The sequence below is a fragment of the Anopheles bellator genome, chromosome 1 (assembly GCF_943735745.2).
Source record: "Anopheles bellator chromosome 1, idAnoBellAS_SP24_06.2, whole genome shotgun sequence".
Taxonomy (NCBI): Eukaryota; Metazoa; Arthropoda; class Insecta; order Diptera; family Culicidae; genus Anopheles; species Anopheles bellator.
Window position 1 is genome coordinate 55648528 of NC_071285.1, and position 136779 is coordinate 55785306.

At 51.0% G+C, this 136779-nt stretch overlaps 16 protein-coding genes across 25 annotated transcripts; 10 read left to right on the forward strand and 6 right to left on the reverse strand.

The window, feature by feature from the left end:
- The first annotated feature begins 20901 nt into the window (after positions 1-20901).
- LOC131205577 (molybdenum cofactor biosynthesis protein 1) lies at positions 20902-26925 on the forward strand. 2 transcript variants are annotated; one of them, XR_009156752.1, is made up of 6 exons: positions 20902-20958; positions 21064-21270; positions 22499-23060; positions 23867-24301; positions 24416-24523; positions 25141-25274. XR_009156752.1 is itself a non-coding variant. In XM_058197729.1 (5 exons), the coding sequence occupies exons 2-5, from the start codon at positions 21100-21102 to the stop codon at positions 25836-25838; spliced, it is 1866 nt and encodes a 621-aa protein (XP_058053712.1). In that variant the 5' UTR covers positions 20902-20958; positions 21064-21099; the 3' UTR covers positions 25839-26925. The 2 variants fall into 2 exon arrangements, 1 of the variants encoding a protein (XP_058053712.1); XM_058197729.1 differs by lacking the exon at positions 24416-24523 and having other exon boundaries at positions 25141-26925.
- Positions 25487-26608, reverse strand: LOC131205578 (B9 domain-containing protein 1). The gene has a single exon (XM_058197730.1). It carries the CDS (start codon positions 26574-26576, stop codon positions 25956-25958), a length of 621 nt encoding a protein of 206 aa, XP_058053713.1. The 5' UTR covers positions 26577-26608; the 3' UTR covers positions 25487-25955.
- On the reverse strand, positions 26822-27993 carry LOC131205579 (probable prefoldin subunit 2). The gene is made up of 2 exons (XM_058197732.1): positions 27679-27993; positions 26822-27590 (listed from the first exon to the last, which is right to left on the reverse strand). The coding sequence occupies exons 1-2, from the start codon at positions 27828-27830 to the stop codon at positions 27278-27280; spliced, it is 465 nt and encodes a 154-aa protein (XP_058053715.1). The 5' UTR covers positions 27831-27993; the 3' UTR covers positions 26822-27277.
- A 307-nt stretch (positions 27994-28300) lies between these two features.
- On the forward strand, positions 28301-29010 carry LOC131216465 (uncharacterized). Its single transcript, XM_058210962.1, has 2 exons — positions 28301-28488; positions 28572-29010. The coding sequence occupies exons 1-2, from the start codon at positions 28380-28382 to the stop codon at positions 28700-28702; spliced, it is 240 nt and encodes a 79-aa protein (XP_058066945.1). The 5' UTR covers positions 28301-28379; the 3' UTR covers positions 28703-29010.
- Positions 29011-29775: 765 nt separating this feature from the next.
- On the forward strand, positions 29776-31576 carry LOC131216155 (uncharacterized). Its single transcript, XM_058210570.1, has 2 exons — positions 29776-29941; positions 30016-31576. The coding sequence occupies exons 1-2, from the start codon at positions 29816-29818 to the stop codon at positions 31096-31098; spliced, it is 1209 nt and encodes a 402-aa protein (XP_058066553.1). The 5' UTR covers positions 29776-29815; the 3' UTR covers positions 31099-31576.
- A 664-nt stretch (positions 31577-32240) lies between these two features.
- Positions 32241-33073, forward strand: LOC131206235 (uncharacterized). Its single transcript, XM_058198704.1, has 3 exons — positions 32241-32362; positions 32426-32623; positions 32690-33073. Exons 1-3 carry the CDS (start codon positions 32272-32274, stop codon positions 32980-32982), a joined length of 582 nt encoding a protein of 193 aa, XP_058054687.1. The 5' UTR covers positions 32241-32271; the 3' UTR covers positions 32983-33073.
- Positions 33074-33544: 471 nt separating this feature from the next.
- LOC131206233 (uncharacterized) lies at positions 33545-34401 on the forward strand. The gene is made up of 2 exons (XM_058198703.1): positions 33545-33654; positions 33731-34401. Exons 1-2 carry the CDS (start codon positions 33567-33569, stop codon positions 34279-34281), a joined length of 639 nt encoding a protein of 212 aa, XP_058054686.1. The 5' UTR covers positions 33545-33566; the 3' UTR covers positions 34282-34401.
- A 26-nt stretch (positions 34402-34427) lies between these two features.
- On the forward strand, positions 34428-35897 carry LOC131206232 (CLIP domain-containing serine protease B15-like). 4 transcript variants are annotated; one of them, XM_058198702.1, is made up of 3 exons: positions 34428-34636; positions 34788-35028; positions 35085-35897. In XM_058198702.1, the coding sequence occupies exons 2-3, from the start codon at positions 34797-34799 to the stop codon at positions 35888-35890; spliced, it is 1038 nt and encodes a 345-aa protein (XP_058054685.1). In that variant the 5' UTR covers positions 34428-34636; positions 34788-34796; the 3' UTR covers positions 35891-35897. The 4 variants fall into 4 exon arrangements, with proteins under 4 accessions (XP_058054685.1, XP_058054684.1, XP_058054682.1 ...); XM_058198701.1 differs by having other exon boundaries at positions 34430-34636; positions 34717-35028; XM_058198699.1 differs by having other exon boundaries at positions 34431-34636; positions 34724-35028.
- A 1367-nt stretch (positions 35898-37264) lies between these two features.
- On the reverse strand, positions 37265-43544 carry LOC131212093 (DENN domain-containing protein Crag). Of its 2 annotated transcripts, XM_058205832.1 has the most exons (10): positions 42795-43544; positions 42623-42729; positions 42413-42563; positions 40141-42344; positions 39747-40070; positions 39494-39577; positions 38915-39332; positions 38400-38849; positions 38159-38334; positions 37265-38089 (listed from the first exon to the last, which is right to left on the reverse strand). In XM_058205832.1, exons 1-10 carry the CDS (start codon positions 43542-43544, stop codon positions 37771-37773), a joined length of 4983 nt encoding a protein of 1660 aa, XP_058061815.1. In that variant the 3' UTR covers positions 37265-37770. The 2 variants fall into 2 exon arrangements, with proteins under 2 accessions (XP_058061815.1, XP_058061823.1); XM_058205840.1 differs by lacking the exon at positions 39494-39577.
- Positions 43545-44584: 1040 nt separating this feature from the next.
- LOC131216092 (guanine nucleotide exchange factor DBS) lies at positions 44585-79660 on the reverse strand. 3 transcript variants are annotated; one of them, XM_058210510.1, is made up of 18 exons: positions 79589-79660; positions 78891-79110; positions 75834-76223; positions 75169-75755; positions 74986-75107; positions 73634-73754; positions 73238-73555; positions 72957-73166; positions 72591-72770; positions 55087-55206; positions 54899-54994; positions 47135-47320; positions 46861-47063; positions 46675-46789; positions 46410-46607; positions 46130-46335; positions 45639-46048; positions 44585-45568 (listed from the first exon to the last, which is right to left on the reverse strand). In XM_058210510.1, the coding sequence occupies exons 2-18, from the start codon at positions 79069-79071 to the stop codon at positions 45462-45464; spliced, it is 3750 nt and encodes a 1249-aa protein (XP_058066493.1). In that variant the 5' UTR covers positions 79072-79110; positions 79589-79660; the 3' UTR covers positions 44585-45461. The 3 variants fall into 3 exon arrangements, with proteins under 3 accessions (XP_058066493.1, XP_058066484.1, XP_058066501.1); XM_058210501.1 differs by lacking the exon at positions 79589-79660 and having other exon boundaries at positions 78891-79254; XM_058210518.1 differs by lacking the exon at positions 79589-79660 and having other exon boundaries at positions 73634-73769; positions 78876-79254.
- A 336-nt stretch (positions 79661-79996) lies between these two features.
- LOC131215904 (electron transfer flavoprotein beta subunit lysine methyltransferase-like) lies at positions 79997-82522 on the reverse strand. The gene is made up of 5 exons (XM_058210299.1): positions 82266-82522; positions 80723-80947; positions 80521-80651; positions 80245-80456; positions 79997-80158 (listed from the first exon to the last, which is right to left on the reverse strand). The coding sequence occupies exons 1-5, from the start codon at positions 82520-82522 to the stop codon at positions 79997-79999; spliced, it is 987 nt and encodes a 328-aa protein (XP_058066282.1).
- Positions 82523-83690: 1168 nt separating this feature from the next.
- Positions 83691-84797, forward strand: LOC131215905 (uncharacterized). Its single transcript, XM_058210300.1, has 2 exons — positions 83691-83966; positions 84119-84797. Exons 1-2 carry the CDS (start codon positions 83691-83693, stop codon positions 84293-84295), a joined length of 453 nt encoding a protein of 150 aa, XP_058066283.1. The 3' UTR covers positions 84296-84797.
- A 931-nt stretch (positions 84798-85728) lies between these two features.
- On the forward strand, positions 85729-86271 carry LOC131215906 (uncharacterized). Its single transcript, XM_058210301.1, has 2 exons — positions 85729-85998; positions 86074-86271. Exons 1-2 carry the CDS (start codon positions 85729-85731, stop codon positions 86269-86271), a joined length of 468 nt encoding a protein of 155 aa, XP_058066284.1.
- A 631-nt stretch (positions 86272-86902) lies between these two features.
- Positions 86903-93985, reverse strand: LOC131215907 (protein prickle-like). Its single transcript, XM_058210303.1, has 8 exons — positions 93054-93985; positions 91202-92042; positions 89405-89518; positions 89206-89334; positions 88918-89121; positions 88756-88853; positions 87576-88675; positions 86903-87513 (listed from the first exon to the last, which is right to left on the reverse strand). The coding sequence occupies exons 1-8, from the start codon at positions 93983-93985 to the stop codon at positions 86903-86905; spliced, it is 4029 nt and encodes a 1342-aa protein (XP_058066286.1).
- A 21621-nt stretch (positions 93986-115606) lies between these two features.
- Positions 115607-118896, forward strand: LOC131215918 (uncharacterized protein DDB_G0271670). 3 transcript variants are annotated; one of them, XM_058210497.1, is made up of 5 exons: positions 115607-116102; positions 116633-116860; positions 117071-117829; positions 117890-118139; positions 118214-118896. In XM_058210497.1, exons 2-5 carry the CDS (start codon positions 116825-116827, stop codon positions 118609-118611), a joined length of 1443 nt encoding a protein of 480 aa, XP_058066480.1. In that variant the 5' UTR covers positions 115607-116102; positions 116633-116824; the 3' UTR covers positions 118612-118896. The 3 variants fall into 3 exon arrangements, with proteins under 3 accessions (XP_058066480.1, XP_058066405.1, XP_058066331.1); XM_058210422.1 differs by having other exon boundaries at positions 115608-116102; positions 116620-116860; positions 117068-117829; XM_058210348.1 differs by having other exon boundaries at positions 115608-116102; positions 117068-117829.
- Positions 118897-123800: 4904 nt separating this feature from the next.
- LOC131206184 (multiple C2 and transmembrane domain-containing protein) lies at positions 123801-132815 on the forward strand (the record flags this gene model as incomplete). Its single annotated transcript, XM_058198625.1, has 14 exons — positions 123801-123831; positions 125833-126032; positions 126096-126758; positions 126833-127024; positions 127279-127427; positions 127501-127819; positions 127882-128078; positions 128151-128331; positions 128395-128573; positions 128874-128993; positions 129062-129161; positions 129230-129336; positions 129401-129608; positions 129687-132815. Coding segments are annotated over 14 exons (2727 nt in total), but the record flags the coding sequence as incomplete, so codon positions are not given.
- Positions 132816-136779: the final 3964 nt, after the last annotated feature.

Genomic DNA, 136779 nt, shown 5'->3' on the forward strand with positions numbered 1-136779 from the left:
TATCGCCACTCAGGCTAACAGGCAGACAGGTAATTAATAATACCAACAATGGGCCTGGGTGTGTGGGTGTGTTTGTGCGGACCGGTGACCGGCCGGCGCGCAATGAGATCGAGGCCGGATCAGCCCGCGTGACCGGCGGACCGGCGTAGACACAGCGGGAGCCAAAACAAACAACACGCCGAACGCCGCACGCAGTTCCTGTTTACGGAGCGTCTGGTAGCGTCCTGGGGAGGTTAGACCTTTGGCGGCATGTGACTACGCGGCCCCGGAATGCGGCCGTAAATTGTGGCGATGCGAAACAGAACGGTACGGCACGGAATTGCCACCCGTGCTTCGAATAGAATCAGACTTGGGAGCGATCCCGCGGACCCGAGAAGTGAACTTGACGCCTGACGAACGAAAAGAACACGAGGATCACGCTGCTCTCTCTCTCTCGCTCTCGCTCTCGCGCCAGTGGATCGCGGAAGCCCGACAGCCCCCGGGGGTTCTTCTGCACATCTCGAGACTCGGACTCTCGGGCAGGCAGGCAGGCAGCAGGAACTTGTGGACCGCGACCACGGTCTGCGAGCGCCGAAACCGAAACATAACAAACCGAAGATCAAAGGAAAAGTGCCGACAAAATAACACTCTCTCGCCACCGCCACCACCACCGACTTCCACCCTGGGGCGGCCCGCACCCGCAGCCCGCACTTAATCCTTCCCGCGTCTCGCGTGTGGAGACTCCGGGCGAGAAATGGAAATCGAAAAACGTTTTGTTGTGATCGCAGCGAGCGAAAGAGACGGCACCACACGTCACCTCTCTGTGTTGTGCAAAACACACGCGCAAAAAAAAAAAACAACAATAAGGAAACGGACCGAGAAGAGACCCGGTGCCGCTTGTTACTTGCCTTGCGGGTCCGCAACCAGCCTGGCTCTCTCTCTCTCTGTCTCTCTGCGCGGTGCATCGTCGCTACTTGTGTTTTGGACCGATGGCTACTGTTTTGGTCACAGCACAGACGAAACCAGAAGTTGGACCAGAAGTTTAATTTCACTGAAACTTGGGGTTGGTCCAAGACCTCCAAGAACCACATAAAGGGTACCCCGGAAGGGTGCAAGAACCCCGTCAGGCAGAGCCCGAGAAACGGTGGCCAATGCGAGAGGTTGCCCTTAGCAACCACTTAAAAGGACCAGAACAAAAGCCCTGACGGCTGAGGAATGACATTTGAACGAGATGGCTTAGCATCGAAGCAACCTTTGGCAACAACAACCACAGACACCGTTTGATATTTCGCATCGACCGACGTCGGGAGTTAATATTTCAATCTGTGCCTTGCTACCGGTGGCGTTAATGTAAAGTAAGGAAATAGTAAAGGACTCCGCTCCGATTGTCTTCCCTGAAACTCCATTCGCCAGCCAGCGAGTCAGCGACTCGGCCGGAGACCAAAAGGAGCCGCCACCACGGAAGCCCACATGTCCACTTCCCGTCTCTCTCTCTCTCTGTCTCTCTCTCTCTCTCTCTCTCTTTCTCTGTCTGCCCGTGGGCTGTTTTCGGGGAGACGGCGAACGATTAGCATCGCGCCCGGACTCGGCTCGGCTCGGCGGTGGCCGGGATACTCTGCCCGGAGAGGAGCTCGCAGGGCGCAAAATTGCACGTAAATTACATACATTTGTACATGGCGACCCTGACCGTATATTAGCGACGCCGCTGCTGCCCCCTGGCGAGTGCATTTTTGTGCATCGTCCGTCGTCCGGTAGCACGCTGCTGGCGGCTCAAAATTGCCATTTGCATTTCCGTGCGCCGCAGACCCGTGGCGCGGGGTCCTGCCATCCTGCCGGCGGCGGCGGCAAAGTTCACAGAAGCCGAACAGGTGCACCGAATCGGTCGGCTGGCGCGGCTCACTTTGATCCCGGCCCAGTCCGGGTCCGCTGCCGCCTCAATCTCCGCAGCCCGCAGGGAAGGATCTTCTGCTCGGTCGGGTGCCGCGTGCCTTCGTTCGTTCTGCTTCGTTCGGCACAGCTGGAGGCCCTCTCGAGTTCTTCTCGAGAGCTTCCCCGCGAAGGAAGTTCTCACAAGCTCGCGTTGCGGCACCGAATTATGTAACGGCCGGTCCGGTTCTAATCCCGGCTGAGGACAGAGAACGCGTGCGGGTCGTGCGATTAATCGTCTTATAATTGACCACCTGACGGAACAGGGCACGTCGGTTCGCCGCCATCCGCCGGTAATTATAATGTAATTTAAATAATTCCCCCCAGGCCGCCCGAGTTAATTAATAGCTCCCGGTCCGGTTCAGGTGCGGCGCCTCCAGATCGTCGTGTTTGCGTTCCCCGCCAGCAGCCGGGGACCGAAACCTGACAACAATTCAGAAGTGCGGAAGCCACCGGCAGATCACTCCGCTAAAGTCCACAATTACACGCGACCGGCAGATCCTCTTCTGGGCATGTTCAAACAGTGCAGCGCTCGTGAAGATCTGACGGCTCAAGGACTTACTTCTGAAGATCGCCTCTGTGGGACTCTATTGGACACTGGACGGGATCCAGAACTGGTCCGAGAAGCATCGCCGAGGCTCAAATCTTGCGTTCTTCGGACCCAGATCCCCGAGATCCTAGCCGGGCGAACCTGAACACGGGGCCACGATGGCGGGACAGAGGAACTACGCTCCTACATAAGTAGATATCGGTGTACAGGATGGCGGCGACCGATGGCCGGCGGTGGCGGCGAAGATATCTTGTAATCAAACGAACGGTGCCGACAAAAGAAAGCGGAACGCACCGCGTGCCGTCGTCACGCACGCACCGCCACGACCGGTCCGGTCCCCACCGGTTTCCGGTTTCCATTCTCTCCCGCTCTCTCTCCCTCTCACAGACAGACCCGGCCGGCGGGTTGTGTGGCGTCTCGCCAGCCAGCCAGTCGATCGGTTGGTTCGATTAGCGAAACGGTTGTCAACTAGCGCTAATGATCACGCCGCCGCCATTTGTTGTCGGTCGGATCGGCCGCGAATTGCGCGATCTTTAATTGAAACATCCCTCCCCGCGGGGGGAAGGGCTGCACCACCCGGTCGGGACCGGTGGGTCGTTAATCATAATCTGTCTAGCCGCCCGTTCATCACGTCGCTCTCGGCCTCAGCCGCAGCCTCATCTGCTCGCGTTCGCTCTGGACGCCGTAGATTATCGACCGATCGCTCTCTCTCTCTCGCTCGGTCTCGTTCTCTCCCGTTCGGTGCCCTCGATGACGGCGGTCCCTTTTTGATGTCTCGGGCCTCGGACCGTCCCGTCCACCTTCGCATGGCTCCGGCTCTCGGCGGTTCTCGGCGGCGGCCAAAGATCAAAGGGTTTTTCGCACGCCGGCAGCAGCAGCTCGTTGGTCTGCGCGCACGTGCCCTCGCGGCCCTTTCATCCCATCTCGCGCTCTCTCTCGCTCTCTCGCTCTCTCGCTCTCTCTCTCTCTGGCACTCCCAATCGATCAATTTCATCGAGCGGCGGCGACGGCGGCTCTTTCGGGGATCCTCCCGGGGCGCACCGGAATCGATCGAGAAATGAAAGAAAAGCGCGGAAAAAGCGGACGGGGAAAAGTGGCCCCGGACACCAATCGGTGGTAATTATTTCGTGGAGCGGAACATTCGGATCGCCCGTGCGCCGCCACGGATTTCTCTCCGGGGCTTCGGGCCTCATGGGGTAATGATATAATAATGATAGTAAACTGTGTAGCCGCCCTGTGTCCCCGACCCCGGCCCGTTGGTCGGTCGGAAATTATAGATAATTTAGTAACGAGTGAGAGGCGCACGGCGGCGTCTTCACTTTTCACTTCGCCCAGTGAGCGGCCTTGCGGCCTGGCTTTGTTGGCGGGGCGAGGTCACCCTGTTCCGATCAGACTTTCCGACCGCGCAATTTCGTTGTGGGGTTGTGGAAAAAAAAATGTAAACAAAGGCCACCCAACCGCCCCCAGAACATAACGGGGAAACACACATTACGCCGCCGCCGCCACGATTACGATCGCGGCTCGTAGTGATGGCGGTGGCTGGGTGGTGGTGGCGGCGGTAGAAGCGACGGCGTCGGCGGAAGCACAACAAACATGTTCGCAGCCGACAACAAAAGGCCGCGCCACCGGCACTGATAGCATCATCTCCGGCTCGGTGGCCAGGTGGCGGTTGAAATTTGAATCTCTGATAAGGCGTCGGCTCGGGTCGGTTTGTTTGATGTGGACCACCAACACCCACTCTCCACTCTCTCGATCTCCCCCCCCCCCCCTCCCCCTCGGCGGGAAATCCCCCGACACGGCACTTACCACTAGCACCGTCGTCCAGCTCCGTCTTCTCCGCCCGTCGGCCACCGGCTTTCGGCTACAGAACGTCATCTTCTTCTCGGGCCAGGTTATTTGTGTTTGAGTTTTCCGCGCCGTTGCGCACCTCTTTGATCCTCCAACAATAACAGATTTGGCGTTCCGGCAGCCTCCCCTGCCCCGACTGCCCTTTGAAGTTGACTTCAATTACAGACGCACTCGGACGCACCACACACCGCAGTTGCTAATATTTTCTCTTCTTCGCGCGGGATTTTCCTCCCAAAGACGCACCACCAACACCAACACACACACACACGGCCAGGGCTCAGGCACTGCGGCGTGGCCGGGCACTTTCATTTGGCGCCGTTTTCACCGACATTCCTGCGGCGGCATTCGCTTTCATCACCCCGGCGGCCAGCATAACGCGGGCACCGGCCAGCATAACACACGCAGCACACACTCTCGATCGATCGGTCACGCACGCGATCACGCGCGATTGATGTTGGGGGGGGCCACTCGAGATCGGGATCGTCGTCGTTTGATCGCAACACACGTCCACACGAAAACACCGGAGTGCGGAAATCGGAACCGCACCGCGAACGGACGAAACGATCGAGGAGAGGACTCGGCCAGAAAATGTTGGACGAATCCCGAAGGTGGTTGGCTGGAAAGTGTTGGCCGGAACGGTCCGGCCGCCCGGTTGTAGCCTCGGTCGCCCCGAAATGAGTGCCGGCACTCACGCATACGGGCGCTCATCTTTCTCGCTCTCTTTCACTCCGGTGAGTGGTCGCTCGGGTCGTGGAAAATCCGCAGCCGAGAAACGATCGCGAGGGAAAAGGCCGCCACAGACCGAGCTGGGAACGGAGTTTCCGAGTCAACTAGTTCAAACTCACTGTTCACCGACTCACATGATCACCGAGGTCCATTATTTAGTTGCTCCTGAAACTTCAACTTCTTCCTACCTATCGGACTCGGAAGTTGAGCCCTCTCAGTGGTCCGACGTCTTTCGAAATCGATGACTCACAGACGCAGGATACGCAGCGTAGATGACGGATGATCTACGGACGAGCCACATTTCGATCTCGATCTGATCGTCGATCAAATGTTTGGGATTGCATTAAAAAGTATCCAATAAAGGTCTTTTCTAAATTTTTGGTAATTTTCTTAATGAACCATGTGAAATGTAAGGCTGAGTAAAATATTATAAATTGTATGGCTCATGGCCCAAGATCATTGCCGAGATTCTCAATAATGTTTCCCCAGTTGCCTCTGTTGTCAAACGGATCCTTTTGTGAAATGCCTCAGTACGTGGCCTCACTCACTTTGACGAACTAGGCAATTCCCCCGCCGGCAACTTACTTGCACACCGACCCTAGTCGTAGCTCATTACCGAGCGGACTGTCAGCGAGACAGCGAGGATTTAGAACTTTTCGCTCACGTGCCCAATAAAACCCTCAACCGAACGGCCCGCGGGGCCATCGATCGAGGCAACTTTATCGGCGCCATTAGCGCTGAGGCTGTGAGAGAGATCGCTGCACTGCGAACATCGCCCGGCCCGGTCGGGCGGCCGATAAATCGAGGCCCTAAACTGCAGTCGCCGGAGAGAAATGCCATGTGTTGCCATGTGCCCCTCCTTCGCCCGCGACATACATCACGCCGCGCCCCGGTCCCATCCCGAGCCGGGCGCGGCATGATAAAACGGCCAACTTTATGTCTATTTTATATATATTAATTAATGGTGATGATCATCGTTAAGGAATCGGAAATCTCATCACCGCTTTGAGCCGTGCCGCAACCGCGGCCAACCAGCTGCTGCTGGTTGTCCATCCGCCAAACGGGTCGTGTGCCACCGGGAATGCTTCCCTGTCCGGTGCAAGAGAGAGAGAGAGCACGGTCCTGCTCCGGGCAGGGCGATGCATAATCTGCGGATGCACCCGCGAGGTCCCCAAGGTCCGGTTGTTATGATTTTCAATCCGCCACCCTCCGGGCGCTCAGGTGTAATGCGTTTTTAATGCGCCAATGCGCCGGCCACTCGCGGGCTCGTAAGGACACCTTGCGCGGACGGGCCCCAAAACGGACGCGCGGCCAGATCACTCCAGCTCCCTTTCATTTCTGGTCATTCCAGTGTCTTTTTCTTGCGACTTGTGCTCTCTCTCTCTCTCGCTATCGGCCAGCGGCGGCGCAGTCGCCGTCGCCGTGGCCACGCATTAAAGCGCTAATGACGCTAATAATCTTCGCCTGCCTGTCTTCAGAAGCGCCGCCGTCGCCGCCCGAGGTGGGGAGCCCCCGCGGGAGAGAGAGAGAGATTATGACTCCAGTTCCATGCTGCGGCGGCCAGCAAAAGGCGCACCTCCGGCGCGTCAGGTTTATCGGCGCGGCGCGCCGCACGCGCGGTATAAAGTAGCTTGATGAATATACAATCAACTACTAGTTTTACGATTTAATTTATGCTCCAGTCCGGGCCGGTCCGGTCCGTCCATCCACCCGTCGGGTCCGGCTCCTAACACGTGGTCGGCCGCGCCAGCAGACTGCGGTCACGATCCTCAGGATCGCGCCTTCGAAGCCGGCCAAGGTACGTGTTTTTCGGGTTTCTCGCCAACTCACCATCAAGTCTCTCTCTCTCTCTCTCTCTCTGTCTGTCTCGGAGGGTCTTACCCGGGGGGGTGGATTAGCATAATTTAGGGTGCGTTTAATTTAAAACACAATTTAATTTAATAAAACCATTCCGAACGCGGCGCGCACAGCGGTCATAAAAGTGGAGCCCTGGGCCACAGAAGCTGCTGCGCCGTTTAAACGGTTCCCGGGGCCAGGACCAGAACCGGAGCCCGGGAGGCAGTGTTTTGGGTCCATATTTTGCCGCATTTCTAACACTTCATCTTCGCGGCCGCGATTTGCGTTGATCTTTAGCCCCGCCGCGACGATCCACCGCACCCCGCCGGAGGAGGACCGGTTCCGTTTCCGAGCGGAGCACCCTAAAAAATAAGAAGGTCCCAGAAACCGACCCGGCGGGTTGAAAAGCAGGGAGGGGGGCTGGTGCCGGGTCGAGGTTGTTAAAATGAAATAGTAATATTGTATAAATGAGATGAAATAAATATGGAAAAAAGCGTCCGAAGTCGGCCGGTCCTTCCTTCGAGCAGTGCGCGCCTGTGTGTGGTTCTGTTGTTGTTGCGTGACTCTCTCTCTCTCTCTGTCTGCCTCTCATTCTCTCTCTCTCTATGCGGTGCGTGTTTTGGCCTCCTTTTTCCCTTTTCGTGTCCATCGCTCACATGGGCGTGTGTTAGTGTGCACGTATGTGTGTATAAATCGGCGGCAAAGTTCAAACGGTTTGCGCCGTTGTTTACATAATAGTGGTCTTTTGATACGGAAACAATAGGCTGACAGGATGAAAGGGACCGCCGGCCAGCAACAACAGCTGTACACTAAATCGCTCACCTCACCTTTTGGTCGGTTGCGCGTCGCTGCTGCGGTCGCCGTCGTCGCCGTTGTCGTCGTTGGTGTGGCAGGTTCCGTTTTCCCTCGGGCTTCATCGCATCGCCCCGGGATCACTTCACTTTCCTTCGGAGCCTCGGAATAACCGATTTTACGCTTTTTACACAGCTTCTCTGGCCTTCCCGTTCCCGGGATTCAAACTTTGCGTCAGGCTGTCCTTGGCGGAGTTTGAAAGGTTTAGGAAACGAATCTCCTGATCGATGATGTTAGATTCTAAGCATACATTTAAGGACCATTATGCGATAGTAGGCAGAGCACTTAGAGTGTAAAGGTTCATTATACGTACCATGCTGCTCAATAAGAAGTTCACAAACAAAATTCCTTTCACATCCCAAAAAACTGATGCTAACGCCTTCTTGACCGATTTAAGGACACGCATTCGCTTCGGCGAATTCGGCGAAGAACCAGACTCAGAACACTCTTTAGACTACTGTTTTGATTCATGATCATAGTGACCCAAGTCCGTTTGTCGCTAAATCCATTTCATCTTTTCGCTTTTACTGTTGCCGAGAAAGTTGCACTTAAATGTGTGTGTTTTTTTTTCATTGTTGTTTCATTGTTTCATTGTTTTCATTCTTTCCATCACTCGACGATTCACCAATACGATGTCCTGCATCTTTCCTACGATTTCAGGCGTTGCTACCGATTTCGGGCGTCCTTAACGTGGATGATCTCAAAGGCTTCTACGACCACGTAGACCCATTTTTCTACTGTTCCAATTGAAGTCGAAGAGTCCTTGTAAACTTACAACACTCGTTTATAAATTTTCTTTGTTTCGAAACCTTCAGAAAATCAAAACTCATTCACTGCATGATATTGATTTTTTCCGTTATAAAAAATAAAGTGACACGTCGATACGAAATGGCTTGTAAACAAAGAATGAATTAACAAATCGCAATGGAACTTCACATACATTCATATGAAGAGTGTACCAACATAACACAATAAATTTAGGCTAGTAGCAGTGCCCACTGTTAACGAACCGCAAAACTTATTAAACAACCCAGTATAATCACTAATTATTTCTAATTTCTGTTTCTTTTGACTTTTGTATTTTTGTTTCAATTAGTTACGATTATTACACTCGCTCGAGGCTGAGTGCTTAGTGTCAACTGCGCCTCATTTTCATTTGTGTCACGAATTGGACCCATTCGCGGGGCACTTGGATCAATTAAAAAGCCTGTCTGAATATGCAAAAGAACACATTGTCATCCTCGCAGCATCCAGCCGGTGTGTCAATGTTTAATGTTTAATAACAAGTTAATGCCCTTTAGAAGTTACCAGTGTCTAACAATGAGCTTAAAAATCGAAACGTTTTATCAAAAAGTCGAGCTGAATGTAAAACAATAAACCCTCCCACCGGGCGGCGAATTCCAATCCCGGCCGGTGGGTGCCCCGTCTCCCGGCTACCAACAACAGCCACCAGCAAACTAATAATCATTTCCCAATTTCCCGTGGCCGGTGGTTTACTGGCCGGCCGGTACCCCGCCCCGCATCGACTAAGCTGATCTCGTTAGCCCCGTGGCGGCGCGCACGGACGCACACTTCCAGCGCCTCCGCCCGAGCCGGAAATTGCGAATTATGCCGCCCATCAGCGGCCAGCATAATTGACCCCGGGCGGTGGCGGTGGGCCCTGTGTGGCATGTCGAGGAATTTCCTAACCATCGCACCAGCGGCCAGCCACCAGCCACCGGGCAGGTTCAGGTCTCGATTGATCAATCTCTTCGCCAACCACTTTGCCCACTGGCGCCCGGTGTCGGAAGCGCCGTTTAGCATTCCACGGATGCCGGACCGAATGGTTCGTGGCCGGAGGTTTTTTTTCGGGGCCCGGAATTCGGTTGGGTCGGGTTCCAGAGAAATTCGGTGCCGCCACCGCCGCCGCCGCAGTGGCCTCACGGTTTCCGGTGATAATTGAAGGCGTTCAGCCAGTGGCCAGGCCCGGCAATTACGCATTACCTTGCGGGGCCCAAAACGGGGCTGGCGGGGACGAGGACTGGCCAATTATCTGGCGGAGGTTTCGGACGCACGATCTGTTCGGCCTTCGGTCGAGAGCCTAGATTCGGGGCCGAACATTCTTGAGCCTGCGGGTGACGTCACTTGGCAGTCCGCGTGTGGGAAAGTGTTGTGGAAATACCCAGTTCGGGCCGCGGGGTTCCGGGTTCAATTTGGGGCTTCAATTCTTCGGGTACCTTGGATGTTGCTCCATTAATGGAATTATGACCCTAGACTGCTCCGTCAACTGTCCTCGGCGGACAACTTGGAAATAGCTCCAAAGTTCCAGGTTCGCTCCAGCGATCAACCCGGCAGCCATCCAGACTCCACAGTGCCACAGCTGCTCCCCGGACATCCCTTCACGCCACGGACATCATCACGGACGACTCGCGCGCCGAAAACACCACCAAAGTGTGTCCGTGGTGCCGCCGGAGCTGGCAGCAGTTCCGTTTTCGCTTCGCCTTTCGTTCCGTTCCACTTCCACGGTGGCGAAGCGTGGCGACGGGCACGCCGGCCACAGCGGGCTTCTGGTCGCCGGGGCGGAGTGAGAAGAGAACCCTTTGGCCGTCGCCGTCCCCTCGGGTGTCGGCTGGTTTTCCTTTGATCTTGAAAATGGCGTGTGCCCCGTTGAATTTATACCTTATTTATTCGTTCCGATATTACGCCGGTGCCGCGGGGCTCGCGGCCGCACGGTGCATTGATAAGTGTCTGGTACACGGCACCCCAAAACCGGTGGAGCCTAACCGCGGTGTCGGTAGACCGGTGATTCCGATGACTTTTCGGGTCGGTCTCAGTCAGCAGCTGATGATGATGGTAAGCGTCGGTGGCGCTGCCATTCGCGGCCACTGACACCACCCCAGTGGGGTGGACAAACCGGGGCGACCAGAAGAAGAAGAAGACGCGCGCGCGCGCGAGAGAGAGAGAGAGAAACCGAGGCGGCCATTGTCGCGCCGCGCGAAGCAATAGGGGTGCCGCGGTCTGACCGTGTTGTTGTTGTTGTTTGGGGGCCGGACCGACCCCTGATGCGGCGGCTGCTGATGCTGCTGGACGAAGTGACGATCGGTTGATGCGGTTTTAATGCCGCCCCGTCCGATCGTCGTCGTCGTCGTCGTCGCCGTCGGAGCTCGGGAAATGATTGTGCATAACTTTATCATTGTGGCGAGAGACCCCGTTCGGGCGGCCGGCCTTTGATGTTGGCCGGCGGTCACACAGCGACAGAAGGGCAGCGGGGTGGCGGCGGCGGCGGGGAGCGTTACGAGCATCGGAAGCATAATATTCGCCGCCGCCTTCGGACCCCCGGGTCCGGGGGCCCAGAAATTGACCGGTTTAATGTTGTCCGGTGTCTCGCTCTGGCTCTGGCGTTTTTTTTTTCTTTTCTCGTTTTGCTCCCTTTTTTCCTGTTTTGGATCCTCTCTCTCTCTCTCTCCCGTTCTGGTTTGTCGTGGACCCGATACGATGCTACTGACCAACAACCTGGGTCAATGAAGCTCCGAAGCCGAAGCTCCAAACGAGCCCCGAAACGTTGCTGCTGATCCTCAATCACTCTCCAATCCCGAAGCGGACCCTTCTTGTGGACTTACTGGGCCACGTGTTCGTGTCGGTGTTATTGATATTCCCGGGGTGTCCTTAAACAGTTTGCTTTATTAGCCACCCCGTTCCCGGGGCCCACTCTGCTAATCCCCTGGAAAGCTACTTAAGACCCGAAAGCCGCCCGAAAAGGTGACTTCCGACGCCTTAAAAGCAACAGATCCGACGATCGCACCCGCTCCAGCTTCTTGCTTCTTGGTTGCGCCTTTTTTTTTGCACGCCACACCGTGGACAGCACACCTCAAAGAGCAGAGCGACGGCTCCGAGGGGCTCCATCAAATCTCACTCGCTGATCCTCGTTCCATCTCGCTCGCTCGCTCGCTCGCTCGGCCGCCGTGTCCGAAGGTCCACCCTGGTGTCCCACATTAATGCTCGTGTCGTGTCCTGGTGCGGCTCGCCCTTTCCTTTCCTGCCATCTCCCGCCGCCGGTCGCTGGCGGCTTCCTTCATGTTGACCGCCCGCTGCAGCGCCGCCGGGCCTAATGCGCCGTGTCGGCTTCGGCGGCCGACCCGACTTCAACCTGTTGCCGGCCGGTCCCGTACGACGGACCCCGAGCGCGCGCGTAGTACGGTAGCCCGAGTGACTAAATTGCTTCTGACATTAAGATTATATGTGTATACATATTACCTCGTTTTCCTCGCCGGCCCGGCCCGACCCGTCCGACCGCCGCCGTCCCTACCGCAAGTGTAGAAAGTTTTTCCTTCCACCGACCGACGGTTGAGGATCGTTTCAGTTTTTTGCCGCCGCCGCCGCCGTCGGCCAGCCTGTAAAACCGGTGGCAAGGGCGATACCTCAGGGATTCCGATACCCACCGAAATAGGGAGCTGGTCAGGCGCTGGTCCGGCTTCAGGTCTCTCTCGCTCTTTCTTCCCCGTTCAACCCGCGCCCGTTGTTGACTGTGCGCTTCGATCGCTTCGTAAGCTGCGGGTCTTGCGGGAGCCGGAATGCCACGGTCCCTCTAGTACAGGGTGACTACAAAGCGGGCTTCGATTGGAGCAGCAAAGCATATTGTCGAAAGTCGATTCTTGTGATTCGATTCGAATCAATCTAGTGGCCTTGTGGAAGAAACAACTACTTCTGTCACCTTCTTTTCGAAAATTACATTTAAAAAAGGGACCACCCTGTGTGGGGCTCGTACAGAACAGAAGCCGAGAAGGCGTCCCGTGAACGCTGGAACGAATAGGAAAAGCAGCCGGAAAGAAGACCCCCGACCCGACTGACGACTCTTCAGTCGCAGGAAGAAGACGCAGAAAACAGGCGGCGTCCTCTATCACCGCCGCCGTCGTCGTCGTCGTCGTCGGCATCCGTCAAAAGGTTGATCGGATTTGCTACACTTCATTGATCGATCGGTCACCCCCGCGCAACGGGTGACGGTGATCAACGGTCGAGCCTCTGCGGGTCCCAGGGTCAGCCCGTCAGGGATTAAGAGGCCGAACCGGCCTCCCGACCTCGCTCGATTCAATTCCGGTGGCACCGACACCGGAGACCCAGACCGAAACTAATTATGTAACGCATGCTGGTGTTCTTTGTTTTTTTGTTTTTTGGTGATCGCCACCGGCAGGACCTGTTTCGTGGCCGTGGTCCTTCGGCACACTTGGAGGGATTCTACCGACGACGCACGGGCCACCGACCGGCTTCGTGGGAGGTACAGGCTCCACTCGGAGACATTTCTTTGATCATTTCACAGACCTCAACTGATTCGATACGGAACACGGGCCGGTCGGTCGGTCGGTGTCGGGACAGCAGAGCACTTTAGCCTGGCAGGTTGATGTGTCCGGTTGAACCGGCCAATACTCGGAAAGTGTTTGGAACGCCTGACCTCGATGGGTTTTAGTAATAAATTAATTTACAATGATAACGTTAATGTTAACGGAACGAGCGTTTGAAGTGGGCCGTCCCCGAAACCGTTGCCCCGTCGGGATACCCTGTGTAGGGACACAGAACCGCAGGACGACATAAAGTTTAATAAGAAAATTCCGAAACCTCCATCGCAAGGGGCAAGGACTCGCCCGACCCCCCCAGCGATCCTTGCCTCCCCAAAAGCAGCGCTCTTCGGAACCCGTTAATTACCGGGGTTTTTTTTGCTTTTCGTACAGTATTTACCGGGCGGGAACGGCCACTTGGTGTTTTGGGCCACTTTTCCAATAACATTCGACGGCAATTTCAGGATCGCGCTCCGCACGCAAAATAACAGACCAAAACTATCGGAGCTCGCCGTGGCCCGTCGAAACTACGGCCACAGTTAACGGTCGGTTGATGCCCAAGGCACACATACACACGCATTCGAACCTCCTCAGACACACATACACCGCTACACACGTGCGCGCTAAATAATAATGAATATACACACCGACAAAGTAATAAACCAATTACGAAAAGATCAAAGGAGGCCGCCGCCGCCGGTCGGAAAGGGAGCGAGAAAAGTTTCTACCTTTTCCTCTGCCTTTCTGTCCTTCCACCTCAACCGCACTCGGTTCCGCACGCTCTCTCTCCCTCACTCCCCTCTCTCCCTCTCTCTGTCTAGTTTTATGGTCCGCTTCTTCGGTTCGGGTCGCCGGTCCAGAGGTCTGACGCGCTTTTTCGGGGCTATTATTGTAGGGCCCTTTATTTAGGACAGATTCTGTTGGCGCGCGCGCCACGCCACGGATCGGTGTGTTTGTCTCTAAAGTTGGACACCAAAAACTGGCGGCCCCAAAAAGACGCACGAAGGCTACTAGATGTTGGGAAGCACACTAAAGGTGTCCATCTAAAGACTTACTTTTTTCACTCCTTCAGGATCAGATCCGTGGACACCGTCCTAGCAACCGTGCAGCGAAAACCATAAATCATCAGCCACCGGGTTTATGGTCCTGCTGCCAAACGGCTCCCGAACCCCGACCTACAGTCGCTGTGTTGGTGAACACCGCCACATCCCCGTGGATAAGCTCTCGGCCTGGGTTTATGACCCGCTAGCTGATCCTGATCCCCTTGGGAGCCGCCACAAATCCCTAGGACGATCACCGGGCCCTAGGCAACACCTTTGCCTTTGCTCTTTTGTCGGCCACCAGCGTCCTTTTTCCCTTCGCAACTTACATCGACACCGGCGGCGGTGGTGGCGGCGCACATCAAAGCCGAGCCCGGAGCCGGTGACGTCCTTCGATCCCGGTAAGTGGTGCCGGACACAAATAATTACCCCACTTCGGGGCACCGGAGACCACCCAGACACCGGAACCACTTGACCCGCCCGACCAACCAACCCGGTGTCGGCGGCGGAAGTAAAAACCGGAACCATCATTAAGGGCACCACCGCCACCAAAAATCGGGAAGACCGCTCGTCGGGAAGGGCTCGCGGAAGATCGCGCGATCAAGCGAGAGCGACTGAGAGCGGACCCAAATAACAACACTTCCCTCTCTCGCTCGCTCGTCCTCTCTCCCTGTGGCCGGCGAAGGTATTTATCTTCCTAACCACCGCAGGCGGGCGGCCGCAGCGGCGGCAGGCTTCCACCATTCGCCTGGGTCGCCGCCGGACCGGAACACAAAAGAACCGGACTGATCAAGGGAAAAGGCCGCTGAAGTGCGCCCGGATTTATTTACAATCCACAGATCAAAGAAGGCTGCCGACCAGCGGCAGCGTCGTTGGTTTGTTGCCCGCGACAACGACGACGACGACGGCGACGGCTTTTTCAATTTTACCGAATCAGCTAAATTAATCAAAACAATAGCGGTGGAGTGGTTAAGTTTTTTTTGCGATTGTAGTGATCATTGATCATTGATTTACACGTGGTTTTGAGTGAATTGTTCCTCGTATTAGATGATTGTTCGAAATCATTAAACTCACCCAAACTTGATACACACCCTGTAACTGAATTTTAAGCCACTCACCTCACCGAGGGAGCTCGCGCACGCACTCACCCATCTCCTTCTCTTTCTCGCCCGACTTCGGTGGCACTCACTGCGCTTCGGGTGGCTCACGCTGAGTGAGAATCGCTCGAGTGAGATGAGAATCGGTGCGCGCGTTGGGAATTTCCCGCTTTCCGCTAAATTGATAAATTTTCCCAAAACGCTGGTCGACTCTTCGGTTGACACTTTCCACGCCGGTTCTCCGGTACGGGTACACGGATGGCCCAAAACAAACGGTGGCGTGCCCGACCTATTAGTGGCCATCTGTTTTAATTGCGATCACCCTGCGCAGGGCGGGGATTTTCCCGGTCCCGCGTCGAAGGCCGGCCGGAAAACACGCGGCCAGTAATTAGGTTATTTGTCCACCGGTAACTGAAGCCGTCGAGGACGAACGGGGCGAACATAAATCGGGGCAAAGTCGAAGCAACGTTGGAATCGACCAAAAAAAAAAAACAATGTCCGCGGGAAGACCGGCCACCACATCACAGGCCAGATACCGACGGGACCGATTACTGGCCAAGCGCGAGAGAGAGCGCGAGAGAGAGAGAGAGGACAAAAAACGGGAGAAGATAACAAGCATAAATAGATTATGCTCTTCGGGAGTTGTTTTTCTCGTCCCTTCGCGCACGGGGCCCTTTCGCGTGCCCAGGTCCCCCGGGGTTGGGTCGGGGTGGTGGGGCGGTGCCCTTTGGCTTAGATGCTTGGGCGTTTAGAAGTGCGGCTAGAAGTGCCCAAGGCCCCCGAGACCGCCGAGGCCTCGTTCTGGCGTCGGCGGCGATGGCGGCAGCTGTGCCACGGGAATTGTGAAGGGGCCTTTCGGCCGGCCGCGGCGTGTGTCGGCAACGATCAAACGATTGACTCCTTTTTTTCTACCTCCGCACGGGCACAGGGGCGTGCGTGACGCCGGTGGGGGCGAGGAAGAGTTAGGGAGCGAGCGACTCCGAGTGGCCACTGGGGCGGCCGCTGCCGGGCAAAAAGGGAGCACTGTTCTTTCGTCGGCCAAAACTTGGAATCGCTATTTATTGGAAACGAATTGAGTACGAGCGAAGCTCGGCCAGGGGGCCCATCCTTCAAATCCGAAGCAATCCGATTAATCTTCAAGCGTGGTGCGCGCTCGTCCGCCGCTCGTCGCTTTATCGTTCATCGAAGTCTCCCTCGGCCGCTGATTCATGCGTGGTGATCGTGATCGTGTGAAGCTAAACAAACATTCCGAACCCCCGAACACATCCTTCGCCAGGCCAGGATCTCCGGGGTGTGGTTTCGCCGGAATGTCTCATTCTCGGGTTGGCCTCGGCATGGCGCATCGCCGGTGGCCATCCTTTCCACGAACTCGAGCCCGGCGGTGTACCGAGCCCACCGCGGGCTCGTTAGCAGCCGGGCACCGGGGACTCGTTAAAACTCGTTGGGCCATCCGCGCAGGATCGGCACAGACTCGGAGAAGGGCTTCTCGGCGCGCTGGTTAATATGTTTTGCGCTGCTCGGCGGGACGCCGTCGCCGTGTGGGATGAAATCGGTACGCTTGAAGTCACCGAAAACAAACATCGACCCGCCGGTCAATCGAGCAGCGTCGTCCATCGCATCCGTGTTCTAAGCCCCGTGTTGTGTCTAATGTTTTCAATTTTCGGCCGATATCTCGCCACGGGCATCTTTCGCCGTTTCCTGTGTCGGTGGCGGCGAACCGATATTGGCAGCCGGCCGGCTGCTGCCGGGTGTCCCGCTGCTTTTCCCGGGAAGAACACAAAACCGAGCGAAGCAAAAGAAAGATACATCAGCTCGACGGCACCAAGAAAGACATAACTTTGCTTCCGCCACCAGCGAGAGAGAGGGAGCGAGCGAGAGAGGGTGATTTATCTTGATGTCAAAATATTTAACGAACCATGTTCATTTGCTTCATAACAGCACCGGACACCTTCACCTTCCGCCTGCGCTCACGATCATCCTCCCAGCCGATTGTTTCGTGTGCGTGAGTGTGTGTGTGGGTCGGTGCGAGTTTATTTATTTCTCTCCCTCTCCCGGTCCGTGTCCCAAAAGGATACCGCCAATGTCCGATGTCTCACCGATGGATCATCAAAACATCGGAATGACGTGTCTATATGGACGTCTATATTTAATGGCCCAGCGGGAATATTTGTCGTTTGGTACGATCGCCCAACAAAAGACTTCACCCGGGCGTAGACGGCGAACCTTTGGATCAAAGAACCGAACCCAGCCAGAACCCCCTTTCAGGTGGCCGGTCTATTGTGAAATAACCACCCTGTTGGCAAAACTGGCAGATTAACTGGGTAAATAGCATTCAAAAGGTGATCCTGAATCGGACGATTGGATCGTTTGGAGCAAACGAAGAGCAACACACAGGCTGGCGAACAGGCACCAGGATCGATGCGTCATTAAATCAAGCATTTTAATTTGCCGCCGGCCGCATGCAAAGAAACGCACGCTTACGGTGTCGTGTTGCGCCCCGAACGATCCCCTTGCGATCGTTCCGTTCGGTGCTGCTTATTGCAAAATTTAAGACCGAAAACGAGCCAAAATCAAACGATCAACCGCACCTGGCGGTACTACAATGTTGTCGTAAATTCCGGCCCTTCTGTTAGGGTATGGAAATGTTTAAAGCCCATCATACCGGGGCCGGGGCTCAGAGTTTTAAAATAATAAATTGAGTACAGCGGAGGTTAGCATTTCGGTTGTTAATTTTCGGGCTCCCCGAACCCTATCAACTCTCGCGCTAGGGGCCGCCATCGGGCTTTAAGCTCCTGCGCGATCGCGATCAAACCCGAGCCGCACGGGGATCACGAAACGGAATGACACGGAACAAGGCGGTTTTTTACCTCGGCGATACAATGTTGCCCCGTGCCCAATATGGCGGCCTTATTAATACGACTCACGAGACAGGGATTGCGGGATTCGGTTGACCGAGAAAAAACACGAACCTCCGTTTGATGGTTCCGCTTGAAAGGGGCGCCGTAGGATCGGGAAAATCGACCTCAGCCTCACGATAGAGTCAAGATGGCGCAAGATGAGATGCGTGCTTACTACGCATTACGTAACATGTCGCCTACAACTCATGATCGGTCCCGAAACCGGGGCCTAGTTCCGTCGGCAACAAGAAACACATAAAAAGTTAGTTAAACCTTGTATGAAGGCACCAAAACTTAAACGCTTGAATGGTTGTTCTAGCCTTGCGCCGCGAAAAAAAGGGTCCACAAACCACGCGCGTGGTTTGCCTATTTGCCAAGGACCCCAGTGTTCTGGCCGGCGTTTCCTGCTGCTGCTGCTGCTGGGGCCATTTCATCTTGCCGCACGGCACGCTCGCCGGTGTTGAGTTTCAAATCGATGCTGCGCGTTATTTTTTGCCGCGCTTCGGGGACCGCTTTCTTTCGGTGCCAGAGAAAGAGCATCGTTCCCTGGGCACGGCGACGGCGGCGGAAGGACAGAAAGAAAGGAAGGACGGCAGAACGTAAAAAAAACAACAACGGAAACAACGGAACGACGACGCAGCGCAGCGAGTCATGAATCATATCATTGGCGGAGATGAGGCGTAGCGAAAGCAGGGTAAAATGTGTCCCTCTCTACGCAACAATTTTCCCTTCTTTGATCTCGCGCCGCCAGTGACAGATTGCGTATTTTAGATTTTCTTCGCCGGAACGAACGAAGCCCGGAGCCGAGCCGGAGGCGCAGGCGGGGACGTCCTTTACGTTTCACACGAAGAAGATGTTTCGGACAAAAGCGGGATCAGCGGCCGAGATCCCGGTGCGTGCGGTTACCGGTTACACTTGAGCCCTTTCAGAGAGGCAAACGTTTCGAGCCTCGGAGAAGGTCGTTTCGCTGATCCGAATGTGGTCCCTCGTATTATCATCTGGGGGTTCGTCACTTGAAGGGTTGTCAGGTCTCAAGCCTCAAATAGCTACACCCGAACACCAGGCAGACTGTAATAAAATGAAGCGAAGCCGATCGCAACCCATCCCGATCGTAACGATCCGTCCGTCGGTGCGAGCCAAAGTTACGGTTTCGATCGGTTTACCCCCAAAAACGGTCGGCGCGTCGGATCAAACGGAATCGGAATTTGCGTAGCATTTCGGCCGGCCGGCTATGGCGCGACGCAAAACTCGTACGCGCCATGTGCTGGTGGTCGATGGCAAATCGGCACGATCGGCCGGCCAACACCGCGGGCACAACTGTATCAAATTTCAATTGTTTTATTGCCAATAAGCCAAGAACGACTGCCGACAGTGGTAAGCCTTTGGACGAACACCGGGCAAAGGACCCGCCATGTTCCCGCCATCTCTAAGCTCGCGTTCCTGAATCGGGTGGCCAGCAGCAAATGAAGCAACATGTTTTCCCACCACACGGCTCGGGGAGATCGTTGGCGTTGGAGCCAGATTTATGGCCCTAATCAAGACACCTACCTACGGTGCGCGCGCGCGCTGTTTGATGAGGATCACATTTTTTCGACTCCCAAATGTTTCCATTTCGGTTTCAACCGGGGCGGCGGCAGAATTGGGTTTGATCGTTTGAAATTAATTTTTTTTGTTTCAAAAATCAAGATGCGAATACGAGATATGATGGATAGATATCATCCTCAAGCGTGCGTAAGGATCGGTCGGCGGCTGAGGCCGTTCTCACGGGTTCGAAGCTCATCGCGGCCGTTGGCGGCGAGCGAACCGTAATAAATTTTGCAGTTTTAATATCTGGTCCGGCCATTATCGGCGGTGCGTAATCTGTGCGACGATCGTAACTTTTGCTTCCTACGGAATGGAACTTTGCGGCGAGATGAGACGCGTCGGTACTAACAAGCCGCCCCGTGTTCTTAATCCCGGGGATATGTTGTGATATGTGATATGTACGGTTTGATCAAGCTGTTGATCTGTCCTCAGCCACACAGCGTCTCAGAGCGGGGGTTCTATCGGTGGATTCCACCAGATATTACCGGTTCTATGTCGGCTCTAGTAGAACTGGTCGAGATACCTAAAGTATTTTCACAGCAACACTTCTTACTGCGAAGGATTGTAAGCAACCAGTCATAAACCAAAGGATCTTAAATGAGGATCACTTCCTCGATGTTGATTAAATGATAAGCGTTTCAAGGCTATACTTATCAAAGGCCTCAAATGGGTGATGTTTGAAATTGTGATGCTGCAACGATCCAAAACAAAATCTGCTTCGCACAGAGAAAGGATTTTTGAATATCGTCGTCACGCGCTCAGCGTGTTGCATGCCTTTAGGCGTTTTCCACGTCTCCGTCGATGGCGCGGTGAACCGATGATCAAAAGTATTGGTGCAGTAAGAATTTCAAAATAAAATCAAATCTACGCATGCACAATAGAGGAAAATAAGGCCCCAACAATTAAACAATTACAGCGATAGGAAGTCTCAAACGATGTGCGTAGTCATACGTTTCTTAAAACTACAATTACATGATCAATCATAAAGTGAACGACTTCGCGAGGCCGTTTAGTGTACCAACACAGGCACAGAGCATAAGTTCATCGCCAGCATGATTCCGCAAAATCTTGTTGTTTCACCGCACTCGTCACCGCAGTCGGGTTGGGTAGGTCGTATTACTTGCGTTAGCAACAATAGAACGTTAGTGCACCTACTTGAAGTTAGAAACTAGGCTAGTGATGTGAATCTGTTGTGATAATTAACGTATCGGTTGCGTATCAACTCGGGGAAAGAGGAATCCAACCGCCGAGGAACAAGGAACAACGGCCCCAAATCAGCGGAAAACCTTGACATTTCGCGCACGCACGCAAACCGTGAGTTCCGTTGAGTGCTTTTTGACAACCGGACAACACACCTGTTGTCTGTTGTGCCGGACACGCAAAACCCGCCTATTTAGAAATAATAGTTATGCTTTGCAGATTTAACTAGCTTGCGGGTAACTTTCAGTGGAAGGAATGTATCGTTTTCGTCGAACAATATTTAGTGCAATAGCCGCACCGAACGGTGGCCTGCGGCGAAGCTCATTCCACACGGCGAAGACAGCGTTATCAGAAGCGGACAGCCATCAATCGGAGCAGGCGGCGACGTCATCAGGGCCAAGGGAATCGGGGTGGAAAAATGATAAGGTAGGCCTCTAATCAATCGCCGTCCCGAGGAAACACTGTTTCAGGTTTAAGTTGCAGTTCCCGCCAGTTCCTCCGGTGGCCCTTTTGTTGTTTGCACACGAACCCGCGTTGCTGAGTTACTCTGTTTACGTTTTGCTTTCAAAACCAAACGAAGCTGAATTTCGTGCCCCGAAGTTATTACGCGCACTATGGGCAGAACGTGCCATTGATATGCCCAAAATTAGGTCACTCCCCACTAAATCAAGATTAGTCATTTCGCGGCGTGAGAATTGATTTCATTGCAATACTGCACTTTGGCCTGTTTGCTGGACCTGTTGCTATCCGTTCGGCGAGGCACTGGACGATAATCGTTGTGGCAATATTGTTACTTTGCAAATTAGAACCGTCCGCCCGCTAATAAGTGGTGCTATTGGAAATTGCAAAATGTGTCAATATTTTCTTCGACCCGGGCGAATGGCGAATGGTTTGCTTCCGTTTTATTGGTCGGCAACCCTTCTTAAACTCTCCCGGAAGATTTGTTGCCTTCGACGGGCGGACTGTACAGCAATTGTTAGCGTGGACACGCTAAAGTGCAACCGATGAATTGATCTGACCAATTTATGCTGATGCCGTCAGCTAAAAACGGCCCATTTTGGGCGGACTTCGGACATAAATAGCTCCGGCGTTTAACCCCCCTCGGCGCGCGTATTGCGCATCGTCTTTAGGCAAGGACACTCGATATCTTGGCCGCTATTGTAATGAAATGCTTTCCAATTCTTCTTAACAACTTCACCTGAAAAACCACAACAATGGATCATCGTTTTCAAATTCCCCCATCGGCACGATGGCACCACCACAAGCGCAGGGCCACTATTACGCATGATAACGAAGGGAGAATGCGGGAACACGGCCTGGCCGGGTGTGTGATTCTGGTCACGTCTTCACTTTCTTCTCGCCACTTCCCGATTCTTCTCGGCCCCTCGGCGGGAAGTTATGCGTAAATGTTCTGGAAGCAGTGTTGTGCGTTACGTGCGGATACGCATTTACGCTTCACGCCGTCAGTAGTGTGCGTGTCGTTCGGGCGCCCATGCCTATGTGTGAGTGGCTGTAGCAACACGACCCGTGTGTGAACGTGTGGCGTTGTTTACAAATATTACGTAGACATCGACATCGCTGGGCGGTGGCGGCCGGAATGGCGCGGTGGGGAGGACCAACTGTATTTGCCAACACGGCTCGCCATTACTTTCAGAACACCACTTTAACCAGCGCAACCGATCGGAAGCAAGTGACCGGGACGATCGCTACGAGCAACGACGACGGAGCTACTCTCGCGGACACATTCGGCCGCTTTCACAGTTATCTGCGAATTTCGCTCACCGAGCGGTGCAACCTGCGGTGCAAGTATTGCATGCCCGAGGACGGAGTAAAGCTAACGGCCAAGGAACGCCTGCTAACCGGTTCGGAAGTGGTTCGATTGGCGCAACTCTTCGTCGCCGAAGGAGTGCGGAAGATACGGCTGACCGGCGGTGAACCGACGGTGCGCAAGGATCTTGCCGAGATCGTTGGCCAGCTGAAGGCCATCCAGGGCCTCGAGAGCGTGGGCATCACCACGAACGGAATCATGCTGACCCGCCAGCTCGTTGGTCTGCAGCGGGCAGGGCTCGATGCGCTCAACGTCAGCCTCGACACGCTAAGGGCGGCCCGCTACGAGCAGATCACCCGTCGGAAGGGTTGGGAGCGCGTGATCGCCGGCCTCGATCTGGCCAGCCAGCTCGGCTACCGTCCGAAGGTGAACTGTGTGCTGATGAAAGGTAAGTCACCGTCACCGTACCGTGCGTTGGTGGCCTTGCCGGGGCGAGGAGTGCGCTAGTGTAACGCACGCAAAATAGTGTTAATGCACGCAAAGCTAGAGACCGGAAACACTGAATCACGTTGCGAAACGAGGACTGGAATGCGGAGCCTGGTGTGATCGGGAGAGGGTGGCAATACCGGGATCCTGACCCCTTGAGATGCCCTTTGTGCCCTGGACTGTGGCTAAAACAATGAGCAGATGGTGCCCCGCAGGTGACGATGAGAGTGTTTTTCTGCCCGATGCATCAGTTTACAGTGCAGGAACTCGAAGGAGTTGACGCTCTAAGCAACAGTGTTGTTTACCGGACATAGATTCGTGATCGGAATCGGTTCGGATTGCGGAGATACGGATTGAGTTATTTGAACAGCTGTCGGTTGGGAGGCTTTGCCTTATCGTCTTTGTTCAATCAAACAAACCACACTTTGTGCGCTACGAGTCAGCGATCGTGTTTGCGGTGCAAGTGTCGTTCCGTTTCGTAATCGTGCTTAAGCTCCCTTGACCCACTGCGGGATAATCTCTGGCCAGACGAATGTACGATCCTTCCCTTCGATTAGTGTTCAGATCGTTGAACAACCTGTTGCAATACGCTTGTCACTTGAAAACACACTTTGAATTCCAGTCTTTGAACGAATACGTGAGGAAATTCGTGTCCTCTCTGTGTTTGCTGTTTGACACTATTTTCGGTCACAGCGCGATGCTCGACTCCTCCAACCGGCCATCCGGAACCGGACCCCCCCTTGCTACGGCTTTGGTTTCTCTTGGCAGGCTTCAATGACGACGAGATTTGCGACTTTGTCGAGCTGACGAAGGAGCGCAACGTTGACGTGCGCTTCATTGAGTACATGCCCTTCACCGGGAACCGGTGGGAAACGGAAAAGATGGTGTCGTTCCGGGCCACGCTCGACGCGATCCGGGCTCGGTATCCGACGTTCGAGCCACTGCCGAACGGGCCGAACGACACGTCGAAGGCGTACCGGGTGCCCGGCTATCGGGGTCAGCTCGGCTTTATCACGTCGATGACGGAACACTTCTGCGGAAGTTGCAATCGGCTGCGGATCACCGCCGACGGTAATCTGAAGGTGTGCCTTTTCGGCAACACCGAAATCTCGCTGCGCGATGCCCTGCGCAGCGGTTGTTCCGAGGACGATCTGCGGTGCCTCGTATCGGCCGCCGTCAAGCGGAAGAAGAAGCAACACGCAGGTTAGTGTGCGACCACGGGGGGAGCTCTCTCGGCTTGGAACGAATTGCCCTTATCCGGTCCCGCGGGCGGACTCGCGTTTCTTACATTCCTCCCTCCTTCCCCCTTTCTCGCAGGAATGCTCAATCTTTCCCAAATGAAGAACCGTCCCATGATACTGATCGGTGGGTAGGTCGCGGCGACCGCGGCTGCTGCAACTGGTTGCACCTTAGGTTTAATATCGGGTAAGCGATCGTGAGGTGCCTAGGCGGGGAGGTTGATTCGCGAGGGGTACTCCATCAACCGGTCGCGACACGCACGAGAGACACACACGGTTAGAAAGCAAGTTCTACGACCTTCCCGGGGGTCCAGTGTTGCTTTCGTATGCCCATTAATAATGAAATCACTCAACGCGGTGTGAGTGCGCGATCGCGATCGCGAACTGCCACGGTGTGCGTAGCCCGCGGGCGTGGATAAACAAACACGAAACGGATCGCGATCGACGGATCACTTGGTGGAGACCGCAAGGCAGAAGGTTACCCGGAACCAGCGATCTTTGCTTGATGTTGCAGGTGTTGGTTTTGTATTCATTTCACGCTCGTTTTCGCATCAGTGTATGTCCATGTTTGTCGTTCCTTCTGCATACAACACATCTTTCGCCAATAGAAACAAAGCAACGGTGAACGGGCTCGTCGCCTACTACATACCAAAAGGCTAACGTACTTTGGGCCTTGAAACGGAAACACAATGACTGCTAGATTTATTATGCATCGAAAAACCATTACTGATGATAGTTACACCATGACACTAACTCTCTCTGTCTCTCTATCTCACTCTATCTCGCCCATTCTTCTGGCAACAGCAACACTTCCAAGTTCATTCGTACAAACACGCCGTTCTGGCTCACTGGCGCCCGCTGGATCCGCCAGCAGCCCCTCCTCGGTGCGGTTCTACTCCTCGCTCAGTCACGTGGACGAACACACGGGCCGCGCGACAATGGTGGACGTGGACGAAAAGGTGTCGACGAAGCGGGTGGCCAAAGCGCAGGCCACCGTGTACGTCGGTCCTACGATTGCGGCCCTCATCGAGAACAACGAGCTGAAAAAGGGGGACGTCCTGTCCATCTCACAGATGGCCGCCATTGTGGCGGCCAAGAAAACGTCCGATCTGATCCCGCTGTGCCACAACATTCCGCTTTCGTCGATCAAGGTTGAAACGAGCCTGAACAGCTCCACGAACGAGGTCCACATTCTGGCCAAGGTAAAGTGCGACGGCAAGACGGGCGTAGAGATGGAAGCCCTGACGGCGGTTTCGGTCGCCGCCCTGACCGTGTACGACATGTGCAAGGCGGTTTCGCACGAGATACTCATCAAGAACATTATGCTGGTGGAGAAGACGGGCGGCAAGAGCGAGTTCTACAGAAAACAGTTCCACCACGAACCGACCCTCGAGTCGCGGGCGGCCGCTAGCCGCGAGCCGAAGGAAGTACCAATCATCACCCGGGCCTACCGCACGGATCCGATCGTCACGAAGGAACCGTTTGTGCCGATGTACATTTAGTCGGTCCCCGCCGCCGGACCGGGACCGTAGATCGTCAACAGAAGCATAGCATGTAGAGAGACACTTTATTCATTAGACCAGTCGTCCTCCAATCGGCGCGCGTTGGATAATTGCTCCTCAAAATTTGTCGTCCACTAGCGCCGCTTGGCCCCAATCGAGCGCCATCCGGGTACTGCCACGCGAAATGGCGCACAGCTTCACCACCAGCTCGCCGTACGTCTCCGACGACAGACCCTTGTGCTTTGACCCGTCAGCCAGAATCTTGGGGTCTCGCATCTCCGGATTGACGCCACTGATCCAGCTCATCACCGCCGAACAGGCGTTGGCGTACTTTGGGATGAAGAGAGGCGCACGCAGGGTGCGCTCCGCCGAGTGAGACCCGCTCAGTGGGCAGTGAACGCGCGCGTAACCCCGGTTAGTTTCCACGTTCCACACGTTCGCACCGTACAGACTGAAGATGATCTGTGGCCAACCGTACGGGTTGGTTGATTTCATCGTAAACTCGATCGGCATGTTGAACACGACCGTCCGGTAATCGGACTCAGTGCGGGCACTTTGCGTGACGGCCGACTGCAGACCGGACACCAACTCCCAGTCCGGGCCGGCCACGATGTCGTAGCGGCAGAAGAGCCCACTGCCATCCGGACCCATCGGGAAGTAAGCGGATTCCAGTTGACCGGTGACGGTCAGATGGAAGAAACTTTCACTTTCGCCCGATGTTAACTGCAGCTCGAGCATGGTTTGGCAGCACCCAGGAAGAATTGTCCCACAAGAATTGACCAGTGAACGCGCGAATTATGTTGTTAGCAGTTTTTGAGAAACGATTGCAGCACTGTTGTGTGGTGCAACACAGGTTTCCATGGTGACGGAGGAGTGCGATGTGTCACACGCCCTTTTTGACAACATGACTTATTTTGGAGCGGTTTAAAATAAGAAATGATTCTAGCGATTAGTGCGACCCAACTTGTTCTGTCTTAGATTTAGGTCGTTCTTATTATTGGAACTGGATAAATAAAAAGAGAAATGATTTTTCTTACGTTGCATTTTACCTCACACAAACGCTACACTGGTCGCTGGTGCTAGAAAATGCTGGGAAAAGAACGACACTCGTGTTTGCATTCAATCATTTGTTTCCATTTCAATGATTCTTATTCGTAAATCGGCTTTAAATTAACAGTGAAGAACAACGCCAAATATCAATCCATGACGTGTGAAGGCGTGCAACTAACAGGATGGGGTTCACGATGAATCTCAAACACGACTCAATGACCACGCGCCCGAAAGGATGATTGCAAACAAACGGTACGGTGTCCACTGAAGGTTTGCTCGGAAAAGCACTGACACTGTGAACGGACAAGGGTGGCAAACACCAGACCACATGCCACCACGCTGGTCGTCACAGGAAGCACGGGTTACGGGTTGCTTTTGGCCAGACCGGTCTATAGGTCGCCCACCAGCACGTTACGATTGGCGGACGCTTTCTCCTCGCCAGCGTCCTTCTCACTTGCCGCCGCGGGCGTCGCAGCCTCCTGGCCGCGCACGCTGATGTTGTACTCATCTTTGAACGAGTTGATTTCCATGCCTTTCTTCGTGATTTGCTCTTTGCCCTCCTCGATCAGCTTCTCCAGCTGGGTGCGGTTTTGTTCCAACTGTGGAAGAACGACCCCAACCGTTTGTTCCACCAGCACGCCGCCTATCAGCCGGAAACACTTCCGGCTGGCGTCCACTGTTTTCAGTGTATCGATGACCGTTCTGAAAGCGGAACAGGTAGTAAATCCGGTACCAACAGGTTGCCACCGCATAAACTCGTTACCGGTGCATCATTCACTTCGCCACCTACTTGTGCTCTTTGAGGTCCATGTCGATCGTGTTAAGATTATTCACCAGATTGCGCTGTTGATTTCGCAGCTGCTGGAACTCGGCGTAAATTTCTTCTTGACTTTTTTTCTCCTTCGCTTTGCCGGCCGCCGACGATTCCGTTTGCGTTGCCATTGTGCGTGCCGGGAGGGGTAACACAATCGGGACGAGGCTTGGGTAGTTCGATGTGCGGAATCGTCCGAGCTTTATTTAGGCGCACAACACAATCTCTTTATTTGGAACGATAAAGTTTACGCCGTTTAGGAGCCCTTTCTTCACTATGAAAGCATGATCCCGAACCAAAAAATGCTTTTTTGTCGTCTGCGGCTGTCAAAAGTGACAGCCAGCTTGCCGCCCAAGGTGGCGATAGTGAACCGATTGAAACAGTTCCGGTAACGACGAGTAGAATTCCAAGCGGTTTTGTTCTTTTTATACAGTTATGTGTGGCCAGACGTTGAAATTGGAATAAAAATAATTTAAATAATACAAAACAGTAATTAAATAGTAACCAAAGCCGTGATGCGATCGCATGTTGCGATTGTTTTGGAAGTTCGAACTGTCAATCGCTGATCGGCGCCGAGCTCTGCTTTTGGTTTGCATTTCGTTCGTCGGTCGGGAGTACCACTTGTAAAGTTGGTCAGGAACTGTCCACGATATCCGCCCCGATTGCCCGGCCCAACCAGCATGATGCAGCTACTGGACAAGGTTTTGAGTTTCTGGTCGTACTGGTGGTTCCGATACTTGATGATAACGGAGCTGTACATGGTGGAAAGTTGGGAGCGTGTCACAATCCGTGAGTAACTGTTTGTGTTCGCCGGCGCCGTGCCTAAGATCGGCTTCCCCGTTCTAACCCTTGCGCTGCCTCTTCTCCGGCAGATGTGTTCCTGTTTGTAATATTCTTGCTGCAGTGGTACTTCAACTGTTCCGTGCTCCTTCCGTTCACCGGCCGCTTGTTCGGCATACTATCCGTGGATCAGCAGCTACCATCGGTCCCCCGGTCCGGCTAGCCGAGGCGAATCGTACCGGCCCGTGGCGGACCCGTGGACATGCGACATCGACCGACTGCGTGTTACAACAGGCATAACCGCATTGAGAAGTATTTTGGCTTGCGCCGTAAGGCAGCGCTGCCGGGAACAAGGCTAATCTCATACACTTTATCCTTAGTCGACCCACAAACAACCAAGAATCTGACGTATTCTATTGACTTTGATTTGTTGTACGTGAAAATCTTATGCTCGTTTTTTGCTTATGTAGTGTTTTAAACGAAAGGATCTGTCCGGCAACTGACTGGAAATACAGAGGAATGTGAACCACACCGCGCGCTATTTCATTTCATGATCGATCCATCGGATAGAACATTCGTTTACGGCCGGCCAATGTTCTAAACATAAGCGAACTACCGGTATCCGATATGAGTCAGAGGAGTTGATAGCAAGATAACGTGACAATTATATCGCTCCGCAACGGAAAACACGTTCTCTTATCGCGCATACTTGATGGGGGGTTTTAAAGCACATCCCACCGATAAGGACACAAGCCATTAAGCTCGACGCATTAAGAGTATATATTGATTGATTTCACCGGTGCATCATCACCGGTTTCGATGGTAATCTTTCAGCATCGTTCCGTAAGGCGAATTATGCTCATCGGTGTTCAATTAAAGAACGGTCACGAACTAAAGAACTAAAAGCAATAAATCATGAGACATCATGGTAAAATGGAATAAATGTCCGAAACACTGTGCTCGTTTAACTGTATTTCGTTTTCTTTAACTTTATGCTAGAAAAGAATAAATGTCCGAAACCATCTGGGAAAAACGTTATTTATTATACTTGGACGCGTGTATTACACATAAGATGCTGAATTTAATCAAAACACATATGAAGAAATCAAAAATGTTGAAAAAGGTTCGCAGTCTTCCTAAACTCAAATATGTCCACCTATCGGATAGAAATTTCCCACTGTGCAACACACCCCTACACAGTCGCTACTCAAAGTGACAGCTGTCAAACGGTCGACGCTTGTTGTTTTTCGTCTCCCCTCCGTTGAAGTGCGCCGTGTTTGCATCCGTGGTGGAAAAGTTGAGCTCGGGATAGTAAAACAACCTTCGGCAGGGAACGATGGCCAGCGGTTCGGATGGTGGAACGCCGTACCGGTCGGAGATGAAGTTTCTCGACCTTCCCGACTGCATGATCGAACAAGTGCTGGAGTTTCTGCCGTACGACGAAATCGCCAAGAAGCGCAGCGTGAGTCAGAGCGCCCGAACGGGCCCCATCGTTTGCGTTTGCCGTGGCCATCACCTTTGATGCCGTTTTTTCAGGTTTGCCGTACGCTCGATCGTATCTGCCAGTCACTGTTGAATCGTGGCTTCAACAAGATGGTCCGCCGGCACAATATGCACCTGAAGACGATCAAATCGCAGCTTCCGAGGCGCGAATCGGAACGCCGGAACCATCCGCTGGCCAAACACTCGGATATACTCACCTGCATAGAGACGCGGATTTCCATGCTCTCAATGACGTATTCAAAGTACATTGATAAGGAGCTGTGCTGTTTCATCCCGGGCAAGGTGATTGACGAAGTTCTCACGATTTTGCGGCTGATCGAGAACACCACGCGCCCCTTGCGGGCCCACGAGATCCTGCAGGAACTGCGCGACATATCGTCGATGGCGATAGAACACTTCGATGAAAACATTGCGCATCGGTTGAAGAAGTACGTGGAGGTACCATTCCCGCACCATCACCAGGTGGCCACCATACAGGGCACGAACGCCCCGTTCCCTTCGGCCGTGTTGCTGCACAACGATGTTTTCATTCCGTGCGAAATCATACCGACGCTCGCGCAGAGCTCCACATCGACGGTCGCACGGTCTACGACTCCTTCGAGCGCCACGGTGGCTTCGGCCGCCACCTCCGGGTACTACCGGAGTGGGTGTGATGTTGGCAGCCTCAATCAGGCGGCGATGTCTATTGATAAGAAGGCTCGCAAAATGCGCAACGACATCACGCAGATGCAGCGCACGATGGGCAGCTACAAAGCGGAGGCACGCAGCATGCGCCACATGCTGAAGCGGCTGCACACGGAGATGAAGGAGTTGCGCCGGAGGTTGGAAGAGTCGGAGACGAAAAACCGCGAACTGTTGGCCAACATCAATCAGCTCAGCTTCGGCGCTCCGTCCGCTGCCAACGCGGCCACCGCTAGCACGACCGCCATTAAACAGTGCAACATAAAACCTCGCACGGCCATCCTGAAGCGCGGGCTACCGCTCACGGAAGGGGAACCGCTCGCAACGGTGGCGCCAAGTTCCGCTGTGCCATTGTCGCTCGGATCCGTTGAAGATTCGCCGCCAGCGGAGCCACCGGGCGGCAGCACGGCAAAAAAGTCCAAACTTAGCGATTAGAACCATGCCCGTCAGTCAGCTAGCGGGCTTAAGTGGGCTTCTGCTACAGCTCATCAATAATCTCTCTAGCAGTTCGCGTGATTCCACGACTCCGTGGCAGGCACTATACAAGTAGTGCACACGTGCAGTAGCTACGCGCGGCAAATGTATACTAACAGTAGTGTTTAGAGCAAAACGAATGGCAAGCGGCCGAAGCTGGTTCGCCGCGTGTAAATCGGTTCCCGGATTACGGTCTTCTAGGTGCCTGGTGCAGCGGAACCGCAAACAGACATACCTCGGGACGGGGCACCACCTAAGGTGCCCTTGCCGTTCAATACGTTACTTTGTAGAGCTAGTACCCCTTCATCGGTTGGATACGAACCTTTTCTTCGAGAAGTTATACGCACAAGTACACGAATCTGGAGCTGATTGACTGCTTACCGTGTCCGTGGTACCCCGTTCGATGTAAGTGATGCTTGCAAAATATTTTGTTTAGATGTAATTTTGAAACGATTCAAGGGAGAAGTAAACAAATTAAAAAAAATAAAATTGAATTTGCATATAAACGTACTAACGTACTAAAGTTGTATGCTGTGTTGTCTTGTTGTCCTTATCAATATTCATAACACAATGTACAAGATAAGTGTCTCGGGAATAACAGAACGGGGGTTTTCTTTTGGAGATAGTATACCCGTTATCAAGGCTCGATATCAATCACTGCAATTAGTAGAGTCCATGTGAAAAATGCAATAAGTTATTCTATTCTTAGCTACAATTCTTAGCTAGAGTACAAAAACTTCTCCCATTGATTGACTATTATTTAGGCGCACGCTACTCGAATACTACCTTCTAAGGCACGTGTTATTGGGGCATACAAGTGTTCTCCCTTTCCGATTCAAACAAACAGGCCATAGTATTTAAATTATTTCAATATTTACGATTACGTTACAGAGTGTGCCCCAGCGTAGCACGAGAGCACGATTTCCACGAAACCATATCCTTGCTTATCGTTTTACGACAAGAATACACATCGTACAAATCATCACTATCACTATTGTAATAAGCTATTAAAGCTATCTCGGGATAGTTGCACTTGTTATCATCGTGCAATTGAATTTGATATAAATATCACGCCGGGCAGCGTACAAAACCACAATCGTTCTCGGGACAGTCCAAAGTGTAGAAGCTATCGAAATGAAGTCTTACGTGGCCGTTTTGGTATCTATTTTGTTCAGCGTCTTCCACGTGGAAGCAACGGCTACACTCCATAATAACTCGTTTGATGGTGAGTACAATTGTCCTTTTGAGCCAGAGTGCCGTTGCTGAGTTTGAACCGGGTATTTTGCAGCTATCAGAGGCTGCCGGCAGTACGATAATGTACAGGATTACGATGGGCCTGTCCAATATTTGCCCGTTTCTAGCCTCCGTAACGTGGGCATCAAAAGTAACTCGATTTCCTTCAAAGTCGGTATCGTGGGACCCAACGATGGGATCATACGGTACGGTCCTTCGCAGTATCCATTCGAACGGGATGTTATTGAAATTGGTAAGCGACGGAAACTTATTAGGCACCTCCCAGCGGCCCGGTTCATTGCGTGTCAACCATTTTTAGTAATATCGGGATGGGCCAACACGAAAAGCGTTGGCAGACGGCAGCGCAGGAACACGGCAAACAAGGCAAATACGGTGCAGCTGGGTGAGGTACTTACTCGAGGACTTTTGTCCCAGTTCCGGCCCACCATGATCACAGTGGAGGTGTTTGCGAACGGGCTGGTGCGTGTCTCGAAGGACAACGAAAAGGAAGCATTCCTTCAGTTTGGAGATGATCACCATGTAGCACCCCTGTTCTTGGGATTCACCAGATGGGATCGCGATTTGATTGTCTTCTACGACTGCCCGCTGTAGAGACCGGTATCAGTTTATTCGGATTGTAGGCGATCCAATGCTTGTGAGTTTCCTGTAAAACTATCTTGGTGATTTAATAAAGTATTTTACTCAGCAGCTTCTCTGAGAAATGGGGAGTTCTGGGTAAATATTTGAGCAACAAACAACCAAATTACTTGTTTTATCACAGTCGCTCTCTGAAATGGGAGGTCTTAAGTATATCCAAACAGATCCTCAACACAGCCTCCTCCAACATCGTTATCGATGTGCAAGATAAGAGTCTCGTGCGTAAGAGTAAATCACAGAGTAAACTCAACTACCCGTTATCAAACTTTGCCCCTGTAAAGTAGTTTGTAAGTATAGTAAGATAGAGAAAACCTTTTCGTTATAATATTTTCACTTAACTGTTCGGTCAATACTTTCCACATCTCGGAAAGGTAACTTGCGTGCGCCCCGCCGCATTGTCACTGTATTGGTTCTACAATAAAATTGTGGTGGAGAGTAAACAAGAACAGGTTGTGTAGCAGGCGCGATCGACGGGATTCGCGAAAATCCAAACTGCGACCAGGCCGTTAGTCAACATGTCAATCACGCAGAAGGCAGACATGATCGCGGCTTCGGTGTGGATTGCAGTTATCAGTCTGTTGGTCGGGTCCGGTGATTCGGCCACTTCCTTCAACAATCCGTTTGATGGTAAGAAAAGCATAGCAGTGTTTGCAACAGAACGGTCAACTCCTTACTATCCCGCCCCTGGGTTCTGGGTTCGCAGCGATCAAGGGGTGTCTCCAGTTCGATCAAGTCCCCAGCTACAACGACACGCTGGAATACTTCGCCACCAACGGCTTCCGAAACGTGGGGCACACGCATAACTCTCGCTACTTCCGGCTCGGCATCCTCGGTAAGAACGATGGGCACATCCGCTTCGGGAGATCACTGTTCCCGTACGATGAAACCGTGATCGAGCTGGTGATCAGCGGGTGGGCCAACACGCAGACCGTGGCCCGCCGGCAGACACGTGCCCGGAATAAGCTGCTGGAAAATGTGCTGCTGAAGGAAACGCCAACACCGAAACTGCTGTCCCGGTCCCGGCCGTTGGTGTTCCGGATGGAGGTGTTCGACAGTGGGCGCGTCCAGCTCACGAAGGACGGCGAACGTCGGCCGTTTTTCGAGTACAGCGACAACCAGAACGCCATTCCGGCGGACTACATTGGGTTCAGCAAGTGGGATGCCGATTTGATCTACTTCTACGACTGTCCCCTGAAGGAGGACACTTCTGGTTCGATCGAGAACAGCGTGCTTTTGAGGTGCAGTTTGGCGTGAGCTTTGGAATATGTTTCTTACTGGTGGTGGTGCAGCAGCAATCCGTTTGAAAATAGAAATAAACAAACTCTGAGACGAATATGATAGCGATTCGTCCATTGCTCACGGTGGATTCGACCCGTGGGGGTATTTTTGAAATCCCAATTATTGCCCAGATAGGGGATGAGGGAATTCCCGTCGGCGTGCGTTTACATTAGGGCGGGAGTAATCGGTCCGCAAACCGGAATCCTGCAACGGTCTGTGTGCGTGTCGTCATCCGTCGTCAGCGATCGGCAAGCGTTCTCAAACAGCTGATAAGTAGCAGGACCGGATTCGTTAGAACGGTGAAGATGTTGGTGAACCTGCAAACTTATGTGTAAGTGTGTCCTAGGTTACGTATTACCGTTGATCGTTTCCACAACGCAGGTATTCCGCATTGAGCAAATGACATCACAGATCTCAGTCTTCAATTACTACTCAGCTTCCAGCTTGATGGTGATCGTCTCCTGTAAATCGCGCCCAAACAGTTCGCCGAGATGGGTGCCATTGTCCTGGGATCCGCCGTGTTACTTGCCTGTGCGATCAATTTCGGTACCGCCCAGAGCTGCGGGCAGATGCAAGTGCTAAAACAGGGGCTCATCTTTGGCGGCGAAGCATCTTCACCCGGCATCTGGCCGTGGCACGTGGCCATCTTTCACCGTGAATCACTTCGAAACACCGTGTACAAGTGTGGCGCTACGATCATCAACAAGGACACCGTATTGACCGGTGAGCGATCTAAGCCGTGATCGTGGTGTGTATTAATCCTTATCGTGCAATTACAGCTTACCACTGTGTGGTGGAGAATCAGCGACCGATTTCCGGCAATCGGTTGATCGTTCGGGCGGGTGTGTTTGACCTGGACGTTCGCAGCAGCACCGCCCAAGAGAACCGCGTGTTTGATATCGTGGCACCGGATGGCGCTAGTGCGCTCTACTTCACCGACGACATTGCTCTCCTGCGAATGCAGACCCAGTTCGTGTTCAACGATTACGTGCAACCCGCCTGTATCCGTTCGATCGATCAGGACATTGGGCAACTGGTAGGGTCCTACGGGTCGGTGGTCGGCTGGGGATGGACCGAAAAGGAGTCGACGTCGGCGGAACTGCGCGAAGCAAAGATTCCGGTCGTGAGTGCGGACGATTGCCTGCAGAGCAATCGGGAGCTGTTCAGCCAGGTGCTAACGACGAAGGTGTTCTGCGGCGGGAGCCGCAACGGAACCTCCAGCTGTAACGGTGATAGCGGTGGCGGAATGTTCTTCAAATCGGGCGGCTATTGGTTTCTGCGGGGACTCACTTCGTTCTCGGCGGTAGATGTCCAAAACTCCGGAATCTGTGACTCGCGAAGCTACGTGGGCTACACGGATGTGGCCAAGTATCTGGACTGGCTGCGGAGCAACGATGTGCGGTTTGAGGACCCGCTGCGGGATGTTCCGATGCCGGGGGTTAGCGGGCCCGTAAACACTGGCAACACTACGCTCATTCGCTTGGCCGTCGATCCGAAAATGAAGAGGTTCTTGGAGGGCTACAAGGGAAGCATTCTGCTACGGGTACAATTGAACGGCAAGCGTGTGAACAGTTTGTTTCAATAAAACCCGAAAGGAGCCCGAAAAGGAATTCCCCCCGCTGAAGAACGATCTTATTGAGAAAACCGGTTCCAAGGTGGGATTTATAAGACGTATAAAGCAGAGAAAACCTCGCAAAAAAGGTCCCGATGTGTTACTTCTGATCTGGCACGAGTTCCTGTGACAATCGTCGGCGCAAAACCGCTCAGAAAGAATAAAATTTTATTAATTTATTAATTATTAATTATTATTAATAGAAATTAACTTAACTCGGGAAACATAATGCGCATCTGTGGGTTAACTATTCCACTGGCTAGCAGAAACCGAAGCTAAGCACGGTGGATCGAGAGGGACGGATGATGTTTCGCGATAACCGCACGCTTTTCCCCCTAATCGATCCCGATCTGCTACCTCTGATTTCACATGAGCTCCTGGTACAATCACCGGTGCAGAACCGTCCGGCTCGTGCCGATTTCGCCGAAAATGAACGCATCTCGACCGGTCTCGGACCAAAAACAATCGAACCGATCGATATGAATTTTTTTTAAGGTTTTTTCGGATCTTTGCTGTACATAAATGCTTGGTTACATAAGAGTACACAGATATTCCACATTGGGATTGCAGCTATTTAATAATTCTAAGGTATCAAAATGATTGAAATGAAAATATTTCGATTAAAATCTATTTAAATTACATGTTATGCCATGTGGCATTGAGTCATTTTATCGTACTTCTAACTAATAACTAAAAACATCTTACAACTAGTTAACTTAAAAAAACTTCAGATAATTGATCGATATCAATTAATTAATCAATTATCGAAAAAAATTAGTCTAGCAAACTAATTGGCATCTGTGGGTTAACTACGCCACCGGCTGGCGGAAAAAGGAAGCCACTAATGGAGGATCGCCAATCGCTGTGGATCGAGAGAGATAGATAACTCACACTTCCCCTCTTTGAGACTCCGATCGGCTGCATCCTACGATGCGATATGGATTCTGTGAAACGAAAGAGACGGATGGTGTTCGGCGATAACGATCATTTCCCCTTCGATCAGGCTGATCCGCTACCTCTTTATCTGACATGAGTTCCTGTTACAATCGTGGTCGCAAAATCGTCCGGATTGGAACCGAAAGATTCTTTCGCGGACAGTGGGAGCATGCCGACACCGTGTGCGGCCAAAAATAATCAAACCGATCGAAAAAAAAAATTATCCAAGTTTCGCAAAAATAACAGTACGAGGTACGATTTGGCGTGCAATTCAAGCACCGATGGACGGACGGACGCCGATTCGTTTTTATTGTATAGAAGATTACATATTGAACCACATTACGGAAAACCCCGACAAGTGTGCCCAGAAATTGCTTCGAAACAAGAATCTCTTTATTGATCGCTTCGGTGCGGAAGTTTATAGTTAATTGTAATCAATTCCAACTCGCATCTCAAGCCGGATACTCAGCGTGCCGGATGAACAGTGGGTATTTTTCTAAAATATCCTAATAAATCTCTGATGATTTTGTAATGTAAATGAATGATATTTTGAAGGGAACTAACTGTTCCTCGTCGACAGGCATTAACACCACGTGCCGTAAGCAGTTTATTTCTAAATCAGTATGTAAAAGAAGGATGATTTGAAGAAAAACAAATGCAATAATAAAACGGATGGTGCAGAAATACATGACGGTCGACGATAGCCGCGTTTTTGCTTCGAGTCTGGCATCGAAATCGCCTCCCGCACTCCCGTGTCGCTCGGTAAGTAGTCTGGGCCCCGCCCGGTGTCCCTAGTCCGCGCAGCATTCGACCGTTTCTCTGTGTTCCGCCACGAATGAGACCGTCCGATCGCGGCACCGTTGTCTCACGGAACATCTGTGATACGCCGGGGGATTCTTAACTACCGGCAGCGGTCGTCAGGGTAGTACCAGCGGTTTAAAGTACGCCCGGCAGAAGATGGCCGTTGTCGATGGCGGCAGGTCTTGCGTTCGGTAGTACGTGTCGACCTTGTCGAGCTCGAGCTTATCGAAAACGGCCGCATACTCGCGGTGGAATGAAATCAGATCGACGTCGGCCCGACCGATCTCCACGATCGCCAGGAACAGCATGTCACGGTAGATCGAGTGTGTTCGATCGACGCCCCGATGTTTGAGCTTCTGCCTTTCGTTGGCCAGCCGTTTGACGGGAGTCAGCAAATCGTTACAACGTATCGACGCGATTACTTGTTGCATCACACTAAAAGGTAGATAAATGAAATCAGACCGGTGTCGGCAGGAACGGGAACGACGACATTGTGATACTAACGTTCGGTTGATGGACGTTTGATCGGTGAGTAACGCTTTCAGCAACGTACTGTCCGGTTGATTCTGTCGCCAGAGCATGTACATGGCCGGCCCGGCCTCAGAGTGCAGCCGTGGGTTGTCCCACAAACAGTAGACGACAACGGTTTTCAGCATACTTAGCGGATCGGCCTTCTCATCCTCCTGCCAAGGTAAAGGGAAAAAGAGTAAATGCCGATGGCCAAACTTATCGCATACAATTCCACGCTAACCTGTTTTGACTGCACAAGACTCGGCAAGTGGGTGGAGACGTCTATCCGCTCCATGAACCACACCAAGTTCCAGTAGATGATGGGATGCTCCTCGACGAAGGTTCCGTTCGTGAGCGCCATATCGCCCTCCTGACTGAGGACGTTTTCCAACTCTTTGCGCAGCACAAGCGGATTCAAGTATGGCACACTGATAACGTCCTGTGGTGCTGCGCCTGTGGTCGTAGGTTGCTGCGATTCCTCCGGCTGCTGGCTGTCGAGGATCACTTGCACGTTCAGGAATGGCACTGTCACTTTATTGCAAGCATGACAGGTGGTGTTGAGATTGGAATCTTCGGCCGACCAACCCGCCATCACGTCTTCATCGTACAGCAGTACCGAACAGTTGTGACACTGCGAACAGGACGTAATTTGAATCACGTAGTCTGCGCCATTGTTCTCCGAAATCTGCAAATATGGTAACAGAATGTATATTCGTCTCTCTCCCGGTGGAAAATGCGGTGTCCTCTTACATCGGTCACCGACGGGTACACGTTGTCCGGCAGCATCGGATACACGTTCAAGCTACCGGTAGAGGCAGTGTTTTCTCCCAACGGCACAAGATTGTTGTAGCTAGACTTGCGCGATTCACTGAAACGGCCCCACAGATCGAACTCACTGGACACACGCCGCGAACGGGAACCGTTCAGTGTGCCACCGCCGCTGCCCATCGAATCGTCGTGTTGCAGGAGGTCATTTTCCGACCCGTGCCCATCACGGTCCGGTTGCGTTCCGCTACTGTTGAAACCGGTTGACTTCACGGGCGTTGTGTTCGCCGATATGGCTTCTTTGATTTCGTCCAACTTCTTGGCCACCGAGGTGGCCGCATTTTTTATGCTGCTCAGCCCGCCCTGAAAAATCTCGTTCGATTTTTTGCCCGTGAAACTTGGGCTACGGAAAACAACGAAACGAAACAAAATTGAGTTGGTGTTTGCGACGTAGGGTTCCCAAAAAATGCAGACCCAGCGGTCCAGAGAGCTGACAGCGTGCGACAATGTATTTAGAAACGACACGAAACAAAACACAGCTTGCACAAAACACTGGACACTTACCTTATGTTGGAAATGTTCTCTATCATGTTGGACGACAACGACTTCAAGTCTTTTTTCATGGACATACGTGCAGGTGAGTAACGGCTAACCACAACATAACGTTCAATAACGGTTTAAGATGCAAGAACAAATGGGAACAAAATAAGTAAGGACATAAAATCATACGGCACAGCAAGGGACTAGCTTTTACGATGATGGAACGGAGCGAGTTAGAATCGGTACAGCATGCAATGAACAAAAGGGCCACACTCACCCAAAGTTGAACTTTAGCGTCGACCCAAGGGAGGCAAAGCCGGACGAAGCCGGCGATGCGTTCGCCGCCGTCGTTGAGGGCATCGTTTCCGAGCGCTGCATGCTTTTGTTGAGTTGCAGCGAATCGTCGAACGTTGCCGATCGTTGTCCTTTGAAAAGAATGGGTTGATCCGTGTAGATCGTGTCGTTGCTGTTCAGCTGACGAGAAAGGCATTCTGTATCGGTGGCCACCGCTGACGGTTGCGGTTGTCCAGCCTCGTTGATCACTTCATCATTCAGCGCTCCCAGCGGATCGTCTTGTGTAACCACTGTCCTAGGAGATATCCTGTACAAACATTCAATACCCATTAAACATCAACCGAGCCGCGGGGTGATCACTCGCGTTCGATACTCACTTGGTTGGGCTTGATTTCGTGTTTCCTTTCGTGTCATCCAGTTCCTCCTGGGAGCTGTTTTCAGTCTCGTGGAAATCGAGGGCACGCTTTGCTTTCATTCCATCGCCCCCGGCAGCGGCGACGGCGACAGAATTTTGTCTCTGCAGCTTATCGACAAATTTGGAGTCGCCCGCAAAACTGTCGGCCCTTGCCAGCATGCGCGGACTCAAGTCGCACGAGTTCTTTGGGGGCGGTGATTTGTAAGTAGACTTCGATGCCTTCGGATGGTGGTGATGATGCGGCCCATCGCCACTGATCAGCAGACCGGCACTGGACAGCACATCGGATGTGCGCTCTTGATGGGCACCCGACGTAGTGTGCCGCACGATGGCCCCCAACCGCCCACGAAGCTTGTCAAATGCAGTGAAATCCAGTCCGGGACTGGCGGTGGTAGCCTGGGCGGGCTCTGCCTGGGAGTAGCCCGAATCGAGACTGGTACGTGAGGTGCCGTTCACCGACTCCAGTGTGCTGCCCAAATTGTTTTCCTGCGATAACGAACGACGCCGTCGATCGGCGAATTTCATTCCGGCACGCTTGAACTGGGCCGCTCCCAGAATGATGTTGCGTAGACGGTTCCATCGGACCTGCGATGAAAGCATAGAGTTTGCCGGCCACTGCGCTTCCAGCACGCAGCGATTGTACACACCGTACGTGAGGGCGTTCGGTTGGATACCGGACCGTTTCATTAGGTAGTGCAACCGTACGGCCAGCACGGGCAGGTTGTGCATCCCGCAGAGCTGCATCATGATGCGGTAGCACACCTCATCGCACTGGACCTTCAGTTTCGAGGCTTTGCTGAGCAAATCGTAGGCCGCCTTCAGCACGTCGTGCTCGCGGCCACTACTCTCCGATATGAGGCTAGGAAGTGCAATAAAGTAGATGGAGTAGCATGTGGCGAGCAGGTGCTTGGCCCAAAGCTCCGGGTGCGCCTGCTGTTTGCGGGCCAGTTTTTGAGCGGTTTTAATTTCGTGCTTCGTTCTCCGTGCCATCGGTGAGCCCGGGGCCAGTGCGCCATGATGCTGCTGTTGATGCAGCACTTTAGACAGCATGCTGCGGCGCGACTGCTTGAGCAGCATGGAGTCCAGCACGAAGGAACTGTAGCGATAGCTTTGCTGCGACATCAGCTCCGGTTGACACTCGGGTGGCAAGACAAATTTTGTCGTCTCACTGCTCTGCCCGGCGTCCCACTCGATCAGTTTCACTTCCGCCGAAGTGTCCTCGTAGGCGCTTATTTTTTCGGTGCACTCGTCGAAAAAGGCCAAATTGTGGTCACCATCGGACACGAACGAGCGTTCCTCGATGAACCGAATGAACATTTGCGTTTTCATGAGCAGCTGGAAAAATTTGTGATGTGCTTTGTCGCGTGATCGTAGGAACGCTTCCATGCGAAACAGGGCGGTCGGATCGGTGGCCCCTACAGTGGGAGCTTTCGAGATCGGTACCAGATAGTCGCGGTAGCCTTTCAGGATGGACGCCATGAACTGCAGGAACGCTTCCTGGATGCGCTGTTCGAGGTTTTGCTCACGCTTTCTCTTCTTCAGATCCCGATCCAAGCTGTTGCTCGAATCGGACCCATTGCCCTGGCCCAACTCGTCCAGGTTACGCAAGGTTTGGCGCAAGGTGCGCGCTGCCCGCTTCGGAAGCAGCTTCGTCGTCAGATGCTTTTGCGAGTCACACAGGCTGATGTTGTTCGTATCGAGATCGACGCACGTCACGTCATTCGGGGGCTCGTAGAGTTCGAAGAATCGGGAATCTACACCAATCAGATACGGCAACGGTGCGTGTAGCACTTCGGCCAGACCCAGCGGACACAGCGGTATGTACGGGCATTGCCATCGGAAGGGAAACAAAAACGACGATACCGCTTCTGCGACGGCCGTCAGAATGGCCGGTCTCAGCGAGTGGATGAGCAGTTTCTGCTCCGTCAGGACCAACAGCAGTACGTGCAGACAGTTGTCGGGGCCCAAGTTGGAGAGCAGCTGACGAAATCCGGCCCCACTTCGCGGGAGTGGTGAATCTTCCGGAAGGGTGAGCAAAATGCGATTGTTACTCAACGTCGACAGCTGCAGTAGGATGCTCGGTGACGGGAAAGGCACCTCGTCGAGCAGGTGTGTGATGTACCGTTCGATGGGAACTGGCAAATTTTCGTCGCCGATGGAAAGTTGCTACAAGAGAAAGGAAAACGAAAGTTAACGCACTTTGTACAGCCCGCACGTGCGGAAACGGGGCTTACATGTAAAAACTGGAGCCATTTCTCAAATGTATCCCCGAATGGCCATCGCGACAGCAGGCAAATGGACTTATTGACGTGAAGCGAATGAGTTTTCGGCGACTCCGCAGTCCACTCAAGCAGTTCCTTTTGCTGAGTATTCAGGTTGTTTTCACTGTAACGAACGAGAGTTATGAAGTTTACAGCATTTTTGAGAAACTTTCCGCCACTCACTCGAAGTCCTCGTAGAACGTTAGGGCTGAACCGTAAACTTTGTACGTGCCATCGTTGACGGTGAGCACGAAAGTGCTAAAGATCGGCTGAATCGGTTTCCGTTTCATCTGCAATACCGAGTGCGTTCGATGCCTTAGTTAGTTAGATGGCGGCCTAACGACCGGTTGCTTACCTTGCCATCACCTCCCGGTACGTGTGGCCAAGTTTCCAGCGTCGTGCCCATCGGCAAGCAAAACAACGGTACACTGTGGCACAGGGTGAGCGGGAAATCCTTGTGATCGACGGTCGGGTAGCGGTGTAGAATTTCCGGCTCGTAACTGATCAGCTTGGGGCGGTTCACTGATTTTTTGTAGCACAGAAACACATCACTGCCCATCAGGCCCTTGTTGAGCGTTTTGTGGATCATGCAAAAGGCATGCGGTGGTTTCTCCCCTTTGGACGGCACTACGACGCACAGATCGGTGACGACGAGTTCGTTGCAAGGCATATTCGTAGGGGCGCGCCGAAATGTGAGAAATGTTTTGGCGGACGAATTGTTCACATTGGCCACCCGATCGCCGGGAGTGCTCAGAACCATACTTGCGTCCGCCATAATGCGTTCGGCTCCTTCGTACATAACACCGATATCAACCAGCGGCGGTTTATCCTTCCCCCGGCGGTAGTAGATAAAACAGGCCGTCGTACGGACGGAACCATAGTTCAGATCGGCCAGCAACCCGGTCGGTGTGTTCTCGAGCACTTCATAGTCGGCCGGGATTTGTTCACCCAGCGACGGAAAGTACACTCCGATGTCTGTTATGGGATCGATTGAGCTGGCCGATCGCAGGTGTGACGAGTCGTTAAATATGTTCTCCTTCAGCAGTTTGGGATTTTCCGACATTCCGGCCACTACAAAGTAATCCGCGACCCGTCTTTCCTCCATTTTGACGTGTACTCTACTGCTGAAAGTAATAGAACAAAAATTTGAAGCCCGGTCATAGAAGGCCATACACACATTCGCTCATAGCTGGCCTACTACGCTCACAACTAACTATTCGTTGACTTTATCGGTTTCTTCCAATTTTTATACTTTTCCCATGTATTCTTTCAATTGGAAAGCATTCTATTACCTGAACGCTTCGCAGTAGCCCTTTTCGATGCAGATCCGACGGATGACAGATCCAGCAAACCCCGCAAGAGCGCAAGATATCCAAACAAATCGAGTCGAATGCCCAGACGAAACAATGCAATGCCACGAACAGTGACGCTGTTCCGTTCAGGGCCGCCCGCAATTAACCGAACATCATACTGCACCGACGGAGGGATTCCTGGGTGGGGGGTAGAACGGATTGATCGTTTTCACACTGCGGCTCGTTCGGTGGATTGATCGTCGATGGTGGCACACCTTTTTGCAATCAATTTTCGGGTCCAATTAAAAACGATGCGAGGTTGCCCGCCTAGGGGAACTCTGTTCGGTGTCGTTCGAAATGGGTCAATAACACTGTGAATATGAACAGAGCTTTCAGAACGTTGATTAGAATAGCAGAAGGGCTACTTTTCCGTACGTGGTGACGATGAATAGCAAAACAAACTGAACCCGTTACGGCATGCAAAACACGTTTTGACAGCCAGCCAGGCACTCACCCGGGCACCCGCGCACCCAGGCACTCATTCGGCAAACGTCAACAATTTGAATGAAGATCCAAACAAAAACGGTTATTGACTCGTTATCAACGTTACTAAGTCCTTATCATTTGTCTGCTTTACTTACACGGTCTTACCGTACGTACCGTTTCTTTCAAAACTACAATGATTGACATGATTGAGCCTGACGCAGGGAATTAATGTAAGTTTTACGAAATTAATCGTACTGGTTGATTTATTTCATTAGTTCCAATGTTTCGGATGTTGTTTTTCGGTCCGAAGTTGTTTAAAAGATAACAAAATTGAGCAGTTTTATACACCAAAACAAAACAAGGGGATAATATTGCACGTAAACTATCGAAACAGTAGGAGAAACAATACCACGAAGAACGATATATCTGTGAATGTATTTGTGATATGATCAGTACTCCGAAGCAATTGATGGCCTCCTATTGTGAAGTATGTTTGATACCACTGTTACTGTGAAACAATCAGAAGCAAACTCCCGGTATTCTCGGTCCAACACGTTCTTCAACTTCTTAAGCGTTAAGCTACCAACGGCACCGAACAGGAAGCAGCGCACAAGCGTAGTAGAGGAAGCGGCGCAAAAGCGGTGTTTTTCAATGTATCTAACATGGATAACACAAGAATGTCTGTGACCGGCACAGTGATTCCGTGTCAAATCATAACCGGAACTATCGATAGCAAGTTCACCAAGCGTTACCCATGCAATCGGTGCTACTTTATTCGAAGAGTGATCCGAAAAAAGTTGTGGGTCGCAAGAAAACATTGCATTGAAAGAATGTTTTGAGAGGTCCCGGTGGAAACCGAGCGGCACTGCTAGATGCTTAATAAATAAAAAATAAATATCCAACAATATTTGCAGCATTATCCGAGTCCGAGTCTTACGGTAGTAGAAAGTGTCGTACAATAGGAGTCAAGCGAAACTACTCGAGTGAGAACGTGGTCAATCTCATTACGCTTACATATTCATTCGATCATATTATTCAGTTATACAGTACGCGGTACGGCTGAGATTTGCTACATAATCATGGAACTTTGCGAAGCACTTTCCGTAAGGGGACATATTGTCACTTATTTGATTATTTCTGATTCGAATATTATCACCTGCACGAAAGGTTAACACACATTTAATACAAACACTATACACTTTGGCCAGGGGGAGTGGTTACCGCCGACACGCTTGTCGCTATGTCTAGTGATCGTTCAGCTTGTCTTGGCTGCGGGCACTTCGTATGCGCGAGTTTTTACGGTTAGTTGGTTCGAGATAGGCTGCCGGTGCCCAGCCTTCAAGACCGGTTGCTGCAAAGATACCAACACGAGGCATTAACTTACTGGCGTAACTTGGAGCAGAGTGTAACGTCCGTCTTACCGATCACTTTAACAAACCACCAGCCAGCACATCCTACTTTCAGTAGCTCCACCAGATCGGATTCCTTCATGGACACTTCCGAGTTGCCCATGGCGCAGTAATCCGCTAGTGATACAAATTTGTGACCCGGCACCACACTATCCTCCACGGTGGTGAATTCGTCCTCGCTGTTGGAGTAGTCCGAGCTCCACGCATTTGCCTCCTGATTGTCGTGCTCCGAGGACGACGATGAGATGACGGTAGAATTCAGCAGGCCCTCGTCATTCATATGCCCTATCCGGGTGACGACATCTTGCGCAAGACCAAGTATTCCTCCACCGTTGGCTTGCTGCTGGTCACAGCTCAGTGCACGGTTCGGTGTACAGTGTAGCGCAGGTGGCGTGTCCCAGGAAGCAGTGTGTCGCAGGGTCCTTCAAAACAAAGAACAGGAATCGATCAATGGATGAGCTCTGCCCAGGGAATACACAAAGCTGGAAACACCAAACACTTACTTGTGATTCATGCTGTACTGCTTGATCTTTTCGCCCTTCAGTTCCTCCAGCTGGTTCAACAAGACTCGTTTGATTTCGGCAACCCATTTGTTTTTAATCTCAATCGTGGCCGCTTGTATTGTGTGCACCTCTTGTCGACCCTGTAGCCACACTTCGAATCGTCGCAAGTCTCCTCGCACTGACTCGGTCAGACCAATCTGCGACATCTGCGGAAAAGTCCGGGGCAAGTGAGTGGTCCGGACCGTCAATCAATCATCTACTCTTTATCCCTCTATCCTACCTGCAGCCAGTGTTTGAATTGGTAGGTACTTTTGTTGTGCCCCGTCTTGGAGCCTTGCTTGCAAAAGAGCATCGCCTTTTGGTAGAGGAAAATGTGCCGGTTTTGCGTTTTCAGCCGCAACCGAAGGTCTTTCTTGCTTTCCGTCCACACTTGGAACGAATCCTGGAGCAGCAGTTCGCCCTGTTGCGATAGATCGGCCTAAGCGGGGAACAAAGACAGCCATAAGTTGGACAGCCCCGACAACAGGTAGCTAACGGACACTTACGGGAAAGCCTGTAATAGCGATTTGGTGCATCGAATCGTTGACACACTTCAGTACAACCAGCATGCAGTCCAGTGCTTTCTGTAGCTCCCGCGAGCACGTGCCGGTGTCGCTGAATCTACAAATGGGACAGTGCGTACATTATTACCATGGCCCGTGGAGCAACGGACGGCTCCCGCACTCTCTTACTTGAGCAAATCTTTGAGAAGTAATTGGTATTTGGTGATCCTTTGCACAGGCTTTAGCAGGTAGGCAGCGAGCGGTAGCTTGTGGCCGAGCTTCTTTTGGCATTCCTGCAGGAACAGATGCGTATCGACGAGGGTCTCCCGAAGACGCTCGGAACGGGGTATGTTTTGACAGTAGTACGAGTACAGCCGGAAGAAGGTATCTCGCTGGAAGTAGGGCAAACCGAAAATGGTCAGCACCGTGTGGTGAAGGGCTGGACAGCCGCGAAGGCGCTTACCCGTTGAACAAAGCAGAGTGCGACTAGTTCGGTTGTGGAAATGCAGTTTTCCAGGTCCTTCAAGAAGATATCGTTGTGGAAGGTGTACAGCTCGTGCAGGTTACCGAAGAGTATGTCCGACTTCCCCTGGAGACCCGGTGGCACAAGAGAGCCCATCTCTTCCGATACCATCTCGTCTTTGTAACCCTGCGTTCGGTGTAAGAAATCGAGACAAAAAAATGATTAATAATTCCGAGTTATTACGAGTTTAATAAAGACGGAAAAAAGCGAAGACAAGAGATAGTAACAGAATAATCAACGACTTATGGGGAACTGCGGTACTGCTTTCGGGCACTTCCTCGAATATTGCCTTGACTATTTGCCCAACTTCACCCAAAAGCGACGGAACTATGTCAAACATGAGAGTTACACAACAAGCGACATTTCGTTTTCAACCCATCCTGCGGGCCAATCTTACTATGTGGGTTGTCCGAAAACAAAACGCCCATTACCTACTGCGGACCAGTGTGGACAAACTTTCCCAAAAACTGGCGCGCACACACGCAGGATTTATCGCGTAATTATGCCTGACACAGCTTGCCATCAAGCGGTGTCTTGAGCCGGGGGCACCTCGTTTCCAGGGCGTTGCTCCATTGCACCCGCCATCGTCGGCCGATTGAACGAAATGTGACATCAAAAATGGCTGCAGATGCGGTAACGCAAGCACATGTCGGCATGTGAGACAGAAGCAACCGGAGTTTGGGGCACGCACATGAAGAAAACGAACCAAACAAAGGAGGAGAAAACCGTCAAAGAAAAGGGCTCAAGCGAATGAGGCGGTTAATGGGATAGAGAGCGCGCGCGGTGACTTGAACCTCGACATCGGCGACGAACCTGTCAGGCGCCTGATGACGGTTGCCGCAAGACGATCACAATAACCACAACGCTTATCGGCCATCGGCGATCCCTTCACCTTCCTTTCGCGCGATCACTCAGTGTTTTATAGTTCGTAGGCCAGCCATTTCGTATCATGTGCATCGTGAGTTGCACAACCTCGTGCGACCCACACACGATCAACCGAATGCCTAAAAATAACGCAGCGATCGTGCGAAAATTTATAGTGCACTTTGGTCGCTTTACGATAACTCTCCGGAATTTTGAGTATTTCCAGGTAAAGCCGACAACATTGCCGGGAGAGTGTTCTTTCACTTTAATCGTCGCCCGATCGCGATGCACTACTGCGCGTCCGCATTCACCTGACCTCTCTTTAGGGGCACACATTAACCCAACTTACACTTTCCGGGAAAGATCGAAAGTTTAGTTTTGACTCCTCGATGATGCCGGCACCGAAAAACGGGCTGGCGGTCCTTTCGCCAATTTTTGAACGCTGCTCACCGTACCCTACACCGAACCCCGGTGGCATGGTCAGGCTGTTGACGAGCGTTTCCTTTCGCGATCGCACTTCCGCCCGGAACCGTTCCTTGGTGTTCGATGGAATCGTCTCGTAGACACCGACGTCGTCGAAAATGTACGGCCGGTGCGTTTGGTCGCTGGTCGCGATCACGCCACCGAGGGCCTCGGGAAAGAAGGGACTGCGGTCGCGGTGCGACAGTTCCTCTTCGCCGTCACTGTTGACGGGCAGAAAGATTTGTCGCCGTTCGTTCAGCCGACCGCCGGCCGACGAACCGGAGCCACCATCCCGCTGCTGACCACGGTGGTGCTGGCGACGACCGACCGTCATCGCTTGGTTGACGTAGTCAAAGTTTTTGAAACAATCACCACTGATCAGATTGTGGCTCACGTTGGGAAGCGACCCAGCCGCGACCAGCAGATTAGTCGGCAAATTCCGGGCCGCCGGTGGAGTCGCCTTCGTCTCGAAGGACGTCGGTGTCGGTGGCGCGTGATAGTCGCCACTCGAGTACGGTGGTGGTGGCAACGAGTTGTACTGGAGCGGATGATGATGGTGATGCTCGCTGGGCACGCATTTTTGCGATTGCCGCCTTCCCACCGGCTTACGCTGGCCCTCGTGGCCATGGCCCTTTTCTTTCGATCGCTTCTTCGAGGGCACCTTCTCGCGCAGAAAGTTTCCGTAGTGGAACCGTGTGTACTCCTCGGCGCTCGCGAACCCCCGTTTGCGGACAAAGTTCTCGATCACCCGTTTGTACTCCTTCTCCGAGTAGCCACCTCCGGTAGCCTTGTTGCGCGGGTTCCGCCGCAACTTCAGACTAGCCACCTTCGTCGCCGGCCGCTGCAGGGTGTACCTCATCAGTGATTTCTCACAAAAATCGCGCACCTGCTGGTAGGTCCGCTGGCAACGGGATTGCGGTTTCGCTTGCTTCGGTAGCGTCACGTACGGAGGCAGATCAGCGTGAGCGGACGGTGGCGCATCTTTCCCCGTACGGTTCCGTGGCGTTCCGGACCGGGTCTTCGGGAGTGAAAAGTATTCCGCAAACGAACCCGAGGACACTCCTTCCAGTGGTGGCGGTTTCTGCTGTTGATAGTACTCCTCGAACGATCGGTTCCTCCGGCAGAACACCGACGGGTTGCTGTGCGACGTATAGTACCCACGGAGCGGCGGCAACGGTGGCACCGGTGGGCAAGCCTCGGCCATCAGTTTCTCCTTCTTCACCGAGTCACAATCGTTGTTCGAAACGACCAGCGAAGAAGAATCGCCGCCACCAACGCCCGGTATTCCCGTCGAGTCCGCGCTCCACTCGCCCCCGGCCGAAAAGTGCCCATTCTCGGACCCACTGTAGATGTAGTCCATGATGTCCAGGTACCGCTTTTTGATCAGATAGTTCCGAAAGTCCTGATCCTTCACGATCTCCGTGTACGACATCGTGTCGAAGTACTCCTGCAGGATCTCCATTTCCGTTTTCTCATCGTTATCACTCTTCTCCAGCAGCTGCACGATCTGGCTCTTCCGGAACCGGCTGGCGGACCGTTGCGAAACGGAGCTCTTCTGGCTGCGCTGCGATCGCAGCGTAGCGGCCACCAGCGCGTCGGCCTCGTGCACGTTAATCTCCGGGCAGCTACCACCGAAGTGCCGGAGCGATCGCGTCAGCGTCTTGGGCCCGCCGTTTCGTTTCAGTGACTGAAAAGGATTGGCCGGAATCTGTGCCGCGTGCGACGGCGGTGGCAATGGTGCCAACGGTGGTGGTCCCTTGGAGAAAACGAGACCACCACCGCGCTGCTGCTTGCCCGAGATCGACTTGTTTTTGAGGAACAGGTGCGCCCGATTGCCGAATGCCTGAAACGCATCGGCCTCGTAGCGCGCGCTGCTGCCCCCGATAGTGCCGGTTGCCAGTTCCGGTGCAGCACCTCCTCCGCCAGCGGTTCGATGGAATCCAAGCGTACCACCGCCCATCCCACCGAACCAAGACGTTGGGAAGTCGCGCGGTGAAAAGCGTGGCATTATTCCCCCATCATCGGCGGCGCGGTGGTGTTCGGGGTCATCGGTGGTCTGCTGCTCCGATTGCTCTCCAAACAGGGACGCCCGGAACGACAATGGGGACGAGTCCGAGCAGCAACTGAGCGAAGAGCTCGCTGCTACGACTGCTGGCTGACGCCTGGTGCTGTGATCCTTCGTTCGGGATGCCTTCGATCTCCTGGAGGAGGCCTTACAGATTGCTGGGCTTCCCGGTGGCGGCTGCGCTGTGGTGGTTGATGGTACGTTCGGGATCTTAGTTGACACGGTGTCCCCAGCGCCGGAGGATCCACTACCACCACCGCCGCCCATATGTCGGTGCACCTTCCCGACGATGTAGCTGGCCGTGTTCCGGACCTTCTGGAAGCGGAACAGAAAACACTGACGCCGCCTGGCAGCACCGGATGATGATGAGTCGGCGATCGATGCGGTCAGATTGTAGTTGCCAAACTTCATCCTGGCCACCGATCCACTTGCAGGACACGACCACTTGCCAATGCGAACACAACACCGACCGAGGACTCCACCCAACAGATTGTTGTCATAAGGCGCGAGCGCGGGCGCGCGCCCCTGTGGCCTGTCTCTCTACACACCACGCGCACAAACACAGACACAGTGGCCCCAAATAAAACTATTAGCGCCTTTAAAAAGTGTTGCTGTTGAACCGAGCAGAGTAACACGCACAATAAACCACCCGGCCCGGCCCGGCAGGTCCGAGGTCCGGTGCCGACGGAGATTGGCGAAATTTTAAACGATTTTATATTCCATGTTTAACGGTTATTTAACGTGTAAATAATCACAAACGCAGCTTTCTTTTGGCTTCGGTTTGGGTGGCTCGTGCCGGTGCTCGGAAAAGTGGAACCATCACACGAGAGCAGCACACACTGCACGAGCCGAGCAGGGGGACGGCGGCGATAGCTGCAGCTACCCGATAGGCCTCCCCACAGTGCGCTCGCGCCGCTCGGGGTGGCCACAGTTTGAGAAATTGGCCACCGAAAACTCTCCTTTCCGTGGCGAGGGTTTAGGTTCAACCGGTGCAACCGACCTCGGACCCGCTGCTGATTGATCGCCTCCTGGGCGATCTACCGGTTCAAGGTGTTTAATGTAGTGTACAAGCACGCGATTTTTCCGAAACGCAGCCACACGGTAGTAGTGAAAATCCATTCATTAAAAACACGGTTAATGATTGAAAACTGGACAACGGAGAGAAACAAAAACGCCTTAATGGGTGCCGTTTTTTGGTGCGAGAATTACAATATCATACAGCGCCCCAGTTCGCGGAACGGGCGCACTCGACCGCACGGCGAATGTTAAATGCATTACGATGTAAATGAAACAGTTGACGACCGTCCGCAGGCGAAGGAAGAGTCCGGGCCATGCTCCCTTTTTTGCACCAGATAATGTTTTCAGCCCCGAAACACACTTTGCGGCGGTGGTAGCTCCCAACCTAGCTGGGCGTTTTCAATTACACTTCCGCAGTGCGGGGCCACACGCTTTTGGGGCCAGTGAAAACTGCGAGGGACACAAACGCACACATACAGATGCTAACTGGACCGGTACCGAACGATCCTGTAAGGATTTCTCTGGTGGATGCTTGATGTCACACCACAAACTGTCGCCCGCACGAAGAGATCGAATATCTGGGATCGAAGATGGTCAGCATGCGCGCGCCAGCGATCAGTCTTTCACTCGAACCGCGGCCCGTGTTCCGTGGAGAACGGAACCTCCTCACTGGACCACGCTGCGCTCTCGATGAGCTATCGATACGAACTAAAAACAATAGATACGGCCACCGATTGGTGAAGCTCGTGGGGCGCGCACACGCCCGTCGGGATGGATTGTTTGTGGCGGCGCGATCGGCACTGCCTGCACAGCCTTTTCGAATTTGCAAAACGGTGCGCCACGGACCCCCGGCGGGGAGTCGGAGGGCCGACCAAAAAAACCGTTCGAGCGCAAGCTAGGGCATCGCATCGCCGATGCATATCCTACACACAGCCCACGGCGTAGCGAAGGAACTAATGATGGGAGCCCTATGTTTTCTATGCTGCGCGCGCGCGATAAGCATCGATGCCCACCGATAGCGCGGCTAGGTGATAATGGGCACCGCTGTTGGGGTGTGCTAGAAAAATAATGCTTTTTTCGCTCCCCGTTCGGGTTTCGTTGCTTCCTTGGCGTGTGATGGATGAAATGATGGATCTCGTTCGCATTTTTTTTTTTCGAACAACAAACCACGCGTTTTGCAAGATCCACGCCAGGCTTTGCGCAGCGTTATCCGGAAAGCGTTCGTTATCAGTTTTCGGCATGCACCGCTGCTCGACTAATTAAATGCGCCAGACAGACGCTGCGCACTTGTGTGAACATCCACACCATCGTCTGCGCCATGTGTGCACACCACATTATGCCCGGGCAGCAAAATGCATCTCTTTTCTGGCTGCATAAAACGATCGCACTCGGTAGCAAACATAATTCGTCCGTTTTGTTTGCATTCCACTTCCGCGCACGGCGCTTAATCGATTGCATTGCTATGCTAATATTGGGAAGATGATTTAAAAAGCTGCTGAGGAAAAGCCTCGAAGCTCAATTATTACCGGCAACAACATTGACGTAACTGGCGAAAGCAACAGACGTTTCCTGCCAAAAATGATGACCTTGTGGTGGTTGCTACAGTGCGTGATAAGCCCCACCCGACGGGTTTATGATAGGCGCAATGGCAGGCAATATTGCTAGCCACACACCCAAACTGACCGGAACTAATTGATAACTTTATATATACCATATACACTAGATTGAGTGATTAATGCTATTGCTTGCCTGCGTGCAATCCGTGTCCTGTGAGCTTCATTACAACATTTCTAGTAAAAGTCGATTCCGCGCTACAGTTTCCGTGCTTTTATGCACCGGACTTCGGTCCGGTTTGGCGAGTGTGTCCGCCGAATAAGCACCGAACATCTGTGCGATCGCTCCAAGCACAGCTCCGGGCAAAGTTCTACTAAATCATAAGAAGACTCGGAAACGGCGGTGGCCGTCTAACTGTGGCCGTCATCATCGGTCATTTCTTGGCAGCGTGTCTGCCTTGCGAACGGCTTGAAAAACGGTGGCAAAATTGTTGTAACGCTCACTGCACATCCGTATAACCGTAGTTTCATTCCCTCGCCGCCGCCACCACCGCAGGCCCTCTGCCAGGTCCGGGGCGGTCATTCCCGCGCGCCGAGCGGCCGATTTTAATGGCGATCACCGATTAACTATGCGAAATGGACAGCCCAGCCTAGGGACGGCGAGCCAAGGAACAAACGAGCGGGCGAACACAAAGATAGCTAGTGAGCTCATATGAAACGAAACTAACGGTAGAACGGTTTTTCGTGAATCCGTCCGAGCGGTGAGCCGCGAGAAAACCGTTGACTAGAACAACAACAGGTCAGAAGATTGCGCGCTCGGGGAGCCACACCATCAGCCCGGAGATCTACCACCAACGTTAAGCGCGTTTCCGTTACGCGCAGGGGTTTAACATAGCGTTGGTATTCCGTAAGTCGGTGCTTGTACGACTCAACGCAATCTGCAATCAAGCTGCGGGCCTGTCGGTGTAACGCATAATGGCAACCCAATGCCACCGCGCCACCGCGACATCAATCAATCAAATATTAACACATTGGTGGCAGCAAATAATGATTCGCGTCGTGCAGACCCTGTGTTCCATTGCTCCAGCGGATTAAGTTGGGTTTATTGCGCGCGCCCAATAACCCAACCGTGCGCCCCAGGCATCAGATGAAGAAAGCGTGAATAAGGAAGAACGAACGCAAATGACCACAGCCGTGGAGTGAAGGAGAGATGATTCCACAGAAAACGTGGTCACGTGTACCCATGCGGGAGCAATGGAGAGAGACAGAGAGAGAGAGAAAGGAGAGCAACATACATAAACGACCCGCTGCGGTGCCCGCTTAGATTAAATTCCCCAACTTTTGCCCGATTCAGGGCACCCGGAGCATGACCGATTGACTCATTACGGCCGCGCTTCGGACCAAGCGCATTTCATTTGCGCATAATGCGTACCGCACACGGACCCCGCCATGTTGTGGCCGGAAATGCTCTCTCTCTCTCTCTCTCTCTCTCTCTCTCTCGCCTGATCGCCTGGAGAGCGCCACGCACTATCTGGCGACCCTAATCAAGGCCAAGTCCGATAATTGAAAAGGATGGCGCGCTCGAGTTTCGTTTGAGTTTCATAATTGTGATAGTTTGAAAATGCTTTTCCGGCAACCCGTCGCCGTAAGTTTTTCATCGCAAGTGGCTTAAGCTTCGAAAGTGTCTCTAAAAAGGTGTAAATCATAAACATAAGGACATAAGTGGTGTGCTTTGGGACTTACCCGCAAAATGGACCCCATTTCTGCGACATAGATGCGCTCGGTTTCCAGCAGTTCGGCCAGCACATGCCCTCGCTTTAGCTTTCGTTCGTCAGAATCCTAAAAGAAGAAGGTAAAACAACCCATTTCGATGTCAGTAAGTATATTGTTCCAGGCGGGCTCTCCGTCGTGATGGGAATGACCGCGCTTACCGTTTGACTTTGCAAATTGAGATCACTGTCCGAGCTGGCGATGACGGTATCGCTGCTGATCGAGATGCCCGAGTCGGGCGGACCTTCGATGGACCTTGGCCGTGCCGAGAAGCTGTCGATCTGAGAAATACAAGCGAAAAGGGAAGAAAAAAAACTCAAAATTATTCCATCTTCAACACTCGCTTTGACCGGCGGCTAGGGTAATCTGAAATTGGATTTTCTTGAGGTCGGAAAAATGCTTAAACCGATGCGATGCGCCTCACACGCTCGCGATGGATAATTGTTTCGCTCGATTCCGAATCGGTTCAGGAAAAAAGAACGGACGAAGAAGAAAGCAAACAAACCTTAGCCTTCCTGGCGTGGCGCTAACGACGTGGTTCCCGCGGGGAAGAGCCCGCGCACAGGGCGAGTAAAGCAGAAGCAGCGCAACCGCGAACCGAAATGAAATTGGCCGAAAGAAAGTTTGCCCCCCGCCCAGGCCACACTCTGGTCCCCTACTGGATCGAGGTCGTTCGTGAATCAAAAGGAAAAAAAAGCAACGCGCCCGCAGCATTATGTTTTGTGAACATTTTAGGCTTTTCTACAAGATCCCCCCCAGCCGGACCGGACAGACGGACGAATCTACAATTAATTCCGCCCCCCTTTTTACCGCCCAGCGGGCCAGTCGGACGACGAGGTAGCAGCACAGTTTCTCTTTTCGACCGCTTCGGCCGGGCTGGGAGTGATGGCGCCCGCAAATGGACCAAAATAGACCGCGCACCGCGACTCGCCGGATTCGATCCATTTGCTGCGTAACATCCACAGTCTTGCTGAAGGCTGAGTGCTAACTGGGCACACGAGTGCGCGCAGAAGTATATGGTGTCCAAAAGCCCGCTTAAGCCCCGTTGGGCGGGACCGGGAAAACCACCCGGTTGGATGACCCCTCAAGACTAAGAGGGGGCCCTAGGGTAGCGTGTAAGTGATCATTACCCTTCGATCGTTGTTCCTCAGTAGCGTTCTTAGGTTGGGCAAACGGTTCCACCGTACGGCTAATTGATAGGTACACCTAGGGTATCAATAAACCCTTACAATTACGGGGCACGCTATGCACATTTTGGGCCCTCAAAACCCACCAACACATCATACACAGTATGGTCGATAAATAACGAAAATTAATTTTAAAAAAATAGTAGAATAGTAGAGTAGAATAGTAGAGCTCATATCTAAAGATAAAGATACGAGTAGAGCTGGAGTTTGTCTGTGGTATAAATGATTTCAAGGACGTGAGGACATGGAAGTGCGATGAATGGTCTGGCCTGGGCGTTCACAAGATCCAAATCATCAGACGACCAAAAGGACGATCGCCTAACGCATCATACGCAAAACATGCTTCAAACCGCCAAAAAGGACAACAACCCTCCGTATCTATTCTATTATCATGAGACTATTCCTTATTCCCTAAGCTCAATTTGGCCATGTAAGGATTAATTTATGACGACATTCCAGCGATTCTCATTCTCTGTAAAAGGCTCCAAATCTACCGATTCCGATTTCCATGAAATGGATGGATGCGTTTGAAAGAGGAAGAACGTACCAAACTCTGTCTAATATAGCTGCATTTTATATGTTTTTTAAATTTAATTCTCATTATTTATCGGACACACGACGACGCGTACAGTAGCTCCCGATGGTAAAAAGAGCGATTTAGAAACCGCTGGCCAATGAAGTGATAGCATTGAAAATTGCGCAGAGAAACTCCTCGTGTGGCGGGGACTCATCAGCCGACAGGAGTACCTCTCTGAGCCGGTACTGTACCTCAAAATTGCACGGATTTTACACCACATTTATTTCGCTTTCGATAGTGCCCACCATTCCGAGGGCTGCTTGTTGGCGTAATTACGATCATCCTAATTAGCCATGAGACGGATGAATTCGTAACCGCACCGTGGAAGGTTTCTTTCGCCGCGCGGGATCCGGAAAAGGCCAAACGAGCTCTGCAACACCTCTAACCACCACCACTAGGCGTTACTGTGGCTTCCCATGGGCCCCCGGCTGGTGAAACGGGGCTGATTGGACCCAACCGACCGCCGGAGTGGGCGGAAATTTCAGATTAATTCTACAGTTTATAAAAAAGTTATCGCTTAAACTCTTACCACCCGAGCTGAGTGCCGAGAGAAAGTGAATCGTTTGATTTGTCGTGTTAATTATACCGAAGGCACATCCCTTGTTTTGGGCATTCGACAGGGTTTCTTTGCGCGCTGGAATTTGTCCAAACCGCGGGGGGCTTACCTTGTTGTGGTGCTTGCTTTTCATGCCCTGCTTGCTGCACGCGCACGTGACCCCGGCGGATTTCCTTAGAACCACCTCGCCGTCGCTGTTCGTCGCGATCACCGACAACAGGCCCACGTTTTCGCACTCCACGATGGTGCCGCCACCCAGGCCCACGTCAATGGAGCTGACGTGCGCACCGCGTTTGCCCGAGATGTCCCCACAGAGGGCCACACTGGCGCGCTTGCACTGACAGGAACAGGGACACCGTGAGCCACCACTAGTCTCGGAGCTGCTGGAACGATCACCGGACCACGGCGAACCGACGGAGTCCGGTCTGGCCGAGCGATCATCCGAGTCCGAGCTGGTCACCGGGAAACAGGCGTTGTTGAGGAACAGCGAACCATCGCACCCGAGTCGTATGCTGGTTTTGGACGTGTACCGATTGGCGGACACCAGCCGTAGCGGACCCTCCTCCTGACCGCTGTGCTGGCTCCGGGTGCAGGTGATGCTGGAAATGTTGGTCGATTCACTACAGACCGTACTGCTGCTGCTACCCGTGCTTCCCGTGCTGATGGTGGACACGATCGACGTCGGTTGCTTCGATGTCGGAGACGCAGAGCGCTCGCTCTGATCGCAGTACCCATCGTCCTTGTCGGACTCGCAACCGATCGAACCGCACGATGAGGACGTGGTGGACGCAGACGAACAGGACGACGATCGGTGGCTGCTGCTGGAAATTAACGAAACCGGCTGCTCCTGCTGCTGCTGCTGGTGATTGCTGCTGATGAAGATTTTGATACTGTTGTTCTCCTCGTTCCGTATCTTGTTGTTGATGTTGATCTTATCGTCGTACGCCTTCGTCTGCGGATTGTTCTTCAGCTTGATGTTTCGCTCGTTCTGCTGGTTCCAGAACTTTTGGCGTGCCACAAACTTTCCGCCAGCCCCAGCCGGGCCAGTCTCCGGGGCGATGCACTTCTCAATCACCATCCGGTTACCGTCCAGGTCAATCTCCTTGATCTTCGCCGAATGGTTGTTCAGCTTCTCGTTCAGGACGTTGTTCAGCAGCACTCCACCGACCGTGCGACACTCCAGTATGTCCAGCTTCGGCACATCATCGTCGTCGCCGTCGTTGATCACGATCGAGGTGCGCTTGCCGCTCGTCACAATATCGGACGGATCCTTCTTCGGGCCGGCACAGTTGCAGCTGGACTTGGCGCAGTGACACGCCTTCTGCTCGGCACCGCCACCCAGCTTAACGGTCGTTTTGGACGAACCGTACGAAGCGGTCGATGCGGTGGACGAGGCGGACGACGATGAAGACATGGGACAGTTGGAGAACTTGCAGTTCTTGAAACCACACGTAGTTTTGGTACTCCGCACACCATTGTTCTTCTGCTCGATCTCATTCGGTACGAGAATCCCGGCCGATTTGGACCGCTGCAGCCGATACTTGCCCACGTCCGGGATGTCCGGCTGCCGGTTCGCTTGACGCTGGTGTTGGTGTTGCCTGGCGTGCTCGTCACCCTCGTCCTGGTTGAGCGTTTCCACCGACCCGATCTGGTTCTGGCTGTCAATGATTTTCCGGATACGCTTCCGGATGGTGTCTTCGGCGGAAAACGGTCCCAGGCTGTTGCTACTGCTGACGGGTGGTGGTTCGGCTTTGGGTGTATCCTCGTTGGTCTTGTACCGCGCGCTCAGCCGCTTGTGGACCAGGTACTTTTGCTGTTTGGCGGACGGTTCATCCGATTTGCGATGCTTCTCGAACCGATGCTGTCCGGCCGCTGCCACCGGCGGTGGGTCACGTGCCTTCGCCTTGGCCGGCTCCGTGCGCTGTGCCGGCGTGTGACCGCACCCATTTAGACGGCTGGGAGGAGAGGCTTCCGACGGTGGTTCCGATGCCGATTGCGACTCCAGAAACAACTGATTTATCCGATGAATATCGTTCATAGACTTATGGCGCGTGAGGAGGTTGGTGCTGGTATGGCTTTTCTGGAGTTTGAAAACGCGACAGTTTTCCTGCTTCAGCCCACCGGCGGTGCTGGTCCCGCCCAGCTGGGCCGGCGCTTCTACCGAGACCGGTTTCGGTGGGGCACTTTTTCGGAACTCGTTGATGCTCCGCTTCACGGCGGCCGACTGATGGATGACTCGCATCATGCTCGGCCGATTGTTGCTTGGATGCTGTTGCGGCGACGACGCCGGGATGTGTTTTTGCAGCGATTGTTGCTGTGGTGACGGCGACGTCGCTGCCGCCGTCTTTGGGGTGGTTTTGCCCCCGGTCGTAACACCGTACAGCTTGTTGTCCACGTACCGCTCGTAGCTCCGGCTGTCGAAGTAGTACTGTACCGTCTCCAGCTTGCTCTTGCGCTTGTGATCGAACAGGGCGTACTTCTTCTTCGGCGAGGCCTTCATTTTGATATCGGAATCGTTAATGTACTGTAGCTTCCCACCGGCGGTGGTGGCGCTGGCGCTGGTCGCATCCGTATTTCCCGGGGCCACCGAATTGGCACCGAAACCGTTATGCTTCTTGTAGACAAGATACTTGCCCGCTTTGCCCGCTTCCTCCGGCTGGCCGTTGCTACCGTCGGCCTCCTTCCTTTTCTGCCTCTGCCCATCGGGCCCATCATCTGCATCTCCCCCCGGTGGCGGTGGCCCACTTTTCGCCGCATCCTCGGATGTGGCCGATTTTCGGGCTCCGGCACCACCACCACCACCACCGACCGGTTTGCTAACCACGTTTCGACTTTTCGCGCTGTGATCCATGGTGACAACGTGCCTTTCGCGCGGGCATGCGTCATTTTGCTCGATCGCCGATGATGGCGATGGCCGCTTTGTCTCCTCGTTCTTGTGCCTCACGTAATTCAGCTTCAGCAGTTCCATCTTCGGCACGCGGTCCGTCGAACTGGGTCCATCATCTTCGTGGCCATCGACGATGTAACGGTTTCGTGTTGCAGACGACGGCGGTGGCGGCGGCGGCGCCGTGCTCTTCCGGCGGCAGTCTACCTTCGGCTCGACGACAATATGATGACCAGAAGGTACTCGAGACACCACCCCGCGACTGCTGCTGGCGCTGCGGTTGCTTCGGAATCGGGCAAATTGCTGTTGCTGCTGCTGCTGCTGCTGGTGCTGCGGTACAGTTACATCTCCGGGGCTTCCTCCTTCGTCGTAGTGGCCGATCCGGGCCCCGGATGCGCAGTGGTTCGCTTCCCTGAAGTGAGAGGCCAACTGTGCCGCATGTCTCCCGGCGGAAGCGACCGATTGTGGTGGCTGTGGCTGCGATTTACTATGCGCTGACACACGTGACGGCTTATGTATCATCATTTTGCTCACATTTTGTTGTTCGCTTCACACCGAACACCCGGCAACACCGAACGAATTGTTGTTGGTAGTGAATTGTTTATCGCAATCGGTGTATCTGATTGTTCGACACTGCACAAGATACACTGCTGAAAATGCTACTGTCAACTGGTGAAGAATTAAACTTATCAGTCGATTTGGTCGCCACAACGAAACGGTTCATATAATGTTCGAGCTGATCGCGGAAGCACAAGACACTGAACTGAGGGTTGGGACAGAGCGAGATGTGTCGTGTGGAGCCCAATACTACCATACAAGATCACCCGTTTATTGGTTATGAGAAAGAGAAACGCAACAGGGGATCAATGGAACACTCATGACAATAAAACTATGATTAAGAGGAGAAGATCAGCATATCAAAAGAGGCAGCCCCCGAATGGGATTCACGCGACTCACACGGGCAGCCGTTGTTTACACGGATTGCTGATACAGAGGAAGCATCGGCCAACCCCATGTCTTTACAATTGGTTGTCAGATCGACTAATGTCCTAAGCGGTATCATATAAAACAAGTGACTATAACAAATCTCTATCGACCAAAATAAAGCATTTTTCAATTGAGCAAAAACATATTTTTTTTAAAATGTATTTTGCGTTAAGAAACAAATGCTTCCACTTTAAATGCCTCACCCTGACGTAGACGTGTTATTATTGCGAGGTGTTTAGAGAGATGTTATGCAAACGATGCTCTCCGTAGCTCTGAAAGCGCTGGGCCGTCTTAGGCTGCATTTCACACGAGAGAAAGAAGCCAACAACAACTTCCGAGTTACGTTACCCGCCACGAGGCTCCTGGCCACGATGAGAGTTCTATTACCGCGTGGGCAACAGCGTGGGCAGCTTTTCGGAAAGCTTTTAAGCCAAAATTGAAGTGAAGACGGTGGTGCGTGCGTTCAATTTGGGTTTTCCGCATCTTCATCGCGGAGGAGAGGCTCGGGCGATCGGGAGCGATGCAAGGAGCGATTGAATTCGACAATTTGCTCCACCAGGAAAACAGCAATTAAGCCGGTGGAGCTAGTGTTTTCTACCAATTTTCGGCCGGAGTACCACCAGCGCCGTGGAGTACACAATAGGAGAGCCTGAGTTCGCTTGGCACAGAGGCTTGGCCTTACGTAAGCCGCACACCGGCAGCAGCGGCACCAAATCACCGGTCCATTAGTGAAACAACATTCGAAATACGCGAAATTTCACCGATTCAATAACGCTAACAGTGGTTTGGACCCGATTCCCGCGTGCACCGATCGCTGACGCACTTTCGGTATGGGGCCGATGTTTTTTTTTGCTCGCAACCATTATTGGATGTATGTCACCCAGTCGCCGGACAATTGAGTGAAGCCCCCGGACCGAACATAAGTTGGCCCACAATGAGAGGCAACCGAATTTACTGTTCTAAAAAGTAGCATAACGATCGGTCGCCAGCAATCGATACTGAAAACATCATCGTGGTGAACTTCAACAGCCGGTGGCTAAAGTTCAACCACCCATTTCCACCTGCGCGTACGTTCGCATCGCGGAAGGAGACCGCCACCGCCCCTTCGAGGGGATTCAGAAAGAGAAATTCCGTGGGAAAAAAGTAGTACCACCCGGCGGCCGCCGATTGCGCACAGCATATTCCAGAGCATGTTATTACTACATCGGCACAGTATCGGCGGCATCATTTTGGGGACCCCAGCCCGAGAAGGTGTGGTGCTTTGCTTGGCGTAACAATCGAAAGCCGTCCCCGCGCACAATAATTCCCACCCCGGTGGCATCCCACGGAGCGCGGATCTTCTCCGTCGGGTCTCTCGAAACAAACGGATGCCATTCGACATAAATTGATCCCGCAACGATGCGAGCGCGGTGAACGAAAGTAAAATTAGTAGAGCCTAGTTGAAACGAAACTACACCGTCAGCCGGTGTGTTAATTATTGGTGGGCTGGCCGAATCGAACATATGAAATATGGACGAGAAAACCGGCGCGTTCCGTATCTCTCCGCATCCGTGGGTTGCGCGTTGCGTATACATTCCTCCGCTTCGGACGCACCATTGGAGACCCCGCACCGGGGGCCAACACGATCCGTGACACGATTGATGACCTTTCGCCCGCTGCTGGTGACGGTTGTGACGAATATTGTTAAAAATGAGACCCGACTGTGGACCCCCTTACGTAACTCTCTCTCTCTCTCGGGGGTCGTGTCTTGTGGCCAACAATTCGTCTCGAAAGCCATTTGGGGGTCTTTTTACTGTACACCATCTTAGGGAGAGGCTTTTATTGTCATGAGTGTTGTCGTATGTCCTACTTTTAATCTCCCCAAATGTCAGAGGGTCGAAACTTGGTTCAAAGTCCGCACCTCGGCCGTGGCAGGAATTACGGAGAAACTAATTACGAGAAGCATTTGATAAAATTGTGATCTTCACAAGCACAGTTCGCTCTGCTTCACTCCACTAGTCATAGCGCTTTCTTCCGCGATCGATCTGCACTCCACAACAATCGATCGTCCGAAGCTCGGGGCGGGCCAAAAATTGCTCGTTGTGCATAATATTTTCCGGGTTTTCAACTTCCGCCCACTCCGCTGTATTGGCGCCTTTCTTTTCTCGGCACTAGAGATGGCGCACTTCTCCGCCGGCCTGTTCCGACCATCTCCAACTGAAGATGATGCTTAATTCCTCCGCCCCGTTGGTCGCTCGTGGGTCGAATAACCGGTGGCCGGAGAAGGCGCAGTGTTTTTCTCAAGTGTGCGCGCGTGGTATTTTCTTTGCTTTTCCAACCCAAACCGCGCTTTACACACTACCGGTGCTTCATCAGCAGCAACGACGCTTACACTTAAACAGCGGGCACCGATCGCTTGGGAGTGATCGATTAATGAGCGGCGCAGATTTGCAACATCTGCGTTTCGAAAAGGAAGTCAACATTTTCACGCAATATCCTTCGTCGCACAGAGCTCGTTCGCTTGATTGGGCGCTAACACATTGCACATTTTTCGATCATTTTCGACCGTCACCGAAAATCGGGGACGAAATGGAGCAGAATGCAAGTGCACCGTCGTGTCGTTTACCACCGTTACATTCGAACGTCTGCACGAGAGCACGGCACGGGAACAAATGTAAGACGCGCCTTACGAACTGCAAGTACATTCCAACGGCCCTTGAAAACAACAAAAAACTATGCACAACAGTCCATTTGCTGCGATTTGGTTAGCTGAGCCGCGCTGCGAACACATTTATAACACATCCGGGACTGATTGAAACAGTGTTGCGGACAACCCTTCCTGTTTTTGCTCCTCGGATCGTTCGCGGCGAGCTTTGAAATTTGAATGAATGAACACAACGCAGCATAAGTCGATTTTAAAATACACGATGCCGCTTCTGTAATTGAACTATTTTATCATGTTTGCATTGGCACCGCATAGTTGCATATTGCACATTTTTGCACATATTTATCAGCGAGCTGCGATTGCGGCAGCAATGACCGCAAGCACCAAACACTCTACCTTCTACGCAAACTTTGCTCACTTGTTGCTTTGAATCACACGAAAACGATCAATGACGATGAACGGAACGACAAACGCGAAACGAATTATGTCGCCATTAAGGGAAAAAACCGAAGCACGAGTTCGTCGCTTTTGCTGGCGCACAAATCTTTCCTCTTTTAAGCACACGAGAACAGTAAGAACAGAGCTGCCAAAATTCCAGTGATCGCTCGATCGATCGACGAACACCGAACGATCCGAAACACACGTCCGATCGCTACAAAGTGCGTGAGGTACACTGGCGGCACAAACCGCGGCATGAGTTCACTGAAGCAACAACGGCAAAACCATGATCGTGACTCTCGCGGTTTGTTTGTGACTCTCTCTCTCATGCGGACTCTGCGGCTCTCTCGATCGTGCATTCCCTCGCTCAGGGTGCTTTCCAGCTTTACACAAAGGGGTAACGTTTTCTTGGGCTGTCCGCTAGTGCTTCGAGCTTCATTGGTCTCTTCAATCTTTCGATCGCGAGAAATGTGGCTTGTATCGAACACTCTAATCATGGAAACCCCACCAAGGTGCAATTATATATGCAGGTTGTTATAGGGGCGCAAAACGCCAATGTTTAAAGCTTTAGAACGGCTCGCAAAATCCCGTAAGAGGAAGTCACAACAGCCAGCACTTACCAAGTCGGGGGCTTTTAGGTTCGAAGCTACTGCTGTGCGTACGAAAATACCGAATTCGGTTTGTCCCCAATTCCGGGGTGTTGCGTATAATTTGAGTAAGACACATTACCATACCACCCAGAGGGGTCTCGTTATCCAATTTCATAGACATTTGGTTTGGCGGTGTGCCGTAACCCTGGTCAGTGGGGCTCTCGTCTTGACACTACGCTCCACTAGCAACCAATTAGGAGACGGTTCGTTGGATTCGGTAGCATAATGAATTAACAAACTACCGAGAGTGTTGTCCACCAGTATCAATTTACGCTTCCGTTGCCATTATTTTGTTTTTATGTGCCACACACGGGCGTTAAGAAGCAACCTACATAGCCATCGATTTGGAAACATTGTCAAACTTTAACATACATGCAGCACACCGTGTCACACCTCTCGTGAGGAATTCGGTGAACTTAGGCTTTCTATCTCAATTTCATTCGCATCGCAAACTTCCGACACACGATCACGATGTCTCTTTCCACACCGCCACGGCCGCGGGGAGCGCTCTAGTGGCGATCGCACGGACATCGTTTCGTTCATTCATTCGTTCCGCCCGCTGGGCCCTCCCCGCTAACGACGAGGTACTTGACCGTGATCGCGCCTTCAGCATGGCAAATTGCATAGCTAATTGCGAGACACATCCCGTTGGGTTGTGGAGAGCAGCGCGTATTCGGCAACGCGGAGCCTGGGCCACGTGGAGCGGTTTATTTTGATACGATGAAATTGATGTCACATGCGAATAACGTCCGCGCAACTGTGAATTAGCGGCCACTTGGCCACTTGGCGCCGCGAGCGCGCCGAAAAGTATCCGCCAAAAAGGAGGCCACCGCGAAACACGGTTGTTTCGCAGTTCTTGTTATTTGACTAAGAGAAGTCGAAACGTGTTAGGACGTTCAGCATTTCGTTTGGGCTTCTTCTTTCGATAGCGGACTTAAATGGTAAAATTTCAATATTTCCCATCACGACCAATCGATCGTTGATCGATAACGGACAACCTTCTTTCCCTGGGGAAACCCTTCATCTGGACAGCGCTCATTAGAATAATTTCTTTTCTTTCGCGAAACGCTTGACTCGACAAACCTTGACTCGGTTTGTATAGTACGTTGAAAGTTTGGACGAAGTAATGATTCAGTGATTAACAATTAAAATTCCAAATTTTTAAATAACAAGCTGAGCCATTCTAACGGTTGGCCAAAAGCAACATATCCCCAACAGTGCAGCACGTCAAATGCGGTTAGCAATGCTCCGAACGTCAGTGTGCGTCACTAGTAGGCTATGATCACTGGTGACCATGGCACTGCAGTGGCTATGATCTGCAAGCTGCAGCATTTCTAACGACGAAGCAAAGTGAAGCAGGCGCACGGAACGTCGTCATCCGGCGCGTATTGTTTCCACCCCGACGGAGAGAGCCCCCAGGAGGGCTCCAGCCGCGGCGCGGCGAAAGTGAAAATTTCCTTTGCTCCCACCACAGAGAGCTCCCGGAGGCGGCCAATTTATTACGAGTTCAGTTCAAATAAAGAACAATGCCGAGCTGTCAAACAGGAATTAGTCGCAGCAGCTCTCATCATAATGCTGTAACGTTTTGGTTTTTTGCTGCTTGTTGCTGCCCTGTTGTTGATACGCCTCTCCGTGACAGGCCGCACCGAGGAGGCCGCCGAAGCGTCGATTTTCACTTCATTTGTTACGTCTCCACGGCACACGGGGCGCCACTTGTTTGGGCTTTCCAGCACGGCCCAGTGACAATTGTTTCTTCACTCCCGCCGCGGCGACGGCGCGTCAAGTGACGCCGGAGGCCGTTTTTCCGGACCGATCGTCAGCTTCGAACCCTACACACAGAGTGTCGCGTGAAAAAAGAAAACTAAATAATTATTAGAGACTACGATCTTCTGCCGATTTTCCCAGCGTTCCGATCGACACTTTGCCTGTTGTTGTTGAACGGGTTGCTGAACATGCTCGGCAACGGTTTGTCAATAACCGTCGCAAGGGGGTGCACGGAATCTTTTGCATTCTGCCTTTCGGCCGTCGTTCACTATTGTTCATCGCGAAAATGCAGAAATATCGTCATCCGGGGGCACTGCTGATTTTTCTCTCCCGCTTTGCCGGAAATGGCCGAAGCCGAACGAATCCAACCCCAAACCGTGCGGGCGGGCGCGGGCATCATTAGGTTCCGCCGATTAGCGACATAAACGGCAAACGGTTCCGGGGCGGCAGTGTCACTGACTGTCGCCAACGATCGTCGGTAGCTTCTGGAGCGGAAGAAATGGTGCCGAAAGGCACCATTTTATTTGTTTCAACAGTGAAGCAATTCATTTGCCACGGAGATACGAGTTATCTAACATGCAGACATGTTCGGTAGAGACCACCCCAAGTCCAGCTGCAATCCGGTAAGTGACATAAACTAGGAAAGTGTGTCGGAACGGGGAAGTCACTTGACGGGTCGCTTGGATAATCGGCCAGTGATTGGAGGCAGATGGCACAGCGAGGTGGCCAGCAACATGGCCATCGACGATCGACGCAAATTGCTTTCACGCCTCTCGGTGAATTCTTATGTCATACATCCGACAACACTCTACTGTGTTTGTCTGGTGGCATCGGGAAAAGATTACGATGATCACTACACCATTGGGTCGCGACGGGCGTGTAATCGGATAGTGGCCCCCGACGTTGCCAGCTCGACATTTGCAATATTTTTCACGTGCAACATTGTATCAAACAACGCAAGGGAATAGAGTGATGCAAGTAAAGTGTTTCAGAGTTAACTTTGCGCGCTCCAGTTACCGTGCCCCGACGGTCCATTCTGAGACTTTCCCACAGGTGGAAAATGCAACAAGCTTTCCAATAGCGTCGAAGAACCTGTCGTTCTATCAACACGCACCAGCTTGGCGTGGCGTAGCATAGAGTTGCATATGACAACGCATGATCACACGGGGCACGTGTGCGCATTGGTACACATGCTGCGCGGCCAATGGCTGTGCCTTGGTTTACATGCGCATTTACGAAAGTAAAGAGCATCACACGACGAGTGCAGCAATCAAATCGACGACCCGTGTTGTGTACCCAATTTCCATTCCCTCTCAGACGAACCGCGAACAGCGCACGTTTATCAGACACCTCGGATCGGGTGGTGTGTAGGTGGTACACATCGATGAACTTGGGGCCGATGGCAAAAGGAATGCGCGCGCCATGTGGCCAGGGAATGGAACAGCATAAACAATACACACGATGCAACCATTCACGCGGCGCCCATAATTGACTTAGATCACGAAAATGCAACGAATGCAATTGCAGGGATCGGGACCATTGTTGCGAACCGCATCACGCTGATCGGGGCACAATGGTTGCAATTATAAATAGATACCTCACTTCTGCGCATACTAATAATACTTTTAATATTCATAACAAACCTAAGATTACAAAATCATCTCTACTGATTAGTTCTTCAAACTGATTGAAAACGAATAGAATGCATGGGATAAAATCGGTTTTTCCTTCTTCGTGGCCGTACCCGGTTCGTGGTGATTTAGAAAGGGATTCGATACACAGCATTCTCCGCAAAGGTAGAGCTCGCCTTCTTGGAACGAAACACGGTTCTCCGTGCTGTGCTGGAATGCGGTAGATTGTAGGCCGTCCAGGAACTGTTATTAATGAGTGTTGAGTTAGTTTTTGTTGCGGTCACAACTGGCTGCAAGGGTTTGGTAGCCACTTGGTGATAGGGGACGACGGTACATCACACGTTCTCGGATTGATTGACGTAACGTAACTCTTCTGGTAGGCCCCTGGCTTGAGTGAGGCGCTAATAACGTGCTTTCACGAGCAGCTCGATGGCCTAGGCTTAGTTGGTTTGACACTTTGAACCCAATTTGAATCATTCTTCAGATAGCGTGCAGATAGCGCATGACCGCACACGAACACAAATTGTGTAACTCTCGTTCCATAGAGCGTAGTGGTGAGACTTTCGAGAGCGTTGTTCTTCGAACAGGTGTAGTAGCGTAATAAAATAATAAATTTATGATTCGTGATAAATAAATCAAAACGCGCATCACACAACATGCATACGTACCGGGGACACCGTGTGCCGCCTTCATTTATAATCTCGCGGCCCGGGCCCCAAACACTTATGTGATGGGAAAACAATCGTCGTCGCCGGCGCCATATTCAAAACGGGACACCCCACCGCTACAATGCGCGCTAGGAGAAAATAAACACTGGAGAAAGAGGAGCACACCTTCAGTAGCGCAAGAGTAAAAGCGCTACAAATAACTCGGGCTTGGACTTTTCATCTTTCTCTACATTCCCGGCTAGTGGGTAGCGATTCTTCGCTGAGAAGCAAACTCGATTCCCGCTATCAGCGCTTCGGTTCGTTGTGCAGTCTCTCTCTCTGTAATTCATTTTCACTTTTGCTTTTTCGCATTGTGTTTCTGTACCAATAGGCTGGCTGTGTGGCCCACCGTAATATCGGGCGGTTGCAACCACAGGTTGCGGTCAATGAACCGTACTCGGCATCAACACTCCATCCGAGCGATGCTCCCACGCTGCAAACAATCAACTGATGCTGCTGAACAAATATTTATTGGATCAACAATTAGTGCATTCTTGACGTGCGCGAATACGGAGCGTGATTTAAGCAATTTGCATATTTTTAAATAACTGAAATTTTCACAACTTCCACGGCTTTAGTTAAGTTGCATTTTGCAGCGCAATGAATTCCGGTTGTTCGATGATAATGCTCCACAACACTGCGCGCTTTGCGGTAAAAATTAATCAGTGATTGAATAATAGTCATACAGTTATCGAATTAGAGAGTAAATTGTAACGGTATATCGACGCCGGACCTAACCAGGCGAGAAATTCTGAGCTTGAGATTGTTTCACGTAATACATAAGAAAGATTCCCTCTGATGCCGAGAAGCACGTCGAACGAAAGGTGAAAGTTCTAGGGTTCTAGCGAAAGTAGGGTAGCGAACGCGAAATATAAGAACGAAACTGGTTTCAGAATCCGAAGCGAAGATTGTACGATCATTATGCATGCATCCCCATCGCCGACGCACGGAGAGTGTGCCAACGTTTCCCCGGCGGTGAAAAATCCCGTTAGGAGAATGGTTCGCAAAAATATTCCGCAAAAGCCTTTCCATCTTTAAGACTTTCCATTTAGGTCAACCAGCACCGCACACGCAACGGCAAGGCGGTCGCGGCCTGAGCGGTCTCCTGTTTTTCCCCGGGCAGGAAGATTTCGATTAGGGTAGCCATTCACTGGACCCCAAGCAAGATCCAGTTCTGCCGGGTACCGTAATGGTGATTTCAGCGTCCCGCAATCAGCCGCAATCTACGGGGCAAACCGGTCCATCTTGCGCCGCCTCGAGTGCACTCAATCTTGGAGTCTCCAGCAAAAAAAAAAACTACAAGCGTATCCCAGGGACTAAGACCTACATTACGCAATGCACAGGCGCGGGCGCATCGTAGCAGCAGACAGTTAGCGGTCAGCGCACAGAGGGCCTCGACCTAAATTCGGTGAACTTGGAAGGCAATATAACCATACACGTTTTTCCGCCGGGAGCGGGTGCGCTGCAGCGTATCCCTACACCGATGCTCAAGAAAACGCAGGCTCTAATGGTTCGGACGAGCGATAACCGGTTAGAAGTTGTTGAGAAGAAATCTTCCGACAGAACTAGACGGTCCTGGATAGAAAAAAAACAGACAACCCCGGCGTGAAAACGATGATTTTATGATGCAATTTATTACTCAATCCGTACAGCAACCAGTCCCGGTCGGCGAACCGGATGAGTCCCGGGAAAAGTAAGGAATGGGATCGTGAGCCACTAGGGTGCCCTACATAGGGAGGATAACTAGGACACAATTATGTCACTGAGTGCGCAACCAGCAGGACGCCTTATCGCCACGTTACGCGATGCGAGGGAGACCAACGGCGAGACATGGATTCAATCGATTATTATTTTGGACCGAACTATTCTACTTTCGAAATCAATAAAATGGTATTATCAGATCAATAAGCATAAACTGCAACAGTTATTTATATGGACCGATCAATAAAATTTAATAAATTCCGACTTGATAGAACCACACCCGACATCTGGCCTTGTGCAATCATCTAGTTTTACATGGTATTAAGTTTATAAACCAGTTATTCAACTTAAACTTGTCCGTTTTTTAAGTTTGAACATGGTTCAAAACGTTGGAAAAGTTTTGCAAAAATATTGTTTTGCTTGCTCAAGGATATCGCAGTGGAGACTTCTCCTGTCCAACCGGCGGAAGATATCCCAGTACGAGTAATCAAATTGGCATAATTGCACCTCATAAGCAAAAATTAATAGTTTACAGACAATTGTTTCGAATTGCTGTAAATTACGCAACCAAGTAGATCGCATCGATGGGGCTATTCGAATTTCTGGAGAAGGAGAACATAGCCCCGACAGTGGCCGCGGGTGTAAGATCGGAATGATCAAGCGAGCTCAATTCCACGGTAATCAGCGGCGGCAGATTCAATTGCGTGTAGAGTGTTACAGCAGCAACAACCGCACGAAAGCATAACCCAACACACGAACGCATCTGCCGCTAAGGCAAAAGACTCCAATAAGGCCACAAACATCGTGTCATTTTTTTGAATGTCGCCCCAAAACGGCCCGAAACAAAACATCTTCCGAATTCCATCGCCATTTCGGTTCGTTATCTGCCCCTTGCATCGGAATGTTCCCAGACCGTACACAGAGCGATACCCTAAATGTTGGCAGGTGATGAAATCGACGTCCGTCGACACCAAAGCCTACTTGTTATTTCATGCTGTTTCAGAAAAAAAACAAATAGCCCACCATATACGTTAACTTTGCATATTTCCATGAATTTTGTTTTATCGGACACCATTTCTCTTCTCACTTCTCTTTATCGCCCTTTTCTGCAACCCGCAAATTCGTGAGAAAATAATAAATAAATCCACTCGCCCTCGAGCCGTAACAAACCAAACGGTTCAATCCGAAAAGAAGACCGTATCAAACATGGAACCTACATTTACCATTTGATAGTTAAGGGTGTGAGAAATTTTGTCGAATATGATGTAACGGTCAATTTCAATGCGCAACGCCCGTCAGGTCGAACCTTTGGGAGTCTCGTTGATGGAAGACATAAAATGAATAACAAAATCGATAGCATAAAATAGTCAACTAAAGCTAAAATGGACATTCACAGATTGGAAATCGCCCGAAAAGAGAGCCAGCAGTTTCGATGGAAAGTTCCAACTACTCACTACAAAAGACATTTTCTTTCGACATGTAACATGAACTAATCTCAACGAACAAAACAAACGCCATTTGACCGCACCAATGAGTGGGCTTCTTCGAGCGAAGTGTTTAATCAGACAACGTTCGTGACATTCCGAAGTGTGCTGGGTGCGGTGCGTGGCTACCATTGTTTTCTGACCGATGTGACCGAGTTTTCATAATCGAAGACGCCTTTGCGCCTGGACGGCGGGATGCTTTGGAAATAGAGAAACGATAACACTTCGAAACTAATTTGGGACACTCCACAGAGAAAAAAAACCTCTTCGGGGCTAACTGGCAAACAAAGCACTTGGCATTGCTCCAGGCCGCAATCGAGGTCACGCTATGGGTATTGTTGTTGTGATTTGCTGTTGATAAAACCCAATTAAATTTACACACTTGGCCTGAAGAGAATGCAGCGTTACGAAGACACTACTAACGTCAAACGGGTTAGGACAAAAGAAACACTTACCTTGCTGTAGGATCGGCGTGTGCGAAACATGGGATGAGGTGCACCGCCGGGCGGTTGCAACGGAACAGCCGGTTCCGGCGTAACGGTCTGCACTGGACGTGGGGGTTTTAATGTTAGCTTCTTCAACGTCATCATACGTTTATCGCACATTAGCTGAACGTCATCGATTCGCTGGAGAACCTGTGGTACGGAGACCGAACACATTGTTTGTTTAGAGGAAATCATTCATAATCTTTTCGTCGAAATAAAAATTGTACTTTTATGTTATGTCTCTACAAAGGATCGTAAATTGGATCCAATCGAAACACAAAGGCTTATTGGGAGTAGTCTATCCAACATATACAATATGTTGGCCATTCACCATACCTGCGACACTAATGCCTTCGTCTCCAATGTTGTACTTTCTAGGATTTCGTTTTTGAATTCTTTTGGACTAGACAGCTTAAACTCCGCGGCGGACGCCAGATAGTTTTGTATCTCTTGCAAACTTTGCTCCGCTAGTTCGGCCGACACGGAACATTTTTCGATCCGTTGCGTCGCCAGCAGCTCAATTCCTCGAGCACACCACTGATTGGCCTGCAAAGTACACAGAGAGAGAGCATTTAACAACCGACCCGAACAGTACTCGCTACAGCATCGATTCTAACCTTTTCCACGCGTTCCATCAACTCGCGCGCCTTGGCCAGTGTTTCAATGCGTTTCGAGATACGGTCGGTGATCAGTTCGCAGACGCGACCCAACTCGTCACACTTCGGTTGTACCACCTCTTTCGGGCACGAGCTTATGCATCCTTTCGTTCCGATCAACTTCTGGCCCGTACCGATGACCTGCTGGGCTCGGCCCATATCCGCACTGCACAGGTGTTCAAATTCTTTGATTTCTTCCAGCAAATGATCCATCCGGGCGACAGTTTCACCTATTTCGGTCATATCGGAAACGGCTTTCATATGACGGTCGAAATTAGTCTGCGAAAGAAGAGAACCAAAGAGAAAGAATGATCGTCAGGATGATCGCAGGCAGCAAACCGGGGACTACTCCCTTACCTGGAGCTCACGGAAGTCTTGTTCGAAACGACGGAGCTCGAGACATTTTTTCAGCCGCGATAGGTGGATGGTCCAGAAGTCCTCAAAGTGTCGCTCGGTTTCCTCCAGTTGCACCAAAAGTCTGTGACAATCGCGACTGTCATCAAGATGATGCATACTGATACTTAAATAATTCCTTGCACTGGATTTTATTTTAACAGATTTTTGGTGGCGTTTGTGTTCAAAAAGTGTTTCATTGTGGTGTTTATGGTGATCTCTTGTGAAAATGTAGCAATGATTCGATTCACTTGTGCAGAGCCGCGTGAGCGCGTTTCAGATACAAATGCGAGATGGCCAGATATGGATGATGATTGAACTCAGTATATCCTGTGATTATGATAATGACCTATGCCAGGTACAATTCAGCAAAGAGCATTACTTTGACTTATGTTTCGGCAAAAGTGATTAAAGCAATGTGCTATTATTTCAACCGGTTTTGTATAGTTTTTCTTAGTGTAGTTTGTGCTTGTGTGGCGATTTTGATACAATGTATGTGAGATATATAGGTTCGCACGTTGAAAATGTAGATTATGAAGATTGATATCAAGGTACTACAGTTTTAAGAGTAAAATAAATTTAAGTTTGTGGTGTGACAATATGAAATATTAACAAAACTGTGCACCTAACCTAATCATGTAATTCAAAAGACTAAGCGCTACAAATGTATTTATGTGATTAAATATCTACAGCCAACGTATCACACAACGCCTTTATGTGAATCAAATAGCATGCTGATGAACTTAATGGCAATCGTAAGGATTTCACCGAAATCAAATTAAATATCTCTTGTGCATTGAAGTCCCCAACGAAAAATATACATAAAGATGTTCGATCACATATTACATACAACATTTGAAATGTATTAATTAAAATTGTGACAACTGACGAGTGTGCAATTAGTATGACTGTTCAAGCATCGCATTTAGTAGTCAAAGGGTGTGTGTGGTAATCAAAAAGTAAGCAAATATTTATTAAATTTTCCATTTTGAATCAAACCTGAACGAATCGATTAGAAGGCATCTATTTCTCCATATTTTTAATTGTAATGAAACAACCAGTGCAAGGCAAATTATTCTTTATAATACCACTTAAGAACTAAACCCTACGAATCGTTTCCGTAACCATATTTTAATTAAAGTTCGTTTTTCTTGTTTTGACTAAGGCGGGTGTTTTATCTGCTTCGACCTTCCTAACCGGAAAACATATTATTTTACCTACAATTCGTAACTAAGATTATCATTCCAACAACGAAAACAATAACAGACTGGATTCCGTTTTTGGCTTCTTATCTAAGTGTCCTCGAAAGAACTTACCTTTCTATGGAGCTAATGTTGCCAAATCTTTCTAACGTTTCGCGATCGTAATCGCAGTCTCGCTTAGTTTTCATCTCCTCCAGTAGTGATTCGCCATGTCGACCGGCGGAAAGTATGTCTTCCTGAAAACGTGTAAAGGGATGTGTAAAGTACACAAGTACACAAGCTACTAGCAACTATTACCTTCAACTTTTCGTAGTGCTGCCCTTGCTCTAGCATCAGCTTTTCGGTAGCATCCACCGAGTTGGGAAACTCCATTTCGTGGATCGTTTTCATGAACGCATCCAAATTGCACGAGATCACATTTGTGAGGCCGGAAAACTTTTCCAGCGATATCCGCTGCTGGATCCACTCGTGGTGCGAGTATGATAGTTCGCCGCCCAACTCCAGGGTCAGTTGACTGCGGCACACGTGTTCGTACAGTTCGTCGAGTGTTGCACACACAATCACGCGGAATCGAAACTCTTCCTTGAAAAACTTATTGCTCACTTCCGAGATGGCCTTCTGCAGAAAGCCCACCGGTCGTATGACGTATACGAAGTGTATCATTGCCGGAAAGTAAACGGAAATTTTCAGCAGCACCGCCTTCACGGCTGCCCACCGATCTTTGCGCCGATCGATTATCAAGTTAAAACCCAAATCAGCCTCCGACAGCGACGGAACGGTCGTAAGGTACAGGATCAATTTTTGGTACTCCAGGTCGGTGAGATTGTGAAAGTTGGCGACATCGGGAAATGTTATTAACGGGCAACCATCCTTCGATCTGCCGCCTAAAACGACAAGAAAGTACGTTATGTCAAACACACAGCTGCTAACCCAAGTAAATAGCCCTCGGCTAACGCACTTACCAGTTATGATCGCATACTGCGGGTGTAGTAATTCTGCAACGTCCGCCACACTTAGCGGCTCCTCGGCCGAACTAACGCTGATCGCCGAGTTCATGTTGTCCCGCGTCGTCGAACCATTGGTTGAAACGTGACCGGTGGTTGTCGTAATCAGTGAACTGCAGCTACCAAATTTGTTCAGATTGAAGTGGTGCCCATTTTGGCACACATTTTCTATCAGCTTATTCACGTTGGTGGAGTTCTGCAGATTCTGATTTAGCACAGTTTGCACTGAATTGATGGACGTTACCGATGACTGGTGTTGGAAGGAACTATGATTATGTTGGTGCTGATGCTGGACAGAATGATATGATGATGCATTGCTACTACTGCTACCATTGTTGACATTGGTTTCTATGGGAAAAGAAACAATTGGGGCTTAACATTCTATTTTAACATTCACCATAACATTCATCACAGAGTATAATGCACGAATGATTGCATGTTGCGGATAGAATGAGTCGGACCATCGATGGAAAAATCAATAATGGGAAAAGGAAGAAACTGTTTATATACAAACCAGGCCAAGGGAAAAGCCAGCAAGAAAGAGCCAAACAGCAAAGGATATGAAAACATTAACCGAGGATGATTTATAAGCAATTGCTTAAGCTGACACCATTGCACTTGAGATATTTTTTTACTCAAAACACTCATTGAAAGGGATACTCAGTGATAGAGTCATTCACAAGCAAAGAGAAAGTGTTAACTTTATTTACCATAAAACCGGTGGTACATAAAAAGATCCTTCAATAACACACAACAGACATAAAATGCGAAATCTGTTAATTTAAATTCACAGCCTTTCCCTGGCCGGTGTCATTTCTTTCGCCGGTAGAGGAAGGAAAAGAAAGTGCACTCGTTCTTCAATTTTCACACGCTGCACCGCATTGTTGTGTCAAATTTTTGGGTTCCGCAAATCATCCACGAAAACCCCATCTAACCCGGTTTGTTTCGTGGACGGATCTAACCTTAATGCGGTCACAGAAAATGAGAAGTGCGCCTGTGAGTGGTGCTTTTGGGTGTTGGCTTCGAGGGAACTAGTTACGGGAAATGGCAACATGCTAAACATTTTAAGAGACCTCCGCAAAATCCGTATAAAAAACAGTAATATTTACCAGCAACAAGACTACTGGCCAGACCCATCTAGGCTTTGTTTTTGATACGGTGAAAGAATGGATTTTTACAAATGAAACTTAACCATGACAACAAAATTGCATTTTCTGATCAAAAATCACGCATTCCGAAAAAAGACATTAAACTTGTGATAAAAAAATGACTTTAAGACTTTAGAACATTAGAAGGCTATGTTTGCGACGTACTGCTAATTATTTAACCCGGCAACCCTTCAACCAAAACATTACCTAACCATCTATTCTATTTTTGATTTAAATTCTAATACACAACACTGGTTGACGTTCGTAGAAATGTTCGAAAATCAACGTTGAAATGTACCGTTCTAGCAGACAATCGAAAACGAAATTCGTGACGGTGCTTTAAATCGATCGGATCATCGAACAAACGCACGATCGATGGCACTCCGACCACTCCGACAACAACCACCGATTATCGCCGGCGATCAATCGCGACAATTAAACGCGATTCGGGGACAAACGTTCGTTGTCGTTCCGTTTGCCCCTACGTCGGTGAGATTTGTCTTTTTACCAAAAATAGACCATCGGAAGATGGCCGCTTGTCGCAGGGTATTAGATCCCGCAGAGGTTGATGACTTTTAAACGGAAAGCAGAAATTAAGCGGAACAGAGAATGTTCTCACAGCTCTGAACGAGCCAAATACACCAACACGAATCACTCAAAATCGCAAACGTATCACTGCCAATTTCTTGGCACATTCGATTATGGCCTCTCTGGGTCACCCAACACCAGTAAAATGTACGTAAACAATCGGAGAATGGAACCGGACACAAAAGAGACACGTGTAACGAACGCAAGCCGCGGACAGCACACACAATCCGAGCGTGGCCGGTTGAACAGGCCAACTGAATATCTCTGGCACCGGTACTCCGGCTTACCGGCGGTAGCAAGTCACTCTACGGTTGTTTTTTTATGTTCAACTGTGATGCTGTGCCGCCGCTGGTGATAGGGATCTCTCTCATTCTTGGGCATTCTCTTTTTATCTCTCCAACTGACGCGGCATTTTCAGCATAAATGCGTGAGCATAGAGGAAAAAAACCCTTTATCTCACTCTCTCGACAGCATCGGCAGAAGTACTATATTTATAGGCGCTACTTCCAAAGTGGCAAACCTATTATAATTAGCGTGATATCATTTCTAAGATGCGTTCGTTTTTTGTTCTTTTCAATTTGTTTCATGTTTACTCTGGCGGTTGAAATTAGTGGGTTTTAAAAACTCGAGCAAGCCTATGATCTCTGTCTTAATTATGTACTATCTTCTACAGCAAACCGTGCCCAGATACGCTTCCAACGGCTCCATATTATTTATCTAGCCACTTTTTTCAGCTTGGGAGCAAATAAATTGCCATTTATTCGTTAAACTCCTTCGTGCTCCCCCAATACTCCACGAGCCGTGAAAGGAAACAAGATAAACCTATTATATGAATGCTCATAGGCACGTAACAGCGGAACTTATTCATTGGAGTACACATACTATTAGTCAGTCAGTCATGCACATAAAGCATACTCATCTGTATTACTCTATCCTGGAGGCGAAGCTACGATGCATCGCTTAATTGCACTGCGGCGTCTTCCCGACAAAAAAGGGTCGGAACAATCGAACACTGTTTAAGCGGCAACCGACCGGCCTTACACCTCAATTATAGCTTGAGCATTCGGTTTATAATTCAAAATCAAACTTTGTTTATTTGTGACTCTAATTGTTCACTAATTCATTTAACTCTACAATCACATCGACAAAATAAAGAAGTGTAAAAAATGGTAAGGAATAGTGATCTAGCTACTCAGGCGGTATATTGGGGAAGCACATCGAGTGGGGTTGGAAAAATCGATATTCCCTTTGCATCGGGATAGGCGCGACGATGACTCACCCTCGAGCTGGTCGGAAAATAGGCCTCTCAGTTTGGGGCCCGCCGAGCTGGCTGACTGCGGCGTGGTGACCGTGGAAGAGGAAGACCAGTCGCCCTCCATCGCCTTGGATGCACTTCTTTTGAACTGTTCCAGAAAATTATCAATTTGCACCTCAATGGAGTTTGGTGTACCGGCTGCCATGGTACCGCGTCCCGTTGTTTACTCCGAGCGTTTTCCGTTCTCCTCGTTCAAAGACACAATCTGTTTAAGCATCAGCGTTACCCGAACACGCACCCGCATGCGATTGCAAACAAACTACAAAAACTGATAGCGTGGGGGAGGCACAATCGTTTGCCCGTTAGCGAAGGGGCTGCCGCTGCGGTTTATGTATTCCCGCCCTGAGCGACGATACATAGAATGGGTTGGAGCTGGAGCCCATCGTGTGTGGCTTATACAATGATCACTTGTGGCACAATGGAAGTAGAACAGAACACACGACACACCATGACCTACTACACAGGGCACAAAAGCAGCTCACTACGATCAAAGACTCATTTTGTCATTCTTTCAAGCATATTCTATCGCTATATTAATAGCATCCCATTGAGAATATTTGCATAATGCACATGAAGCACAATGAATACCCCGTCGAAAACGGATGCAACGAACACTCTGAACACACTGATTGCATAGTTATCCACTAGTCGCGAATATTTACATGCATATTATTATGTTCCAAATGTAGATTTTTCCACATTCTATCTTAGTAAGTAAAGAATCTCGCTCTAGATCTCCACACGACAACGCAACACTGGCGACAACGTTAGAGTAAGATATTCGTCCAGGAAAGAGATTGAGAGGAACACTCTCTCTCCTGCTATTTGGGAGTGTATCTGCCTCTCTTTTGTAAACATGGGAAAAGCAAAACAAAACCTTGGGCGCTACACGCAATGACAGCTTGGCTGCGTACATTTGGCGGCATGGCTGCGTGCTTTTCTGCGATGATTTGAATTTCGTTTCGAAATTGTTTTCGTAAAAATGTATCGAGTAAACGTACCACAAACGGGGGGTCGATAAGACATGAACTGCAATATACTTACATTTTCCCTGTCGGAAGACACAACCTTCACCGATCTAACTGCGAACGAAACTGCCAAACATTGGCATGCGAAAACCCGTTATTTTCTAGACAAACATTCACTGGCAGTTCATAGCGGGCCAATAGCTCCATGTGTCTCAGAACGCCCGTCTCGGTGATTCCGTGGCGCCCGGGATCGCCGATAAATATCTACAAAAATAATCAGCACCAAGTTTCCCAACATGTTTCGATCCGTTCCACGAAGCGCTTCCTATTGCGCCGCAATCGTTCGTTACCTCTTTACCGGCTTGCGCCAACCTCTGTAGCCATGGGCGAAGATCAGCTGCTATCTCGGTATCGTAAAACAGGTCGCCAATTAGCACGCTGTCGAAGTGTGAATCGTCCGCGGCGGCGCTCCCGTCGATAAGATTGCCGTCGCTAATGGAAAGAGTCCCCAGCGGCTCGATACCGTTGGCTTCGGCATTCAACATCGTGGCCTCTAACGCCACTGCAAAAACCGGTCAAAGCCAGTATGTAATCAGTGTGACAAGTAAAATCTTTGCAAATCTCACCAGGATCGATATCGTTGGCCGTAACGTGGCGCGCGCCGACCTTTATCGCTGCAATTGCAGACGCACCACAACCACAGCCAATGTCCAGAACGGATTTCCCACGAAAGCGCTGGGCCGCGTCAAGAATAAACCTGTACAGCAGAAGACGCAGAAATGTCGTTGTTAGTGGTAGGCGCAATGTAAAAACTATATGTTTGTCTACCTAGTTAGCGCTTGGCCCCCGGGCCAGTAGAAGCCCCAAAAGGGATCCCTCTTGAACGGAAACGCTGCATCTACCGGTCGGTGGTAAATGGTGCAATCGGTCGTTATGAGGTGTAGCGCAATCTCTGGGGTCAGGTGCCGCCGTGATAAGACGGTGTTTGATAAGATTTTCGCGCGAATTGTTACCAAATCCGATTCCTTGTCGGTCGATAAGAAAACTCTTTGCCTGTGGGGCGATAATCCAACGAGAAAAGAACGAAAAGAAAATTCAGTCATGTGCAGTTTGCAGCAAATAAAAAATGCATTTCCTTCACACACTTCAAATAGAATGTAGCTCTAAGCGTGGCTGTAGACCGATGGTGGAAAATTAAAATAAAACAATATTTTATTTGCCTTAAATTTTACCAACAGAATAGACGCAAAATAATTGATCATTGATCCGTGTAACCGCCTTTTTAGTAGCCTCGCAGCCTTCGCAATGCGTGCTATGAATACCGTACGCCGAAAAGGGGATTATGTTCGGCGTGCGAATGGTGCGCAAACCATTCCAAGAGCATTGACCAGTACGCACGACAATTTGCCGACACACGTACTTTTGCCTTCCTGCGACATTATCTTGGTCACGTAGCACGATCAACGTTGGTGATCTCTGCTTCTGAAATGATATGACTAATGTAGCCCATTGTGGGCTCTTTTTGGGATACTTTGAAAATAAAATGCAGGGTTTTTACAGAAATTCTCTTAGGGGTTTTCACGCACGATGGATCGTATTAAGCTTACGGAATAAAATGTTGCATTCATCTTTCCAACATAAATTGTGAGTCAACGCAGATTTACGATAATAAAACAAAAAATATGGTCCCTTTGTTTGAAAGTATGTCAAAAAGAACAAGAACAAGAGACGGCTAGACTCAAAACAAAAAAACGAGGTCACTCCTCATTTACACTCGCATTTTGCGTAGTCACTCACGTGGTAAGGTGGTTTACGTAAATTAGCACCCAGATTTCATTGGGAAAAGAAAACTGTGTGAAACATGTTACGCCAAAAGTGAAAACGGATACAGAAAAGTAACGGTGCTTCCTGCATTTTTTAACTCCCGCTCGAAGCTTATGGAAAATGCAATAACTTCGTTCTCGTCTGTCCTTCTCAACAGTCGCCCGCCACGATTGTTGACCCAGCCCCCCCACGGAATGTGCCACCACATCAACCGACGATGGCTAAAAATAGGTTAGACGCATTTCCATACATGTTGCAACATGAATAGCTGACAACGCGCGTGTTTCGCCGGGTCACCCTTTCCGCGTAATACCAATTCAAAGTACACAATTCGTCGAATTACGCCTATCCTCGGCTCGGCTCGGTTTGAATGTTACATGTAAAGAGAACTCAAACCCGCATGGGACAAAGAAAGACACATTCCCAGACGAACGCAAGTCAATGATCAATCTGCGCAATAAAATTGCGACAAATCTTAAATCAATTGTCGAACCATAGCGCATCTAGGGCGCCGATGTACCAAGCATGAATGATGTTTCATACTCACGGATCTGCGACGGTGGTAGTAGTGGTCACGCGAACTTTATCCGGTACGTGCGCCGCGTGATTGTCGGCGGCCTTGTGACGTAGTGAATGAACCTTCGTCGGTGTGGTGGTGAGGCGAGCGGCCGTCCACAAGCCTTTCGTGGCCGCCCGGGTCACGGGCGGGAAAGTACGCACGCCGAACGTTCGGATCGCGACAACAACTAACCCAGAACCTCCTCGCGTCTGATTTCTAGTCGCGTGATACGCAATGGAAGTCATCTTGTTGTGTTGTGTTCTTGTCACACTGAGGCAGAGCTCTGTGTTGTGATGTTGTTCGTCCCCCTTATCGCGTGACGCCGTTCAGGGAAAGTAATGCCAATATTTATTGCGCACCCTAGAAGGAAAAAAAGCAGGAGACAAACAAATCAGCATCCACGCGCTCTATATTTTACTGGTTCAAGCTTCGTGGAATTATTTTGATCTTACAAACAACAATAGGATTTAAAAAGATGTTTACCTTCTCAGTTCCCAGACGGTGCCGTTTTGAACCGGCCATAGATTAGGAAAACCCATCCACGACCTGTTCTTTATGAAGTAAACAATATGCGCAGACATAAAAGACTCGTTCTTAGAGTTCGTTAGCACCAAACGCCAAATGTGTCATAGAACGCAAAATTCGAGGGGCGTAAAGTGTAAAGGTCCCATCGGCATGGTTGTCCTTAAATGGAGAGCAGTATCCAAAGATAACCGCCTAGTCACCGACCGGCTTTACCATACTTTGTTGGTAAACTGATTTCTTCACTCCATAGATAAGCGTTTTAACTGGCTCAGTGGCGCCGGTCCGAGCACGTTTCCTAGTATTGATTCTAGTAGATTAACACCTCGTTTGCCAGACGATGCGATAATATAGTTATTACGGCACGGGCGCCTTTCGCTGGTGAGCAAAATTTCCACAGTTCTAGCTAAATCACACTAACCATCGTTTTCCAGTCGGACCGGGAATCCATGCCCCGCTCTGAGGCTGCCTACCAAACCAACCAAACCAACGTGTAATTCCACACGGTTCGTAAAACTCCCCCAGACCCCAACGGGACTGGACTTTCCCAGATTGTCAAATAGCTTACCCCGAGACCCCGAGTTCAGAGATCCGCCTCAAGCGCTGCAAGTGCGTAGCCCGCGGCCGTCTGAAGCAAAACCCGTTTTCGCGCGTATCGCTTGCACGACCACATAGGCCTATTGTCGTCATACGCGGCCACACTTGTTCCGCGGATCGTTAGACGAGGATCGTCTATAAAAGCAAGCGCAACGGGCTCAGCGCTATGTATTTTGTAATCAACCGGCGCACACTAAACTTCGTGTCCGATTCAATCGCGAGTTTACACTCAGCTACGCAACAACGGCGCCGAACCACCGTCAATCGGAAACGACAACCTACACAAGCAGCAACATGGTGATTGCTACCCAGATACGCCCCTGCAGCAGCAGCGGCCTCAACGCCGGTGATAGCAGTGCCGAGGAGCAATCGATTGGGGCCACCGTGCGACAAACCCTTCAGTGCGCGAACCGCGAAAGCCGGGCCATTGTTGGGTTGTCTGAATCAATTCACGCACTGTCGAAGACACCGGAGGAGTTCCTGTTTTGCTTCCTGGCCACCGGCACGGATCACATGCACGAGGTGCTGTTGGAAGCATTCTGCTTCGAGCACGACATTTACATAATTAAGGTGAGTGTGCCGCGGGAAAGCTGCTGCGCCCCGTCCCGAAGCATCAGGAACGCTTCGATGAGTTGACGGCCACACCGAGGCCGCGCATTGCAAAAATAGGAAAGAGTTCACAAATTTAACATACCGTTTCTCGCCGTTTTCTCCCCTTTCAGCTTGATAACGCTGATAAACTGAGCCGCACACTGGGATCCACTCAACTGGCGTCCTGTGCCCTGGTTCAAAAACGGGGACCGGAGACTGTGACCCTGGCCGAGGATGAGCTGGTGGACTACTGTGAGGCACACTGGGAGGAGCCAATCAAACCGATCGTTAAGCTGCCGGAGAAGTAGTTGCGCGTGGAAATCCCATCCGAACGAGGATCGGATTAACATGTGAACCTACAAAGAGTGAACCATCAGTGAGCTGCTGCAACAAGGAAGCATTGTGTGTGGAAAATTCACCTTCCTTTGCAACTCAGTGGGTGGTCACCGTCAAGCCAGCGGCCAGTTCAGAGCAGTGCACTGTTGAAAAGTCATGTCCCAATAATGATTGGGCAGTGTTACGGACAGATTTACGCTGTGCTGCAAGTTTGCCCAAAAGTTTGTGAAACGTTCGTGGTGCATCAATCTACATAAAGCTTTGGATTCCTTCTAGTTACGAAGGAAAAGGAAGAAAGTGAAAGACACAGACGTTAGAAGAACATAAACTAGACCTTCAAAAGGAAGCTACTCAGTGCGAAGATGATCAGTTTTAAGGATCAAACCGTAGTATGTTTCCGAGAAGATCGAATAATTGTAGAAGTAATTTAGTAGTAGTAGGAGCGAACAACGTTTTAATTATAACAACGGAATACGTTACCTAAGTTCGAGTTGGCGCCTATCAAGACTAAGTGATAGACGATGTTCAAAAGGAATGATCAATACAATAAAAAATTGAATCCAAAATCTCGCCTTGATGAATATTTAATTCCGAAAACCTAAAATAAGATTCTTTCACAGCGCACATAATTTTTTCAGCAATCAATAATCATAATTACAAATCAGATGAAATGGATAAAATTAGGGGCTTTGCGGGAAAGATTGGGTCAGAAGTGTATTGAGTCTTATCTCCTGCAAGAAGGCTCGTTTCTCCTGATTTTAGCTACTTCTCTTACCCTGATCGCTTGCTTGAAGTAGATTCGCAGTCAGATAGTCGTGTTATCTTTAAACTTTCTCTGGTGCGGAAATATCGGAACTCGTGTTTGCGTTCTGCACCAATTAGGGCATGACCGCGGGTTCAGTTTAATCTGCAAGGGGGTAAAGTTATTGCATCATTTTGCATCATACGCGCCCCTGAAGACAGTGGCCTCCTGTCTCGCGAAGGGAAGGGGACCACGTGCCGCGCCTCTTCCTTGACATGCCCCATCCGTTTTATCTCAAGTGATTCATGTCCGTACATGTTTCGTCCGTAAAGAATCAGCTGTGTTAGAGCGCGCCGACAGGAAAAATCACGCAAGCGCGGAGCTGGGTTGCAATTCATTCATGGCCCGCGAACGAGCCAATCCAAATGCCGCCAAAACGCGCCAGTGTTGGTGAGGCCGCAAAACGGCGTTATATACCGGATAAAACCACCGTACTCAGGAAACGCTGAATCATTCTCCCGCGAGTCGCGATCCGGACCGTGAGACAATAACCGCGTCTAGAGAAAGCAGCCAGTTCGCTCATATTTCACAACATTAGCCAAGGCGCGCGCGTGCACTTGTTAACGAGGTCAAGCAACTCGAAAGCATACCAGCATCATAAGGATGGTTCTGAATCAAACGGGTGCGTTGGAAATGAATGCCGGATTCCAAACGGTGGGCGTTGGGGCGAGTGCAAGGAAAGCGCTGCTGAGTGCACTTCAAGATAAACGGCTGGTGATAGGGCTGGGAAGTGCAATTCGCAGCCTAGCTAAGGAACCGGATCAGTTTACGTTCTGTTTTCTGGCGCCAGCCCATCACGACGACAGTGGCGCGCATCTGCAGGAAGTGCTGCTGGAGGCGTTTTGCCTAGAGCACGATATCTACATTATACGGGTAAGGATGGCGAAATTCGAATTAGAAAATATGTGTAAAAACTTACCAATTGTATGCCTGTCTCTTTATCCGTAGGTCGACAGCGCTTACAAACTCAGCCGACTCGTACAATCTTCGACGGAAACTTCATGCGCTTTGGTACGGAAACTATCGACGAGAATGATCCGCCGAATGACGAGCGCTTACCGCCGTTCTGAAAGTATTCTGGTCGAGCACTGTGAGCTGTACTTGGATGAGCCTCATAAGCCCGTCATTAAATTGCCCGAAAAGTGAACGCTGACAGCAACAGATACTGAGAACCAAATATGGAATAGATCACATCGAGAGTGTGTCCACGCAGCGGTAGATTGCGAAATGCTAATCGCAAGATCGTCCTCAATCGTCAGGAGCGGCAACTAATCGACACAGAGCCGGTGTTCAGATTCGCGGAGGCGATGGTCACTTGCAGAGGAATCGGGTAATTTCAAGGAATCAACGACAATAGAATCAGTACCCGAAGCTGAACTCTTTTGTGCTCCCGACCCCTCACAATCGTAATCAGAATTACGGATAATCTTCGCACGATCGCTGAGTAAACATTGGAATAGCGCAAAACAGTTTCGCCGTTAGTAACTGACAGCGAAACGCGCGCGTTTAGAGTTGCATAGTCGAGTTCAGGTGGCAGCTCCTTCATAAGTGGCTGCGTTCTGGCAGTCGTTTAAAATATTTAAACTAGATTAGAGCTAAAATTGCAATGCACGTGATATAAATAAAATGACTCGTGTCTTATGAAAATACACCTTAAAAATTCTTTTAGTTTTTTTCTTTTTATTACGCGTTCACGACCGTGTGCAATTCAAGCAGCGAAACGATATTTCACTGCACGAAGTAACGGGATGAGCCGGTTCTCTTATTATTGCTCTACTTACGATATGATACAATTCTTATTGTCCTTCTCATAGTGCTGGCTACCGACACCGGTCGCCATTTGAAGTTGCTTGCGCTTGCGTGCGCAAGCCAGTGAGTTGTTTGGCATGTAGTGAATCCGTGTACCTCCGTAGGAAGTGCGCCGCGGAGGCAATTCATACACATCATCATCCGCGCTGGAAGAGCTGGAGGAACATGTGGAGCAAATGCTGTGAGTATCTGAATCCGCGACCGATTGCCGCTGCTGCGGCCCATCTCGGTAGTGATTGTATCGCACGTGGTCAGTTTCGTCTTCCGCTGGTTCGTCGTCGTCCGAACCGTAGCTTTTCCGATGACGATGAGCATCAGTTCCCGCCGTTCGACGTCGCCTGGGTGAGCGTCGTGAGGAGGAGCTACCGTGACGATCGTGTGGCGATTGCTTCAGTTGATCATGTTGATTGTGATGGCGCCTGGATGATGATCCCGTTGCGCTGTCGCTCCGATCGTAATCCGACCTACGTTTCGACGATTTTGATGTCCGACTTCGCTGCCCTCCGCGCTGACAGTGGCTCTTTGTTCGTGGTAGCGAGTCTTGGAAGTCCCCTTCGAATCGTACCTCTTTTTTAATTACTACAAATGAAAGAAATGAAACGTTACTTCGTAGAATACATTCAAACTCTTTCCGAGCATACCTATCGGTGGCGGGGTCGGAAGCTCCACGATCGAATGGGAAGCATCCGAGGCGTTTTGGTTCTGTTCGTCGGCATCTTCTATGCACACCGCGTGGCTTTTTTCTGCTGGCAGCGGGCTGTTGGCGTCGCTGAAGCTGGGCGACGAAACGTGCATGCAACGGGTCAGTTCCGGCATCGAGGATGTTAGGATCGGTCCGGCGGCCGTAACAATGCTACTACCCCCGGTGCTGTCGGTTGCAGTCCTTGCCACCATTTCGCTACCCACACGCTCCGTGTGCCAGTGCTGCTCGAGACATAATCCAACATCGGTCAGATCGAACGGCTGTCGGCATCGATCTTTTTGCAGCAATCTGTTCAACTCGGGAGAACACTGTGGGATGCGATTCCGATTCGAGTTTCCCGTCACACGCTGCTGACGATCCACGTCCCCCTGGGGGTTTTGTACTTCGTCTTCCATGGCCCCGCACGACTCGTGAGTGTTCGTCGTAAGGGTGGCTAACGTTGTGCTAGTGTTTCCCGTTGCTGCCGACGTCGATGTGGCCGTAGTGGCCGCCGTGTAGCAGGACACCGTCATCTCGTCGTTACCATTATCGTCAAAGTTGTGCTCACCGCTAGCAGGCCCCGAGTGTTCAGTTTGCGGCGACTTGCCACCTTCGGGACTTTTAAGCGAATCGGGTGATTTTGGCATGCTGGGAGAGTACGTTCTCGAGTGCTCGTCGTTGCTGTCCATTATGCGTTTATGCTCGGTTCCACCAACGTTCGCCAGCATGGACCGGTGGTGGCGAACATTTCCGTCCGAACTGCAGTGTAGCATCGTTGTGGCTGCCGGCAGAGAGCCTTCCGATGGTGTCGGAGGCTCCCCTTTACTACACGCTATGGAGCAGTAGATTTCTCCACGCCGGGGTAAGAATGGCCGACCCAGCAACGAGCAGCGGCAGGTGGTGCAGGCAAAGCATTGCTCCGTCGCGTGCCAATGCTGCCCATCGTGGCTCATCTGCCCTTGGTCCACGCCGATTGGCTCGCTACAGAAGTCACAGTACTCGGCAAACATGGCGTCAAAGCAGTGCAAACAGTATGGCTTTCCATCTCTCATGATGTATCTAAGAAGCGAAGAAGGGAGTACATTACAGAAACTAGCTGGTTCGCCGACTTCAACTAGCCTTTATCGACTTCAACTAACCTTTGTCCGCCCAACTGCTTGTCACACTCGAAGCAGGCGAAATGTTTGATATGCCACGCACGCCCCTCCGCTTCCGTGCACTCGTCGGCCAGGATAATCTGCAAATCGCCAAGCGGTCAACACAATGCGGTAATGGAGTGCGCCCGCAAAACAATGCCTCACCTCATCGCAAGCTGAACACCGTGGTTTGAGTGTTTCGGCGTGGTGCCGACCACAATACAGACGACCTTCGCGGTGGAAATAGATCAGATCGACCAACAGCTCCTTGCAGACGCAGCACGCGAAACAGGCCGGGTGCCAGCACGTGTTAGGTTCAAATCGCGAAGCAAACACCATCATGTCGCCTGACGACGCACACTCACCGCACTGCAACGAGGGAAAAGTGTTAGGCATCACCGCGAGTGCGTTATGAACATAGCAACCTTTGCTACATTTACACGATTTACTCACGCGTTCACATATCAGCGTCGTCGATAGTTGCTTCACGGTGCCACGGCCCAGTGCTTCCCGCTTGCGTTGCGCCGAAAAGAGCTTCAGTTCTTTCCTTTCTTCATCGGTCAGTGAGTGGCAGTAGCGGACCTGAAATTTGGACAAACCGACAAGTGTGTAATTAGTGCCATATTTGCGGCGAATCGATGGATCCGTTTACCTCATTATCGTGCGGCGGAAGCTGTTGGAGCAGCTGCCGTACACGGTGTCTCTCACCGATACTGTTCACGTAGGGCACCTTGTCCTCCGGGATGGCCGAGAAGTATAGGTGCACCTGTGAAAAAAGAGTAGTATGATACAGAACGAAATGGCAATCGATAACAGAATACTGAACCTTTGAAGAGCAAAGTAAGGCAGGTAACATGATTAAAAAATGGCCTTAAAAGGCTTAATAGTAACACTTCCTGCAAGGACCAACTGCTGATGGAAGGTAGTGAACAACTTGTGTCGTTCAAAACATCTGCTAACCTTGTTTACTGAAATGGGTTTCGTCTCTGTAAAGTTTGTGTAGAGAGCTGGTCCTTCTCGCAGAAACGGAGCATAAACATTGCTTCTTAAAGACATTTTCGTTTCAGATCATGGCATACCATTTCCTAGTTATTGGGCATCAAATTAGAGAGAGATCACAGATGGAGTCGAAGCGACCGTAGAAATGAGTGGATCACGATCATCACCGGTCACCGGTACAGTTGGCCGTAAATTCTTTGATTATGCAAAACAGCACCCAAGAGCACCTCGACTGAGACTCTGCGGTATGAACAATAGTTATGCAAGAAAAAAACATCACTAGCCGGAAGATACTGTGTGTCCCAGGTGTTATTACGTTCTACCGGATGCTTCAATGTCTGTCGCCATTCCGGCGACAAGCGCCCGGCGGGAATCAGGCAGCTGCGCACACCTTGCACGGCAAGGGTACACAAATTGCCTTCCGTTACGGATGTAAAGTATATGTCCCAAACAGTTTTAATCACACTTATCTTGCCGATGGCTCCCTTGCGTAGTATAATTAGTACGGGGCGTGCCGGTGGGTGCCATCGGGTTGACACCGGCGGGAGGAAGCCCTGTAAACTGGAATTATAATTCCCTCTATTAACATCGCGCTCCATCTCCATCAGACGTCCCGGAGCCCCGAGGGGCAGCACACTGTATAATGCGCCGCTGCGCGACATTCGGTTTGCGTAAGAGGGCAACGTACTTTACGCAAATAAAAGCCAAGTGTCGCCCAGACCCAAGTAAGCCCAAGTGCCGTGCCGTGAGAGGCCAGCTCAAGAAAATCATTCCAATCGCATGTTCTAGATCGAGCAAACCCAAGAACTGGTTCTGGGGGCCGTGATGCAAAGTGTGTGCGATTTTATCCGCGTTCCTAAGCGCGAAGACGATCGGACGCGGGTAGAGGGCCCGATGTATCGGGGCGGGTGTGGGGATCGAGTTTAAAATGATTTCTTCTGCCCATGGCGTTGTTTCGTGGCCCGAGCTGTAAGGTGTCTCTAGGGTCGGGTCGACCAGACCAGTGCCATCTGCGGAATGTGCCAACTCGCAGAGGATCGTTTTCGTGTGCCCCGGGATCGCACTCGACGATCCTCTGGCGAGAGCACAATAACTTTATCGCTGTGTGCTGCTGTGGCCATTGGCTCTTTGTTTTCTCCTCTTCGGCTCCTTCTTCGACTCATAACTTTATGCTGCTGACCGACGGCGGCAGCATTTATTACGCCGTCGAACTAGTTTTCTTGCTGCTTCTCGTTTACTAACTCTCACTTATTGCGCACACCGGTGAGCTGGCTACCATTTTGCCATCTTTAAATCTTCCCCACCGGGTCGGGTCGGGAGACTAATAAAAAAAAAGGACCCTCTCACAACACTGGGCGCTCTGGGGTGTAATTATGAAATTCCAATCTACTCGTCCAGCTCCGTGTGCCCGAACCTGAATCCGCACCGGCGCGTATTCCTCGCAACGTACCTGATCCGGGCGCAGTCCTGGCGGCACCCAGGTGTACTCTTCGAGCGCGCAGCCACTATCATCATCCGACTGCGAGTAGTTATGACCTCCCGCTACCATGCCACCGGCTGCTGGCCCCTGACCGCCGCCTGCCGCCGGTCCCGCCGCTACCGGGCCCACCGCTCCTGCCCCGTTGCCGCCTCGCGTTGGTCCAGCCGCGCTCGGGTCGAGCTGCAAGTGCGCCGCGTGCAACGATGAGGGACCCCCGATCGGGTAGGAGGACGGTGCGTGGTGGTGGTGTGGCAACGGTGGTCCCACTAGAGCCGTGCCAGACGAGGGAAGCGAACCGTACGGTTGGTGGGACGCTACGATCGACGGATAAGACTGCGGATGCTGCTGCGGATGGTGCGGATAGAAATGGCGCGCCGTGTTCGTGGTGGTGGTGCCGCAGGAAGTGGACGCCGATGCCGGTAAGCCATCGGTCTGCAATGGCGGCAGCATAAAACAATCCCCACCGCTTCCTCCAGCGGCTGTTGGGAGGCCCATCGGCGCCATAGCCGGTTGCTGATGATGGTGTTGTTGCATGTTAGGACCTCCGCCCGGTTGCTGCTGCTGTGCCGGCGGATACTGAAACGGCTGGGCTGACTGCTGGATGCTGGGCAGGTGCGGCAGGGGTTTGCCGCTGTGCAGGTTGGGCGGCGAGTGCGGGCTACGCATGGGACTCCGGCACCCATCATACTGATAGTAGGGATGCTCTAGCGATGATTGCTGATGCTGCTGCTGCTGTTGATGATGTTGCTGAACCGCGGGATTCGCTTTTTGGTATGGATACATTTGTACTGATGTGAGCAACGATGACACGCTGGAAAGACACGAAGAAGCAGGACACGAAAAAACGGTGAGTTTGATAGCATTTAATTACTTCACATGCATAATGAGAAAATGGAAATGCAATTTAATTCCTCGGTTGCCACGAGAAAACGCTTTAAATGTTAATTTTACTTTCGCGCAACACAAGCACAGGAAACTGAGGCCCCGGAGTCAAAGGAACGAGTAACTCCTTGTTACTCGCCCAACGTATGGCACGTGGTGACACCGCTTTGGCTACCAAATGCAGTTTTACGTGCAAAACCGATTCTTCCGCCGGAGAAATTCCTTTCACCAACAACAACAGGCAACCACATCCACATCCCAATTTGCGGCTCGGTCAGTGCAGTGGCCAATTTGTGGCTCGGCGTTAAGCCTCTGGTCAATCTGCGCCCGCTGATAGTTTAATCAGCGAGCGATGCCCAAAAGAGAACGTCAGAATTGGATATTGTGGTCCTGGAATTGGTCCGCTTTCGCAATGGTCCGTGCCGACCGACTGCACGAGAAACGAAAGTCAGACAACAATTAACGGTTTAGTTCCAACAAATGTTGGCAGCAAAATTTGCAGCACCCTGAAAACAAAACCTGACTTAACGAACAGCCGGAACAGCAATGAGAGATAAGGTAGGCAGGTTCCTATCTGTCGGTTTCTGCCTTCAATCCGGTGTTCCGGAAGGCTCCGAACCTCGATCTTATCATCCTGTGACTAGTGTTTATCAATGAACTAATAATGTGGATGTAGGACTTTCGGCTAGTGACTAGTGTCCCCTGGAGTATGAAGGATGACTTTGATCTTCCACTCATGGTCTGAGAAGTGGTGGTTTGAGAAGTAGTCAGATTTACGTCATTCAAGTCATTCTCTTTTGATTGTGGCACCACGCGCCCAACGGCAGAAGGAATCCCGGCGAGCCATCATCGGCGGATCTCTATCTAATGGACGCGAGGATCACCTTTCTCCGTGGTCTCGGGTGGAGGTGCTGCCATCCCGCGTCCAATGTTTACTCACTCATTGTTGTTTGATACGAGTATTGCTGGCTGTGCTGCCGTTGATGGGGAAACTCCGCCCAGCAACATTCCATTGGCACCGGAACCTCGGGCCGCCACCGCCGGCGGCGACAACGCTGACGATGATGGATGGCCGGTGGTCCTAATATGTTGCTGACGGCTCGAGATGATGCCGTTCTGGCCGTGGAAGAACGAGCTGACCGGAGCGGCACATCGCGGCAGCCCGACCGGATGATCCGCCAGATCCGACGACGCTGGTTGTTGTTGCTGGTCAAAGTTGAGCATCTGTAGCTCTTCGCTGCTCAGATGGAATGTCCGGCGCATGCCGGCTCGTAGATGCTCGACCGGAGGCGACGGTTGCCGGGCGTCCACGTTGATGCCACTGTCCGAGCGCTGCTCGTCCACCGACTGCTGATCCGGGCTCGGCATGCCGAGGAGAAACGACTCGTCCAGCACGGTCACCCGCTTCCGCAGGATTCCCGAGTGGTTCGGTGGTGCGCGAGGCGAGACGTGCTCCTCCACCGCAGCAGCAGCAGGAGCCGTGGGGGTCGCTACTGACGGCATGGCCACGCTCGAGCGTGAGGAAGCCGATTTGACGACCGGCGCACTGTGCTGGAACTGGAAGTCCGCGTCCGCGGGGTAGTGTGGAGAACGCCGGGACCCCCCACTGTCGGAGGTCCCACTGGTGACGGAGGCCATCTGTTTGGCGCTCGCGGCAGCCAACCGCTCCGAGGCGGCCTTCCCGTAGATCTGGCGGTAGTACTTGTCCTGGTTGCCGTAAAGGAAGCACACCTTCCACCACTGCTTCGTGATGGCGGCGGCCGCCGCCGTGCCGCCGGTGCCACCGACCACCCGTTGCTCGGTGGCAGGTTTTGCCGTCGAGGTGGTCATCGCCGTGGACTTGGACCTGGCGGGACTTTCACCGTTGGCCATCCCCGGTCGGTTTTCTTCTTGCTGCTTTTCGTAGCCACACTTTCACACGTTTCACCCAACGAACGAGGATGACGAAAACGAACACCGGAACATTCTCACCGTTCCATCACCATCACTGGGACTCTTCTGACTGGGTCTGTTGCGCGCGCGTCTAACGTTTTTATTCAACTTTAACTTTTTTTGAAGGATCGACTGCGAAAACGAATTCTGTTGGAGTTGCACTATTTTCAGTCGGAGATTTGGAATCGCAAAGACGTGGATGTGCCAAGAAAACGAATGGATGGAACCGAAGCAGGACCCACCCTCTGATACGTCCCAAAACGCCTTCCCTAGCGCGTCGGTATTGTGGCATTCGGCAGTGCGCAGCGCAGCGGTTAGCAATTTGCCAAACCAACAGAAAAAAAAAACATGGTTGTTAATTAATTCGAAAAACAAGTTTTCGGTTTCGGGAGATAAAAAATCACATTAGAGCTGCGCGGCTTTTATCCCGTGACCGGGCGCGCCTGACAAGAACCAAGCCAGGGTGGGGGACAGGGTGAAGTGTGAATGTGCATGACTGGGCACATTGCTTCACTCACAACCCACAGGCCCCGCCGGCCTCGATCCTCCCCGCGATCGGACACACGCGATTGATGGGTGTTTCCAACGGCGCGCAGCAGATCGAATTGTAGAGGCGGATGGATCCGATCGAATCATAATTATGATCAGAACGGAACGGACAAAAAACAGAACGGGTGATTTAATAAATCATTCACGTACTTAAAAACAATTAACTAAAGGACCGAAAAAGCCAAGCACCCGAGAGCGTGGATTCGTTCGCGGAGCCAATGAAGCGGATGACTGTGAGATGCCAGCTAGTCAGCCAGCAGCAGAAGAATTATTAACCTCTGGCCGCGCGCTTTCAGCAGGTCCCCACTACATCACCTTTCTTCGGGGGGCGCCCGAAACCCGTTCTACACCCACCCACCCACCAGCAGTCCATCATCATGCCCAGAGATGCCTTGCCGATGGGGAGTTGAGATGCTCATAAATCCGTTTGGCGATTGATTGGATTGGACCACGGTGTTGGCGGCCAGCCATCCAGGCCAAGCCAAGCATCCAGACGGTGGATCGTTAATAGGATGATTTGACCCGCAGCAGCCCCGGGATCTGCACCCCAAGCTGCCATTGGCTATAGCCGAGATATGGATGTTTCTGATTATCATGTCCCGTTAGGAGCTGGTGGTGGCGTGCCATCGCTAAAACAAGCCCTTTAATTTCTGTTTGTGGCCTCTCCCGATGTCGACGACGGCACTGGGGACGGAACGGAGAAGTGTGCGCTCCTTTTTTAAACCTTTCGGTTGTGGCTTCAATCGCAAGCTTCGGACGTCGGACACCGGCTCTTGTAAGGCGCCCGGATCGGGAGGAGGATCAACCCACCGCCAACGTTAACCCGTATCGCGTGGAAAGCAAGATCCTTATCCCTCCACAGGCATTCTAATGGATCGTAAACTGGAAACAAAAGGTTGGATCCAGTTTTTCAGCGGTGTAGTCGAAAACATATGCTCATTTGTTGGTGAGATTCGTTTAATTCATCGCCAAAAATGGGACCCACCAAATTGGACAGTCGGGCACGAACACACGAAGATTACCATATCAAGTTCCCGAACGACACGGGCGTTTGGCACGGGCATTTCTTGAAAAACCGGGAGACCATAAACCGAGAAACTGGAAGACCGACCAACCACTTTTTAGTGCTCGGTATTTTACGGGCCGGGCACCATATTGTTCCCAGGCGCAGCCGGAAACCGGAACGGTGGCTCTATTGCGCGGGAACATGCAACGCGTCCGCGCGTGCGCTCCCGGAGAGGTCACGGAGAAATGAAACGAACCCATTTTTCGGAAATCGGATCGGAATCGTAACACGCAAAAACCCTATTAAATCTCGCCCCGCGGTAATGTGGGAATTGGGCGCAATGGGAAATCCGCGCTATTCAAACACCGTAGAGAGCCGCCCGAATACTTTCCAAAGCCCCGGTGGTCACCTGCCGTGCTTTGGTGAATGATGAATGATTTTATGCCGTTTTGTGCGGAAGGAAAAAAACAGACGGAAAGCTTTTCCCCCCGACCTTTTCGGGGAAATCGCCACCAAACGAAAAGGGGCGCGCGCACGCGCGCGATCCACAAACCATTTTTCTCCTGCCGAATGAGAGATATAAAATGTGAAACCTCGGGGAGACACTTTACCGCGCGAGCAAGTTCCGTACCGAAACGGGCCCGCGTGGTGGGCTCAGCCATCAATCGCTGGGACGGCGCACAATTTAACGCATCCGTGCGCGGGGGTTTACTAATTAATTGAACGCGGTGTGAAGTGTGAAAATTAACATACAAGCAAACTATTTCGCACCTCTCTCGGTCGCGGGGTTTCGGTCGCCATCAAATATCACACCGCGATGTGAGAGAGAGGACGTGTTGTTGTGTTCGGAGATGTCTTCCATAGATGGCGGGGCAACCACTCGAATTAGGCAACTAATTACAGGCTCCTAACGAGGGCCATTTTGTTACACAGACCCCCACGGACAAGGCATTATGTGAGGGACATTTCGACGCTTGATGTAGGTTTAGACTGAACACGGTGGGGGCTCTAAGAATGTTTCACCCGGAACACAGTCATTTGTTGATCGAGCCATCCGTGACTATGGAAGGGAGACCTAATGGATCATCCAGCATGATACAGACATTATAGGTCGACAGCTTTTCGATGTACCTCAGGCTTACACCTTGCTATTACGCTCACATCTTGTTTGGAAACGGTCAAATCTGGGGTTACAGAGAGCCTGTATGATCCCAGCACTCACATATGCATCTGAGATAAGAACTCGCTGTAGTGCAGGGTATAAGCCTCGCCAGGCTCCGGTGGGTTGATCATGTCATGAGCTGGGCGGATGACGAACGCGCGTCTCGCTCGTCCGGGAAACATTCTCTTTTGAGGGGCTCTCTACAGCCGGAAATTGTTTGATCAACGTGAACGAAGGTTAAAGGTCTGGTCTCTGTTGCATCACCGTGTTGTTGCATTATGCTCTCTTTATCACCCCCTAATTGATGTGGGCCGCCACCGACCGACTCCCATTGAAACCCTTTCAAGTTCATACGTGTGTAACGGGGCTAGGATGGCTGATGAAATTGTATCTCGATTCCACACGCCTTTTCTTCGCGGGCTCTCACGGGCTCAGCGAAATGAAGATGCGGTCGGTCGGTCGGGTGGTGAATGATAAATCACATTAGCAACGGCACTCTGTACGGCACTAAAGCCGAACGACCGCATTGAAATGGTACCGGGTTCGAGTTCGCACACTTCCCATGTTGCCATGTTGCGTGCGTGCGTGCGTGTTGGTGGTATATTAGCCCCAGCCGTTGGAGCTGGTCTCAACAAAATATGGCCCGTTTTTTCCTGCCCCGTCAAGGCGCACATCAGGAGCGGTAAAGCAGACCGGCTCGGGCTCGGCTGCGGTTCCGCCGTATGTGTAATGAGAATTGATGAGAAGCGGAAAATTTAAATCCGACTAATTAGAAAATAAAATGTGGATTACCACCACCGTTGTGTGTGTTCGTTCGGGGATTTGGGTTCCCGATTTGGGATGGCTCGGGTTTGGACTCTATATGATTTACCATACAGACAGCCTCCTGGCCTCCTGGCCACAACACGTTTTCGGAGCTCGATCTGTTCGACCCAAATTTTCCAATCGCACCCCGAACCCCCAGAGTTCGGGTTTATTGTTAGGTGCGCTCTGGCGAGGTGCTGTAAAGTGTAACCTGTTGCGCGATGGATCAGCTCGAGCATCGAGCAGGAATGCCGTCGAAGCGCTAAGTCCTCAATTGTGACCATAAATACAGACTTTTAAGACCCCTACTAACACGCTTTCGAAAGAAGAAGATTCCAGAGTTTGTGACCGAGTGACGGGGTGCCCATAAAGTGCTCGAGTTACTCGGCGGCGGCCCACTCAACTTGCGTACGCCGCAGTTTGATCCGAAAAAAGCACAATCAAACAGCACATCGAATCGAGCCCCCAAAAAAATGGGTGGCCCCAGCTTCGGTTGGCTGATGATTTTACGCCGTTCACACGCGCGACACACTGCGGAACGCGGCTTCTCGCCGAATGCGCACGAGTAATCAACCGAGACCGTCTTCGTGGACCGAAGCCAGCCAAGGGTGTGCACTAAATCCGATGGCACAGAGACCTCTTTCGCCTCTCGAGGGGTTATCATTGCGGTGCGACCAGACGAGCAATTTAGGTGAAAAGCTCTCGGGCCGCTGAAGAAGATCACCCATCGCCAGCGTGCCCAGGGTCAAATGGGGCACCACCTCCGGCACCGCGCGGAGACCAATTTGGGGAGAAACATCGATTCGATGGCCCCACCGTGGCTTCAGCGCTATAAAGTGCAGCCCTCGATTCGATCTCAAGACGACTTCAGGGATTTGGAGTTGTAGAGAATCTTAGCAACCTCAGCCCTTTTAAAGTTTAGACATCTTTCAGTTTGGGGCCCCGATTGGCCCCGATTGTTGCTCACCCTAATGGGCTGGAATTAATCCTGTATCATTTCTAAAACAGAAGGCAGAGTTCGAAACACTATCACATCACGCGGCTCCGGAGCCTGCAGCTCCACACATGCACACACCGGGGCCGAGATTGTGCATAACACACATCGCTATACACCACAATTAGGTGCCCACGTCCACTTTCAACACGAACAGCCGGAGGCGGCTGCAGTAGCGGCGGTGGCACCGTTTTTGCGCGCCCGGGACCGATTTTCATAATTAAGGTTAACGAAAACTTTAAGAAATCGGCCCAAAACTCGTCCGTCAAGTGGCCTAAACCGCCATTAACATTCGGAGAGCGCTCCGGGCGCTAGTACGGCCGTCCCGAGCGAGCGGGCGCACTACGAAAATACAGAAAAAATATCCGAAAATATCGGACGAAATCTCGGTCCCTCTCGGTGGTGGCATTAGGGAAACGGGAACCTGTTTTTCGAAATGCACTCACGCCGCTCACAGTGCGCAACTATTTCATTTCGCTTTGGGCGGTAGTGCTGCACCCCAGCCGGTGTTTCTGTTTTTCGGTTCCCAACGCCCAACATCGATGCATTTGCTGCATCGATCTTTTGTAACAGACGCATTAAAAGTGCGCCATGCAGTGCGCGCGAGGCCACAACACTGCACCGCCGCAAGGCACATTTCGCAGCTAAATGGCGTTGCTGCTGCTGCACTTTTAAAACGCCACAGAGTGCCACAGAAATCCCCAGCCCCCGAGTGGGGTTCGTCGCTACATAATTGAAAGCTCATTGAGGAGTTTCTGCATCCCGAGCGAGGGAACCGCGAGCAACGCTGTAGGAAAACCGGGAAAAAGCGGGCAAACGGGACAAGAATTCTCAGCTCGTTCCGGCACTCTCCCCGCAAACTCTTCCAGAAGGCACACCAGAGCACGGTACCAGCCACCGCTAACGGCACAAAATCCCTGGCTCTCGTCGCAGGCGTTCTGCATGCGTCTGCTGCAGCGTCTGCGCTGCATAATAATATGGTCATAATAACCCGACGCAATTACTTGCGCCGGAAAGGAGGGTAAAAAAAGGGCCATCGCGAATATCACCAGCGGAGGAATATTAGCGTGTGGTTACGTCGTGTACTGCAACGAGCCTGTTTCGTTTCGTTTTTTTTTGGTTCGCTGCCTTCAGATCTCCAGGTAATTATTATAACTTGTTTTTTTCGGGGTTCTTTTGCACCCTCCGTTGAGTTTTCAAAAATAAATTTTAATGATCAACGCACACCACACAGCATTTGCTGCCTGCAGGGTCTCGGTTTGGACCTCGGTTCGACGCGCAAACGAAGATGTAAAGCAGCTCGAGAGCATGGCTCGAAGGCCAATAAAATGTTAAGAAAAGCCACGCACACCCATTGCAGCGTTGCGCGTTTGGGAACTAAAGTAACGCGTAAGAAAAACGGACACCCGGTGGCCGTTCTGGTCGGAAGTAAAAATAACGAACGAGAACGAAGATGGGTGTGCAGGTGCGTCGCCCTGTTTATGAGCGCAATAGGTTCTCGTAGGGCTGTGTGAGTTTAGCCCTCGGACGCACCCTGCGCGTCCAACAAGATCCCTGTTGGTGCTGGGCGCAAATGGTAGCTGTCGATTCGCGCGACACCGCATTAGCAAATCCCTCGATCGTGGGGAAACTATGCAGCCACAGACACGACACAGATTTAGAAGCTACAGCAGCCCGAAAACCTCCGGAAGGGAAAGTTTCCGTTCCCGAAAAGTGAGGCATTTCTAAGTCCCTGCATCGCTGCTAGAGTTATGCGCATTGTTAGTCGCGGGAAGCACTGTGTTACAATGTCTTCTGGGGGGCAACAACAGATTGAGTCCGACACTTTGGGTAAGTGGACTGAGTGACTTGATTAAGTGACCGCGACAAAACGGTCAACGGTCGCCTGCGGTTCGTCGCTTGTCGAAGAGTCTTTTGATTGGCGACGCGATCGATCGTAGTGCGCGCTAATGGAATAACTTTCTCTCCATTCCCTCTTCCGGTGCCGTCTCCTTTGCCCTTTTTCTTCGGATTTTATCAACGTCCTGGGATCGGCGCAAGTTTGTTAGATCCATTATTTTTGCGGTGGCCATTCGTTTGCTGTCTTTTCTCGCTCCCCGTGCATTGTATTGAGCCGTTCAGAATCGTAGGCAGCAATCAAGGCGATCGTACCAGACACCGTAAGCCCGAGCGCGGACGTTTGTAATTGAGAATACGTTACGTTACGTTGTCCGGTGCGGTCACTATTGTGGTACCCCACATCTCGTAATGTGTAGCCTGCGAGAACAGCGGCGCGCAGAGAAACCGTCTCTGTCGCTCTCGCTGAAAACCGAACCATTAATCATAATCAACAAACACAGCCGAACGTCCAGCCAGTCCAGCCAGCCAGCCGAGCACAGTGCCTGGTGCGCCGTTTTTATGCTTTCCCATTCCGCGATCTCCTCCGATCGCGATCACACAGCAACGCGCGGAAACGAGAAGGCGGAAGCGGGCTAAAAACTAGTTTGCCTTTCATTTTCAAGGTGCCGTAATATTTTGCTACGATCACCGTGCTTTGTCCGTTCCGCCAGTTGTGCTCGTTTCAAAGAGGCTGCGAGATACAACTTCCGGAAACTGAGTCAAAGCCGTTGATCCCGGTTATCTCCGGTGTTTCCAGAGCTTAATGCCAACACCTGTGTCCCAAACTGAACGCTTCGGAAGCGCGCCGATAAAACGCTTCTCCAATTTCAGTTTCCATAGTCTCTACGAATTGCACAACTAGAGGGCCTCCCGACGACGCACAAAATGGAACCAGGAACTGGCTGGTTTTGCTGGCGGCAATTCGCCCGTACACCGAAGGAAACGGGTTTTGGGATGCTGATTTTTTTTTTCGTCCGTAATTCGTACACATTATGGAGCAAAACCATCGCCTGCGGCGCTCGCACACACTCTTCCACTCGATGGAACAGAGGCTGTTCAATTTGAATAATCGACACTCATAAAGCGTTGCGCATTCGCCAAATAACATAAAAGGGACTCCAGAAAGCCCGAGAGTTGCATGATTTTTCTTCCACATCCGGATACATCCACGTGTTGAGCAGCCAACGTTCCTAGACACCAACACACTAGTAGCCAGTCCGAGGCCGCGATCGCTCAAGTATCCCTTCGGAGCCGGAATTGGTCGGTGAGCCAAGTGTACCACAAGAGAGGAACCGGGGCAAAAAAGCCTATTCGAAACGAGTTGAGCACCTCCCGTGTCTCGTTTCCTTTATTTTCCACATGCGCCGCAATCACCACACCGGAGCACTTGGCTACACATTCCACAGCGCTTATAAAAGCTCACCCATACACGGGCGGCGCGGCACCAACACACACTTGGCGCGATCGCGATCGTGCGCTGGTAAATGAGTGAACACACGCGGGGCCTGCTGAAGGGACGCAAGCTCGCTTCTTTTCATTCCGAAGACGCGCGGTGTGGTTCCGATCTTCGCCCCGTGTTCCGAAGGAGCTGCGTGCGCCGTTGGGCGGTTACGACGCCGTACCCAATCCACGCTGCAATTTAATGCTTCGCGCGACGTGTTTGCCTTTTACTGCCCTGCTCGCCAGCGCGCTTTCTCGGATGAACCCCGTCGCGCCGGCCTTCGCGAGACGATTGCTGCCCCTTTTAATTGAAGTGGACTTTTTATATCACGATAGGGGCAGGGCCGAGTAGTTTCACCACAGATTCAGTGATCGCACTTTGCACTCGCCGGCGATGATCGCCCGGCTGTAAAGCACCGCCCGCGTACTGCTCTGCCGTAACTCCACTCGATCGGTCACAAAATGATCTCTGCGCAATCCCTATCAAATCCGATCTGGTCGTAAACCGCACACGATCGCGTTCCAAACTAAACTGAAGAGCTTTTCCAGCACCGACCGCGAGTTGGCCGCAGGGTCTCTCTTGAGCCTACCGCGTGAGACAAATTTGTCATATCTAGGAGATAACTGAGATGGAGAGATGAAAGAGTCCTGAGAGCATAAGAAGCAGCATAAGAAAACGCGAGCAACAAGTGATCGTGCAGACCGCGAGAGAGAGAGAGAGAGGCAGCTCTCGTCGAAGAATCGAGACGAGAGAATCAAAAGACGCAACACTCAAGAAAACCAACCACGATCTTAAGAAGCGATGTGGTTTTGAACAACAGCAACTCTTGCTTCTCCTTTGTTCGCTCTCGCACACGCAACAAGTCGCCATTGCCATAGTAACTAGAGACCTGATGCCCGGCACTGGAGCCGCGTCCCATGTTTAAGCTCCATTAGTACCCTGTCAGTTGAGGAGAAGTCTTCAAATAAAATCGTGATAAATGCAATGCACTAGAAAAGCTCTCTACCAATTTATTAATTTCCAACCGTGCCAATTCTAAGGTCGTGAAAGTTAACTACTCTTAAACCGATTTTAGCTTAAAATTCATCTTCATACTTGGACCGATTTTGGTAGCAAGTTAAGCTTATTTAACACATTTTTTAAAGCAATAAACCAAATGAACGAAGCATTGACGCCAGCAATTTAAATTTTATAGCACCGTTCAAATCACCATAATTATGGCAACCGCTTGCATACAAATCCGGTGGTTGCATGCAACCTATCGCCACTCAACGCTACATTGCGATGTTTTTGTTTTGGAGAAGCGATGTTTTGGCGATTATTTTTGCCTTTAAGAACAGGTTAACCAAATACATTTTAAACAAAGTTAAATACCAACAAAATTCATTTTAAACTCTTATCTACTACAATCCATACATTCATTCCCACTCAGCGCAACGGATGCTGTTATGCCAGGACTGTCGGGGCTTGTCTTGGCAATGGGGCAATGTGAACCACCAATTGACCGTGTTAACCGCCACTAGAAACAATACATGCAACAATACAGTGAGAACATGAGATCAAGTGCACAGCAAGCTCACAGTTTGCATTAAAACAACACGCCCAACAAGGCCCGTTCTTGGTTAACAAATATAGCCCCGGCGATCATGCAGCGCTGAGAGCACCGAGTAAAACATGTAACCCTACGGAAACAAAACAACTGAACCGATTTCGAGAGGCACTAGGCTGCGAATAGATGTAGACAAACTGTTTACCAGAGTCCCGCTCCTCTGCGTTGGGCGCGAAGGACTGTTTAATTTCAATTTTCGGTATTTTTATGTGGCCGCGGTGCGTTGAACTTGCACACGCTTTGTGTGTACACTCCGAAAATAATAATTCCCAGCCGGCTCCCAGAACTATGTTTGTTTAATGGAGAAGATCTTACTTTTCCCCGTTTTCCCCGATTCGCAATGGAAATGGTTCAGAATCAGTAGTTCACAAACAACGTTCCTCCACATCAGAGCAGCAGCATACCTCCTCGAGAGCACGAGTTCTCGCGGCGGCCTCGAGTAAACAAACAAACCGAGGTCCGCAGCATAAAAAAGCGTCTCTTTCTCGCACTGCACGCGAACCCGTTTCAAATCAACCGGCCACATTTTAATGCAATGTTTGTTCCCTGTGTTTGTGTGCGCTCGAAGAGGCACGAGTGTTGGTTTGCTCGGTGGCCCGTGGAATGCATGTGTTTCCTTCCACATGCATCTGCACCTGCACCGCTGCTACCGCACCTTGGCCCAGGACCACATTTATTCTTGGTCGTTGCACCCTGGCATGTCACGGCGGCGCAGTCTTTCATCACAATGCATCCCGCCAACATCACACACGTTTCCACATTCACTTGCGGCCAGCAGAACGAAATTAAAAAGGGGGTTCCGTGCTTCTGCTGCTTTCATCTATGATTGGCTCCCTTTTCGTAGAATCTCCTTTCACTCTCACGGCGGCCAGTGCATCTCCTCAGTGTGGAATATTATTTGCATTTTGCACAGTTTCTCCAGTTCGGTTCATCGAGAGCAGTCGGATGTCGCGGTTCCACTGCCACTGCCTTTGGCACAACCAAACGCCCGGGATACCTTCCTCCGTGCCCTCTTTTGTTGGTTTGAAAAATGCTAAAATGTAATAAGAATTTCTAACTAAATCTTGCATTACTTCCAGAGAAAATGTCATTTTAATTAAAGTGCTGTGCATAGGCACTATGAAATGTTTTTCATTATTCGAAAGTTGAAGAGCGAATCTAATATTATTTAAGTTACTTCTATCAAAGCCGGTTATTCCAGTGGGAAATTCATTTTATGGACGGCAGCTCTCTAGCGCACCTTGAGCACCGATTACAAAAGTACTTGCAAATCATTTCTGCAAACCTGCAAAACCGGCGTGTTCGGGACACTGTCGCAAGGGTGATGGAAAATCCACACAAAACAGGGGATGAAAAATGTAACAACGCAAAACTAGACAAGGGAAAAACAGTGATTCATTCATTCATCGCGATTCTGGCGCCGTGTGCTCGCGGCGCATGTCCTCGTCTATTCTTCCGACATTCATTTAGCCCGGTGGTGGTGATGATTACAATCCTTGCCGAAAAGAATCCGACATAGCGGAACGCTCGCTCACACAGCCACTGGCTCGAATACAGCCACCCTCCACGGAAGCAGAACTCCCTTTGGCCGCTTTTATAGTCTGCTGGCCCTTCTCTGCTGGGTGTATCAACTGGGCGAATGTCCCGAAATCATACTAGCGGCCTTAGGGGATTTAGTCCCCCTTCGTGGCAGGGCATTTATCGAAAGCGGCAGTAGGGTAATGTTGAAATATGCTCCCGGTTTTGGACGACCGGAGCGGAGTGATTCAAACAGATATTTTGGGGGTGATTCTAAGCAAATAACACTTCACCATCCGGGGTCACCGTTTTGAAGGAGTTTTCTGGGAAAGTTTGAAGCTCATAGCACCTACATCATACTCTCCGTTTCGGTCCGGTCGGTTGTTGCACCCTTCAACAAAAAGGGCGGCCGTCGGCGCACACGACAGTATTGTTCTGTTCCAGTTTTTGTCGCTGTTTTTCCAATTTACCATAATTCAAATCTTCCGTTTGGTTAATGAAATTTGATTCTGTAAGAGCAAACGGTGGCGATGCGAGCAGGGAGCACACACAGTGGACACCCAACAACGGAGGACCAGGAAAACCACAATAAACAACCCGTTGACCGGCACAGCGCCCGTGAGAAACTTGAGAGATGCACCACCGGGGTGTACAGTGTGTATGGATGACCGTTAAAACCAAAAGATGTTAAAAAGAAGAGTGCAAACCCCAAAGTCACCCAAAAACGCCCTTCGGAAACCCCTGGAAGCATTTCCGGTCCCTGGTTGGTGGTGATATTATGTTCTATCGCCGAAGCAGAGAAGCTCCACGGTTCCGATTCTTTGTTTCAAAATAAACAATTTTAATTAACAGAGTTTAGAAAAAGGTACTCTGGTACTTTCTGCTAAACGAACCTAAAATATTTCTCCCATCGAACTCAAGCAAAAACCCGATTGGGGTAGGCAATCGGACCGAAGTTTTGTTGTAAGGACGCCGCTTCTTGCGCTCATGCGCGCAGTTCCCTTCAGGCGGTATTTAATGACGCTCTTGAGAACAAGGGGACGGATACCGTTCCCACCCAACGAAACAAAGACACGAACTGTATCGAACGCCAATCACTTTAGGTTACATTTCCGGCCATTTCCGGATTGACGTTCGTACCATGGATTCGACCACCGTGACAGCGAAAAAGTATTTCGACAATAAAAAAGATCTTTACAGAATGAGAACCAGCCAGGAGAGCACAGGATGTTGGTTGGCTCAGCCTGTGAAAGCGCAATGGGAACTAAGGAATAATCCCAAGCCTTAGTGCCTTTGTGTCGTTTACATGATTCTCCTTTTCTATGTGGATCCCAAAACGGATCCACAAATGATCCGCTTTGGAATGCAGTCACAGATCTTGTAAACTGTATATCCGGCTCGGATGTAAGCCAGTTCTCGGTCCTTTGCAAAAGGATTGTGTCCCAGAGGACTATCGACATCTTATCTGTCTTTCAGTGCAATCTTAAAGCAACTAAAAGAAAAGAAAATATAAAAATTGAAACAACCTCACATTCCTCATTCGTTCGACGCTTTCTTCTTCTTCGAGCCAATTTCCAGACCCCGTTGACTGGCAGCTGGAGGGCGCTCTGGAATTCTTTAATTATTTGTCATTTCAATCCAGGTCTCAACAGCATCGAAGACGAATGAAGATAATTCGACAACTGACAACTTTACCGCGAAAGATTACGCCGTGTCCCAGAGCGCGAGCCAAGCGTTTTAAAGGGAACGCACGGGACACGAAGGTTCTGTCCGCCGTTTTCCTCTTCTTTTCAGTTTTCGGTCGAATCCGTCCCCCTTTCTGTGGGAACCAGCACCTTCGGAAGCCCCATTTTCGCATTTTTCTTGTTCCGCCGGGGCATCACACACACAAACACACACCGAATGGGAAGTAAAACTTATTTGGTTGTTTCCTTTCTCCGTTTTCACAATTATACAGTCATTTAACAATTCATTCTTCCTTCATTTGGCCGCGCTCGTTCGGTCACAAAATGTCCATCCATCCGTGACCGATTGCTCTTGGCGGTTGCACCGGTACGAACCCGTTGATGCGTCCCGGCGGGGAACCCGGCCAGGTTCTCCGGGAGGCCACCATGACAAAGGCAAAGAGAGATCATGTTTTACAATCACGGCGATCCCCACCGGGTCTGGTGAAGCGAAAAGAGGCCGTACACCCCGAGAGACACCATCGCAGTTGGTTCTCCTCGATCGGCGAGAGAGAGGGAGAAAGATCCGACTTTCTTGGGCGATGGTGATGGGGTTGCGGTGGGTTACGTTTCGCACGTTGCCATTGAAGGTGGCCTCGCGCTTCCTTCGGGTACACGTGAGTCATTCGCCCACTTTTCACTTTGCCGGCGCTGCGGCTCTCACCTCCCGTTTTCAAGAACTATTACGCAATGGCTATTATTAAGACAGGGCCCCCATTTGTTACGGACGCTTTATCATCCTCTAACGCATTGCCGCCTGCCACGCGCGTAATGCTTATTTTTCATTATAACATTTTTAATTGCACCGTACTGCGGAGTTCCGTGGAAACGAGCATAAATACAAGTTGTACAAGGGTTGCGATCGAAAGCGATCACAACTCCTCGAAGAGGAAGAAACTTGACCCGTGCACCGCGGGAACACTGGAGGGCCAGCCATTATTTGGTCCGTGCAAACCCACAAAAGGAAACTAGACCGGCCCCGCGCACACGGCTCGCTTAAAGCCGTGCGTTTCATTCAAGGTGGATAGGAAAGTTGATTCACATTTACTTACATTTTTTTCCGTTTCTCCAAAGATCGTGTGTGCAGGTTGTTGCGAAGGACAAAAGCGTTGATCCGCGCTCTCCGCAGTGAATCACATGCTGGCGCTGCCCAAAGTGCGGATCATTTAATCTCGTTGCGCTCTCGGCTAGCAACACATCACGATCAACCGATTTCTTCATCCGACGACACCAAGTTCCGAGCACACCACACTACGAGCAGTAAATCGAGAGCATATTTCGGCTTATTACTGTTTTGAACACTGGACACTAACTACACCTGGAATCACTGTTGTCCGTCTAATGAAGAGTAGTTTGAGCATCACTTGAACGGGATTATTGCTGCCACTTGGTTACATCACACTTTAAGCGCGGATCGTTCACGATACGAAACCTAAAACAAAAAAAGATCCGATAATTTAACTGCCACTTCGAAGATTGAACCGATCGGTGATGCTCTCGTTTGACAACCATTCCCCAGCGGGCCCGGAAAAACATGGAAAACAACCAACCGACGACACCGGAATCAGGACAGGGCGCCAATTCGTTAGCTTTCCCTCCCCAAAGTACCACCTCGACCCCGGGGCGCGCGATCGGATGAAAGATTGAATTTTCTTCCGCCATTCGCATCGGTCCGGTCCGCAGCTAAAGTGCTTCCATTCTGTACTTCCTGTGCCCGATTTTCGTCGTGAGGGTTCGCACTCCAAAACCACCAAAACCACTAACACCACCAACACCACCACCACGTAGTGATCTTCGCTCTCGCTCTGTCGTTCGCCGAGGCTCGTCTCAACGTCTTATTTATGCGCCAGGGCACCAGAAATAGCCACCGCGCTGCCGATCGATCGATCGATCGACCGCGGAGCATACTTCAACCGATCGCGGGGAGTATGATCGGTCCATGATCACTTTTTTAATGCTGCCTTCTACGGATCATTCTTCAGACGATCGGGAGGAGGGAGAAAGAGAGACCACAAGATATCAGCGAAGAACCAGAAGACTGCTGCGGAGACTGCGTAACGCTAAATTATTTTTTACGGATTTGCGCGAGCGGAACTCTTGTTTCGCGTTTTTTTGTTGTGTTTCTATAAAATCGCTCCAATGTGCTTTATCTGCACACATAAAGGTGGTTGTGTGTATGGCCGCGTGGTGTTGTGTTCGTGAGCTGCCGAGGCCGCGTGTGGATTCACAAGATAACACGTTCCGTCACCACGTCTAGTTTTTGTGTAACTACCCAGCACACCGGTTCATCACGTACCGAGGAAGGGGTTCAACAAGACCAGTCCCCGGGGCTCCGGGGCCCCAGCGAAGGACTACAGCGCGCCCCGCCTGTAATCGTGGATTCTTTCGCCTTTTCTGCGCGCGCGTCTTTCGCTCATACTTTATTGTGGCTTTTAATTCATGACCGATCAACAGCGGGCCGCGCGCGATCGACGTGAAGGAGTTGTTGCCTTCCACTGGGGAGAGAGCGAGGTTTCTGAAAAGGAAAAAAAATGGTTTCTGTCTCTCTCTCCCCGGTCGACCCCGGGAGGGAACTGTACCGCATTTGGGAATGTGGTTCAGAGAGGACCCGTGCCCGATTGATGTACACGATTTTGTGAAGCAGAGCGCAAGGCTTTTATGGGAGGCATTACCACCGGACGGATTCGCTGACGGATGCAACACCGACACCGCGGCCATTACGCGTTGGAAATACCAATAAATTATGCGCTTTTCTCAGAAACATATTGAGAAAGAAGTGAAAGGTGGCCCCCACACTTGATCGTCCTCGAGGACACAGCACCAACTGTCAACTATTGGAAAGCCTATTGTCCATTGGCACCAAACTACAAAAAAACTGATGCCAAAACGCCAAGCTGATCTCACCAAGGCGTGCAAGCGAGTGCCTCTGTGTGCGAATCTGACTGGAACGAGTTGTTGTTGGTGTGCTTGTGTTTGTACTGATTCCATTTCACTGGACCGGCTGGGGACCGATTGTACTTAACGGGAACCGGATTGGAACCCCCGGCAGCCTGTGTCCCCTGCAACGCGCTGTCGATGCGGCTACTCCGCGGTCTCGATTTTCATCAAAATAAGTTCAATTCACGCGCGTTCGTAGACTCGGACTGGACGCGGACCACCAATTGGATTATTATAACCGAGCGACCGACTGCGGTCTAATTGCCGCATTTCCACGCCCGCCATGGAAAGGATCGCGATCGCGAGCCGAGCCGATTGATGAAAATATAAAAGTCATCCAGATAGAACACAGGCAGAGTGAGACGGCGAAAAGGAGGAAATATGAAACGCATGTGCGCCATTGGTGTGTAGTTAAACGCCCCCCACCCGCAACCCAGGGGGTGCTGTATGTACTCGGATCGGGTGGCCATGCCCGGTAGACCGTGACCGGGCTGGGCTGGGTTGCCGGCTCCGGTTTTCCTGATTTTGTGATCCATCGACAGTTCAGTGATCGGTGAACTTTCAAACACAGGCTCGTGGATAATTTACGGTTCTCGGTTCTCGGTTCAGTTTACTTGCGCGCACATTATCTTGTTTCTTCCACCCACCGTATTGTTCGCTTCTTCCTTTTATTTCGTCCTCCACTTTGCGTTGCTGCGAGTTCCCCGCGATCGTATTGGGAGTTCGGGAGCGGTTTAACCGTCTAAAAGAGTAATCTGCAGTTAAGTAATGTAATTTCGTAACAAATAACAGCACACAAATCTTTAATTTGGGTTATCTATTGGCCGATCTATGATCATCACAAATGCCTGAGTTGTTGAACGCTCCCCGCTTAGAGTTTTCAACCCGGCCATTTAAAAACGCAGAGCCTTCTTCGCTTGACCAACCGTTGAAGTCTTTCATCAAGCATCTAAGTGACGTCGGTTTTTTTGATCGTCAAACGTGCCGATTGATTGATGGTGTTGAACTTGGCAGTTTTCCATCGCTCAATTCAAAAGGTCAAGGTACCCGCGTCCGAGGAAAATGGAAATTTTCCTTTTCCTCACCCACGTCTGCATTATCAACCGTTTCACAGTTCTTTTTTATATCGCACAAACACATCAGATCGAAGCTGCACAGTAGCAGTTCGCGGGTTCGCTTCTTTATCACTTTCCATCATTACCACCTTCTCGGGGGGCTCTCTCATCGTCGAAGATGAAGCAAAAATAAGAAAAACAACAGAGAGTTTGCCGAAAATTGCTGCCAAACTAATTGATTCTCCATGGGGTGGCGATGGTCACCATTAGAAAAGCAAATACACGCACGCACTCACACGTTGTTGCATTAACCGCACTCGGCTCAACCGTGTTTCTGGGGTTTACACGGGACGGTGGCCACTTCTGGGGTGTAATGACTTGCTTCTCCGGCTCCCACAGCACCAATAGAGGGCACCGCCCGCACCATCATAACTACTGGAAATAATAATTTACACACTTTCTGTGCGAGAAGAAAAAAAAACGGTCCTGACGCCAGTGGCCGATGCAGATGATTCTGCCTTTCGTGCGTCCCGAAAAATGTGAGAGTGCTCGTTGATGAGGTGCGGTGGTTATTGCCCAAATAGTGACGCTGATGATGAGCCCCAATAATAGGCCCAACAATCGCCTCACTAGAGCCGTGGCCGCAGCCTCATCCAGCCACTTGAAACTGTTTCTCTTTTTCGCGGTTACAACAGCAGAGCAGCTTCTTCGGCGGCAACGGGCACTTGAAAACTTTTTCCAATCTTTCACAACAACACATCGTTTACTAAACCACGGGTATTATTGCCGGCACACACAATTGCTCGTTAATGTGCCATATTTACACCTCACTCGACCAATGGACTGGGCGATGGGCACAAAGTAGCAGCTTTCGCGATGTCGCTAATTTACACCATGTCGAATCCGTTGCCTTCTTCGATGCTTCCTTCAATCGCACACCGCGTGAGGTTAGTTTTCCATCGATAAGATCAACACAACATCATTTTTCTTCGGATAAAATCCTTCCACGGCAACCACAGCAATGGTTCAAGAACAACCACAACTTTAACTGACCACTGGCGCGTTCTCGAGTCACTTTGGCATTTGAACGTTGCAAACGGCTTGCAACGGAACGGGCTCCGGACAAACTGGTTCCGCAGAAGGATAACCGGTGCACCGCGTAGTGACGCAATAAAACGATCACAGTCTAATGAGTTGATAACAAGAGGCTCGGTGGTCGTACTCGCGGTGTTTCTGGGTCAATCCACGAAAAGCACTCTCGGGGCAGCTGCGGAGAACGGCGCCGGAAGGTCATTTCACAACCCAAGGGGAGTATGATTGAAGCGTCGCCCAGCACATCACACAGCATAGCCTTTCAACCGGTCGCTTCAAGGAAACCGGCCGATCCGGTGAGGGGGCAGCACAGGTGCATTTAATCTGTTATGCTTCGAAAGAGCCATTCAAAGCCTGAAATGCCTGAACACAAACCCCTGCATTGTGCGAGGGAAGTCATTCGAGCAAATCGAATTTGGAAATACGTGTTAAAGGTCCTTGGGATGGGATGGGGTGAACAGAGAAACCGAAGCGGAATCGAGACGCAGCGGACAAAATGGAACGAGAAGAAGAAGGAACACGCCGAACAACCTTTGTCGAGTGGTGTGTGGTGTTGTGTATGCACCCCGCACACAGTAGCAGCATTCAACAATTCCAACAGAATCTGCAACAGCATACAACGGTAAAAACAACGCACACACGCGCGAGCATCACACCAACACAATCGCGAAGTCCGCGCACTCCGAACAGAGAATAAGGAAAACAAAAAACATGCACAAAAAATCCGCAACAAACCTGTTGTGTGTGCGCGCGCGTCACAAATATATGTGTGGTAAATGTGACATGCTCAAACACTAACGGAGAAACAATAGTTTTGGCACACGCAACAGGATCACGGACCACACAAAAAACTTACACGTTTCCGAACGCACAAAGCTATACTATAAAATAGATACAACGACGTATTCTACTATCGGTTTACTTTTACGAACGATAACAATAAAATAATATAATGAAACAACGCGTATATTGGCAACTAAGGAACGAAACACCGTTTCTGAGTACGTCCCAATTTTTGAAAAACTATTTTGCGGTTATCTTACTCAAGGATGTTTTCAAACCTCTTCTCACGGAACAACTCACTTTTGTAACCAAAGCCTACCGTAGAACACAGAAACACTTGGCGCCGGTTTCGCTACCGCACAATAGAGAACAACGTCCTACCTTGACGAGAAATTTAACGAAAAACGTGAAAGGGTACAACTTTACCCTTTGCCGGAACCTCTGGTTTTTTCGACCCGTTCTTGGTCTCTGGTTTTCTATTTGTTACTTATGAGGTTGTTCATTAGGTTCATTTCTTCTCCTCGTCGTTTTGGCGTTCCCGCGATCTGTTTGTTACTTACGAAGCACACAACAACAACAACAACAACAATTTTCAAGCCCGGTCCAGACGGTACGATGTATCTGAGCAACGATTATCGTAGCTCACCAACAAATGTTGAAGTGAGGACCTCACCTCTCACCGTGCGATGATGAGCTTGCTCACCTCACACGCAGAATCGCAGGATGTTTGTATATGACGTGATGAAAATTGGAGTGAAAATACCACTCCAAATTTATTATCAGGTTACTGTATTGTTCAAGCACTAACATAGCACAGTATGGCTTATCACAACAATTTACATGGAAGGAACATTTACCAGTTTACCTTGAGAATCGAGATTTTTTCACTTTTTTTATTTTGAAATGAAAAATTATATTTTATGCAAAGTATGTGCCATCACTAGATATTCATTTCTCCTATCTCTCTGCTAAATCATGGATTCCCAGACGAAAGAGTTCTTCGACTTTTTAAGTAACCCAATTAGTCATCCACTTTCGACTTCCTCGTAAAAAAACGAAGTGATGCTCATTCGGAAATGATATTCGGAAAGTCTGGTGAATACAGCGCGGGGATAGCAGCTCCCAGTCAAATGATATGATAGTATCCTGAAACAATTTTGCATGTGGGGGCATGGAGACACCAAGTATTTTTGGCCATTATGCTCCACCAGGCGCCTCCATTCGGAATACTAGAAATTGTATTTAGGTCGTTTTTGGATCTGTGTTTTTTGCATAGTTCAAATTGATCGTTTGTTGTTAGTAGTGATCAGAATTAACGTTTTCATCAAGTTTTAGGAACTTGTGAAGCATCACACCTTTCTGTGTCCCGTCAGAAAGCTTCGACCGCTTCGACATAGTTCGTTCCGTAAGCACGTCGAGTAAAGTCCGCCAGATTAAGCCGAACATCTTGCCAGTTGGGTTCCAGCGACAGAGGCATCGCAACGCCAAAGCAATGCAACCGGGTTTCGCTGTGATAGTTCGAGAAACGGAGCCTACGAAGCGATTGGCGGTCGTCAAGTATCTGGCACGAAAAGGAAGTAACCATAAATATGAGCCTCTTCCTCTCACAACCCCTTTGCATGCTCACCGTAATTTCAAAGGAGAAAAACTTTTTTAAATTCTTCAACAACATTACCAAAAACGGAAGTTTGATACTGAGTGATGGGCACGGGGCGCACGGCGCTACCATGTAGGTAGTGGCCACATTGACGCCGATCAACTCGAAGACCAGCGAGTTGAGGTCTTCGTCGGTCAAACGCCTGGTGTGTCCATTTTTCGTATGCACGTCTCAGATGGCCAGCGGTTTGCTTCCGGCACTGCTGTACACCGTGACAAATCTATGCTGAAAGCTATGCCGAAACATGGCCCGGTGTTGGGGAAAGTCGTTTCAAAAAATATTCCTCCTAAAGCGACACGCCTTCTCAACTTGAGTTTCAAGGTAGCAATGTGTGCTGTGATGCAACACAGCATTCTATCATGTGTGCGTTTTCATTGTAGGATGTCGCAAAGAGATCGACTTAGCCACTAAATAATACAGTTACTAACGGCACCACTGCACACTCCGATGGCATTAAAATAGAAAGGATGCAAACGAAAAGGAAATTTCAGTTCATCAACAGCCCACACCACCCTCCAAACGATGCTTTGCAAATAATTCACTACGCCATTTCCTCGATCTGACTTACCAAACAAACTGGAAGACTATCGCAAAAATAAGAAGACTACATGGAAAACTAAGTTTATGGTTTTCTCGCTGCCTACAACTGCCTCGCTGCCTTTTTGCTTGTTTTGTTTCTTTTAGTTTGTTTGTGTATTCCTTTTAGGGTATGAAAGATTATTTTCAGATGTTTCTAATGTAGATAAAGATTTCACAGAAGACACTTTCATAGCAGATTCATTCAATCGAAATCATTTTTTTAAATCATACAAACTTTTGTCACATACTGTAACTGAATTTTGTGTGAATGCCATGCCAAATGCCAAAGTGCCATCTATTGACAACAAGTGAAACCATTTCCCCCAAGTCACTCGCAAATGATCCGCCAGATGTCGCTCTCCTGTTACGTTCGTTGTTCAAATTTAACAGAATCGGACAACGGGCGTTGGAATGTTTAAAAAAGTGCGCCAAAGTGTTAAATGTTTCGCAAATCTCACAAACTTAGAGTGTCTAAATGTTAGGTACGCATATTATCAATTAACGCATCGATTAAGCGATTCGCTGGGCACAGCCACCGCTCGGTTTTGCTGTTCGCCATGGTGTTGGTGCTGTCGATGCACTTCGGTGCTTTATCAACCCCCGGTCGGGAACTGCATCCCGCGCTACTGATTCGTCGCCGTTCGTCACACACCAGCACGGGCAATAATAATATTTTTGAAACCGAAACAATCATCGGTGGGCTCAGTGCAAAGATTACCGCCCTGGCAATCAATACCCACGTCGCCGTCGCGTTCGGCAATTCTCGGCGCCCTGCTGCGGAGTGCATAGGGAGAGCGGAGCCCATCGAATTTGTGGTCACCATTTTTATCACCCGTCTCACCCAGGATCTAGAGCCAGGATCGGGCTCGAAAACGATCGCGATCGAGGAGACCGTAGGATATCGTTTGTTCCGCACAGTTGGCAGTGCTGAACTTTTATCGTGCCGCGGAGAGTTTTGCCGTTATCGCAGTGCAGTTCGTATCAGACCGAAGCGGCAAACACGTGTGGCTCCATGTGCGGTGAAAAGTAACGGAACTACGATTCCGTTTTTGTGAAAAGATTTCAAAAGGCCATCGGAAAGTTTGTGATCCAGTGTTTGCGCGTCCATCGGACTTCTTTTTGTTTTAATTTATCCGCTGGCCAGCGCTCGTGTGTATGTGTGAGTCAGAATACAGTAGTGCACGTTCGTTAGTATTGCGCCAAGCGTTAGGCCGTTAACCCATTCGTTTTTAAAAGCCCCACGATCATCGGTCGGAACCGACAAGTTTGGTAAGTATTTTCGCCTCTCATCGGGCACATTAAGTAACTTTACTGGAAATCGAACATTCCGTACAGTTCGATCATTGGTCATCACAGGCCCAGGCACATGAGATTGTGCCGTGTTGGAGCGCCTCCTACTGCACGGTGCGATAATCTCTGAACTCTCTCGGCGCTGCAGGCGAGACGCGTCCGATAGCCGAATGCAGCGGACAAAAGCAAAAAAGGAGAAAAAAACGCTTTGCCAAATTCAGCCTGACGTCCTTCTGATCTGGTTTCGGCTGTTGAAGGGCCCCCTTTTTGCGGTGTCGGTTGTGTACCGATTCTACTACGCCTGTCGATAGATCGATCGATAGTTCCCCAGCGTTGTGTTCCTTTCGGGTCCGTGGGTCTTGGTTGGCAGCGCACACACAGTTAGCTACAGGACTTGCCGGCAGCAGCCAGTGATTTGACGACCGGCCGGTGCGGTGTGGCTTGCTTTGAAGCGCGCTCCGATCCGGTCTGGAACTCTAACCTCGCTTATCACCAGTTTTGTATTGCAGGATCGATACGCAGCACAGGCGACACGACATTGCGCGGGGTTAGTGGGAGCGGCGTGCCTGGCGGCTGGCTTCCTCTCAGTAGGCCCGATCCGTGCCACCAGCTACGTGATCGAGACGAGCGCGCGGCCACAGAACCGTCCTTTGGAACCGAGCACTGAGTCAGGGTGTGACCGGAGACCCGCTCTATCGGCGATGGGACGGACAGCGAAAGGCAACACAGACGAACAGGTAGGTGTGGGGCCCCCGGCCGTGATGAGGCAAACAAATCATTCGCGCTTGACGCGCTCGGCCATGTAGACATGTTTTGATACACGGCCTCACGATTGCATGCGATCGATCTTTGTATTTTACTCCCTGGCGTTTACTGTTTTTGTTGTAACCCGCCGCCGCCACCGGTGGCTCTGCTTTTCTGCGCCCTCCCTCCCGCCCAAACAGGAGATTGGCGAGGCGCGAAATTTCGGATTGCCGGACATGCTGTACGATGTGGCGGCACGGGTAGCAACGACGCGGGTAGGACAGTTCGCGTACAAGCGCGTGGACAATCTGCTCTGGACGGTCGAGAAAACGGCCCGCTGGTCACTGCCACAATCGTTTCCGCCGGAGGTGGGACTGGCCGCCACGAGGGCGTCGGCCCCCGGCGACGATGAAGACCTGAAGGGGAGCAACATCTCGGGCCCACCACTGGTCCGGCCACTACCGTGGTTGCTCTTTCTCCCGGCGCTGATCCTGTTACGCATGATCCGCACGACACTGTCCGTAGCCACGCTGGCGATCGGTCGCGGCCCCGTGCTCCCTTCGGCGATGGTTGGCTTCCTGCAGAACAAGCGCCGCAAACTGCGCGCCCTCAAGTACCGAGGGCAGCGGCTTCAGCGCATCCGAAAGGTTGAACGGGAAGCCGGACTCAGCGCAGCTGGCCGCCAGCAGCGGGCCACGTGGCTCGAACGATTCCGAGCGCTCCGGATGCTCCTCTGTTCGCGACCGTACGTGGATGCCAACTCGGACGTGGCACATGCCATCGTGTTCCGGAAGGACCGACCGGTTCAGCCGAAACGTACCGCCGCAAAGAAGCGCAGCCTGAACCAACGGGAGGCGGACAGCGACGGAGAAACCGGCAGCGAGCACGATTCCTGTGAGGATGCGAACTGTCAGGAGTTGCTGGAAAAGTACGCTCACGTGGCCGACGATTCCAGTTTCAACGTAAGTTTGACTCGGTTTGCATTCCTTCCTGCCGCCTTAACATTCGGTTCCTGTCTGTAGGTTGAGGATATGACTTCGGCCTCCGAAACCACGGACAGCTGCGCTTCCGAAGAGGAGCCATCGCCGAAGAAAAATAATGTCGAAAAAGCGTCCACCGCCGAACAGCATCAACAAAATGGCGGGCAACACAAGGGTGAGGCCAACAAGAGCGACCTCGAATCGCCAGCAGGAAAGACCGACGAGCCGAGTAAAGTGCCACCATCCAAGAGCATGGACGCCGCAAACCGCTCCAAATCGGCCACTGGCTTGGGTAAGAAGAACATTGAACGGACGCCGGTTTGGAGGATCTTAACTGACGCATTTGTTTTTTGAACTCCCTTCCAGAAAACTCATCCACGGCAGCGGCGGCGGCCACGTCGAGCGATGCCAAGCTAACGAGCTCCTCCTCGACCCCATCGAAGAGCATTCCGAATTTGTCCAGCTCGCCGGAAAACAACGAAAACAAACCGCTTAACCAGAACGTTCACGGCAAATCGTCCTCATCATCATCATCGCCCCAGTCCGGCCGCAGGATGGTAGCTCCGGCGACCAAGCAGTCTCCAAGTGCCGCACAGGCTGATGGTGGTCGAAGCAACGTGCATCAGCAGCAGCATAAGCCAGCTAGATCACAGCCGGTGACCACAACAATGCAGCAGCAGCCGCAGCAGCAACCATCGCAACAATATTTTAGTAATGGTGGCAAAAATCGGCCCAAAAAGCCCACGAACCAATCGGTGGCGTAGAACAGGATGGATGGGTCTCTCGGTCCAGGAATGGATTGCTTGTTTTGTATAAAAGTTATATGTTTCTTTCTCCCTACACTACACACGCAAACACCATCGCGTTTAATGTGCTCCCAGTGCTGGTAAAAATGTTCTATTGGTGTAAACGTGGTAAAACAGGGTGTAATATGTTATGTTTTCTATTCTTATAATTGTTATACCGGGAAGAGGTACGAAGAACGAATAACTCTTTCCCGTTTTGCTGCAGCGTAAATAAATATAAATCATTTTGTCTACCGCTCCTGATTCTGGTTCATTAAATGCGTCCGATATCCGAGAAATCAAATAATTTAAAAACCTAGAAAAATCGGCACCACGATTCAAATCAAAGCATCGTTTGACATTCGGCGCTTTATTGCTGCGTCTGTGTGGTGGTGTGACAAAAGCTCCTATTGCGCATGAGATGGCATCGTCTTCGAGCCGGATCTGGTTTTTCTCAAAGACACTCGAATGCCGCCGCTTCGCAGTGCAAATCTGGTGACCAGTGACTCGCACACGGTCACAGCAGGAAGTCTGGTTAGAATAGTTAGACTCAGCCTTTGACCATCCAAAAGGAAGGAATAAGGAAGTGCGAAGATGGACAAACCGCCAGAGTTTAGTGATGTTGGTAGTACCTCAGAGTAGGCTTTGGCGTGAGAGCACAAAAGGATTGAGGCTAGGAGAATGGAATTGTGCGAAAACGATGTGCCGTGCACGAGAAACATACGTGAGTAAGATTGTTTTTCCTCTGCGAAAGCGAAACGGCGTTTCGCACTGGCGACCCACTGACGTTTGGTGCGGAAAGGACATCACATGCTCACATGCGTATCCTATCCCTGTGACTTGTACGTATTGCCATGGTTTCGGTGTGATAGTAGCCCCAGCCGCTCATTCTCGGGAGAAAAAGACTCTCGGAGTTTAAGTTTATCAATGGAAACCACCAAACAGTGGGAGAAAAGCCCCTCATACTCAGTCGCCATGTCAAACGTTGTTCGAAACGTTTTCAAACCGAGTTGAAGGCAAACATCGCCTGCTGGTACCAGTTAACGTTGGCGATGGAGCGAGCTGTTCGCTCCACGCTTGAAGTGTAACCAGGAACGCGTCCTTCTAGCCGCTGTAGAACAAAAAAACCACTGTTACTACGCACTGTGCCCCATTTGTTGCTGCGGTTCCCCCCGGGTTTGCTTGTGTATTTGTGTGGTCAGATGAGAAAACCCGTTTATGCTGCTTCTCTCGCGAGTTTCGCGTAATGCAGCTGTGGAGCAGCGACGTTTTAGATCCGCCAATTTACGGCGTGCTCATTCGTTTGTGAGAGCGAGAGAGCGCGCGTGACTCGCGAAGTCGAAAACACCGCCAAGGAGAATATTTGAACGAAAATGTGCTTCCGCCAGTTGAGATTCCAACCGGGAGCCGAGCGCACGGGCCGCGCACCGTTCGCGGGAAACGTGTGGGTTCTGAAAAACCCCCCACACTCACGGAACGGACAGAGGAAAATGCGTCACCAAAAAGGTCGCGTCAAGTGTGAACGACTAAAGACAGTGTTTGGATCAGTTTTCCCGGCTTTTCCGGACCGGCGGCGGTGGCCCCCCATTTGCAAACGTTGTCAACAAACTCCTGAACACTTGTGCTTGTCAGTGCTCCCGAATTCGGTGGGTTTCGTTCGCCAAAAAACAACTGTCCCCGAAGTAGTTCGCTTTTTCGATGTCGCGAGTTTTATTCCTTTACGATTCACAGTGGTCGATATTGAGGGGTTGAACGCAGCAATCGTTTACTGCACTCAGTTCGACTTCGACTCGCCATCAGCTTGCTCTAGTAGGCGGCGGCATGCTTGGGGAAGCCGTTTTTTTGTTGTTGTATAAAGTGACCTGTGGGGTTGTCTGGGCTTTTTGCAACCGCTATTAGCGCGACTAATCTACTTCGATCACGGAAGAGAGTAGGCAATCGGACCAATCGCCGGTTCTAATCCGGGAGGGCAGCTGATTAGCTTCTCATCCGACGAAGCTGGCAGCGACAATCGGGCTTAGCTAAGGATCACTGGTATCGCCTGTAGTATTTATAATTAAGTGTACAGTAGGGCAGGGGCGCGCGTTCGTCGATTCCTTCGATTCGCAGCAGAAGTGACGGCCCGCGCCCGTCCAGTGAGTGGCTCAGTGAGTGAACACAGCGATGAGTGATTTTTGTGCGTGCCTCCGAATCGTGTTTTGAATCGTTTGTGCTCCTCGTGACACGATCGTTTACTACTTTTGCCCCCCCCCCCTAATTAGCACCACGTTCTTTCGTGCGATTTCTATTACTCACCGATTCGCTCTCCCTGTTCGCTTCCCGTTCCTCTCTCTCTCTCACATACACAAGCACACACACCAACGCACCCACGTGCCCCTTTTTCCGGTAGAACCGGTAACAGTAACTTCCTTTGTTTGTGCCGCCCGGTGTTTACTGTAGTGGGGAGTGCTCCGTGGACCATAAGTAAGTGCAACATAACCAAGCTCTGAGCATTCCGCAACATTCATGGAACACAACGGATCACTGTTCCGGTGCGATGGACCTCTACCAAAGAAACGCGCATTCTTGAAGGTACACCCGATATTTGAAAAAAGGTTTGAAGAATTAAGTCCCAGAATCGGAACCTTGTAGGGCCTTATTAAATCCTGTAACCCTCGCTTCCAATGGTTAAATCGGAAAAAGTCCCTATCAATAATAGAGTATTGAAGGTGACCTCTCGACGTATTAACTTTGTCTACCGCCACCAACATCAACCGTTGCGTTGGATCCGGGGTTAATGTTAGGCAGGGTAATGATGGGAACGCTCGTGTCGGTTCTCTGTGCAATCCATACCGGACCCGTGCGTGCTTACACACGTTCCCGCCTCGCGTGAGTATCCTTTTTTGCATCCCTTGGGAGCCTCCGGGTCGTAAATGGATTCATGAACAAACCAACCGAACGACACGACACACAAAAAAACGGGTCGATTGAATCATTAACGTTCCCGACACGCTGCCACAGCGAACCGCCTATACGCCGCCATCGGACCGTTGCAACAACGCCGCCACATACATGCAATCCCCGACGGGTGCCCCGAATACAGCGAAAATGGGCATAATTAATCAGCAAAACATTGATTTTTGGTCTGTGAAGACGCGCCTTCGCTGTGCGCGCATTCGGCCATTCGGGGGCTCCAAGGCGGAATCCATCTTCAAGACGCCGCCGTTTCGCAAGATTATTCCAACCAACGCCGCAAGGATCGGCTGCTGATTTGACCGCGACGGCGGGCTGTTTTTTCTTTCTTTCGCCGCCCGGTGCCGTGTTGGCGGGTGTTTGTTAATGTTGCATCGCAAAATTTGCTGCCCGCCGCGGTAATTGAAGGTTATTTTCATTTAAATGGAATGACAAAAATAGAAACACCCCTCATCGCTGAGAGGCTGAGGCCCGCGCGCTGCTTATCGACCGACCGGCGAATGTGCCCAATGTTTGGGAGCGAGACGAGCCGGCGCCCTAGTTCGCATAATAATCAGCCGCCGCCCAGCAGCCGCCATCTCTGTAAGCCGGTTTATGCTCACCTTACCACGAGCAGCAATTGGACAGTTCCAATTAGCCAGATAATACGCGTCCTAATCAGGGTGATGTTGGAGAGCTCGAAATCGTACCTCGGAGTAGGAATTTAATCAGTCACTCTAGCAGTCAGGGTGTCCACCCGTTAGCAGGTGTCGTGAGTCAAAAGTAAAACAATGCCCCTCGCGTTCGGGGTTTTTAATTATACGGTGGAAAAAGGCCATTTCTCACAAAGCCGCCGTGCTCACGGGCGGGTGCCCGAAAGCCCGAAGTAAATGTCGTCCTTTAACTGGCCTCCCATTCGCTGATGAGATTGGCTTAGGGGCAGATTAGATAGTGCGACCGGGTCCGCGACTAAGGCACTACTGGCATCGCGCCAACCGCGCCGGGCACGCGTGCCGCTTGTTGCTTTTATCGATTTTTTCTTCAGTGTCCCTCGGGACGTAAATAAAAAAAACGCGGTGAGGTGAAATTACCAACACACCGAAGCTACCCAGACGCATTTTTGAGACAAACTTTTCGGCGCCAAAAATGGCCAATTCCGGCCCCGCGGTTCGGTTAATTAAATGTACCGACGTCTCATTCATCATGTGTCATCATCAACTGTTGCGCACAGCACCAGGTGGCTGGCTGGCTGAGAAATCGATCCCATTCAACGGTCTCTAAACAGCCGGTCGAAACATATATTTTCCAACACACGGCGGCTCCGCGGGTAATGTTTTGGTTGTTTCATTTTTCCCTGGTGTGTGCACCTTCTTTTAGGCCATCCGACGTGTTTTTCCGCTGCAATCGCTTCTCTAACTTCAATCAATCACCACCGTGTTGTAACCCCGTCCGAGCACCTTACAGCGAAGCAAGCCTGACCCTCGTCGTGCGGCCATCGAATCGACCACGAAACACGCTCATATTTGCGCACTAATAGAGGGGCAAAAACGGGGGCTCCGAGGTCTCTGTTAGTAAATCAACAAGCCACCCCCCAGGGTGCGCGCAAGCAGCAGCAGCAGCGATTGGGGGGAGTCGGGAAACATGTCCACCGTGCGGCGGAACGACACTTCAAACACCGAAATACCAGCCGAACTCGGCCCACTACTAGCACTTCCGTGCAGCAACAGTTCCGACGCCCACGGTCGGTTTCGGTTGCCTTAGCGCCGGTGTCGGTGAAAGTCTTAAGAATTTCCACCCGAGTTTTCCTTGCGGAGTTTCATGTGGAGTATGCGAAATTAAAATGAGTTGGAGCTCCTGAATCCGACACCGCCCGGATCGATGATTCTGTGGCTCGGCGTACAAGCGGTGAACGCATCATCCTACAGTGAGAGAGTATCCTGTGTTCCGCCACGGAAAAAGGGTCACGAAAAACATTAGCCCATTACACACGACGCTCTTTCCGCTTCATCTACACTAAATCATTGACAACGGCCCCCACGCGGCTGTGACGGGCACGGACGACATACCCTCTCTGAAGGATCCTCTGAACTGTCGGCGTCGTAAAAGAAAAGGCTTGAAACGCGATGGCAGACCCGACGGTGACACTGGGCCGCGGTTCGGCGTCAGGTGACCTGACCGGCGAGTCGGCCGCCACCTCCAACAACGCACACACGGAGGCCGGCTTCGGTGGTGGTGGAAGCGGCGGCGGAAGTAGCAGCAGTGGCAGCAGTAAGTATACGCAAACCTGTGCATGATGATCTTCGTTTTGCCCTCGTTTACTCACGCCTCTAGTTGCTTACAAGAGCGCCCTGTTAAATAATTCGCCTTCAGTGGGCTCAGTATACGGTGCGATGCAAGAGTTCCGGGACTCGGAGCGAATTGCAATACATCCTATGAAATCCCAACATACGCGCGATGGTTTCATATCCGACCTCAACATGAACATGGCAGTCCTAGAAAATAAAAGCTTCTGAATTTGGATGTCAATCTCCTGAAAGTTACTCACCCAGTTTTGGACGCCCATTTTTGGAGTAAAATTTCTTTTCATCCACTTGGAAAGAGATGAATTGGACTCGGTGTTTGGGGACTCTGTGCCATCCTTTTGCACAAATTTAAACGTGGCCGTAACAACTTGGAACGCTATCGTCGCGATGGCTGCCGAATTACGTTCCTCAGCGGTTACCATGGCGACAATCCACGAAATACCGCTTGAAGTGCCTGACCATCCACCATATTTTTTTGTTAAATTACGAAGTGGCTATGTTGAAAAAACAAAAAAATCTTTATCATCAAGTTATCAAATCGCCCTTGTAAACATACTTGTATTAGATTAAACTATCTGGTACAACTTACATGTTTTATACATGAACACAGCGAAGAGCCGCCTCTTCTGACATTGTACGGACGAAGCTGCAATTTATCTTTCTTCGCGAAAATGATTTGCTCTAACGCCCTGCGGCCACTCAACCGGTAACGGTGCTCAAGGCACTTGGCGGATGTAATGAAGTAACCAATTAACACCCAATTAGCGCCATTAGACGGAAGAAAGCCATAAAAGGTTACAAAGGACCGGTCTGAACGTAGACAAGCGCGTTACTTTCGTGGTTCGGCCAATGTCTTAAAGCTTATATGTTGTGGCATGCTTAGGCCAACTTGAACTAGCCATCCACTTTTACATTGTTCATCAATCCCAAGAAATGCGTTTAAGACACACTTTTCAACTAAGCAAAATATAGGTAGCAACGGTTGCTAGGAAGCTTGCCCATGATTTAAGAACCCGCGGGGATCTGTCGACCGGCTCGTTACCTCTCGTTGTGTTCCCTTTTAAGTCACTATGTCTGAAGTGTTGATCCAAATCCGATTAATAATATATTACCCTTAAACGAAGAAAAGGATGGTAACGCGTCACGCCATCGGGGTGGTGCTTCGGTCGCACACTTCCGTAACTACCGTCTGTCAGGCGACCCGGGACAAAATTACGCTGATGCACTACGGCACAGGCACCTCTTGAATGGGGCGGAGTCGAAGCCTGCTCCTTCGCGGGCACGGGCTGCGTTTAAATAAAATCAATTCCCTCCGTATCAATGGGGGAATTAACGCCCGACTGGATGATTGAAGATTTTTATGTAGCGCAGACCCGTGGCGTAATAAAAGATTATTACAACAGAAAGTGATGATATTTTTAGCTTCGTTTTGCTCCGTTTGCCCATAAACCCAGCGAAACAGCGTTTAGTGTTGGTCTCAGTAACACCGCTGGAGACACGCTAGGAACAGCAAACCGTAATTAAATCATGCTTCAGGGAGACCTTCCGGAGCAGAGCGAACACGAGGAAGTTGCGTGGGAATCGGTCATTAAAATCGTCAGTCGACAGCTGGGCGCCTGTAGCCCGCCCCGGACTGGTGGAGATGTGTCTAGGAACGGTTTCTCATCCTAGAGCTTTTCCGAAGACCGCTGAAGGGAGATTTTAACCATAAACGGCGTAAGATGTCCCTTCATAACAAGCCACCATCTAATCACGTTTCGACATCACGGGGCGAACTATCGGTCGGTAAGCGAGATCTATCTGTCTCTGCTGATCCGATGACGGTAATCGGACCCAACAAGTCAACCGGTCAGTGAAATTGAGCACTTCGTAATCGCACCGCACCCAGAACACACTTGATGCCCCGTACATTGCTTGCATTCCATAGTGTCGGTACATTGGACCTGTTTGCCTCAATTCTCTATAGAACGTTCTCGACTGAATTTAGAATCCAAATGTTCCTCGCTGCGGAAGCACCTCAGCAAGTCGGCGTCCGAGTTGAGCTGCAACGACTGTGGCGGTTCCGGCGACTCGCCCCAGTCCTCACCGCAGCGGGCCCGCTCGGCAAACGCGCCAACGATACCGGGGGTCATACAGCGAACGCACGGGTTTTTCAGTACACTACGGGTAAGTTCTAGTAATAAGCCGCAAAGGCGACGCCCTTACCGATGTCTTAATGTCCCTTGACAGCACCGTTGGTCCCGGGCGAGAAGTAAGGAGCGACTCCGGGGATCGCTGTGCCAGGAAGTCGAAGGGCGGCGCGATAGCCAGAGCGATTACGCGGCCGATAACAGTTCCGCCGAGCACAGTAGCTCCGCCACACCACACCAGTCGCCACGACACCGGGCACAAACCCTCGGCGATTCTCCGTTGGCCAAAGCGAACGAAAAGGGTGACCCGCAGGTGGCGGCAGGCTCCGTGGAGACCGGCACCAGCTGTTCCACCGTGGTCGGAGTGCTGAAGGTCCTGACGACGAAAGCGGACATCGAATCAACGGGTGCAGGAGGGTCCAGTGCCGTCGGCAGTGTACTGGGACACCTAACAATCGGCGGGCTGGCGAAGGTTTCGGAGGCTCCGGCCGGACCGTCCGGGATGCAGCCGGCCGATGACCAGCAGCGGAGGCGCGAGACGCAGCTCAGGCAACACTCGTTCTTCCAGCTGCGCGTCCACCTGATCAGTGGCCACGGGCTCGTGGCGATGGACAAGAGCGGCACCAGTGATCCGTACGTCAAGTTCAAAGTTGGCGGTCGGCTTCTGTACAAATCGAAAACGGTCCACAAGGATCTGAATCCGATATGGGACGAAACGTTCGTTGTGCCGGTGGAGGACCCATTCCAGCCGATAGTGATAAAGGTGCGTAAAGAGTTGTCTAGGTCTGGGCGGTTTGTTGTTCAGCAAGTGCCCTAACCTTTGAAGCCTTCCACCAGGTATTCGACTACGATTGGGGTCTGCAGGATGACTTCATGGGATCGGCCAAGCTAAACCTCACCTCGCTGGAGCTGAACCGGGCGGAGGATCTGACGATCAAACTGGAGGACGCACAGCGGCCCTCGAAGAACCTGGGCGAAATCAAGCTCAACGCTACGCTGTGGCCCAAAACCCAGGAAGACAAAGAGCAAGTAAGCCAGAGCCACCCTATGTCCTCATTCTATGTCCACTACTTTTGCGCCACTCTGTTCGCTCCGTTGGCCGCCCTTTTTTCTTGGCTGCTCCTACTTTACGCAAATCTTTCCTTTGGATTTTGTCGCATGAGCTGTCAGACCCGACCCGACACGCCTTCTCTAGTTTATGCTTTATTTCTGCTCTAAACTTGCACAAAAACCTTCGTTTTTCCGTTCTTTCTTTCTCCGTCTCCGCCGTTCACACTCGAAAGTACTTTCAGCGCAACCCGAAGCTGGCCGACGCATCCCGGCGGCTCAAGTCCCAGATCTGGAGCTCGGTCGTGACGATCGTGCTGATCGAGGCGAAGGCACTACCACCGGATGGCGATAATGGGCTGAACGATATCTACGTTAGGTTTAGGTAAGGCCCGGACCACTGGAACTAACAGCAGTCAAGGAGCTCTGACTACATCCCTCTCTGGGTGCACCCGCAGGTTAGGTAACGAGAAATACAAATCGAAGCCATCGTACCGGGCGCGGTGGCTGGAGCAGTTCGATCTGCATCTTTTCGACGACGACCAGCTGCTGGAGCTGGTGGTCTGCGGCAAGTACAATACCTACGGCAAGTGCACAATCGACCTACGAAGTCTTCCGCGAGAGCGCACACACAGCATCTGGCAGCCGCTGGAGGAGTGTCCTGGCGAGGTCCACCTAATGCTGACCATCAGCGGGACGACGGCGTCGGAAACCATAACCGATCTTACCTCCTACAAAGAGGACTCGAAGGAGCGTGGCGTCATTCAGAGTCGCTACGTATGTGCAAAGGTGCGCCGGGGATAGAAACCACACCACTAATGATGAGTTCTCGTCCGTAGATATGGCACAAATCACTGCAAAACCTGCGCGACGTCGGACACCTCACGGTGAAGGTGTTCGGTGCGACGGGGCTGGCGGCCGCCGACATTGGCGGTAAGTCGGACCCGTTCGTCGTGCTCGAGCTGATCAACGCCCGCCTGCAAACGCAAACCGAATACAAAACGCTGACACCGAACTGGAACAAAATTTTCACATTGTAAGTGCCCACTAGTCGGCTAACTAAATTAAACTGAAAAACAATCCTCACAATCCTCACAATATTCCACAGCAACGTGAAAGACATGTCGTCGGTGCTGGAAATTACCGTCTACGACGAGGACCGCGACCACAAGGTGGAGTTTCTGGGCAAGGTGGTGATACCGTTGCTGCGGATACGAAACGGTGAGAAACGGTGGTACGCGCTGAAGGACAAGAAAATGTACTGCCGGGCCAAGGGCACCCAACCTCAGGTAGGGACGTCGGTGACCATTGGAATATCCCGTGAAAGTTACATCCGCCTTTCCTTCCGGTAGATTCTGCTGGAGATGACGGTGATGTGGAACAAGCTGCGGGCGGCGCTGCGTGTGCTCGAGCCGAAGGAAGAGAAACTCGTCCAACAGGAAGCCAAGTTCAAGCGACAGCTCTTCCTGCGCAACGTTACCCGGCTGAAAGCGGTCATTATGTACTTTATCGAAGTGGGACAGTTTGTGCAGTAAGTATTTCCGTTGGTCCTAACGTACAGTTGGGTGTTGAGCGACACTTTCGTTCGATACTTTATGTTGCAAAGTCGCATGGAGGCGCATGGTACATTGTGGCACCGATCGGATCGTCTTTGTACTTCAGCTATCAAGTTGGCGTTGCGAACCGCACCGCCAATAGATTCCTTATTGTAGTGCAGCTCAAACGGAAAGCTTCGCCGTCAACTCCAAGCTGTCAAATTTCAAGCGTAACATGAAAGCAAGGTCCTGGGCCGTATGAAGCTAATTTATGTATTCCGACTTGTTTTCCCCAGGAGTTGCTTTGAGTGGGAATCCCCGATACGGTCTTTCATAGCGCTGATTTTGTGGATCTGCGGTTGCATCTGGTTCGATATATCCACCATCCCGGCGGTAGCTCTGCTATATCTTCTAAAGTAAGTAAACCGATTAATGTGGCTCCCATAGGTGTTATTAACGTACTTACTCCATTTTTGTTTTCTAGAAATTGGCTGATACGCTGGTTAACAGGAAGCTCATCCCCGTCGACTGCGGACGAGTACGATGTACTTAGCGATGATGAAGACGAGGAAGATAAAGAAAAGGTACTTGTACCAAAGTGTACATGCTCAACAGTTCGGCACTAATCCGATTGACCGTATTCGCCCAACAGGAGGAGAAGAAAACGATCAAGGAACGCTTGCAAGCGATACAGGAAGTGTCGCAGAGTGTACAAAATACCATCGGCTTTCTGGCGTCGCTCGGTGAAAGTGTTAAAAAGTAACGATCGGCCTTGTCCTTCATATTGCCAACCAACCAACTAACTTAACCACCCTTATTTCAGCACCTTCAACTTTTCGGTACCGGAGTTGACATGGTTGACGGCGTTCCTGCTGCTCATTGCGTGTCTCGTGCTGCACTACGTCCCGATTCGGGTGCTGCTGCTTCTCTGGGGCCTTGTCAAGTTCAGTCGGCGACTCTTCCGGCCACACACTGTGCCGAACAACGAAGTGCTCGATCTACTGTCACGAGTGCCGGACGATGAAGAGATTGTGAGTAACGGCAAAACCCGTCCCACTTAGATTCTCCAATCGAATGCCTTCATTTTCCCTCTATTTTCCTTGTGCCAGATCATGTGGCGAGAGTTGCCGCTCCATTCGACGCCCGAAATGACACGCAGGGACCCACGGAAGAAGCACAAAGTGTCGTAATGTTACCAAACCACCCTGAGGCGATACTTCAGGGATCATCTTAGGAAAGCGCTGAGCATCAGCAAAGCAAAACCGGACGCAAAGGAAGTGTAGGGTGCGAATAGCGGGCCACGTCCGCCGATCGTCTGCTCTACTCCTGATACTACTTGATAGCTTTACTGCGCTGCTAGAAATAATGCTGTTCTCCTCTTACAGTTCCACAACTCCCAATTCTTCCAGCTCTCTTCATCGCTTGATCGTTTTCCACTAATGTTATTGTCGACTTGCCTTTGCTATTACGCAAAATAAGCCGTTAGTTAGTTACATCCCGATTGTAGGTTAGGAGCCACACGGTAGTGCTCTCTTCCCAACGATGCCGGAGAACAATAAGGAGTGGGGCATGTAAAACATTCACTTCACTTTTTCACTCTCTCGTGCATTCTTCTCCGGAACCGGAACCAGTAGCAGTAATCAAGGAACTCGAATCGATAAATGCTCTAACCGTACACGTATCAAACTCTATCCCGTTGCGAACCGGGCAAATCACGACAACAATCAATCTTATGCAATATCAAAACGAAAACGCATTGGGATCAGGCTTTGTTGAGTTGAGATTGTTACAACCCACATGCAACGAGTGCATGAGACATCGCTTGTACGGATATTTTCCTTTTTACTGTACTAAAGAACATACATTTTGCTTGTTACTTGCATCGAGCGTTTTCCGAGTTTCGTTAATCCGTTTCAATCGAAAGAGAGAAACAAACGTCGATGAATTCCGTCCAACGTAGAGAAATAGAAGAAGACATCATCATGAGACAAACATTCCCATAAATGAATCGAACAGAACAGAGTCCCGCGAACACACAGTCGTAGCGTAGTTAAAGTTCAATCGAGCGCACTTTTTCATTCCATTTGATCAATTCTCAACACACCTCCCATTTACCCATTTCAAAATCAATCGTGTGTAGCTGTTACGTGTGGGACAAATCAAGCATTAAAGTGTAAAAATTGCACCATTTAATAGCACGATGTACATATGTAGCCGACGATGGCGGTGATGCATTGGGTTCGTTTGGCAGTAGTGTATAATTTAATTCGATCGGAAACTCACAAGCACCAGACACGTGGACGTTTTGTTGGTTATAAAAGATAAATTCCGGACTCCCCGGTCCCGTATGGTTATTATGGCCTTAACAAACTGAGCAATGCACTCCTCTCGATTGCACCCCTTGCTTGTTTTGCGGAAAAGAAAGACTTGAGACCTTGTCATGCACAACACACAACACCAACCACACCGACCGATCAGTAGTAGTAGAACGATAGTGAAGATTTACGAGCTAAAATGCCTTGGTTTTTGGGCGGCATAGCGTTATTTGTGGTTGCGGTTGTTACACAACAGTGGTACGTTTATTTGATAGCGACACGTAGAAGGGAATACCACATCATCGCCACTACATTGTTACCCTTAGCTAGTCGTTCTAGTAATCGAAGCCAAAAATTTGCAACCCACCTCTAACGTTTCTTAGTTGCACGGTTGCAGTGCAGGTCGTCTTGCGATTTAAAGGCCATTTGGTGGTTCCGTATCTTCCTGTCTTCTACGCGATTGGTTGGTTCGTACAGGAGAACTACTACTTCGTTGCAAATTACATTACTTATCGTACAAAAACTATGCGTGATACGAGCCCTGTTTTGCAGAGAAACAGAGGCTATGCTTCAGCCGATTGAGCAGAGTTATATTGATCCTAATCAGTAGCTAGGGAAAACAAAGAATTATTATTACTTGCAGAGAAGGCCTGCGGTTCCAAGAAACGTGGCCGATCTGAAATACTGTGAACATCAAAGATAGACAGAACAGAACACGTTCCGTTAGAGTAGCTTCGTCGTTGCTACGGCTTCGATTCGTTTGCTCTCGTTTTCCGGTCGCAATCTGGCTTGTTTACGGATAAATAGCATTATTTACACAGCAAAATAGAAACGAAAGAACAACGAGCAGCATGAACGAGAACAAACGAAACCACAGAGTAAGTCCACATCCAAACATCAAACATTTGCTACTCTTCGTGACAACTTTCGGGCCCGTTGATGAGGAGCAATCGGGACGCCCTAAGCAAATGCAACGATTCCATTTCCAATTACACTAGGCAAACGTGTTATTGTTCCGCGCGTAAGATTTTTTACTGTTTCGGCTAGCGGGGCGCACAGAATACTTTACGCTACACACATTAACGGCGCAAAATGGAGCTTGTCGTAGTTAGAGAAAAAGGGCTTAGATCGTAGTTTAGACGTTTCCAATCACACCATTTCTTCTCTTTCGCTTTAAGCAGATAGCAAATTGCATGTCCCGTCGCCTTTGACCAAAGATCTAAACTTCATTACGATAGCCAGACTTACTGTCGCTGAGAGCGAGCTCGAACAAAGTCGAGCTGAGTACCGAAAACCTTCAAATAAAATCAATAACCAGTTCAGGAGTGAGCCCGAAAAGCTGTAACGGAGTGTGAGAACAGCCCAAAGGACCCAAAAGCATAGCAATAGCCCCGCACCAAAGAGATGACCGCAGTCTTCGTCCACAGTAGTCGCGGCCACGTAATGTCACGCAAATGAACGCTAATGCAAAATACTTAAACTCTCTTGTTAGCACTCTCTAGCACACTCTATCGGGCGACCATTTCCGTGGTGGAGATCGCATCCCAGAAAGCATTTCCTTGCGGTGTGAAAAAAGTCACTGAAGCGCCCTTGGTACGCCACGCCAAGAGAACGGCCGTGAAACCCGGGCAGTAGTGAAAGTTTTGCGATTCAACAACGAATTGATCAGTAGCGGCTAGCAGATTGGCGAACAATCTTTTACGAAGCGATAGTGCATTGTTTTGCAGCAACACCGAAAATTGTCACACTCTCTATTGCGCACCCTTGTTGCAGCACCTTTCTTTCCGAGCTTAGCGCGTTCGTTTGGTGTACCAATGCGCACCATATGCGTGATCATGCATGATCGGTTGAGCGTACATTCTTATACAAAGTTGATGACAACCAATTCCAAATCCATTGTAATCGTTTTTTTAATGAAATACAAGAAAAACCAATTGAAAATGAACATAGCGGTGTGGTCGGCTCGGTTCGGTATTCGGTATCATCATCATCCGGGGGGGACTCTTCATTGTTTCAGGGGGAAGACTCAATCGGTCCGGAGACACCGTGTGTCGACGGGGCAAACGAGAAAGGTGCTTCCCATGGCCCGCTCTGTTGGTGATAATTAATCTTCTCTATTTCAAGCCCACCCCGATCCGTCGATCGATCAAAGCCTCATCGCCGGCAGAAATGCGATGTACCCTGTCGTGGCCATATTTCATTCCATTAAATGGCACACAACCCGCGCGGTGTGCGCCACCACCGCCTAAGACGGAACTGAAGGTAACGGATCTCATGTCACCGTTTTATGACATAACGTCGTCACACGGGTCGGGCCGGGCGATTGCCGAAAACCCACGGCCGATGGAATGTGGATGGAACGGCGACCGGAACCAGCGCGTTCGTACGGAACACCGTCTGAAAGATGACCCCCAGCCGGTTTCTTCCGTTTTCCGTCTTCCGATCGAAAGTCAATATCTGGTAACCGAATATCGTGGCGCAACGGCTCCGTTGCACTTTCGTGTTTTGGGGTTTTGAAACTTCAAACAACCCCTTAGGAATCTGCTGCTGCATTTCCGTGTCTGAGTTGCGAGTGATTAAAAACACCCATTAGGAGGTTGGTGGTATGTAAATGTATCACGTGGCACGGCGGTGGCGCCCATCGGCGGCAGACAGTATTATCGATACACACGATTGCACAACACCGTTCCACGGCGGCGAGCACAGACCGACAACTCGGTGGTAATATTTTCTTACGCACAATTAAATAAAACAGCCCAGCACCGGGACCCGGTCAACAAGCAGCAACAGGCACCCGGTCAGTGGTTCTTGCTGTAGTTGCGCCGCCGCCGCCGTCGTGATGTAATGATGCGCACGATGTAAGATCGCGAGCAAACCGGTATCGGCGTGAATCCGGAATACCTTCGACTCGACTGGCACGCCGGCCATTGGCCAACCAGCCATCCACGGCAGCCAGTTTCGCAGTCTCAGTCGGCCAATCTGTGCACGGAATCGCAACATAAAACCTCGACGACGACGGCTCAGGCTGTCGAGAATCTTTTCGAGTCGCACAGTGCGCTTAGCTGAAACGGAATTCCCCAGCATCACGTTACCAAATATTGTCGCGGTTCGGTTTTGTACGACTTCAAACGGCACCCAAAATGGCCGCAAGACAAATGGCACAACGTCTTCCGGATTCTGGTTTTATGTAATTCATCAATAGCAGTAGGCGGTGCTGCTGCCGGGCGACCTTCACCAACGTCATCCGTCATCGACCGTCAAACATCCGCGCCAATAATGCCAAATGTCGGCAGCAGGATTCAATGGTTGAATTGAACAGTTTTTCCCTGTCTTTTTTTCATATTTGCCATTCACCAACATTGTGCCCACATTTGCTGAGCAAACATTACACAGGAGAAACACAAACACACGCAGCGGGGTTGAGAGTGGGTTGCATATATCGGCTCCCATTGTGTCAACAATTGTGCACGGCCCCTCGTGGGTTGACCCCCGCAGCAACCACACCACGGCATCGGAACCGCACCCTATAGGCCGGCTCCCAAGAAATACGGATTACGAAAATGAAAGCCCCTTTTTCGATCTCACTTTCCCCGTTGCGACCCTTTCCTGCTCAGTCCGCCCCCCCCCCCCGGGGGTGACTCTGCGACTTCGGCTGAGGTCATCGAGAAAGTGTCAAGTATCGGCCCAGGCCGGTGGCAGGCAGGCTGGGACAGGGCCAGGCAGGTGAGTAATGAAAATATCTCAACACGATCGGCAGCGAGCTGATTCAATTTAGCGATGCCTGGAAACACATGCAAAACGGAACCGCGGGACAAACCCTCCGGTTTTCGGTGAAGCAACCTTTCACCCGGTCGGGCGCGACTTCGAATCTTCGACGCGCAAAAGCAGCCTGTTCTCATGGTTCGCCGAAACTCAAACAAACTCTCCGAGTGAAAGTGAAAACAAGCACGCAAATGGAAGAAAAAAACGGGAGCACACATGTGCTTCTATTAACTTCCCGTACCCGTGCCCGAAACCATTACGCCATCTTTCCATTCAATCAGCGCTCTCGGCGCGCGCGCTCGCGCGTTATGCATTATTGTTTTAGGCTGACACATTAAATTGAAACGTTCATCGCCGCCGCCGGAATGGAAAATATTCATCACACGCCCAATCGGAAAGATACGAAAGAGACCCGGAACCAGTGTGGAACCGAGGAAATGGCGGAAAAGCTTAAATGCGTCCAAATTTCGATTTCGATTAACGCACACTTCGATTCGAGCAGCATCAGGCAGCCTCTCAGTAGGCGAGCGACTCGCCGGGCGAAACATAACATAATTGCGGTGTCCATCTGGGGCGCTAAGGGAATCTTTGATTGTTACCAAAAAAAAAAGTGTGATTGCCCAAGCTGTGCAGGAACAATCCCGGGAAGGCCATTCCCGGGCGCCCGAGCTCATTAAAACCCTCCCGCCGAAGTCTTCAGGTGCATAATTAGTGCGCAACAGATTCCGAGGGATATTCCGAGATCAACCCCCCGGAAAAGTGGTCCCCAAATCCAAATGGTGTGACCACCAGCCCCGACGGTAGCGATGACACGAGATTTCACACCTACCGCGGCTCACAATGAACTGTGTATCTGGCAATCAGCTGAGTTTTTCTACCATTGCAGTCGGCCGCGTTATGAAGTCTTAGACTCTTAAGCTCCGTGAGAGACACACAACGCCCCAAATTGATTCAACATTGTGCAGCGCTTCATCGGAGCTTATCATGGGGCTGGATGAAAAATACAGCAAACTTGGCGCTGGGGCTGCACCTTAAAAACCTTAATCCAATCGAGTCCGGCCTTGAATGTACATTAGCCCGGGAACCGAAGCGGAATTCGAACGCGAAAACCATTCGAAAAGCGTCTTCCGTTGTCCGATCGCCTACACGGCACGCCACGGCGACAATCGGTACACCCCGGCACACCGGTAACAAAAGACTTCAATGCCAAGCGCGACGACGAACCAGCCGTCGTGCATTTTTCCTGGCACAATACACGGCTTACTGGCCCGGCATTCGGCCAGCAATAGTAACATTGGCCGAGACGATTGGCGAGGTCAAACAAATTACGCCGTCGATCGATCGGTCGATCGGTCGATCGGTTCCGTTGCGAAGGTTGGTTGGTGCCCGCCGAGATGCTGCCGGACCGCCGAACTTGACCCTTAACATCTGCCGCTGCACAATGAAAATCCCCAAGGCTCTCCTTCTCTGTGTCTCTCGGTGTGGCCGGGTTTGTGTATGTGCAGGTTTCCGAGCTTTCCACCGGCCACTCGCCGTATTTGTGTCCGGTGCGGTGGCTCGTTACGGATGAAGCTTTTAAAGCAGGTAACAGTAAACAAACTCGGCTCTCCACTCGGTGCTGCTGCTGCTGATGACGATGAAATTAGTAGATACAATGTGACCATCCATTGTTAAATTAATCGGTTTTGTTAACCCGGACGAGGGGTGGGGGCGCATAATGGCCCCATCGTTAATTAAGTGATAGAAATCAGAGCCACCTCAGCAGCTCGGAGGCTGGCTGCCGGAGAGCTTTCCACCAATCAATCATCGGGCACTTTATCAACCGGGCACTTCTTGTTAGCTGGAACTCCCCCATCGCTCAGCCTACACAACGTGCCTTAGCCGTGATTTTCCGAGAGGAAACTGTCATTCAACCGAGCTCAATTCACTGGTTAATTACAAAAAACATACAACCTGCTGGAGGCTCAAGACATTTTAATTGAACGCGTCATATCGATCTGGTTTGAAGCCGTTCGACAGATCGGCGGATTACATCATCGCTCGCTCGGCATGTCCACTGGCTCGAAGCAGCTCGAAGACATCACGATCGGATCAGGTCGCCCGTTAAAGAGCCACAGGGCCCCTC

Excerpts from the sequence above, each read along its gene's own strand:
- LOC131215907 (XM_058210303.1), bottom strand. The coding sequence starts at position 93,985 with ATGGCCAACGGTGAAAGTCCCGCCAGGTCCAAGTCCACGGCGATGACC. Across the intron at positions 89,335-89,404 it reads TTCCGCCGCACGATAATGAG|GTCCGCTACTGCCACTCACT; the intron begins GTAAACGGATCC and ends TCCAAATTTCAG. Across the intron at positions 88,854-88,917 it reads GGTGTTCAGCTTGCGATGAG|ATTATCCTGGCCGACGAGTG; the intron begins GTGAGGCATTGT and ends GGCGATTTGCAG.
- LOC131205579 (XM_058197732.1), bottom strand. The coding sequence starts at position 27,830 with ATGGCAACGCAAACGGAATCGTCGGCGGCCGGCAAAGCGAAGGAGAAA. Across the intron at positions 27,591-27,678 it reads ATGGACCTCAAAGAGCACAA|AACGGTCATCGATACACTGA; the intron begins GTAGGTGGCGAA and ends TTCCGCTTTCAG.
- LOC131206232 (XM_058198702.1), top strand. The coding sequence starts at position 34,797 with ATGGGTGCCATTGTCCTGGGATCCGCCGTGTTACTTGCCTGTGCGATC. Across the intron at positions 35,029-35,084 it reads CAAGGACACCGTATTGACCG|CTTACCACTGTGTGGTGGAG; the intron begins GTGAGCGATCTA and ends GTGCAATTACAG.
- LOC131215906 (XM_058210301.1), top strand. The coding sequence starts at position 85,729 with ATGGTTCTGAATCAAACGGGTGCGTTGGAAATGAATGCCGGATTCCAA. Across the intron at positions 85,999-86,073 it reads ACGATATCTACATTATACGG|GTCGACAGCGCTTACAAACT; the intron begins GTAAGGATGGCG and ends CTTTATCCGTAG.
- LOC131215918 (XM_058210422.1), top strand. The coding sequence starts at position 116,825 with ATGGGACGGACAGCGAAAGGCAACACAGACGAACAG. Across the intron at positions 116,861-117,067 it reads AAGGCAACACAGACGAACAG|GAGATTGGCGAGGCGCGAAA; the intron begins GTAGGTGTGGGG and ends CCGCCCAAACAG. Across the intron at positions 117,830-117,889 it reads CCGACGATTCCAGTTTCAAC|GTTGAGGATATGACTTCGGC; the intron begins GTAAGTTTGACT and ends TCCTGTCTGTAG.
- LOC131206235 (XM_058198704.1), top strand. The coding sequence starts at position 32,272 with ATGAAGTCTTACGTGGCCGTTTTGGTATCTATTTTGTTCAGCGTCTTC. Across the intron at positions 32,363-32,425 it reads CCATAATAACTCGTTTGATG|CTATCAGAGGCTGCCGGCAG; the intron begins GTGAGTACAATT and ends GGTATTTTGCAG. Across the intron at positions 32,624-32,689 it reads ACGGGATGTTATTGAAATTG|TAATATCGGGATGGGCCAAC; the intron begins GTAAGCGACGGA and ends AACCATTTTTAG.
- LOC131212093 (XM_058205832.1), bottom strand. The coding sequence starts at position 43,544 with ATGGAGGAAAGACGGGTCGCGGATTACTTTGTAGTGGCCGGAATGTCG. Across the intron at positions 42,730-42,794 it reads TACCGGGAGGTGATGGCAAG|ATGAAACGGAAACCGATTCA; the intron begins GTAAGCAACCGG and ends TCGGTATTGCAG. Across the intron at positions 42,345-42,412 it reads AATGGCTCCAGTTTTTACAT|CAACTTTCCATCGGCGACGA; the intron begins GTAAGCCCCGTT and ends TTTCTCTTGTAG.
- LOC131216155 (XM_058210570.1), top strand. The coding sequence starts at position 29,816 with ATGGCCAGCGGTTCGGATGGTGGAACGCCGTACCGGTCGGAGATGAAG. Across the intron at positions 29,942-30,015 it reads AAATCGCCAAGAAGCGCAGC|GTTTGCCGTACGCTCGATCG; the intron begins GTGAGTCAGAGC and ends CCGTTTTTTCAG.
- LOC131206233 (XM_058198703.1), top strand. The coding sequence starts at position 33,567 with ATGATCGCGGCTTCGGTGTGGATTGCAGTTATCAGTCTGTTGGTCGGG. Across the intron at positions 33,655-33,730 it reads CTTCAACAATCCGTTTGATG|CGATCAAGGGGTGTCTCCAG; the intron begins GTAAGAAAAGCA and ends CTGGGTTCGCAG.
- LOC131205577 (XM_058197729.1), top strand. The coding sequence starts at position 21,100 with ATGTATCGTTTTCGTCGAACAATATTTAGTGCAATAGCCGCACCGAAC. Across the intron at positions 23,061-23,866 it reads GAACTGTGTGCTGATGAAAG|GCTTCAATGACGACGAGATT; the intron begins GTAAGTCACCGT and ends TTCTCTTGGCAG. Across the intron at positions 24,302-25,140 it reads GAAGAAGAAGCAACACGCAG|CAACACTTCCAAGTTCATTC; the intron begins GTTAGTGTGCGA and ends TTCTGGCAACAG.
- LOC131216465 (XM_058210962.1), top strand. The coding sequence starts at position 28,380 with ATGATGCAGCTACTGGACAAGGTTTTGAGTTTCTGGTCGTACTGGTGG. Across the intron at positions 28,489-28,571 it reads TTGGGAGCGTGTCACAATCC|ATGTGTTCCTGTTTGTAATA; the intron begins GTGAGTAACTGT and ends CTTCTCCGGCAG.
- LOC131215905 (XM_058210300.1), top strand. The coding sequence starts at position 83,691 with ATGGTGATTGCTACCCAGATACGCCCCTGCAGCAGCAGCGGCCTCAAC. Across the intron at positions 83,967-84,118 it reads ACGACATTTACATAATTAAG|CTTGATAACGCTGATAAACT; the intron begins GTGAGTGTGCCG and ends CTCCCCTTTCAG.
- LOC131215904 (XM_058210299.1), bottom strand. The coding sequence starts at position 82,522 with ATGACTTCCATTGCGTATCACGCGACTAGAAATCAGACGCGAGGAGGT. Across the intron at positions 80,948-82,265 it reads ACTACCACCGTCGCAGATCC|GCAAAGAGTTTTCTTATCGA; the intron begins GTGAGTATGAAA and ends ATCGCCCCACAG. Across the intron at positions 80,652-80,722 it reads GGGGGCCAAGCGCTAACTAG|GTTTATTCTTGACGCGGCCC; the intron begins GTAGACAAACAT and ends TCTGCTGTACAG.
- LOC131205578 (XM_058197730.1), bottom strand. The coding sequence starts at position 26,576 with ATGCTCGAGCTGCAGTTAACATCGGGCGAAAGTGAAAGTTTCTTCCAT.
- LOC131216092 (XM_058210518.1), bottom strand. The coding sequence starts at position 79,071 with ATGGCAGCCGGTACACCAAACTCCATTGAGGTGCAAATTGATAATTTT. Across the intron at positions 72,771-72,956 it reads CGAAGGCATTAGTGTCGCAG|GTTCTCCAGCGAATCGATGA; the intron begins GTATGGTGAATG and ends TCCGTACCACAG. Across the intron at positions 46,790-46,860 it reads CTTCTCAAAGATTTGCTCAA|ATTCAGCGACACCGGCACGT; the intron begins GTAAGAGAGTGC and ends TCCCATTTGTAG.